This window comes from Onychostoma macrolepis, chromosome 17 (genome assembly GCF_012432095.1).
Source record: "Onychostoma macrolepis isolate SWU-2019 chromosome 17, ASM1243209v1, whole genome shotgun sequence".
Taxonomy (NCBI): domain Eukaryota; kingdom Metazoa; phylum Chordata; class Actinopteri; order Cypriniformes; family Cyprinidae; genus Onychostoma; species Onychostoma macrolepis.
The window spans coordinates 8051192-8176271 of record NC_081171.1 but is presented as its reverse complement, the minus strand read 5'-3'; the positions used below and the strand labels follow the sequence as shown (position 1 = coordinate 8176271).

At 35.5% G+C, this 125080-nt stretch overlaps 9 protein-coding genes across 13 annotated transcripts; 6 read left to right on the top strand and 3 right to left on the bottom strand.

The window, feature by feature from the left end:
• Window positions 1–3634: 3634 nt before the first annotated feature.
• rragd (ras-related GTP binding D) lies at window positions 3635–19603 on the bottom strand. The gene is made up of 7 exons (XM_058750070.1): window positions 19198–19603; window positions 15096–15391; window positions 14790–14989; window positions 14591–14705; window positions 12835–12977; window positions 10258–10406; window positions 3635–8779 (listed from the first exon to the last, which is right to left on the bottom strand). The coding sequence occupies exons 1-7, from the start codon at window positions 19325–19327 to the stop codon at window positions 8628–8630; spliced, it is 1185 nt and encodes a 394-aa protein (XP_058606053.1). The 5' UTR covers window positions 19328–19603; the 3' UTR covers window positions 3635–8627.
• A 1740-nt stretch (window positions 19604–21343) lies between these two features.
• ankrd6a (ankyrin repeat domain 6a) lies at window positions 21344–39886 on the top strand. Of its 2 annotated transcripts, none has more exons than XM_058750068.1 (16): window positions 21344–21478; window positions 21568–21622; window positions 28658–28757; window positions 28955–29053; window positions 29295–29393; window positions 30473–30575; window positions 30686–30780; window positions 31135–31233; window positions 31413–31490; window positions 33987–34091; window positions 34301–34417; window positions 35234–35395; window positions 35467–35619; window positions 36425–36538; window positions 36636–36945; window positions 39003–39886. In XM_058750068.1, exons 3-16 carry the CDS (start codon window positions 28755–28757, stop codon window positions 39566–39568), a joined length of 2103 nt encoding a protein of 700 aa, XP_058606051.1. In that variant the 5' UTR covers window positions 21344–21478; window positions 21568–21622; window positions 28658–28754; the 3' UTR covers window positions 39569–39886. The 2 variants fall into 2 exon arrangements, with proteins under 2 accessions (XP_058606051.1, XP_058606050.1); XM_058750067.1 differs by having other exon boundaries at window positions 36633–36945.
• Window positions 39887–47951: 8065 nt separating this feature from the next.
• gja10a (gap junction protein alpha 10 a) lies at window positions 47952–49394 on the top strand. Its single transcript, XM_058750037.1, has one exon. The coding sequence runs from the start codon at window positions 47952–47954 to the stop codon at window positions 49392–49394; it is 1443 nt and encodes a 480-aa protein (XP_058606020.1).
• Window positions 49395–50237: 843 nt separating this feature from the next.
• On the bottom strand, window positions 50238–74395 carry bach2a (BTB and CNC homology 1, basic leucine zipper transcription factor 2a). Of its 2 annotated transcripts, none has more exons than XM_058749732.1 (5): window positions 74116–74395; window positions 62925–63181; window positions 57153–58649; window positions 52682–52888; window positions 50238–52597 (listed from the first exon to the last, which is right to left on the bottom strand). In XM_058749732.1, exons 2-5 carry the CDS (start codon window positions 63165–63167, stop codon window positions 52151–52153), a joined length of 2394 nt encoding a protein of 797 aa, XP_058605715.1. In that variant the 5' UTR covers window positions 63168–63181; window positions 74116–74395; the 3' UTR covers window positions 50238–52150. The 2 variants fall into 2 exon arrangements, with proteins under 2 accessions (XP_058605715.1, XP_058605714.1); XM_058749731.1 differs by lacking the exon at window positions 74116–74395 and adding an exon at window positions 64744–65439.
• Window positions 74396–75732: 1337 nt separating this feature from the next.
• Window positions 75733–77300, bottom strand: LOC131523464 (uncharacterized). The gene is made up of 2 exons (XM_058749878.1): window positions 76936–77300; window positions 75733–76740 (listed from the first exon to the last, which is right to left on the bottom strand). The coding sequence occupies exon 2, from the start codon at window positions 76682–76684 to the stop codon at window positions 75932–75934; it is 753 nt and encodes a 250-aa protein (XP_058605861.1). The 5' UTR covers window positions 76685–76740; window positions 76936–77300; the 3' UTR covers window positions 75733–75931.
• Window positions 77301–81776: 4476 nt separating this feature from the next.
• Window positions 81777–85245, top strand: manea (mannosidase, endo-alpha). Of its 2 annotated transcripts, XM_058749297.1 has the most exons (6): window positions 81777–81919; window positions 82467–82581; window positions 82780–83086; window positions 83267–83376; window positions 83458–83534; window positions 84372–85245. In XM_058749297.1, the coding sequence occupies exons 3-6, from the start codon at window positions 82780–82782 to the stop codon at window positions 85006–85008; spliced, it is 1131 nt and encodes a 376-aa protein (XP_058605280.1). In that variant the 5' UTR covers window positions 81777–81919; window positions 82467–82581; the 3' UTR covers window positions 85009–85245. The 2 variants fall into 2 exon arrangements, with proteins under 2 accessions (XP_058605280.1, XP_058605276.1); XM_058749293.1 differs by having other exon boundaries at window positions 82467–83086.
• Window positions 85246–87085: 1840 nt separating this feature from the next.
• fut9a (fucosyltransferase 9a) lies at window positions 87086–94422 on the top strand. Its single transcript, XM_058749298.1, has 3 exons — window positions 87086–87130; window positions 89428–89522; window positions 90803–94422. The coding sequence occupies exon 3, from the start codon at window positions 90811–90813 to the stop codon at window positions 91888–91890; it is 1080 nt and encodes a 359-aa protein (XP_058605281.1). The 5' UTR covers window positions 87086–87130; window positions 89428–89522; window positions 90803–90810; the 3' UTR covers window positions 91891–94422.
• fhl5 (four and a half LIM domains 5) lies at window positions 87106–107682 on the top strand. The gene is made up of 7 exons (XM_058749299.1): window positions 87106–87130; window positions 89428–89522; window positions 104764–104934; window positions 105345–105519; window positions 105680–105849; window positions 106911–107097; window positions 107218–107682. Exons 3-7 carry the CDS (start codon window positions 104776–104778, stop codon window positions 107367–107369), a joined length of 843 nt encoding a protein of 280 aa, XP_058605282.1. The 5' UTR covers window positions 87106–87130; window positions 89428–89522; window positions 104764–104775; the 3' UTR covers window positions 107370–107682.
• A 1758-nt stretch (window positions 107683–109440) lies between these two features.
• On the top strand, window positions 109441–118455 carry si:ch211-266g18.9 (transforming growth factor-beta receptor-associated protein 1). Of its 2 annotated transcripts, XM_058748453.1 has the most exons (12): window positions 109441–109561; window positions 109654–110378; window positions 111031–111225; window positions 111694–111848; window positions 113800–113882; window positions 114034–114378; window positions 114469–114526; window positions 114615–114758; window positions 115220–115348; window positions 116323–116482; window positions 116619–117040; window positions 117145–118455. In XM_058748453.1, exons 2-12 carry the CDS (start codon window positions 109715–109717, stop codon window positions 117289–117291), a joined length of 2502 nt encoding a protein of 833 aa, XP_058604436.1. In that variant the 5' UTR covers window positions 109441–109561; window positions 109654–109714; the 3' UTR covers window positions 117292–118455. The 2 variants fall into 2 exon arrangements, with proteins under 2 accessions (XP_058604436.1, XP_058604435.1); XM_058748452.1 differs by having other exon boundaries at window positions 109473–110378.
• The last annotated feature ends 6625 nt before the right edge of the window (window positions 118456–125080 follow it).

Below are 125080 nucleotides of genomic sequence, written 5' to 3'. Positions count from 1 at the left end.
CTCCGGCTCTACTGCCACTGAAACTCAGCTTATCTGGGATTTCACAGCAATTCTGTGCTGCCACGCCCCAGCTCCGTATCCACTTGATGCCTGCCACTGAGCTGAAGCATCGCCAGTGTGTCACTAAAGGATCCGTTACGTAAAAGTTTGTCAGGCCTCTCATATTAAAGGGATAAATCTGTCCCCTGCGCAGCCAGGGCTTTTGTGTTGCAGTGTTTGCAAATCAAAATGGAGAAATTCAATTGGAAATATAAACAAAGCTATCCTTGGACCTTTTTGTAAAGATGTGACTGATGGCATGTAGGAGGCTTTCCAAACGTGCCGTGTCAACCTCATGATATCCAGCCCTAACTGTTTCCAAGTGAGGGCTGCCACATCGGTTCTGAGCTAACAGCCAAGTGGCAAAGATTGGCAATCTGAGTGGCTCTGATTGGAGGTTAACGCTCATGCAGACAGGCGAGATCTTTTGAAGTGCAGAGCAAAGCACTGTAGGGCTCTTTTGCGTTAAATTTGCTCATCTCCTCCCTAGATGATGGGTGCTGGGATCATTTTCGCCATTCAAACTGCTGGAAACCTCAAATTGCGGAGTAATGTTGCATGCATCGCTCTTCCAGATTTAGATAATGAAAGGAGAGTGACAACCATGTCGTGTCTTTTTCATCGTATTTTGTTCAGCACTGATCAACTTCAGCTGCAAGACTCATGTAAACAATGTCGTCATAGAAGCTATATGTTTTACTGGAGATATGATGAAAGAAGAAACATATGTGCAGTAATGAAATTACAAGTGCTAATCTTTAAATCATAACATAGAGATAATGTCCCGCCAGGCGTTATGCCATTTATTAAATGGCTACTTAGCATATAAATTAAAAAAGGAACATGATATACTGATTTAAATGATAGAGTTTCAATTATTTTATTATGTGAAAAAAGACCATATGGTCATGAAAGAGCTATGTAGACAATCAGTTGCCTGCATGGGAAAATATCATTGTTAGGATTTCTCATAGTTGAAATACGGTAAGTATAAATAAGTGAAATTAAATATGGATTTGAGTTTATGATATGTGACACAAAACCAGTCTTAAGTTGCTGGGGTATATTTGCAGCAATAGCCAAAAATACATTGTATGGGTCAAAATTATAAATTTTTCTTTTATGCCAAAAATCATTAGGATATTAAGTAAAGATCATGTTCCATGAAGATATTTTGTAAATTTCTTACCGTAAATGTATAAAAACTTCATTTTTGATTAGTAATATGCATTGCTAAGAGCTTCATTTGGACAACTTTAAAGGCGATTTTCTCAATATTTTGATTGTTTTGCACCCTCAGATTCCAGATTTTCAAATAGTTGTATCTCGGCCAAATATTGTCCGATCCTGACAAACCATACATCAATGGAAAGCTTATTTATTCATGATGTATAAATCTCAATTTTGAAAAATTGACACTTAAGACTGGTTTTGTGGTCCAGGGTCACATATGAGAAAATAAAGACCATAAGGTGACAAGAGATATGGAATTTGTTGTGTAGAAAATCAGTTGCTTTAGACATCTGTCAATTATGCAAAAAACATTTGAATGACACGATTGGCTAATCAGAATTATGTACAGTGCCCTCCACTAATATCGGCACCTTTGATGAGAAAAGTGGCTGTGAAAATAAATCTGCATTGTTTATCCTTTTGATCTTTCATTCAAAAATTTCTTACCAGTTGAAAGTGGGGGGATCTCATTGTGAAATAAACGCTTTCTCTAGTTCATGTTGTCCACAATTATTGGCACCCATTTATTGCAACATCCTTTTCTCAAGATAACAGCTCTGAGTTTTCTCCTATAATGCCTGAGTTTGAAGAACATCTGACAAGAGATCAGAGACCATTCCTTCATACAGAATCTCTCCAGATCCTTCAGATTCACAGCTCCTTGTTAGTACTTCTTCTCTTCAGTTCACTCATTTTCTGTAGGGTTCAGGTCAGAGGCCTGGGACGGCCATGGCAAAAGCTTTTTTTTTTGTGCTCAGTGACCCATTTTTGTGTTTATTTTGATGTTTGTTTTGGATTATTGTTCTGATGGAAGATCCAACCACAGCCCATTATAAAAAAAATTAACAGAGGCAGTCAGCTTTTGATTTTTTTTATCTGTTGGTATTTGATAGAATCTATGATGCCATGCTTCTGAACAAGATGTCCAGGACCTCTGGCAGAAAAACAGGCCCACAACATTAAAAATACAGCAGTATATTTAACAGTGGGCATGGGGTACTTTTTATCCATGTTTTTACTAAACCCATCTGGTGGGTTTGCTGCCAAAAAGCTTTTTTTATGTTTCATCTGACCATAGAAGCCAGTGCCATTTGAAGTTCCAGTCGTGTCTGATAACTGAATATGCTGGAGTTTGTTTTTGGATGAGCGAGGAGAATTTTTCTCCGAACAGCATGTGGTGATGTAGGGGACGTTTGATATTTTTTTTAGGTTTTCTGACCCCAAGATTGAACTAATCTCTCCTTGGAGAGTCTTTGGCGACTCAAACTCTCCTTCTCACCGTGCATTAGGACGATAGACACTCATCCTCTTCCAGACAGATTTGCAATATCTTTAGTTGATTACAACCTCTTAATTATTGCCCTGATGGTGGAAATGGGGATTTTCAATGCTTTAGCTCTTTTCTTACAGCCACTTTCTATTTTGTGATGCTCAACAATCTTGTCCTGCACATCAGAACTATATTCTTTTACTCCTTGTGATGGATGATTAAGGGAATTTGGCCTTTGTGTTCCTCATATTTATAATCCTGTGGAACAGGAGGTCATGACTGGACAATTTCATGCTGCTGGTCACCCTGGTGTGCTAATGTAAAGATGAATGGGAATATACTTCACAGATATTTTACTCATAAGAATTTCTAGGGGTGCCAATAATTGTGGCCAACATGCATTGAAGAAAAACATTTATTTCATCATGAGATTTTCTCCCCACTTTTAATTCTTTTACTTCAATGAAAGGTTAGAATTTTTGTGATTTTTTTTTAATGAAAGATCAAAAAGATCAACGATGCAGATTTATTTTCACAGCCGCCTTTGCTCATATTTACCAAGGGTGCCAATATTAGTGGAGGGCACTGTATTCCAGAGCCATGTAAGTTATTATAATATACATTTTGCTATGTTTTCACAGATTTGAAATAAAGTAGATATAAATAAATTACATGGAAAATTGATTTGAATTGAGTTGAAATTATTTTATTATGAAAGAAAAAAGACCATTGGGTGATGAGAGATATGAAATTTGCTATGTAGACAATCAGTTGCCTTGGTCAACAGTCAATTATGTAAAAATATTTGATTGCCTTCAGCTAATCAGAATCATAAATTCCAGAGAGCCGTGAAAAATGATTGTAATATTCATTTTTTTCTATGATTTCTCATAACTGAAATACAGTAAATAAATAAGTGACATGCAATATTGATTTGAGTTGAAATTATTTTATTATGTGAGAAAAAAAGACCATAAGATATGAGAGATATGAAACTAGCTCTGTAGAAAATCAGTTGACTGGGACAACTGAGTCAATTATACAAAAATATTTGAATGTCATGATTCTCATAACATAAAAGGTCCTAGCCTCAAAGATTATTTTAATTACAAATCGGACATTGGAGCAATAATAGATATTAAATTTGTGGGAAATGACTGCAAACTCAGCATAATCCAACGAAGACGAAAGATAAACCAGTTATAAAACTATTAATGAATACTATGGGTTAATTATCAATTCACGATTACTTCCAACTCAAGTTAAGCAAACAGACTGTTTTAAAGTACACTGAAGCCCAGTATATTGAGATTATATATTTATTATGAATAAATTCATGTGAGTGTATTATAAGCAAACTCGGACTTGCTGCTTGCTCAATTGCATGAATAAATGTTATGTAGATATTTTTAAAGTAAATAGTGTATTCAAACTATTCAAACGTTTGAAATTCCCAGTATTAATAAAAAAAATAAATAAAGTAATAAAACATTTAAAACTCTGCATTGTGTTTTAGTGAGGCCGCTGCTACAATTCACAGAGCCAAGGACACATTTCGTAGGCTTAGATAACTTTTTATGTGCAGAAAGCTGGACACAAGTTTTTATGTGAGCCTTTAACACAGGCACCATAGTTAAGGGCTTTTAAAAGATAAATAAATGTTTTCTGGTGAAGAAATATGTGACATACAGTATAAGTGACTTCAATGTGATGTTCCTCTTGAAACGCTCTAGATGAAAGAGAAACATGCAATTTTGCACAGAGCTTCATAAAGTTGCCTTCAAAAAAAAAAAAACTGTTTCCAAGGTGATAAACATCAAAACATTGTTCAGTATTGAAGGCTAAATATAGACAAGCAATCTTTGATAGGATGTGCAGTTTGAAACGATTCACTGAAGAAAAGTCCACGTGACATACTTGTACCACATGAATAATTACTGGTCTGATATTTATTCTGAACTCCAGAAACATGTGACATGCAGCCTAACGCCAATGAAGAGAATAAAAAGTAAAACATCTGTTGTCATAACCTTAAACCTTACGGCATGAAACACATGCAATCTGAAGTGAAAATGAGGCCTGATGTTGCCATTGACAATACAAAAATGTAATTTAAAATGTACATAATGTTTTCATCACATTTAAAAATCATTTGTTCATTTATTTAAGCATATTGAACTGTTTTTTAGTGTGACCTTCATTTCCCTTTGCGGGGGTTGCAAACAAATCGTGGCATGAAATTTGAAAATAGGTCACAAAAAATAAGATTAAATTGTTAAATTGTTAATTTATCATTAAATTGAATGTTTGCCTCGGTTCCTGAAAAATTGAAATGGTTCTCAGATTTGCTGGATGCTGTGAGCCTAAATTATAAGTTATCTTTAATGAGGCACTTCTGAATTGTTAATAATAATATTCAGGCTGCATATTCATGTGTCAGCGGGAGGTAAATTCACAAGTCAGATCTGCTGTTTTTCCACCAACTTCTTCATTCCGTTGGGGAAATAGCGAGGTCAAAGAAACGCAGGCTGGATGCTGGGCTGTCCTCACTCGTCACAGAATCTGGGGCTGTTGTTCAGGGCCAATAGTTATGCAACAACAAAGATTACTTTTAAGAGAGGTTGAAACTGAAGAGACTTCTTCTGGACTTCAGATCATCTCTTGAGCCATATCTGCTCTCGCTGACTTTCATCTGAAATCTGAAACTTAAATCAACTTAAAGATCTAGTTAGTTAAGATTGTGCAAGTGGTTTTTTTTCAGAAAAACAAAAATATCTAGATATAGTCGAGGACATTCAAAGTGTTAGGAATGTCATTAAACTTTTATTTATATTTTAATGACACATTATTGTTCATTACAATAAAGTCTTATGATTCCCTTTTTAAAAAATTTAGAAATTTAGCATTACGTCAATTGCTCACCAATCGATTCTCTGTAGTCAATGGGTGCCGTCAGAATCCACAAGTAATCCACACGACTCCAGTCCATCAATTAATGTCTTGTGAAGCGAAAAGTTGCGTGATGTTTGTTAGAAACAAATTCAGCATTTTATTTTTAACCCATCACTTGTGGCTAAAATAATTCAGTCTATAATTCATAATACCGCTTACTCCAGTGAAAAAGTCCATCCCCCACTGTCCTCTCTCATTAAAATCCACCAGCATATGTTTTCGACTCATTTTTGCTTGTAAATAGTGCTTGATCTGTGTGTATTTCTCTCCTGATTGAGACAAGATTACTTTTTCTCTGGAGAAAGCAATATTTAGGACTCATTTTTCAACCAGAATCAGCAATTTGAAGTTAAAAACGTCTTAATGTAACATAAACATGCAACTTTTTACTTCACAAGAAATTAATTGACAGACTGGAGTCGTGTGGATTACTGTGATGTTTTTATCAGCCGTTTGAACTTTCATTCTGACGGCACCCATTCACTGCAAAGGATCCATTGGTGAGCAAGTGATGTAATGCTAAATTTCTCCAAATCTGTTCTGATGAAGAAACAAACTCATCTACATCTTGGATGGCCCGAGGGTGAGTAAATTTTCAATTTTGCGTGAACTGTTCCTTTAACAAATGAACCATTATTGTAAAGTTTTACAAAACAAAAAAAATCTTGATTAAACTGTCGCACAATAAAAAGCAATACACAAAGTAAACTAAGAAGCTTAAATAGACATTGAAAATCTATAAATTGTGTATTTGTACTAGGATATGTGAGAGCGGAAGTATCTGGATAACTTGACATGTGTCTGATGTGTACTTCATGTCTGACAGCACGAGTTACATGAAGACTGCTCTCTTTTCACCCAATCAATGAAGACCCTGTGAAGAGCCCATAAAGCCTTTTCTTAATGTGGAGCGACAGCTTAAGTCTTGAAGCAATCTAATCCTCTATGACAGCCTCTGATTGGTACGTTCACTATAGCAGCTGACTAGTTGTGACTGAGAACTACGGCTGATAGATTTAAATTACACTCGGTTTGACATGGCAACAGCAGTGCTATTAAAAATGCAGCTAGGAAAGAGTCCTTCTTAGATTCTAATATATTCTCACCAAGAGAGAGAGCTTCATGTTCAAGTTCTTCACTTCACCCATGTGCCTTAACAACACATGAGCACAAAAGGAAAAACCCTCAGTCACAGATGCGTCCCTGCTCTCGCCAAGTAAATAGCGTTTGGCCCGCTGATAGAGATTATAATACTAAACATGAAATTGTCTTACATAACACATTGTAGTTTCACTACAGATGAGTAGTCCATCCAGAGAGAAGCAGCTCTTGCGTAAGCGGCTCTGACCTCATGAGATTTACCCATCAGCCTTCATTGCCGAAGCAAAGGTATCCCCTGGGATTAGCGCTGGTGCTCTAACCCCACAGCGAGACACTTCCACTGCACACGCATTAAAACCCTGGCAACACACACCAACCACTGAAATCAGTTACATGATATTAGCGCCAGGGCGGAGGCGGGACCTTGCACTTCCTGTGACGACAAAGAAGTTAATTGTTCCTTGTGAGCAAACACTAAGTGCGGATGGCCTGGAAAGGGAAAAGTGTCTGTGAGTCAATCAACACTTCTTGCATTTGGTGAAATCTGAGAATAAGAATCATTTCAGCTACTAGACATTTTAAATTGATGTCTAATATAAAGTTAGATACGTGGTAGTAAAATAAAAAATTATATTTTTATGTAGTTGTGAGTGACAAAGAAAGAGACTTTTTTAAACAAAAGCACTTTCATTTTTTAAACAATATAAATAAATAAATATGCTGCAAATTAGCATACAATTTTATGCTTAAAATGTATACAATATGGCAAATGTATATGCAAGTGGTTCTCAACCTTTTTGGAGGCCAACATAATTTTATATAAAATATTTTTTCTCCAGTATTTTTGCTGTAATTATGACAAAGATGCTTGTTTTTAATCTTTTTTTGCAAACAGAAACTATCAATAGCTATTGAGGGGGGGAAATAATGAAATAGTATTAGTTGTTTAATTATGATATTAATATTATTTGTGTTATAATAATAATTCATTTGAATTATTTTAAGTCTGTTAAGAAGTTTGCTGAGGCCCTCTAATGGGTCCCGGCTCCTTGATTGAGAACCACTGGTATATGCAAAACAACCAATCATACAGTATGCTTGTTTGTTAACTTAATGTTGCTGACACAATTACAATTTTAAGGAAATAAACAGACAAAAAAAATGCATGAGATCAAATAAGATCAAAAATCAAATGCGGTGTAAATAATTAGGAATTAAAAGGGGAAATTAATTAAAAATTTTAAGCAATTCAAAATTATTTTTTACAAAAAAAATCTTATTTTACAATGTAAATAGAAGATAACTGAGATGTTTGTGCTCTAAAAAAGTATCTTGCACTTGTAACTTTTAGCACATATTTTTCTAAGGTAAAAAATATTATTGAAAAAAAAAAAATGTTGCATTCTTTGCCAACTGTTAAAATGTGGACAGCCAAGTTAGTTGTGCAATATATTTAATGCACTATTCAGATTGCTGAAGAACAGTAGTTAGCCCTGAAAAATTTGCTGACAAACTTAAAATACAATTTTAAGTAAATAAAGAAATATATGCAAAACTGAATAGCTGTTTAACCATAAATGACAAAGTAAAAAAAAAAAATCTGCAGGGGTAATAAAATAAATAATTATGGACTAAAGAAAAAAAAAAAAAATCACTTTCTTGTTTTACAATGCATTCTGAATGAGATGTTTGTGCCCTACTGTAAAAATGCGACAAAAGTTCTGTATGATATTGCACTTGTGACTTTGGTAATGGCTTTTACCATGTATTTTGTGAGAAACTCAAGCACAGCTGATTGATTTTGAGTAAAAAATATTATTGAAAACAACAAAAAATTTCCTTACTTTACAACTTTGCATGGACAGCTAAGTTAGCCGTGCAAGATATTTAATGCACAACGGAATCTATATCGCCATTTTGGATTGCTGAAGAGCAGCAAGTGGCCCTGAAGAAGATTCAAAGCACAAGCGAAGTCTGTGTGAAGCCTTCACTCCGGAGTCACTGTAACAGGCTGGCGTGCTTTCAATGCTCTTCAATGAGGATGCACCTGAGTCCCGTTTGGCACAGTCTGCCTGCTCCACCTCCTCTGGCTCAGAAGCTTCCGACTCCTCTGCACTTTCAAGCGCACGTCGAACACCTCCTCTATGGCTTTCTTGAAACAGTGGAAATTGTAGTCGATAAGTCCTGCGTGAGCAAAGACAAGTGTAATTAGCCTGCAGGAGGAAAGTCGTTCGACCCATTCCCAAATTGGATCACTGCATAAATGCACTTTGAATTAAGATTATGACACACATAACAAGATATGTCATTTAACTTTGATCCAGAGAATGAAAAAAAATCTACATAAAACATTTACTTACACCTACATACAGATATACTTTGAAAGCTAGACATAAAACATACAGTACCGCTTGATGGGTGCCAACTGAGGCTTTATGAAACCACAAATTGATGAAATATTCAGTTTGAACAGAAAAAAGAACCAGCTTCCCTAGCGATTTAGCTTTTTATAATTGAATTAAAGTTTTGATAAGTTCAGTTATATATAGTGTGAAAAACTGTAATAAAATATATATTACTTTATGATGCAGAACAGCCTTTATAAAATGCCTTGTTTTCCTGCTGACTAACATGATTGCTCATGATACTCTTTATAACCCCCTTAGTAATTCCTAGCATGAATATTTCAATCTTCATTAGCCTCCCAAGGATTCCATTAATTAGCCCATTCTCTCATGCGAGTGCCGCTTTACACCAGCAGGTTCTTTTCTGACTGATTGAAGACAAATGTAGTGTAGCAGTAATTGCTAAAAAACAGCTTGTGGGCAAAAGCTGATCTTTAGGTCTTTATTGTAGTCCCTATTGAGTCCGTATGTGCTGCATGAGGATTACTAGTGGGAATTGTTAATAGTTAATAAACATTTGGCGGCATGCTGTTTTTTTTTCTTTAAGCTTTCTTTTATCTTTTGAAACTGTCACCAGTGCAATTTATAACAGAATATTGGCTGAGCAGTAAAAAGTATAGTTAATGTTCTAGCTGTCATACATTTCAGTCAATTTCTGAATTGGAATCAACCTTAAAGTATTGACTACAAAAAGCAATTGCCAAGGAACAAAATATATTCACTCCATTAAATTTTGAAGCTGATCATTTTAATTTTAATATATTTTAAAATGCAATTTATTTCTGATGACAAAGCTGAATTTTCAGTGTCACGTGATCCTTCAGAAATAATTTTAATATGCTGATTTGCTGCTCAATAAATCTTTATTATGTATTATTCAGTGTTGAAAATACTGATACATTATTTCAGGATTCTTTGATGAACAGAAAGTTCAAAAGAAGAGCATTTATTTGAAATAGTATTTTTTTTGTAACAATGTCTTAACTGCCAGTTTTGATCAAATAATGCAATTTTTAAAAACTTTCCAACTCCAAATATATAAAATATTAAACAAACTAATTTCAAATCTAGATGATGGAAACCAACATACAAAAACGCTGCTAGACAAAACAGCTGTTTTATAATTGGACTTTAATAATTGACTCATGTTACTGAGACTCTAAGTAGCCCTTAAAGACTACTTCTTCTTGTGACAACAAGCCCTGGAAAAAGGTAGATATAAACAATGACATCACACATGATGTCCAGAAAGCTCACCTTTCCTCTCAAAACTCTCTTCTCTGAGAAAACACACCAGGGCAAGAAATTTGGTGACTTCTTTTAAGTACATGACCGTAGTGTTGTTCAAGTGGATTATGGCCATTGATTCTTTATCATACGGAGTTCCTGCCTCATCTCCAGTCAACCTATATGAAAAATAACAACTATAAAAACAAAGCACAACCAAAAACACAACCTCATGTCTTCCCTGCTCTCTGTAGTTCCAGTGATATCTCATTCTATTTTTCTTGCACTTGTCCTTCCATTTGTATGATGAATGCACATAATGAACATGTCCCTGACGGGCGGCTTCCTTTGAGGACACAGAGCAGCGTGAATTACTGCTCCATCAGGAAGACACTTTCCCAGTTCAGCTTAAGAACAGACTGCATACAGCTGAAAAATTGTGCAGTGTGGAACAGATGTTGATTCATATCATAATTATCAAAATGAACAGATGCCCTGTCATAATCCCCCGCTTTTATAACCAAACAAATTTATGCTATTATGCATGGATGTTACAAATATATAAATATTTTCACACAAAAAAGAAAGTACGGAAAAGATGATGAACAAATTGAGGCGACATAATAAAGCATGTAATTTGGAGCTTCCTGAAACGGAGAACATGAATCAATGTCAATATGATGAATAGGGAACAAATAAGTGACTTATTAATTTCAATGAGTTACAAACAAGGCTTGCGGAAATTAATTCCACAGCAGCTCGCCAAATCTAAATAAAAGCCATATACTACAAATTAATGCACAAGCTGTCAAGCCGAAATGGGCTGAACTGACATGACCATCATGTGGCTTATAGGAATAGTTCACCCGAAAATGAACATTTTTATGATTATTTACCCCCAAGCCATTCAAGTTCGTGTATGACTTTCTTTCTTCAGCCAAAGGGGAATTAAGGTTTTGGAGGAAAACATTCCAGGATTTTTCTCCATCTAATGCTAGTGAACATGGCTCATTGTAGAACATTTTTGAACGGTCCAAAATCCATATTTAGACAGCAAGTAATCTACATGAAAAATAAGGGTCTTCTCTAGTAAAACATTCAGTCATTTCCATAAACATATATAAAAAAATAAAAAATAAATAAATACATGCATACATAAATGTCATACTTTTTAACTACAAATGATTGTCTTGGTCCAGCTCGGTTTAAGAGGAACCTGCAAAGATTATATGTCAAGCACCCTTCACACTGTAAAGCAGTCCAAAACAACTATGTTGGACAAATTTGAAGTTGGAAGAGAAGAAGAGATGGAGTTGCAGACCATTTTCAATGGTCCAAAATCCATATTCAGGCAACTTCAAAGTAATCCACACAACCCCAGCTGACAAATAACGGCCTTCTCAAAAGTTGAATGGTCGCTGCTGTATAATAATGTCAGTTTGTTGTTTAAAATTATCCATGCATGTGTGTATTATAGCTTCTGAGGCTTGTGCTGCCATTTCATCTTCCTCCATCATCCATGTACTCAGGATCAAAGAGGTAGGGCTGAACTATCTCTTCTTCTCCTCCAACTTAAAAATCATCTGAAATAGTTGTTTTGGCCTATTTTACAGTGTGAAAGACTCTTGACATGTAGTCTTTGCACGTTTCTCTTAAACCAAGCTGGACAAAGGCGAGCATTTATAGTTAAAAAGTATGTCATTTTAAATTTTTCCTGAAAATAACTGATCGTTTCGCTAGAGAAGAGCCTTATTTGTCATGTGGATTACTTTGAAGCTGCCTAAATATGGATTTTTAACCGTCAAAAATGGTCTACGTCGAGCTGTTCACTTGCATTAGATGTAGAAAAATCCTGAACCTTCACTTCTCTTCAGCTGAAAAACTGAAATTTGGATGGCTTGGGGGTGAGTGAATAATCAGGAAATATACATTTTTGGGTGAACTATTACAGTCCTTTCAGTTACAGACTAAAGTTTATTGCACACTACGGATGCAAAAACGCAGAAAATCAAACCTGATCTGAATTTTTTATGACGGACGAAAGTTTCGGAGGCAGTGTGTAAACGTGATTGACACAACATGAGGTCCTATTTATTTTTTAACATGCGAAAATTTCAGACTCAGTGTGCAATGACCTTTAGGCTACAGTTTTGCAGGGTTAACTGTCCTGCCTGCTCTCCTATTCATCAGAAAGTGATGAGGTGTCCCATCTGCTTTTGCAGGCCACCGCGAACCGACATATGTGGGGCCCCGGGTCAGGCCTGTGTTCCTGTACCTACCCAGACCGCTGTGTCCCGTCAAATTACAGGACAAATTGGGTCAATGGCGCTGGAGGTGCCACTCTCTGCCCTTCCAATGTTTACAGCCAGTGTTTCCATATCCCCAAGTTATATGCTACTAATCCACAAAAGATTAAATCCCAGCCAACAACGGCTATAGGGAAACAAGGTGGTCGAATGTGGAGTGTTGCATTTTATTGTGTATTTTTTTGGATGTATGGCACAAAAGAATTATAGTGGGAGAAGATGCAAGATGTCATGTCTACGGGATGAGAACATGTTCTGTAGCGTAATGTGACTGGATGGATTGCCACTCGGTATCACTCACCCATAGATGCACGAGATGTCGATAACCACATCTATCATGTCACAACACAATTCATAGGTCTGCATATCCACCGGGCTGCTGTCGGTTGCTATGTAAATCTTACTGACCACATCAAAGAGAAAAGCCTTTTCAATCCCTGAATTCTGCAATGAGAGCACAGGACGGGGTTAGGGGTCAGCCGTTATTCTTAAGAAATGCAGCGGAACAGGACATCATATCTAAGAACACTTTGAAGTGGAAATGAATTGCGCAACCAAGTAATCAACTGTACTGCAAGTACTGTTGTTAGAAAATGCATCTAATTCTATAAAAGCTGCTGAAAGACTAGAAAGCCTCTTCCCAAGTTATGCGACTCTTCCTATGTGACTTTTTTGACTGCTTTTTTTAATCATAACAATAAAAATGTTTTAACTCATGTTCAATAATATTTGTACTCTTAAATTATATTTTACATTTACATTTATTTATTTAGCAGAAGCTAAATGATAAAAAATACAATTATTTGAATATACACAACACACATGTGAATATATACTGCACACTACCATTCAAAAGTTTTTTAATGGTTTTGAAAGAAGTCTCTTATGCTCACCAAGGCTGAATTTATTTGACAAAAACACAGTAAAAACAATAATATTGTGAAATATTATTACAACTTGAAATAACTGTTTTCTATTTTAATATATTTTAAAATATATTTTTTCCTGTGATTACTACAGTCTTCAGTGTCACAGTGAAATCATAATATCTTTTTTATAGGATTCTTTGATGAATAGAAAGTTCAGAAGAACAGCATTTATTTGAAATATAAATATTTTGTAACATTATAACTTTTGATCAATTTAATGCATCCTTACCAAATAAAAGTTTTTTTTTTTTTTTTTTAAGTATAGGGACACAGATCAAGGGTAAATCTGAATCAATCTATGAAATCAGACAATGCATAAAAACTGATTAAAATCACATTGCATTGAATGGCAGATGGTTAAGAGACTTCAATCTTTATAATATCAAATCTATAAATTGCTCAGTTATTGTACTCATGTAGCAGTCTTTTACCATGTCAATTTACCCTCTGCTGCCACCCGCTGGCTAATGTAAAAAAGCTTCACAAGTATTTATGATTCTGCTAAATGTAATTGCTTTCCAGATCAACATTAAAATAAAACATTAACATCATAAAACGATATTATGTCTGAGAGAGATCATAATAAATAATAATGGGTTTTGTGATCATCATGTTTGCAGGAATATTATTTCCATTATATCTCACAGCAAGCGCAAATCACAGGCCAGTGCTAATGTACCTATGCTAATGGCTGAATGTGACCAGATATAATTTTTAACAGACAGAAAATTATGCTTTCTGGTTTTGCATGTTTACATGAAAATAACAACAAAACATCCAATATAACATTCTTTTAACATGTTCTTGCACAATAGTGAAAACTCTTTACAAGTTATTCAGAATTCCTGTACCACTCTTTTGATTCTAAAGAGAACTTTCCATACATCGTAGATTGCAACCCATGCCATCTTAATTAATCATAAGTCTCACTACCTCAGCTCAAAAATGTATAAATTACTATAAATTACTAAGTTCTAAATAAGCAGTCATGGAGCCAGAACATAATTAATTCAACACTAAGTACTGATCAGAGATTCACTTTGGTTATCCATGCTGAAAATATAAGAAACCAAGATATAAAGAGGTGCATGGGCCACACAGAGAACTGAAAGATGTTCATTTACTCACAGATATGAAAATGTTGAGCAGATTCTCAAGGGTGGGAAGTTGAGGGATGAGTTTCTGCACAACTTTACTGAAGGCCTCAAAGATTGAATGATCATAGATGCTTGTCAAGTAGAAGCTGAAAGAAATAATACATTTGACATCACAAATCCAACATCCAATGTTTTCAAAAACGCCACATAATATCTGTTATGACACCAACCTTAAATGTATTCTTTCTAAACCAGCATCGGCTAGATCATCATTGGCTCGTTTGTGTATGTCCCTCTGTTTCTCAATTTTGTGGTCATCGGAAAGGCCATCGACCTTGTGGATGAACACTTCGAAGTTGATGTCAGGATTAACCTTGTAGGCTCTTGTCACAGTGAGGTGAAGTCTACTCAATGCCTCCACGTAATCATCCTATACAGTAACATATTTGTAGTGTGTTTTTAGAAAACAGACAGATTGATAGACTGATAAATAGATACATACACAGACAGACAGAAAGACAGATAGATCTCTTTACCTGAGAGTCTATGACAAAGATGAGAGCCCCTGTGCCACGAAATATCATCTCATAGTCGAATGTGGGGTCGAAGAAATCAATCTGACCAGGAAAGTCCCAGATTTGGAAGCTGACAAAGGAACTGTTGGAAACGTCCTCTCGACAAATCTTATTAGTGCTCTCCAGAAAGAGAGTCTCGTTGGGTGACATCTTGTGGAATACAACTTTCTGAATGGAAGACTTTCCGCTTCGTCTCAGGCCCATGAGCAGGATCCGAGGTTTCACCTCACTGCTGAACGGATCACTGAAGCCCAACACTGTACAAGAGCCAGACACAGAAACACTGCTTGAGAATCATAAATCACCATACGCAAGCCATATTTGGTTAATGGCAAACCAAACTTAGCATTTAAACAAACTGCTAGTGACAGCTATAACACAACTTACACTATTGCTCCAAAGTTTAGAGTCAGTAAGATTTATTTTAATACTTTTATTCAGCAAGGAAGAAATTACTGTAAATTGAGAAAAAGTAACAGCAAAGACGTTACATTATTACCAAATAAAAGTTGTTCTTTTGAACTTTATTTTTATCAACATACATGGCCTTTTTATACACGGTTTTCATTCAGTTATGAATAAGAGTGACAGGTAACACTTTAGTATAGGGACCAATTCTCACTATTAACAATTGTTTATTAGTACTTATAAAGCACATATTCTGAATGACCATATTCTACATCCCTAAATACCTAAACTTAACAACTACCTAACTAACTATTAATAAGCAGCAAATTAGAGGCAAAAGTCGTAGTTAATGGTTTGTTAATGGCAAGAATCGAACCATAACATAAAGTGTGACCGAGAGACAATCCTACATTTACAAAAGTCCGAAGCAAAATGTGAGAGTGAGTGTAGTTATGTTTATGATAAACTGACTCACACTCAACAACTAATTGTCACTGATGTACCCTATAGCATTAGATTGTGCTGTCGGTCACTAATATTAGAACAATCTGTGCTTACAGAATGAGACACAAATATGACAAATACTTGAGCAGCCAGAGTGTCCTGAATTACCAAAATGGGTTTGGTTATTTGTGCATCCAGACAATATTTGATTTGTGTCGTCTGCTGTTGGAAGTACAGGATGATGAGAAAGTCACACTGGTTAGTAAATATGCTATTTATTGTGAATAGCCATTTTGAATGAATGACCTACTTGATGTCAGTTTTACTCAGGTTTACTGTAATATACTATAGACAGTAACTTCTAACTAATATACTAATATATATACAGTGTTGGGGAGTAACTAGTTACATGTAACGGAATTACGTAATTTTAATTACAAAATAAATGTCATTGTAATTAGTTACAGTTACCGAGAAACAAATGTGAATGATTACAAAGGGGGTTACATCAGAATTTTCACACACACACACACACACACACACACACACACACACACACACACACACACACACACACACATAAACACACACACACACACACACAGAGATTTAATTGACTTCTCTCATAAATTACATTGACTGCTCTAAAATGAGACACCAGTGTTTCAGGAGTTTCGGACACAGAATAGGACACATGCTTATTCGATAACTGTTTCATTTCCTATTTGGGTATTTTTTAAGATTAATAGTTTTTTTTCCAAGGCATTGTTAGATGCCATTGTTTCCTGTCATAACTATGCACACATTTGATTTCAAAACCATTATCAATGCTATTAAACTATTTCTTATTATGATTTTAAATCTGTATTTAACCTCAGAATGATCTCAAAGTAAATAAGAGGTGTTAAGTCTGATTTTGTGGGGGCTGTGCTTTAAATTAAATTATTACACTGCACTGTGGAATGCTTGATTCTGATTGGTCAGTCGTGACATTCTAAGGTATGTTATTCCTCGATAACAACTGGTAAAAGCTAGTAACACAGACTCATCCGGGTAACTTGAGTCGGTGCTATACGCTTGCTAGGAACCAACCCTACACCTAAATCTACCCCTTACAAGGAAACTTCCTGCAGTTTTAGATTTTCAAAAAACTTCATTCTGTGTGATTTATTAGCTTGTTTACCCGTGGGGACCTCAATTTAGGTCCCCTCCGTGACATGAGTCCCCATGAGTCTGTGTGTATTCAGGTTTAAGTCCCCACCTGAATAGAAAAACAGGTACACACACACACACACACTATATGATTCTTTTCAGTCCCTCTGGTTGTCTTGAATGTATGTCATATCTGTCAGTCAGGTGGTTAGTAACGACTGGTAACCAGCACATTATGCCCTTGAGAGCAGCATATCCTGCAGGTACTGGCTACAGAAGTACAATAACACCTGATTAACATGCCGTCATCAACCAACAAATGTTATTAATCACTTTAGTCAGTGTGCTGCAGATTTGGACAAAACAGTTAGAGGTGAGGTCCCACCCTTGAAAAGAAAAAGCATGTATTCAACTGAATAATAACTAATAACAACTGAATAATTAAAGTACACCTAATTTTTAATAGAAGGAGAGCTGCATGAGGGCTCTTCTAAATGGAACAGCTCTGATGTTTACTGAAAATAATTGCAGCTGGCTCTAATGTTTACACAAACCTGAAAATTAAATGACAACAAAAATGATGGCTAAACACGTTTTTTTCTTTCATACGAGACAGAATATTTTGGAATTAAATTTCATAAGGGAGGCTTTAGAATAACTGTCATTTTTATTTAATTTCAAAGCAGTATCATTCTGCATCATTGCACATACTTTAACATCTAAAAGAGGTATGAACATGGCCACAAACTGCCTTGTGACAAGTTCATACACTTCCAATTAGACATGTAGCAAAGTGAAAAGAGAAATGGCATACTAATCCCATCAGTTTGAATCATATTACCAGAATGACTGCTGGAGAGCATGAGTGTGGAGTTGTGGGCAAAGCCTACACTGGCATTCCACTCCTTCATATCACATGCTGCAGCTGATTTGATGACTGTGACCTTGCTAGCTCTCAGCTGAGGAATGTCAACTGCATTTGGTGAGACTGAGGGACACTTCTAGTCTCAAAATACAGCCTTAGGAATCCTGCAGTGTTTATCGAAGTGTCCAACTGCGGCACCACAGAGTGAAGCAATACTAGTGTGTTTGTTGAATTGGTAAAAATCGAGTGAAGGAAAACTTCAGTTGACAATCATAGATTGCATCTAAAGTTGTGTCGAAACAATGCCTAACTTATAAATCTATCTGCTTTCTAAGAAATCTTGCCATAAGGTGAAGCTTGAAGGTACTTTGAAAGTCAAATAGCCAAACTGATCAGAAAAAAAAACATTGTAAAAGCCATAAATCCATACAGACTTGTATATCTTTCAGACATTTTTAAATAAAACCAAGTGAGAAACAAAATGTGTGCACCCTTATTAATAAACCCCTTATAAATATTTACCATAGTATTTCCACCAAACTTCCAATTTCCAAAGTACCGTAGTTACTATGGTTTGTTGGTACTTTAAAAACCATAATTGTTTTCAAGTAGCTATATTTTTATGATATTGGTGGCTAATGCCAAGTTAGCAAAGTTTTACTGTACCATTATCCCTCATAAATAGTTTCCACCAATACACCTTAGTTCCCAAAGTTATCAGTGTTACCTTCAAAACTATAACGTTAATACATTTTATGGGTTCTTAATAGTTGAAGCTCACAGAATATTTCATTGAATATTTACTTTTGTTTATTTATTAATGACACTGGGGGACATTTAGTCACAACAGTTTATTAATAAATCCCTCATAAATATTTTCCAGCCAGAGTTTCCACCCGAAACTTAAATTACTGGGCTTACTTTCAAAACCATAATAAATGTATATCGGATCTCAAACAGTGAAAGAAGCTTATATAATTTAATGGAATTTTTTGTATTTTTTTTATGTCACTGCTGGCTATCAAATTACCACAGTTTTGTTGTAGTAACAAATTAACTTGTATTTTAAGAGGAAACCGCGGTTACCATGGTAATTGTTTTTGCAATGGATTTAAACTTTGCGCTCGTTCAGAAACATGTAAAATATACATAAACCCTTATTTATGGGTGATAAATTAAAACTACCCCCCTAACCTCCTTCATCACAGCCGCAGTCTCCGTCTCCGTCAGTGAATGTGTCGAAATCATCATCATCCTCATAATAATCGAACAACAGCGCTTCGTTTTCTCCGTCCACTTCATTGTATTTCCGTTCGCTTGTCATTCTCCGAGTTTAAGAAATTTAATCTGAGGCGGCAGCCAAACTTTTCCACATTGTCACCTGATATGGCCAAGCCATGGTGAACTTTCACCTCCCCCTCGCTCTCTAGCTCTGTGACACACACATAGCAGCCCGCCTGCGTGAGGAATCACAGCACACTGTGACTATTCATCACTATCATCACAGAACGAAGAGCTGCGCTGCAGAACAACTTTGTGAGAGAAGACTGAGAGGAGAGGACGCCTCCCGTTCCCTTCCCCAAACAAACAGGCTATGCATGCATGGACTCCAACGATGGCTGTGGATCTCGGGAGATGTAGTCTTTTGTCACAAAAGGACACATTTAGAGAATGTTATTTATTTATTTAGTGAGATTATAATAATTTCTTGTTACTAAATTACAGCAAATATATAAATAATTTGTAAATAATAATATAACACAATATTTTACTAACACAACCATAATGACAATACTGTTTATGTGTATTATAATAGACATTAAAAGCTCAAATGAACAAATTAGTAATTGATAACAACAATAATGATGATAATAATAACACTTTGCTATATATTATTAATAATATTTTTCTTATAGGCTATATAAAATGTAAATAATTTATAATAAGTAAAATATACATTTACATTTAGTCATTTAGCATACACTTTTATTCAAAGCGACTTACAAATGACGACAATAGAAGCAATCAAAATCAACAAAAGAGCAATAATATGTAAGTTCTGTGACAAGTCTCGGTTAGTCTAATGCAGTACACAAAGAAAGTTTTATATATATATATATATATATATATATATATATATATATATACTGTATAAATAAAACAAGAGAATGCTAGTGTTTAGAGGGTAAATTTAAAAAATAAAATAAATAATAGTAATGCACAATATTTACTAACACAACCATAATTATAATACTGTAGTAGCCTATAGAGAGAGAGAGAGAGAGAGAGTTATATACTGTATATGTAATAAAATAATAGACATCCAACAAAATAATTGACAATAATAATGATAATAATAACATTTTGCTATTATTATTATTATTATTATTATTATTATTATTATTATTATTATGTACAAATTAATTTTAATTATTTGAAATTATTTAATTATTATCAAAAATTCTATGGCTTTAAAATATATATTTTATTTATTTCAAATATTGATTTCGTAGCCAAGATGACCTCTTACCTTTGAGTAAAAGCTGAAGGCCTACATCTGTCCGCGCCGCTGGATGGCGCTGTAAGAGCTGTGATGTTAGCACTCAATAACTATTTATAGAGAAGATTAAAGCACGTTTATGAGACAGGAGTCTAATTTTCTCTTAATGTTCACCGATGCAAAAATTGTATAATATATATATATTTTGGTAACACTTTACAATAATGTAATGTATTAACTAACATGAATAAACAATGAGCAAAGCATTTATTACACTATTTATTAATCTTTGTTTATGTTAGTTAATGAAAATACAGTTGTTCATTGTTTGTTCATGTTAGTTCACAGTGCATTAACTGATGTTAACAAACACAACTTGTTCATTCTTAGTTTATGTTTACTAATGTTGTTAACTAATGTTAACTAATAAACCTTATTGTAAAGCGTTACCTTTTTAAAAAAATATATAATTCTCTAGTTTAGCTCTCATTCTGTTGGAAGCAAACCTGCAGTCTCAAACTTTATTATTGTACATACTTTGTCCTGATCTTCCAAATAGGCCTTACAACCAAATAAGGTAACATTCAATGCATTGCCTAATACGGAAATAAAGGCAATTGCTTCAGAGAGCTGCACACTCTTACTGATTTCTCAGGGTCATAACCAGTTTAACTTCAAAGGATTTATTGGCTCTTTTTTACAGCTAATATTCTGAAAAATGTTTAAGATCTTTTCATCAGAGAATTTGGATGCAGGTTTGAAGTTTGAAAAAAATCACAGCTGCTTTAAAGGCAAGATAACAGGCAAAGGTATATACCGTCGTAACATACTGTACAGTGACTCCAGTTTGAACTCCAGCTCATCTTCTCTTGATAGCCATCGTATTGTGACCTACTGCAATACCTCTGCCTCTGTACAGCCACAAAGCCAGCAGACTGCCTGCTGATGCTGATATTTCCTCTGGGACAGCAGGCGGTGAGTGTGGTTAGGTGGTGTAGTACAGATGTTTAGTGTGTGCACTGCTGTAAGTGTGTGAACTCTGCCCCTTTACTCTCTCATTCCAGCCAACGATGCTTTGAAACCCAGTCCTGCTCTGACACAACGGAAACTCTAAAAAAGGTAATGTATTAATTTGATTATTATCATTAAATCATCTTTGATCACATTATTATTTGAAATTTAAAAATTTAAAAATGATCATTTTTAAAACATTTTTGTAATACCCACAGTATGTTCACATAAAGTAAACTACATAAATATAAACTACCGGTATATTGCACTGGTACAGTATAGTATACATGGAACATATAGAAATTAATTTATTACACACAGAGATATTTAATGTAGACCTGCTGTTGTCAGATGCTGTTGCTGCTTAGTGACATCCAGATATTGTGAAAATAGTGATTTTAACAGCCTGATTTGAAAGTGCTATATTTTGTTTTGTTGTTAGCAGATTGTGGTTCAGTTTAAGCTTCAAGGTCAGTTGATCATTTTAATAAAGATCAGCTTAGAAATGATCTATGAGGCTTGAGTTATGAGCAGAAAGACTACAATAACAGGAGCTTTACATCTGTACTGGTTCTAATTTCCAAATATAATAATAATATATTAAAATGATGAAAATGTTAAGTTAAATATCTATTATTATTATTATTATTATTATTATTGGTATGTCTGGAGAGCATTTTCTGGTTGTGTTCCTTAGATGAGCACAGATTGTATCTTTTTGTTAATTATTTCATGATACCTAACATGGATCCACCCCTTCAAACACTTTTCATTTTCGTGTTATCTTAATACATATCTTAATTTCCCTGTGGACAGAGTAATGCAATATTCATGAAACCACATGATGAATGTGGCCTTGATAACAAACTGCATAAGCAAAACACACAGATCCAGAAATGTTGTATTCTTGTTATTGCATGCAACATTTCGACCCACTTTAAACTCTCAGATGTTGCTTTTACATTCTTCATGATGACTTCAAAGGAGATGCACTGATAGTAGAAGGTCATTAATGCAGCACTGCTGTGTTGAGAGTTGATTGCTTTATTCTAGGATCTGAGAGAAGTTGAAGACATTGACATCTCTGTCTTCTTGACATCCAGACTTAATCTGTTTGTTTTACCGTAAGATTTGTATTCCCAATAATATGCCTTCCTCAAACACCTGCTGTATTTTGCTTAAAGGAACAGATTTAGTGAAATTTAAATCTGCATTGCATCATTTGCTCAACAATGGATCCTCTGCAGTAATTAATTGTAATTTGTGAGCTATTTCCAATACGGGCAATTTCAGAACAGTCCCATAACTTGAATTTTGAATATTTAAGTACAAAGGTTTTGCAGTGCAGCATACCATTAATAATTCATGAGCTAGACTAAAAGAGGTTATAAGTACCAAGCATTTAATGAACTGTTGAGCAGCATGCAACAGTAGTATTGTTTTTCTATTTGACTAAAAGAGACATCAGAGCTCTTTTCCATCTGTGCTACTATGTCCCAGCTGTAGCTTTTAGAACTCACATCTGGGACATCTTGCTAAACCCATGAGATCAAACTCTGCAACTCTTCAATCTTGCTCTCTAGCACATTTGGTCCAGGCTATTAATGTGTCCTTTGTTTAATGCATATTTGTAAGCTGTTTTCACCAGTCTCTCTAATGCCTCAATGTTGCTGTATGCAATCAAAATAACTCTTTAGTGAGAGAATGAGATCATCACGTGCTCTTTTCTGAGAAATACTCAAGCCATTTCAATTCAAAGAATCAGTGCTGATTCTTGAGACATGGTACAAAAAGGACCCATTTTCATTTTGAGTATTATTATAGCATTTATTCATATTTTAAATTTGCTTTTATTTTTAAATGTTCCGTTTTTATTTTAATTTAGTTGCAAGTTTTAGTACGGTAATTATAATTTAGTTTTTTTATATTTAGCTTCAATCTGTTTTTCTTTACGGTTTAGTTATTTTAGTACTTCTTTAGAACTTTTTTGAGTTCTAATTTTTGTGTTTGTGTGTGTGTGTGTGTGTGTGTACTGGTATATATGGTTTACGAGGGCACAAATGTGTATAATGACATGGATACTACAATGTAAACATGGTTTATGAGGACACTTCCTGTGTCCCCGTAAAACAAAAGGCTTAAAAAACATACTAAACGGTGTTTTATGAAATTCAAAAATTGCCAGTAGTTTGCTGTAAGGGGTAGGTTTAGGTGTAGGGTTGGTGCAGGGCAATAGAAAATACGGTTTGTACAGTATAAAAAACATTACGCCTATGGAGAGTCCCCGTAAACCTCAAATTCAAGTATGTGTGTGTGTGTGTGTTTGTGTTTGTGTGTGTATGTATATATATATATATATATATACAGTATCTCACAGAAGTGAGTACACCCCTCACATTTTTGTAAATATTTTATTATATCTTTTCATGTGACAACACTGAAGAAATGACAGTAGTGAGTGTACAGCTTGTATAACAGTGTAAATTTGTTGTCCCCTCAAAATAACTCAACACACAGCCATTATGCTGCTGTAGGGTTAATATGTAAATAATTAAATTTAGCTCAAAGGGAATCATTTATGATTTTATAGGGAATTTGAACAGAATCACTGTTTTGCGGCTGATCATATGATGTATAACATCAACTCTGCACTGGATATTAAAATCCAAAATATAGTGAAAACACTATTAATAAGCACAGTAACAAGATCGGCAGATTAAGACATTAACTTTTAAGCACAAAACACAAGATACTTCTCTTTTCAATATAAATAAGACTTTATTTATATAAACCTAAGACATAAAATAATCTAACACATGAACACATGCATTCACACATTCACACGTTGCAGAAAAAGAGAAAGTGAGGACAGGATGAGTTTAAGAGAATGAATATGTGATATCCCAAGTTTACAGCAATATGGGCTATTGCATAGACCTGAACAACCATCAATCACTTATTTAACCCTCGCATTGAGTTTCTCAATGAGGCTAAAAATTATATTAAATGCACCAGCACAGTTAGAATCTGGAGGTTACTTGCCTCTGTGTTAAGGGATTCCCTTTTGTCGTCGTCATCGTTACAGGAAAAGGGGTTTCCCAAGTTGCCGATTGGCTGGAAGTTCAGTAGTCATTGAAGTGATGTCTTGGGCGTTGGCTGGAGATGCGGAGTTGGTCTGGTTGAAGTTTTGAGGCGAACTCGGTTGACAAGGCATGGCGGCAAAACTTAAACTGAGAACACGAAACTCTCAACGGAAAAGAAACTCAAATAAAAGAAAGAAAAGATATAATGAGACTAGGTGGTTTTTCTTTTCATCGTGATGTTAAGTAGCAACTGGCCTGTAGGCCAGAGCACGCTCAAAGAGCGCTAAAAAGCAGCGTCAAAATGCGGTGGCAAAAAGAAAAGAGAGGAGGGAAGAGAGAAGGGAAGATTTGATGGTGTCCTGAGTTTTTAAACTCCGCTTCTGGACACATCCCATCTGGTGTCTTGACCAATTAGATAGGCTATTATCTTAGCTAGGGTTGTTCCTTCCATCATAAATCAGCATGTTATCAGTCACATGGTCCGAATTTTACACACTCTTGCAAAGTATACTTTTGGATGTGATTTCTATAACCAGAATATGATACATTTGACAAAGAATCAATTGGAAGAACCGTTTCAAGCTAGAATTGTCAAACTCATACATACCAAACACGAATAACCCTTAAAGTCATTCAATAGTTATTAAAAAGACATACATAATATGTGTTTAAAACATGATAGTCTAATGTGTGGGTTACATACATAATATGGGGTTATGCATAGAAATGTCCTTTTAGGATGATTTTAGGTGCATGTGAAAAAAGAAAGTCTCTGTGTAGTTCTATGGAGACCAAAAGACATGTTGTTTGGACAAAGGAATTTCAGTCTGGTTCTTTGTCTTCTATGTGTGGGGGAAAAGTCAATCTAAAGAAGCTCGTGATTTCTCTTGTGTAACACAAGTGATGGCCATCTCTTTGACCATTAATCTTGATTATTTGCCCCAAACTTGACGATCTCCTTCCTGCGTTGGGCTTATCAATAAGTGTTCTTTTGTCTTAATGTTGCAAGCTGTCCTGTGAAAGAGGCTTGTTGGTTAGGCTGCCTTCAGATGGTTGGAGCTAGGAATCTGATTTATGACGTCCTGTTGCGGCCATGGGGCCCCTCTGGAATTTCGGCTCCACATGTTTTGATGTTCTGATCAAATCTTAAATTCTCTGATTCGTTCTGATCCTACACTGCCTTCACGTGCTATCAGAAATGTCCTATTTCCCACTTATGAAGTCGTGATTACGAGCTTGTCATATTCAAGTGCTTTAATGTTGGAAAGAATAAAATGTAGCATCCCATTGGTTGACAACCACATAAACATTCACCACGCTATAAATGCAGTTTGCTGCCAATTCTGGAATTTCGGTCAAATACATGCTTATTTCACTGCTTATAAAAGCAGTGAAAGGAGGAGTGGAAGAGGACTCCAGTGGCAACCTGTGAAGCTCTGGTGAACTCCATGCCCAAGAGGGTTAAGGCAGTGCTGGAAAATAATGGTGGCCACACAAAATATTGACACTTTGGGCCCAATTTGGACATTTTCACTTAGGGCTGTACTCACTTTTGTGGCCAGCGGTTTAGACATTAATGGCTGTGTGTTGAGTTATTTTGAGGGGACAGCGAATTTACACTGTTATACAAGCTGTACACTCACTACTTTACATTGTAGCAAAGTGCCATTTCTTCAGTGTTGTCACATGAAAAGATATAATAAAATATTTACAAAAATGTGAGGGGTATACTCACTTCTGTGAGATACTGTATATATATATATATATATATATATATGTACACATTTAAATTTTTATTTCAGCTTTTCAGTTAACATAATCATTTTAATAGTTTTAATTTTAGTAAATTTAGTTCATTTTATTTTATTTATTTTATTTTACAATAACAATACTTACAGTCATGGCCAAAAACATCGGCACCCTTGGTAAATATGATCAAAGAAGGCTGTGAAAATTAATCTGCATTGTTAATCCTTTTGATCTTTTATAAAAAAAAAACACAAAAATCTCATCTTTATTTGGATAATAAGAATTTAAAATGGGGGAAAATATCATTATGAAATAAATGTTTTTCTCTAATACACATTGGCCAAATTAACGGCACCCTTTTATTCAATACTTTTTGAAACCTCCATTTGCCAGTTTAACAGCTCAAAATTTTCTCCTATAATGCCTGATGAGGTTAGAGAACACCTGACAAGAGATCAGAGACCATTCCTTCATCCAGAATCACTCCAGATCCTTCAGATTCCCAGCTCCATGTTGGTGCTTCTTCTCTTCAGTTCACCCACTCATTTTCTATAGGGTTCAGGTCAGAGGACTGGAATGGCCAGCAGAAGCTTGGTTTTGTGCTCAGTGACCCATTTTTGTGTTGTTTTTGAGGTTTGTGTTTGGATTATTGTACGGTTGGAAGATCCAAACATGGCCCATTATAAGATTTCTAACAGAGTCAGTCACTTATTGATGTCTTATCTGTTCGTATTTGATAGAATCCATGATGCCATGTGTCTAAACAAGATGTCCAGGACCTCCAGCAGAAATATAAGCCCACAACATCAAAAATACAGCAGTATATTTCATTGTATGGGGTACTTTTTATCCCTGTGTGCACCAAACCCATCTTGAGTGTTTGCTGCTAAAAAGCTAATTTTTTAGTTTCATCTGACCATAGAAGCCAGTGCCATTTGAAGTTCCAGTCGTGTCTGATAACTGAATATGCTGGAGTTTGTTTTTGGATGAGCGAGGAGAATTTTTCTTGAAACCCTCCCAAACAACATGTGGGGATGTAGGTGCTGTTTGACAATTTTTTTTTAAGGTTTTCTGACCCCGAGACTCAACTATTTTTCTGCAATTCTCCAGCTGTGGTCCTTGGAGAGTCTTTAGCCACTCTCCTCCTCACCGTGCATTAGGACGATATAGACACATGTCCTCTTCCAGGCAGTTTCGTAACATTTTATGTAGATTGGAAATTCTTAATTATTGCCCTGATGGTGGAAGTGGGAATTTTCACTGCTCTAGCTCTTTTCTTAAAGCCACTTCACTAATTTGTAAAGCTCAATTATCTTTTGCTGCACATCAGAAATATATTCTTTGGTTTTTCTCATTGTGATGGATGATTAAGGGAATTTGGGCTTTGTTTTCCCTTCTGTTTATATTTCTGTGAAACAGGAAGCCATGGCTGGATAATTTCATGTTCATAATCACCCTGGAGTGCTCAAAATTGTGAATATGAATGGGAATATACTTCAGAGATATTTTATTCATAAGAATTTCTAGGGGTGCCAATAATTGTGTCCAACGTGTATTTGAGAAAAACATTTATTTCATAATGATATTTCCCCCCATTTTAAATTCTTATTCTCCAATGGAAGGTTAGATTTTTGTGAATTTTTTAAATAAAAGATCAAAAGGATTAACAATGCAGATTAATTTTCACAGCCTTCTTTGATCATATTTACCAAGGGTGCCGATATTTTTGGCCATGACTGTATAAGAGATGACCACTATGTTTATTTTATCGAAGATTTTGAAAAAACTCAAAAAAACTTTTTTAATTGTAGGCAAATGCTAGAGTTGAAATGATTTACTATATTCTACATCACCATACACATTATCATCCTGCTGTGTTGACACTAAATTACAGAAAGTAAAAACACACATTTAGTGAAAAAATGGAAGAAAACAATGCGTATTTTCTCAGTTCTACCACTTGTTTTGTCCTAATTTAACCATTCAGTTCTTAATTTGGCTTTATAAAAGAGAAGCATATTGCCACACAAAATTTACAGAGACAGGCCAGAAATCAAAGCAAGAGCTTAAAACACAGAGATCTGATGAATTTCATTCTTATCCAGAAATATTCCCTCTTGTGCTAGACTTAAAGGAAAGACTACAATGAATTTCTCTCTGTTCCTGTGCGAGGGATTACCCATGTGACTCTTTTAATGTCAGTAAAGCCAGCTGGTCATACGCTCTCGGTCTGTAAGTCCCTGTGTGCGGGATTGCGGCGCATCTGCGTGTGATTTCTTTTATGTGAGCATGCGTGTCTTGTTTTTCACAGGACAGTTGCTGCTGTGAGTTTACCTGGTCTCACATAACAGTCACACAGAAGCAGGGGAGGACGGCGGTTACAAAGGCAACCTGGAAGATGTAAACTCATGGTCTATCTCTTTTGCTTCTCGTTTCGACCATTAGAGCAAATGATAAGAAGGTTTAAGCCAATATTCTTCCAAGGCCACAATTTACAGTCTTCTAGGAAAGTTCTTAATGTGGCTGATGTATGACCTCTTGTGGCCTTTGAGCTTAGATATATATGACCAAACACCAGTGCTAATGGATGTGTTTTTGTTTTTTCCAGGGTCATCAGACAGCCCTGCACCGGGCAGCTGTTGTGGGAAACCGTGATGCCATCTCTGCCCTCATCCATGGAGGCTGTGCACTTGATTTACAAGACAAGGTCTGTTCATTTGCATTACAAAAATCCTTATTTTGTTTCTTGATGAATTTTATAATATCAGAATTATTATAATGTATTCAAATCAAGATTCAGGAATCTATTAATAAAACTGTCAGATGTAAAAATCCAGACTATTGTTCATTTACTGCACAGGGAATGAGTTGATTTTGTTAACTCAAAACAACAACAACATTTATTTGTGGTAAAATCAATGCTATAGAATATGATTTTCTTTCATCAGGAAGGAAACACTGCTTTGCATGAGGTATCATGGCATGGATTCAGTTCATGTGTAAAGCTACTGGTCAAAGCTGGGGCCAATGTCCAAGTGAAGAACAAAGTATGTCATTTTCATGTGCATTATTTTACATTTACTTTGATATTAAACCAGATTTTTTATTTAAAGACAAATATATAAAAAGTTTATTTATATATATATATATATATATATATATATATGAAAAGTTCATTTGCAAAAACAGATAACTCCGTTTTTAACAATTCTCAGAAATCATGTTTTTCATTGTGTATTCCAATTAATTGCCATCAAACTGCATTTGGGTTATTTTGACTAAGTTAAAAATTACAACAAAAACACAATAAAAGTTATCTGTTTTTGCAAATAAACTCTTCATATATATATATATATATATATATATATATACTGTATATATATATATATATATATATATATATATATATTTACATACATTACAATAAAATAAAAATAAAATTGTTTTTTTTTTTTTTTACAAAAGAGGTTTCTTTAAAGACCCCAACAGATGTTTTGAAAAGCAAAAATTTCTGAAAATGAAAAAAAAAGTATTTCATTTTGAAACAGGAAATTCAAAAGCTATCAGCTTTTATTTTTATTATTTTAAAACTTTTAATGGGCTTTTCATTTGGACAACAAAAGGAACTTTTGATAACACAAACATAAAATTAAAACAACATACATTCAAATGCATACATAGACAAAAATCCACCAATCAGCTTTTAGGGTTTGATTGGCTACAGCCTAGAAACACCATGGTTTGCTATTTTATAGTCAGCTGATAGGGAAGGGAAATTCTCATTCTAAAGAATATTTTATTGTACAGAGAAAAAAAATGTACATGTCCATACATATACATATAATAGTTTATAGGCTTTATATGAAAAATAAAAATAAAAAAATAGTGGAAATTGTCATGGGACATGTACACTGTAAATTGGCATTTAAAAAAAAAGAAGCATTTTCCAGGATTTGAATTTCTTAAAAAAAGCTGCTAAATTTTTGTTAGTTTGCTGTAGATAAACGGAAAGCAAACAGATATGAACTAAAACCCAACATTTTCAAAACTCTGAATTCTGATGAATTATCTTTGCAATCAGTTTCTATTCCATTATTTAAACTGTATTATTATTTTATTTTTAAAGGCAGGAAATACACCTCTACATCTAGTGTGTCAGAATGGACATTCCCAGACCGCTCGAGTGCTACTACTAGGTGGAGCGATGCCTGACAGCAAAAACAATGCATGTGCACTCGTCTAAAATCCTTATATCTATTTTAAATGATTATATAAATTGCAAACTGAAAGTAAAAAGTTCCTGAAAGAGAAGTGCAATCATTTCTTTCCTTCCAGGCAGGTGACACATGTTTACACATTGCTGCACGCTACAATCACTTGGCCATGATTAAGATCCTCTTGGGTTCTTTCTGCTCTGTGGCTGAGAAAAACCAGGTCAGATCCTCATTCTGATTGCTTTGAATCCAGCACCATTGTGGTTTATTTTTTGTGTCACTGCTGTGTCCTAGTTTCTAAATTATTTTGTCTAAGTTAATAGGCAATTATGCAATAAACTGTCAAAAGAAAACAAAACTACATAATTAATTATGGCTTGATAGTGTATTATTTTATACTTCAACAAACCATAATAAAGTGGCACACAATGAAAAATTAAGAGACAAATAAACAAAATTTAAATGGTCTTTGTCTAAACTGCTAGATTGTGGTTTAGATCACAGCATCTGATAATTGCTTACAATTATAGCTTATTTTGGTCATAATTTTGTGGAAAATCAACATATTTTACAGATAGGAGACACTGCGCTCCATGTCGCTGCTGCCCTAAATCACAAGAAAACTGTCAATCTGTTACTGGAAGCAGGAGCTGACGCAAACATCAAAAACAATGTAAATCATGTAATCTCAATGTCTTTATGATTATATAGTTATTATGAAAGTAAGTTGTTATGGGGGCTGGGGTTGGATGATGCTATAGCTCAACCCACAGTACGCTTCACAAATTGGACTGTAAAGAATTACAGTGTCTGTTAAATGACAATTTATTTACACACTAAATCTATCAACAGACAGGCCACACTGCTCTTGATAAAGCCCGGGACAATAACAACCGAGATTTGGCTACTCTGTTAGCAAAATCCAATCAGGTAAGTAATGTTATTACATTCAAAGTTTTCCATTTAGAAGCAGTTCATTGTCCTGCTCTTTCTAGCAAAGCATTGTATGATTATTTGATTCACTTTTGACTGAATAATCTCTAGTGAACAAACCGGTTTGATGAATGACTCCATGACTCACTCGTAAAGGCAATCCCCTCAGTCATTTCTAAATGATTCAGTGTTTTTAAATTAATTGGTGGACAAATGATTCAAATGACTTACTCATGAACACAATCACATGTCGCCAAGGCCAGAGTCGATAAAAGCTCAGTGTAATGAACAAAATGCAAGCTCTGGAAAAAATATTTTTTAATAGGTGAACTAGACGACACTACTAGAACACAGATGATACGCTGCAAAAGACATATGTTTGCAAAAAAAAAAAAAAACAACTATTAAAAACACACAAGTGAAATGTGAAAATACGTTCTTTTTAGTGCTGTCAGCATCCAAAATAAAAGTTTTGGTTTACGTAATATATGTATGTGTGCTGTGTATATTTATTATGTATATATAAATACAAACACATGCATGTATATATTTAGGAAAAATATGTTATGTTTATATATTAAATACATTTATGTATAATATAAAATATAAGAATATAAATATATAAATGTACATATAGTGCCCTCCATAAGTATTGGAACAGTAAAGACAAAATTGTTCTGTTGGCTGTGGAGTCAAGACATTTGCAAATATGATTAAATGATGAATATGAAACGAAACTACAGAATGTCACATTTTATTATTAGACGTTTTAGCACACACATGTTTTACCAAATAAAAAGAACAGCACTTTTAGAGTTCATCCCACTCATTGATGTGAGCATAAGTATTGGGACAGTTGAATATAAGGCAGATATAAAAGATTAAAAGCTATTATTTAATTGCAGATCCCTTGCGCACAATCACAGCAGTGACCAGTCACCAGACTCTTGGTCTCATCCTTTGAAATACTTTCCCCAGCCTTTAATGCAGCCAATCCCAATTGTTGCTTGTTTTGGGGAGTTTCTGCCTTTACTCTCCTCTCCAGCTGGTGAAATTCATGTTCAGTCGGATTTAAATCTGGAGACTGACTTGGGCAATTTAAGACTTTCCATTTCTTCGCCCTTATAAACTCCTTGACTGAACTGGCAGGGTGTTTTGGGTCATTGTCCTGATGCAATATGAAGCACTTCCCAATGAATCTGGTGACATTTTCTTGAATATTGGTAGGCAAGATGGTTTTGTACCCTTCCAAATTCATTCTGCTACTGTCATCATACATTAAGTCATCAGTAAAGTTGAGAGGGCCTGTTCCAGAGACACATGCATGCCCATGCCATGACACCACCTCCACCATGCTTTACAGATGAGGCTGTATGTTTGGGATCATTGCAGTTCCCTTTTTTTCTCCACATTTTTGCTTTCCCATCACTTCGATAAAGGTTCATCTTTGTCTCATCGGTCCATAAACATAGTTCCAAAACTCTTCCGGCTCACCTTTGTGCTTTTTTGCAAACTCTAATCTTGCCTTTCTATTTTTGGTGCTGGTCAGAGGTTTGCATCTTGCTGTGTAGCATCTGTAATGCTGTGTCAAAGTCTCCTGAGGACAGTAGATTGTCAGAGCATCACCCCAGCTTTCTGGAAGTTGTTGGTGATTTTACAGACACGTCTTTTAGGGTTCATTTTCACAGCTTTTATGATTTGTCTGTCATCAACTACTGTTGTTTTCTCAGCCGATCAGGTAGTTGTTGGTTGCTGGTGTCGCTGGTGGTTTCCAAACACTTGATTTCTCCATGCCCTTTGTTTTTGCTATAGCTATAATTGACTTCCTCTTTTATTTTAGCATCCAAATTGCTTGCATTTCTCTCAAAGTCAGCTCCCTCGTCTTCATCCTGGTTTGTGTGTGTCATCATTGAATGCAAGATTCAGAATACAGAAGTGATGGATATAACTGATATGACACATTCCCTGCTTTTAATATCTGAAGAATTAATGCAACAGGAAACAGCTCACTTAGAAAGACCTGTGAGGCAACTGTTCCAATACTTATGCTCACATCAGATAGAGGGATGAACTCTAAAAGTGCTGAACTTCTTAGCTGGAAAAACATCTATGAGTTGAATCACCCAATAATAAAATGTGACATTCTGTAGTTTTGTTTCATATTCATCTTTTAATCATATTTGTAAATGTCTTGACTCCACAGCCAACAGAGCAATTTTGCTCCAATACTTTTGGAGGGCACTGTATATATAAGTTAGTCAGCGCCGATAGCCTTGGGCAGCGTGCCGACATGCCCACAAGGCTATCGGCGCTGACTAACTTTTTTTTAAAGTAACTATTTATTTATTAAGTTAGTTAGTTAGTTAGTTAGTTACATGTATCCTGGTGTAGTTACAGCTTCTACCAGCAGGTGTTAAATGAAATAACCATCCAAACTTCGATGCTTATTTTAACATTAGCATACTGTAACTCAGGTTGTATGTCCCTGCTTAGGTGCAGAGGTTTGCTCGAGGAAAAACTGTGAGAAAACGAAGAGATGTCTTGTGGGCCCAGAGGAGAACTCAGTCCCTCCCCAGAGTTCATTCCTCCAGAGAGAAGGTGGAAAATTCAGATAAGATTCATCCATCTAGAATGACATCTACACTGTTGCAGATTCATCGTTTGTAATATGATTGGGATCTAGGGGCCAGTGAGAAGAAAATGTCACATGACTACTAAGCTTCCATAACCCTAAAAGAGATCAGAGGTCATGTGATTGTTTTCGCCTAAATATCCCTCTCATGCTAAGCACTCCCATCATTGTGCAGGACTGTACTGAAGTGGCAGAAGACACAAACAACAGTGATCAAGTATATCAACCTGAACGAAAAACAGCAACTCTGAGCCCCGGCACGAGGAGAAAGATCAGGAGCCCAAGAAGACAGGTCGTGATATTAAATTTATATCCTTATTAATACCTATTATAATATTTCATACTATAATATTATACTATATGCCAAAATACCATGATGTAGCACTAATGTATGGCGATATGGTGTTGCATGATTGTAGAGGGTTTATTTTTCAGTAATGACATGCTGACTGTACATTATTCTGCTTATTAGATGGCTTAATAGTTAAATACTTAAAAAAATTTAATCAATATAATATAATCAGGTGGACTCAGTCTTATTCATTTTTTTGGTCTTAAAACAAATTAATTTAAATGTTATCACATATTAGGTGATCCTAGACTGGAGTGTTTATTTTGCAATAATGAAATGCTGACTGTACATTATTCTCCTTTTTAGAAGGCTTAATAACTTAAAAATAAACATGAATAATTGATTGAAGTTATTATTTTAAAATTAATAAAATCTTAACAATCTTAATAAAAAATCTTAATAAATCTTAATTTTACTATTTATTTAACTTTTTTTTTTTTTACTAATCTTACTAAAACAATTTAGTGATTATTACGTGTATGTATTAAACTATATCCATTATAAATGAAAAAAAAAAACTTATCATCTGAATTGCTTTTATCAGTATAACCCAATATAATCAGATAGACTCATTAATTTTTTTTGTCTTAAATAAAACAAGTTCATTTAGATGTTATCACATTTTTAGGTGACACATTTTACCTGATGATTTTTTCCTCTTAATGTAGCCTATGCTCTTTAAAAATCCCTGCTCTAGCATGAACATTTAAAAAAAGTACTCTGTTCAATAATTCTATGTTTTTGTTGTTAAAAAAGTTGGAACACGTGTTCCGGAGAGAGTATCAGCTACATGAGAGAGGATCTCCATCCCAGAGAGTAAAACACAGCAGCCCCAGCTCTCAGGAGGAAGAGCAAGCTCCTGGAAAAGCCTATCAACTTTATACACTATACAGGGATAAAGATGGACAGATAAAGCAGGTAAACTCTACATTAGAGTTAGTGCAGTGCATTTGTTTGTTTTAAACCTCTTAACCAGTGTCTGCAAACAGGCTCCTGCGAATGACTGTCATTGTAAGCCCCTCATTAAAACTCTGGAGAATAAGCTGAAAGCCACAAAGATGGAGATGAGGTCAGAAATTCACACTGTCCAAGAGGAGATCAACTGCAGGCTGGGCAGAATAGAGCAAAAAAACAAGCACCAGGTTTGTCGTTTGCTGTGATATTGCAACTTTTTTGTTTAGAATTTCCTTCATAACGTACAGAATACCCATCTAACCTCTATATTTGGAGATGAACCCCATACTCTACATTACTTTTTAAAAGTTTGGTAATTTTTTTTTTTTTAACAAATATTTTTTATAAAATGTCTCTTACTGTATGGTTTTTGAAATAAAAAATACAGTAAAATATAGTAATACTGTAAAATATTAAAATGTAATTTATTCCTGTGATGGCAAAGCTGAATTTTCAGCAGCCATTAGTCCAGTGTCACATGATCATTCAGAAATTATTCCAATATGCTGAATTGGTGATCAGGAAACATTTCTTAATATTATCAATATTGATAACAGCTGTGTTGCTTTAATATGGAAACAGTGATACTTTTTTTTTTTTTTCAGGATTATTTGATGAATAGAAGTTATTTCAATTGTTTAATTCATAATAAAACTATTTGAAATATAAATCTTTTGTAACATTGTCTTTACATTGTTGAATGAAAGTAGTGTTTTTCAGAAAAAAGAACAAAAAATCTTACTGACCCTGAACTTTTGAATGGTAGTGTAATATAAATAAAAAAATAAGTCAGTAAGATTATTAATGAATTTTGCATTCTAGGAATTTGAATGAAAAATATATTTGAAAAATGTATATGAATATAAGTAGTACCATTAAATAACTGACATGACTCTTTGTAATGCCTATGGATAAAATAAATTGGAAAATCACTTCCAAAACCAATGGCAGTGAAAATGTGGGTGTTAGAGACTCATATCTCTTTCTGTTCAGATTAAAGTTCTTGAGAAACTCACACAGGAGCGTGTGTCGGCTGAGAGGATGGAGTGTCATTATCAAATCAATCAGAGAGCCACCCTGGAACGCATGGAGGGCGAGAGAAAACAGGTACAACACCTTTAGAGAAGAGAGGCACGACCACAATCGCATCGGCCTTGGCACCACTGATCAAACTTATGCTGCTCTGTTTTCATCTTTCAAGCAGGTAGCTGCTACCAATGCTGTGAAAAGCTGGTGCATGTCTAAGATTCAGGATCTCGAAGTGCGAATGCCTGCAGAGTCACAATACTACAAACTTCTGCGCTCTCCATCAGCGGATCAGTCTCTGGTGGATTCAGACCCCGAGGGTCTCCCGCTGCTGTCGCTCATCTCTGAGGAGAGCTCCAGCTCGCTGGCCACCTACGTCAATGTTTTACCCAGCCCAGGAGCAGGTCCTAATAATGACGGGAAAAGTCTTGAATTTGGGGACGCACGTGGGAGGAGATACTTTGAGATGAAGCTGAACGGTTCTTCAGGTTTGAAAAAAATGCACTGAATTATTTTTTATCAGTATCGTTATAGTAACAGTTACAGTAAAAATACCTAAACATCCTTAAAACAAGATGTACATTTAGCTAAAAAGCATATTATATACAAAAGATGTTAATATTAGACTTATTTTTAGAAAATTTATCTTGAATACAAGACAAAAACATGAACTGAACTGACCTCCCCAACCTATATGACTGCCATAATGTGGCATATTTCTGTGTGAAATGGGCTATTTAAAAAGAAGGTTTGAAAAAATGCATTAAAAATGTATTTTACCAGTATCATTATTTCCAGTAAAAATAAAAAAACATCCTTAAAACAGGATATACATTTAAATAGGAAGCATATTATTATATGAATATATTAAGACCTGTTTTTAGAAATGTTATTATTTTTATTGTATTTATAATATTTTTAAATATTTTTCACTCATGTTAAAGTGAATGTGAACTGATCATTATCATTTCCAGTAAAACAAATTTACTAAAAATGTATTAGTACATTTAACTAAGAAGTATATTATAAATGTATCAAGTTTCAAATTTATTCCAGGAAAACATGGCCTCTCAGCCCATATTTCCACAAAATCATAATGACATGGCAGATAATCTTTTCTTCATTCCATGATATATATACAATGCCAATCTCCATGCATACCCCAAATCACAAACACTTGACACATCAATACAAACATCACCAACAAGAACAAGATCACCAAAGTATTTCTTACACAAATCCTCATACAAGGGACCATCATACAAAACATGCTTCTCATCTTCTATCACAGAAATATTTGATGTTAACTTACAATAACTACAGATTCTCTCTGCCATTGGTGTATTACTCCATCTGCCTGTTTCTATAGCAAGATGATGACTTGAACATCTAAAAAGGAAAAATGATCGTACCAGTTGCATGTTATACACAGACGCAATGTAGCTCACACTTGCACTGACACAGGAGTTTTTTACAAAAAGATACATGAACATTTTCAAAACCCCATATCTGAGATCCATAATAAAGTATGGGTGCAGCCATACGATCAAACAAATACAAAGACTGATTGCAGCTAATTTTATGTTTACGAACAAACCTTAGCAAGGAAAGCATTGCTTTCTTGCCTTGGCTTGCTAAAAATTGTCGGGTTTTCCACCATGACAATTTTGGTGTAAACTACATACCCAGATATTTGTAACAATTAACCACTTCAATCTGTTCACCAGCAAAATACCATTTTCATCCTTATTTAGAGAGCCCTCTCTTCTAAAAACCATAATTTTCGTTTTACTCAAATTCACTCTCACCATTAAGATTACAGAATTTTTCCAGTTGTTCAATATGTTTCTTTAACCCTCCAATTGTATCTGCTATATTAGCCATATCATCAGCATATAACAAGGTCTGTATTTCTGTAATACTTTCAATTTGAATACCTTTACAATTTTTCTTCAACATTGTTATATATTCATTTAAGAAAAGGATAAACAAAAGTGGACTCACCATGCAGCCCTGTCTTACACCAATGGTGCAGCCAAAATACTCTGTTAGACCATTGGTTCCTTTCACACATTATAAATATATGTTAAGCTATTAAGACTTGTTTTTGGAACATTTATACAGAATACAATGTATTTTATTTTTTATTTATATTATTTTTAAGTATATTTGTTTCACTTATGTTAAAGTGAACATGAACTGGCCTCCCATAATCCATTTTATTGCCATAATGTGACATACTGTATTTCTGAGAGGACCGGGATATACTCAAAAGTAAGAATCACTGATTAGTTGTTCAAAAAGACCAAACAAAATATTTTAAGAAATTAATAATAGGGTTTGATTTTTATTTCATGTTGACTTTAAGCATTAAACTTTTTTATTATATTATTTTAAGTGATTTTTGTTTTTGTTTTTATTATGTTCTACTCTAAAATAAGACCTTTAAAAAGAAGAGATTTAAATGAGAGTACATAACAGTCAAAAAGAAAGAAAGAAAGAAAAATATTTTGTTTTTCTAAAATATCTTTCTACATTCATACAGATGAATATCATAACCTGACAGCTCCTTCAACGGTCAAACACAAACCTCTATCACGGAAGCTGGCGACTGCTGACCCCAAGTGGCACCGAGCAGAAGTGCAGGAGGTTGGTGTCTCAAAGTCCAGGTCAGACAAAGAGGATGAACTCTGCAACAGCAGTGCCAGCAGCAGCCTGTCCACATCCAGCAAGCGTTTCAACGACAGCAAAACAGAACCAGCACCCGGCCCGGCCTGGAAACACAGCAGGCACCTGAAGGACAGGATTAAAGCACATCACGCTCAAACCCAGCAGAGCAACACCATGAAGACCCTGGAGGTGTTTTCCCAGCGGCCCGTGGAGGCCACCTTCACCCAAGAGCGGGCAAACTTGCACGCCATGGAGGTGACACAGCATTTCTTTGAGACGGTCTCCACACAACTGGAACGCTGGTACGAGAGGAAGATCCAGGAAGCGCAGAAGGTGGCAGAACAGAAAGCTCTGCAGGACAGAGCCAGTCTACTGGAGAGGATCAACATGCTGGAGGAAGAGCTACAGAAGCTTCGCACTGACACTAATACAAACTCTTGACACATACGGTACTAACTCCAGATACCTTGATTCCACCTAATATTAAAGTCATGGCAATATAAATGAGACTGGAGCTTTGTAAACACTGAGTAAACTTAAAGTCATTTTATTGTACTAAAACACAGGGATGTAAAACCTGTGAAAAATGTAAAATTTATAATACTCCGAATCAAAGTTTCATTTTGACAACGGCAGCAATTATTATACACTGTAAAAAAAAAAGTTAAAATTTTAAGGCAACCAGCTTCAGCAGATTTTTTTGAATTTTCTCAACTTGTCGTTTTAAGTTTATACAACAAAAATGTGAGAATCTCCCACAAAAATAAGTTGAGCAAAGACAAAATTCTGCTGAAGATGGTTGCCTTAAAATTTTAAGTTGGCTCAACTTTTTTTTTTTTTTTTACAGTGACACGTGGTCAGAATTGTTGGCACCCTTGGTAAATATGACCAAAGAAGGCTGTGAAATAAATCTGCATTGTTAATCCTTTTCATCTATTAAAAATTCTCAAAAATCTAAGCTTTCATTGGAGAATAAGAATTTAAAATGGGGGGAAATATCATTATGAAATTAAATGTTTTTCTCTAATACACATTAGACACAATTAACGGCACCCTTTTATTCAATACTTTTTGAAACCTCCATTTGCCAGTTTAACAGCTCTAAATTTTGTCTTATAATGCCTGATGAGGTTAGAGACACCTGACAGGAGATCATTCCTTCATCCAGAATCACTCCAGACCCTTTAGATTCCCAGCTCCATGTTGGAAATATATTTCATTGTACATTGTACACTTTTTATCCCTGTGTTCACCAAACCCATCTTGAGTGTTTGCTGCTAAAAAGCTCATTTTTTAGTTTCATCTGACCATAGAAGCCAGTCCCATTTGAAGTTCCAGTGGTGTCTGATAACTGAATATGCTGGAGATTGTTTTTTGGTGAAAGCATTTTCTTTTCTTGATTTTTTTCTTGAAGCCCTGCCAAACAACATGTGGTGATGTTTTCTGACCCCGAAACTGAACCTTTTTCTGCAATTCTCCAGCTGTGGTCCTTGGAGAGTCTTTAGCCACTCAAACTCTCCTCCTCACCGTGCATTAGGACGATATAGACACACGTCCTCTTCCAGGCAGTTTCGTAACATTTTATGTTGATTGAAACTTCTTAATTATTGCCCTGATGGTGGAAATGGGGATTTTCACTGCTCTAGCTCTTTTCTTAAAGCCACTTCACTAATTTGTGAAGCTCAATTATCTTTTGCTGCACATCAGAAATATATTCTTTGGGTTTTCTCATTGTGATGGATGATTAATTTGGAATTTGGCCTTTGGCGTTTTGTTTTCCCTCCTATTTATATTTCTGTAAAACAGGAAGCCATGGCTGGATAATTTCATGTTCATAATCACACTGGTGTGCTCAAAATTGTGAATATGAATGGCAATATATTTCAGATATATTTTACTCATAAGAATTTCTAGGGGTACCAGTAATTGGTGTCCAACATGTATTTGAGAAAAAACATTTATTTCATAATGATATTTTCCCCCATTTAAAATTATTATTCTCCAATAAAAGCTTAGATTTTTGTGATTTTTTTAATATAAAAGATCAAAAGGATTAACAATGCAGATTTATTTTCACAGCCGCCTTTGATCATATTTACCAAGGGTGCCAACAATTCTGACCATGTGTGTGTGTAGGTTGTGGTTAAGCTAATGGTACAATGATGCTATGTTAGCGAACTGAGTACTTTTTTGTTCAATGTTAAGTCACCCATGGAATAGTTCAGAAATTATAATTAACATCATTTACTCACCATGTTGACTTTCAAACAAGTTTGAGAAATATTCAGAATCGAAAAACTGGCTTCCTTTCGTTGAGCTGGAATGTGAATTGAAGTGGCCAACTCTACAAGATGCTCAATTGGAATTTTAATTGGAATGACAGAAAGAAGAATTTGCCGAATAGTGATTCAAAGAAATTCAAAACAGGTAATGCATTCTGGGAAATGAAGAGTCCCATTCTTGTGAAATATATCAAATGAATACTTGGAATGTTAACACTTTAGTATAGAAACCAATTCTCACTGTTAAGTAGTTACTTATTAACATGCTTATTATTAACATATTAGCTGTTTATTAGTACTTATAAAGCACATATTCTGCATGACCATATTCTACATCCCTTATCCTACCCAATACCTAAATTTAACAATTATCTTACTAACTATTACTAAGCAGAAAATTAGAAGTTTATTGAGGCAAAAGTCATAGTGAGGTAATATTTTGTTTTCTATAGTACAGTGAAAGTTAATGAAGACTGGTCTATCAAAATAAAAAAAAATAAAAATGGAGCGCCAAATCAGCATATTTATCACGTGACACTTAGGACTGGAGCAATGAATACTAAAAATTCAGCTTAGCATCACAGGAATAAATGATATATTTTTTAATGTATTAAAATAGAAAACCATTATTTTATATCATAATAATATTTCACAATATTATCATTTTTTCACCCTGTTTTTAATGACTTAAATATTTTTTTTATACATACATGTCATTATTTCCTGAAATTCCTTTGTGTTCCATGTAAGAAAAAAATAATATAGTATGGGATGGTATCATAGTGATTAAAAATGGACAGAATTGACATAAGTTGTATATTTGTATTAAACTATTACTTTAAATGTGAATAAAATGTCTTCACTCCAACTATATGAAGTTAGATTGTGTGAATTGAACTTTCAGTCAGTCAATTATTAATGACAAGATGAATAATAAAGACCTTTCTTTTAATCCTAGATGGAATTACTGTAAGTTACATAGTTCTGTTCTTGTTATTGTAAAATATCTAATATATTGTTCAGTTCTTCAGTCCGTGTACCTGTACAAAATGTAACTAAACTGTTTTAATTAAATTGCAATTATAGTTGCGTAACTTGTGAATGAAGAAAACTGTTTAAAATGCATGTAAGAATGCAATCTGTTTTATTGTGATTGATGATACATGAGAATTCATGCCATACATGTGAAATCTATTAAAGGTTTGATGAGTCAAATGTTATATAACCCTCAGTTCATGACCCGCCATGATCTCTGCAGCACAGCATTTCTGTTTTTGCAGGGGTCTAACAGGTCAGATGCATCATTCTGTGTATATATACAGTGTCAGATTTCATTAGTGAATCTCATCTATTCATAAACACTTTATATCTTTTCCACTAAATGATTCATGGTTATGTTCACTACAAAGTTGAAAACGATCTAATACTTTGAAACTCAAGCACAAGGCTAAAATAATTAAACTAAAAAATGCAATCCTCAACATTATTTTTAGACGTTTTCAAGGGAATGCTATTCACACTCTGTTCTTTGCCTCGTTCACACCCTAAACTTCTTCTCAGTAAATATCCGCAGGCGTGCTGGAATCTCATTATCTCCAAAGAGTCAGATCAGGGCTGCACGAGTCTGTATTGATTGAAATAGATCAGAGTGAAGTAATCTATCAGCATGGTGGACGTCCATCCCACTGCCTCCATCCATTTTCGAACTCCCGGCCCAAACAACAAAATGTTTCTGCACTACAACAAAAACAAAAGGCTGTAGCAGTGGCTACGGCTACATTTTTCTGTTATACATTACTACAGATTTAAATATTTTGATTTTGGCAGTGATTTTTTAATAGTATTTAAATTGGCAGTAAGAATAAAACTCTGAACAAAGAAAAAAAAAAAATTATGATTGGCTCCATAGGCTAAAGAGAAGCTAAGCCTAGTAATCTACGCATATAACCCCTTTTTTTTTTAGGCAAGTTCCAGGATTGGATGTCATGAAATATTTTTAATAGGAATGAACTTAGGACCCCCCAATCTGAGGGTTGTCTCCCATAAAAAATCACTACAAACCACTGTGTATTGTAAATAATATAATGAACATATTCTTAAAATAATTGTGTTAGTAAAACAATATAAACGCAAAAAGCATTTTAAGTTTAGAAACGTTTTGAGTCCCCCTCCCTTGCCTCATAGTGGTTTGGTCCACTGCCTGCTTTCCCCCTTTCTAACCCAATACACACGAGTTTGGTGGACAGAACAGAGTTCTTCAGTAGTTATGTGTAAGTAGGCTGTCAAGGCTTTTTTCACTTTAGACATCGGATGAAGTGATTCTTTCTCTTTAATACAGATGATGCTGGATAAAATGATGATATCCGATGTATTTTTCTACGAGCGATTATAAGGTTACCTAGCTTAGCTTGTTTAACAGCGTAGCTTGTCACCCACTATAACTAACACGTGTGTGTGAACTGATATTAGGCTAATATTGCACAACACGAATTCTGGAAATGTTGGAACGTTCTTAAAATTTTAATAAAATGAAAACTAAAAGACTTTCAAATCACATGAGCCAATATTTTATTCACAATAGACCATAGAGAACATAGCAAATGTTTAAACGGAGAAATTTTACAGTTTTATCCACTAAATGAGCTAATTTCAAATTTGATGCCTGCTACAGGTCTCAAAAAAGTTGGCATGGGGGTAACAAAGGGCTGAAAAAGCAAGAAAATTTGAAAAGATTCAGCTGGGAGAACATCTAGCAACTAATTAAGTTAATTGACATCAGGTCTGTAACATGACTAGCTATAAAAGGGATGTCTTAGAGAGGCAGAGTCTCTCAGAAGTAAAGATGGGCAGAGGCTCTCCAATCTGTAAAAGAGTGCGTTAAAAGATTGTGGAATACTTTAAAAACAACGTTCCTCAATGTCAAATTGCAAAGGCTTTGCAAATGTCATCATCTACAGTGCGTAGCATCATCAAAAGATTCAGAGAAACTGGAGAAATCTCTGTGCGTAAGGGACAAGGCTGAAGACCATGATCTTCGGGCCCTCAGATGACACTGCATCACTCATCAGCATGATTCTGTCATTGACATTACTAAATGGGCCCAGGAATACTTCCAGAAACCACTGTCGGTAAACACAATCCGCCGTGCCATCTGCAGATGCCAACTAAAACTCTATCTTGCAAAAAGGAAGCCATATATGAACATGGTCCAGAAGCGCCGTTGTGTCCTGTGGGCCAAGGCTCATTTAAAATGGACTGTTTCAAAGTGGAAAAGTGTTCTATGGTCAGACAAGTGCAAATTTGACATTCTTGTTGGAAATCACGGATGCCGTGTCCTCCGAGCTAAAGAGGAGGGAGACCTTCCAGCGTGTTATCAGCATTCAGTTCGAAAGCCAACATCTCTGATGGTATGGGGGTGCATAAGTGAATACGGTAAGGGCAGCTTGCATGTTTTGAAGGCACTATGAATGCTGAAAGGTATATAAAAGGTTTTAAAGCAACATATGCTCCCCTTCAGACGACGTGTATTTCATCAGGACAATGCAAAACCACATACTGCAGCTATTACAACAGCATGGCTTCATAGTAGAAGAGTCCGGGTGCTGAATTGGCCTGCCTGCAGTCAAGATCTTTCACCTATAGAGAACATTTGACGCATCATTAAATGAAAAATATGTCAAAGACGACCACAAACTCTTCAGCAGCTGGAAACCTATATCAGGCAAGAATGGGACCAAATTCCAACACCAATACTCCAGAAACTCATAACCTCGATGCTCAGACATCTTCAAACTGTTTTGAAAAGAAGAGGAGATGCTACACCATAGTAAACATGCCCCCGTCCCAACTATTTTGAGATCTGTACTTAGCAGGCATCAAATTTGAAATGAGCTCATTTTGTGCATAAAATTTCTCAGTTTAAACATTTGTTATGTTATCTATGTTTAGTTATGAATAAAAAATTGGCTCATGTGATTTGAAAGTCTTTTAGTTTTCATTTTATTCAAATTTAAAAACAGTCCCAACATTTCCGGAATTCAGGTTGTAGACCTAACATTACCGATGTGTTGGGTTTTGCTCAATATAATGTTAAGTGGCAGATCAGTGGGCTTTGCTGCTGCACCTAAAATACTATGTGGATTACGCAAAATAATTTAATAATTATATGAATAAAAATATGACCGCATGGTGAACCTATGAACCGACTTCATATTTAAACAAGGTCATGCTGTGTACACATCTATCCTTACAAGTGCAATTTTGTCTGTATTAATTGTGTCCCTTTCAAAAATTGCTCTTGAGAAATTTTATATTTATTGTCCCCCCCTACTGTTAGATGAAATTTACACCCTTGGAATCATGTGTGATTGGTTCCAATGCGCAAAGCTTACAAAAATATGATGCAACATGGCCACGTTCACACAGCAGCAGAATACAGTTCAATATTTGAGTCACTAATACGGATAAGTTCACACAAATTTCAGTTATTAACGGGATTGACATCAGCATTCCAGAACGGAACCGTTCTGGGCTGCGTTTCCCAAAAGCATCGTAATCCTAAATTGATTGTAGAACCAATTGTCAACTATGGAGCTATGATCAATTTAGGATTACGATGCTTTTGGGATACGCAGCCCTGGACAACTAGTTGTCTGTCATGTCACACACTGCGAGAGCCGCTCCACCACTGTGTGAACAGGACATTTATATACTCACATCTATAAGTAAAGCACTGACAGTTTGAACATATATCAGAGCATGCCTGCCAACCAGTCTTTCATATTGTGATGCCTTTGTCTCTTGTATAGCTGTGCATTTCACTTTTTTATCATTTCAGTTAAACTCAAATCAATATTTAAAGTTATTTACTTGGTGAGCAGCCACATAATAAGTGGGATAATACAGTGAGCCACTCATTACTGCAAAATAAACCCCTTCACAATGGTGTAAAACTAACAGGGTTTATTTTGGGATAATGACCATGTAGGTTTCAGCACATGTAGCCTATATGACTTTTTGCACTTTAAGTACAATTTCAACTAGTTGCAATACCCTACAACCTGTTCCTCAGTGCACATTTTGACCCTAATCAAGGCAATTAGATACAATGAGAAACCGCAGAATAAAGACCGATAGATGGGTTTCTGCCATTTGCTTGGTACCGCATGAACTCATTATGTAATGCGACGTCCCTGATGTGACTTCTGGCATTTGCAGTTCAAGCTTCTGCAAGGGAAAATCAAATCAATCTCCCATTGACTCTGTCAGCATGTGATGGAAAGCTAATTAAAGGCCCTGAGGGAAGGCTGGTCATTTTATGAAGCATGTAGTGTGATCGGCGAGATGATCCTGTTGTGCAGTGCCTGAAAGGTTCGTGCAGGGACGAATCAGGATAACAAAATCACGTGCATGTGCTGATTGGTGGATCACGGCTTGCCTCGTTCCCCCCGTTGTTTTAATATAAAACCATGTTTTTTTTAATCAATTGCTATTGAATTTATAGGGTAAATGCACAATATTGTGCAAATATGCTTTTAATGAGATTTGCGCCACATAAAACTAGAAAAAAGAACATGCTAAACAAATCACTGCAGTATTGATGGATTGAGTTTAGGAGGGGGGGCCTGATGCAATCGAGTGCAAGGTCTTTCATTTGACATTGAGTGCTCGCAAATGTAAACACCATGGAAAGCTTCGGCACAAACTCAAAGAGGAACACAAAGGAAAACGGTGAAATAGAGTTGATAAATTCCACATGCATTGTTTTGTTCTAGGTGCAGGGTTAAATAAAAAGATCAGCTTTTGAATACTCCATCTAACAGACATCCAGTTAGCTATGAAACTGGGCTTGAATTGACTAGAATTATAGATTACACAAAAGATTAATGGTTAAATAGGATGGATATGCATGCCTACAGAAGTTTGAAACCCATTTTCTTGTTCGAGTCAACATAGTAGTACTGGGCTTGCATAAAAACGGCTTGCTGGAGAGCAATATCATGAAATTTTGTGTGGCAGAATATTTTATTGACTGCATGAGGGACATTTGGTTGGTTGGCATTGTGGGTAACTTTTTATGCATGTGGGGGTGCTGTTTTCAGCAATTGCTTGATAAGATCTGCCATGGGGCATTGTCCCGTCAGTTTCTGATCAATTTCTACATCCTGTGAACTCGCTGCATGCAACAACTGTGGGGAACATTCACTGTAGCCCAACATTATGCAGAGAGACTGGCTGCGCTTTAATGTGCAAACTCCATGGCTGTAGAAATGAAGGAATGATTTTCCTTATCGGGGAAAACATGCTTGTTTATATTCCAAGGAAACTAGACTGCAAATCCCACTGAAATGTAAGTTGATTTTAGTTTGGTTTTGTGGATAAAGCTTTGACTGGCTTAGTCATTTCATTATGTTAGTGCTTATAAACTATAATTTGGGCAGAATTACATAGGAACTGTTTGTGCATGACTTTCTAAACTTGAACAGTAGGCTCAATTCCTATTTTCTTTGTCTTAAACTAAGCACGGACATGTGGCGGTGAAGATGGGGGACTGGAACTTGTTGGGGAGCATTTTAGAGGAGGTTCATATTCACTCCACCATCGTGGGTAAAATCTGGCTGACCATCCTGTTCATATTCAGAATGCTGGTTCTTGGCGTGGCAGCCGAGGACGTTTGGGTGGATGAGCAAAGTGAGTTCATCTGCAACACGGACCAGCCGGGATGCAAGAACGTTTGCTACGACCAAGCGTTCCCGATATCGCTCATTCGCTTTTGGGTACTGCAGATCATTTTCGTTTCCTCGCCTTCGCTGGTATACATGGGACATGCTCTGTACCGACTGAGGGCTTTGGAGAAAGAACGGCACAGGAGGAAAATCCAGCTGAAAGCCGAGCTGGAAGAGACAGGAGGCCTCTTAGAGGAGCACAAGAAGTTGGAGAAGGAACTGAGGAAGCTAGAAGAGCAGAAGAAAATTAGGAAGGCTCCTCTGAGGGGCTCCTTGCTGCGCACATATATAATTCATATCCTTACCAGATCAGTGGTGGAAGTGGCGTTCATTGTAGGACAGTATATCTTATATGGGATTGGACTGGATCCTTTGTACAAGTGCGAGAGGGTGCCTTGCCCAAACAGCGTGGACTGTTACGTCTCCAGGCCGACGGAGAAAACCATCTTCATGGTTTTCATGATTGTCATCGGAGGGGTTTCGTTGTTCCTGAACCTCTTGGAAATATCCCACCTGGGGGTGAAAAAAATTAAACAGACTCTAAGCGGCCTCCAGTTTGTCAAGGACGACAGTCTTTGCAAAACCAAGCACTCGACCATTCAGCAACTGTGCGTAATGACGAATATGTCGCCCCACAAAAACCCACAGTTGAAAACTTTTATCCCACAGGGGCAAATGGATCCTCCGCTGTTCTTAACCAGTGCTTACATCGGCTCAAGCAACGACTTGCTGCGTCACAACAGTTTCGCCGCAGCCACCCTCCCGGTGTCCTGCATAACTCAGCAACCCCGGCAAATGCGCCAGCCAAGCCAGGGAATGATCCATGAACTGCACTCCCAAAGGTCCATGGAGTTACTAGAGGACCGGGAAAACCGTGACCAGCATCTAGAGAGCAATAACGGCTCAGAGAGGGATGTTAGGCCTTTTAACTCGGGTCAATTGGGTCCTGAGGGTCATACAGAAATACCAGCCTGCCTTCACAACGCTCTGCACAGGCCCAGCCATGTGCCAGAACTGGGGAACGACACGGTGGAGTCCTCCGAGAGTGACTTCTGTCAGCCCAACAGGAAAGCCAGTTTCATGGTCCGTATGCCCTCAGACAGCATTTCCGGCAGTCCGTCATGTCCCTCCACAAGGAGTTCAGAGTCCGAGCTGGGCTCCCTCAACGACCTGCCCATGAACCCACCACCAGGGGGAGGACGACGGATGTCAATGGCAAGTAGATGCAAACGACACCCATATACTGAGCTGGTCACATAAAACCTTTCTTATCCAAAATTACTTTTGGGAATGTTATTGTGGATCAAAAAAAAAAAAAAAAAAAATTATAAATAATATATATATATGAGATTCTGCCAGCTACATTCAATAAATTGAATTTTATTGATTATAATAAATAATAATTGGAAAATAATCAATGATCTTTAATATATAAATAAATCAATAAGATTTCATATGTATGTTTATATTTACACTTTATATATTTTATGTTACTATTATTAATAATAAATATTTATGGCCGTTTATTATATTTCATACGTGTGCCTAATTTGTATACTGATATGAAAAATTTCTTATTTACAGAGTGTATTCTTGGATATCTCTTCCATCATGAAAAAGTGAAAGTAAGGACAGAAGGACAACAGGAATGTAACAGGCCGTTCATGAGCAGAAATGAATGGAGATATCAGTGACAAAGGGGTTCACTCTGATCTGCTCTGCTTGGAAAGCACTGGTCTAACGCAGCTTCATTGTGGTATAAGTAATGTTGTTTTGTACTGTTAATTTTTTTTTTATTGTAAGCACCTTAATTTACCAGTAAAGCACGGTATACATTTTTTCCATGTCTAATTATGGAAGCCAAAAGACATCTGTGCATATTTATAAAAGCTTCAGACCTTCAGACAGCTGGCAAAAAAGAACATTTTTAAATCATTTAGCTTACATCCATAAAATGTGATGCAAGCTGATGGACTCTTACATCAAATTCTGAAGAAAATAAAAGTTTTCTTATTTCCAACAGTGTTTGTGTTTGAATTCAGGGTGAATACGGATCATGCAAATTTTATACTCCTCAAAGCAAATGATGCAAAACACATTCAATCTGCATAAAACATGCTTGGCAATTTATTTAATATCCTAGTAGACAAATTCAATGTGGACACATTCAAGAATGTAACAAATACAGATTATGAATATTGAGGTCACAACTTTTCAAGATTTGATTAACAAAAGAAAGCAAAACAATCATTTTCAAAGAATCCCACAAATACCTATAAACAGAATATGTACAATACATACAAAATCTACATAAAAGAAACGATTGTAAAACGTCTTTTAAAAAGGTTGTAAACCAGTTCTGCTACAGACCTTGTCCGAGAAGAGAGGTATATCGATTTTACAGGTAGAATTTCAAAACTCTCCCTACTGCATGTAAACTAATAACCAATATTCGTATTTGCCCTTATCACAATATTCATATCACAACTGTGGTGCATCATATAACAAAGGCATGAAGCCTGATTTATCCAAATCCATAAGGTCATGAGAATAAAAACTCAGAATATGCACAGAATTTACTCTAGTAATTTGTAAACATTATAAGACATATTTGAAGTCTTGACAGTCAATTTTTTGAGTCATCTTTTATGGTGCACAAATTAACCTACATGACTGTATGAGATTTTTGATTGATTTTTCCCAATGTGAACTTATGTTCAATCAGATTCCCAAAACTTTTGGTAAAACAAAATATTAAACATAAGGTTTAATCAAGTCTTACATTTTATTAAAGTCATGCAGTCCACAACATTTTGAAGTAAACAGACTAAATTAATTAAACAATAAAACATATACCCCATCTCACCTTTGAACTTAATTATTGTGTCAATGCAGATATGAGTGGATCCTACACGTGATCGCTTAAAGCAACAACAATGTTAGACACAAAAATAGAAATGCAGCATTAAGCTTTTCCAACTGTTTTTACCTTAAGGGTTAAATTTTCACCTCATGTTATTACATTTAAACATGTAAAAGTGTTATAAGGCTAGTGAAAATTACACCGAATTGATTGAGGGAGTGAATTGAGAACTTTTAAATGTGAAAATATTAGGACCAGAGTGGACTGTGGATACGTATGCAAACCTTTTAACATTTTAAAAATGATAAAGGTCTGCAAACCCCCCAAAAAACCCAAACGTAAGAGAGGAAAATAATATTGTTTTTTCTTTGATTTCTGACTCCAGTAAAATGATAATGTGCATATCGCCCTGAATGAATCAAATCAGATCTAAGAGATCTAAGAGATCTAAGTGTGAGCTACCAAAATGAACCAAGTCAGAATAACTTAATTTACTAAAGTTTGCTTGGAGAGTTTTATATACAACAGACATCCCTGATCAGTCATTTTAACATTCTAGAAAACTGAGCTTCGAAAAAAAAAATCTATAGAAAATTGCTTCCATATCAAATGATGCTTCATCACAAAATGACTGAGCAAACATTTAGGCAGCTAATCGTCATTGCTTCATCATCTGTTTTGTAGAAGAGCTCTCCATTGTACTATTTCAGAAAGAGATCAGATGTTGATTTTTCCATGGTGACAAACAGATTGCTTGGCTTCTTGCAAATTCAGGTGAGCAGCTGTTTAGTTTCAAATTTGTAAGGAATGCTTGAATGCACAATAGATACAAAACACTCGATATCCCATTTGCATATGCTGCTTGATTTAAAGTCACAAAAAAAAAAAAAATCTGGAATTCCTGAGATAAATCTGAGAACCAGATACCATATAATGAATATGAAAAAAGGAAGGAAATGTTCAAAACGAAATGACTTTAGCATCCTATACAGCATGTATGAGAACAAATCCATATGCACACAAACAAAAACACATCAGGTGATGCACTTCTTAAAGTAGCGACATACAAAACTTAACACTGGCAAAAAAACGTAACATTTGAACACATAGAATCAATTGTCATGATCAAAGATATGAATGCAGTTTACCGGACTCAGTTTCTCTCAGGCAGCTCTTCTGTTGTACACTTCTCGGTCATTTCCTGGCAGAAATCAGTCGTCACACTTGAGCTGGCCATGTGGGAAGATTCCGACCTCTCAGAGGTGACAGTGTCTTGGGGCGGCACAGCCTCTCTGTCCACTCTTAGGTGTGAGTGTGGTGGTTCGACTATGGCCTGGCAGTCATTTAAGCCTGGGGACGACACCACGCTGTTGTGTGAGGTGAGAGTGACGTCTATACTGGTGGGACTGGGAGAGATTCTAAGGTCTGGACCAGATGAAACTGGGTCTGAGTGTAGATTATACAGAGATTGAGACTGTCCTGGACTCCATTGTTCTTCCCTACAGACCTCCTGAGACAAAAAGGAGAAGTTTTCCCACAGCTCCCCCATGCAGACCTTCAGCTGGCTGCGTTCGGTTAGGAGCTTCTGTCTCTCGCAGACCTAGCAGAGGAGAAACACATGCAATAATGAAGGCTTCTTGTGAAGCATGCAAGCAAATTCTCTAAGGTTGTTGGCGCAGCCTACCAGTTTGTGAATCTCACGCTCCAGGTTCTGGATGCAGTCCAGCTTTCTCTTCCTGCAGCGCTGAGCTGCGATGCGGTTTTTACTGCGGCGTCTCATGTTGTGGATGAAGTCTAGCTGATCTGAAGTCAGCGTATGCATCTTTATCATCAGCTGAAAGTCATTGCGTGGAAGCTCTGTGATCTGGTCTATTGAGAAAGGCAGTTTCACCTGCAAGTGTACAGCATATTAGAGTTCAGATGCATTTACTGCAGCATATAACTTCACATACAGGAAGAAACTTAATATTAACAAACAACAATTACATATATACTTACAGTATGTATATGTTTATATTCTGCAAATTTCACACAACCTTCACAGAAAATATGGAACTTCACCACTAGATGACACTGCCATCTAACTTGTATGAAATGTTTTATTCATTTGCATTCAGGCTTAAACTAGAAAACTAAACTTCGGAAACTCATCAAATATAAAACAATAAATAAACAAACAACTTAATTTTCAGTAAAAGACTAAGATTTTTTTTTGTAACACACACACGTTCGTTTTTTTGTGAAAAGTGGGGACATCCCATAGGCGTAATGGTTTTTATACTGTACTTACTGTATGTGCTATTGCCCTACACCAACCCTACACCTAAACCTACCCCTTACAGGAAACTGTGCATTTCAACTTTCCCCCCAAAAAACCTCACTCTGTATGATTTATAAGCGTTTTGAAAAGTGGGGACATGGGTCAATGTCCTGAAAAGTCACCTTTACCTTGTAATACCTGTGTCATACCTTTGTCATTATACAAATCTATGTCCTGACTTTTCACAAAAACGCGCACCCACACACACACACACACACAGTTAGAGATAGAAAGATGATAGATAGGATACTCTAAAGTGAGAGTACAGACATTTGTGACCCTGGACCACAAAACCAGTCTTAAGTGTATATTTTTCAAAATTGAGATTTATACATCTGAATAAATAAGCTTTCCATTGATGTATGGTTTGTTAGGATCGGACAATATTTGGCCGAGATGCAACTATTTGAATATCTGGAATCTGAGGGTGCAAAAAAATCTAAATATTGAGAAAATTGCCTTTAAAGTTGTCCAAATGAAGTTCTTAGCAATGAATATTACTAATCAAAAATGAAGTTGATATATTTATGGTAAGACATTTACTAAATATCTTCATGGAACATGATCTTTACTTAATATCCTAATGATTTTTGGCATAAAAGAAAAATCGATAATTTTGACCCATACAATGTATTTTTGGCTATTGCTACAAATATACCCCAGCGACTTAAGACTGGTTTTGTGGTCCAGGGTTACATTTATGATAAATAAATGTTGTTCTTTTGAACTTTCTATTCATTTCTAATTCATCAACAGAAATATGAATTTCTATTTTTCAAAATTGATCATCTCTGATGGATCATGTGGCACTGACGGCTGGAGAAATGGCTGCTGAAAATTCAGCTTTGCTGTCACAGGAATAAATAATATTTTAAAAGATATTAAAATAGAAAACAGTTATTTTTAAATGCGTTTCAAAATATTACTGCTTTTACTGTATTTTTGATCAAATACATGCATAAATTCTTGACAGATTCCATAAAATTCTATACGGTATGATTATTTAAAACCACTGTAAATTTACATTTCCTTACAGATTAGCCACTGGGTATGACGTTTGTTCTTTAACCCTTGCTGAAAGATTTTAGGTGGGTTGGTAATATATACTTGTAATAAGCTACAGCAAAGAGCTTCAGTTTCTTGATATTGTTCAACTAATCACAGCACAGCTCTGAAAATGAGCACAGGACACATTATGGTTCAATTACAAATTCTGCGAATAGAGTCACTGTATTCTCATTTCCATGCAATGACAAAGATGAAACCTGACTTCAAACTCTGCCGAGGGAGTTGGTCATAGTGATCACCATGACGAATACTCCCTCTCTCTGCTATGACCTTGTGCCACTGCTCAGTCTGTGTAAAATGGAGGTCTATATTTAACCGCTCTACTACAGAGAGCTCTGTAATAAGGCTAGAATGACAGATTAGGCTTCCAGCAGCACAGGCACGTTTTCTCCTCTCCTTCTCTCTGAAGTCAGGTCGTTTCTGGGAGAAGGCACTCATACTGCGAAGTAGGGCTCATCTGTTAGCCAGTGAGGTGAAGCGGCCCATCATCAGATGGGAGCCTGGGGGCCGCTGCCCCACTTCTGTCTGGGGACCTGCAGCTGGGAGCTTTAAACTCAGGCAGAGTGAAGGGCAAAATAAAGACGGCTATAGAAAGACTGTTTCTGAAGAGATTTCTACACTATATTGGGTTCAAATTTTGCTTTTTTTTCATAATCTATTTTTCTTAAATTTGTGACAGATAAAAAAAAAATAGTATGGTATTACCATGGTGCTTTGGACATGTACTATTGTTTTCTTAGAAGTACCATGGTTCCTTTTTTGCCATCATCACATGATCATGAAATAATTAACATTTACTGTTACTCACAATCATAAACAATTTGTCCAATTTGTGCATATTCTAAACCTGTATGAGTTTCCATAGTATCAGAAGTGGCCTAAAAATACTACAGTGTTTTTTTTTTCTCCTATGGAACTTTCCATACTATGGAAGTCAATGGAGACCAGAAACCGTTTGGAAGAAAGAAACCCATACAGTTTTGTAACAATATGAGGGCGACAGAGTTTTCATATTTGGGTGAATTATCACTTTAAGAAGCAATACTCCATAAGATATTAAAAGTTGTTTTCAGAGAATGCATCTTTAATAAGAGTACATATAATCCTACTTGTAGATATTTTTGTTTTCATTTTTAAAAGTACAAACAAGAATAAAAAATAAATAAAAAATCTTCTACTGCAGTAAGACAGAATATATGTATATACAAGATGAAAACAAGTCTTAATATCTTATTGTGTGTTGCAAGTAAGTTTATCTTGTTTTATGTATTTTAAGAAAACAAACAAAAAGAGACATATATATAAAAAACAAAAACAAATTATAAGTCATTTTGCAGTACATTAGCCTAAGTATAATGTTTATATGCTTGATACATCAACACAGAACTAATGTTCGGTCACAGGTGTTTGTATATCAGCTATTTTACAATAGAAGGAAACTCATCCAGTCAGATTGTAGAATCTGAAGCTATCAGTTTCATATTGCTGCTGTGAAATATCTGGCTTTTTATGGATCTGCCTTAAACACATTCTGAGAATCCCACAAAAAAATCTTTGTAGTCATTTGTATACTGACAGCAACAACTCAATTGGGTCATCAAAAATCAAACGACTAAATGAGACAGCAAATTATCATACACAGATTCTTGAACTGGCAATGTGTCAGTGTTGTCAGGAGGAGGAACAATTATGTCATTGGGACCTTAGGAACAAGAACGGCTCAGAGCTTATTGCCATGGCAACCCTCCAGTGTTTGCCAAATTACTGCAGCTTGATTCTCAATCTCAGAAGCTCGGGAATCAAATGTGGGAATGTTTTGTAATGATAATATTTTTCATAATTATTTAAGGGGATTTTGCTTTTTAATGGGATCAAGAATTGGATTTGAACTTGTGCCCATCAAAAGCTCAAATGTCAACAACATGTGTGCCAACAACTGCACAGGGCTGGACTGCTTGGGGGAACAAAAAAAAAACAAAAACAAAACAAAAAAAATAAATAAATAAACAAACAAATAGTGATTTTTATGATAAAAATTGTGAATGCAATATAAAGTCTGCATTTTTTTTTAAAAAAGCTCCAGGGTTGCTGTGCTTGTCTGTAGGGATGCACAATTTGGCAAAAATGCTGTGATTATATATCTATATGACTATAATATAATAAATAATAAAAATGACAAATTAAACAAAATAAGAAATAGTACTATTGTAATATTTTACTGAAAAACAAAATAGTATTGAAGAAAAATATAATAATTTTATTTTACAGTACAACTGTTAAATTACAATACTACGGTAGTAATATTTTTGGACTCAATTTCTTTATTTTCAATCATTCAAACAACTGGGCTTTGATGTTTAGGTGGAGAAGTTCTTCTTATTTCAAGTAAGATGGGAAGATGGTTGGCACGTGGTAGGTTGCCAAACGCACGTTTAAGCGACCGAATTAAGCTGCTGAAAACACTGGATCATGAGCTACTCGCGTGTAAATTAACACAGTGCTATGCTACACTCTGAAACATGCAGCACTGACATAAATATTTATGTAATCATGTATGTAACAGTCTTTGTGATTTGATAACTGCAATAAGCCATATCTCGATTTCAGCTTTACTTTGATTAATCAAGCAGTGCTACACTGCAAGTTTTAATATCAACTTTGTTATTTATTTGGGATACAGAATGTGCAACCTCCTGTGTTCAAAATATTAGTGCAACTAATATTTCCAAACATGGACCAAAACTAATATTTCCAAACATATACCAACCTCTTGAGTGTGCTCTTTGGTGGGAAAGGATTCACTATCTCCATCGGAAAAAGATCCAGATTCTTCACTGGAATTAGTGTCGTACGACTTCTCGCACTTGAGCTTTGGTGGCCCCGACATGCTATGCTCCTGGTGTTCAAGGGCCAGGCATCGAGCCATGGTGGAACAAGGAGAGGTAGAGAGCTCAAACTGGGGCAGGCTGGAAGGAGATCCTCCACTGCCATCCTCAGCATAGGAGTAGGAAGAGCAAGAGCTGGAGGTTCTGATGTGGCTCTCGGCACGAGACGAACGGGGACACATTTTAATGGGCACCGGACAGCTGCTCTTTGGCCGGCGGCGGTAGGGCAATGCGGGCTCTTGAGAGACAGAAGTTGGAGACAGTGCTTGGGAGCAGGGGAATGACTGGCTGGAACCTGCCCATAAGTCATCCGGGGTCTCCTGGCCCAAACAGCTCTCACCCGGATAAGAGTGTGCGGGTGCTGCCAGATGGTAAGGGGCTCGAGAGGAGAAGATGACACTTCTTCTGTCGCTCTCCCGTTCAGAATCTTGGGAACAGATCCTCTCAAAGGAAAGTGACTTGAGTGACATGCCATCGGTTAATTTCTCAGCCTTATTTGAGGAAGTCACTCCAAGTCCCCCAATGAAGGCCTGGTAGTCTTTTTGGAAGTCGTTTGGAGCAACTTGTGGTTCTTGAAGGGGAGAGGTTCTGCTGGTGAGTTGCAGATCAGCAGTAAGACAATGATCCGAAGACGTGACTTCCTTTTTAACAAGGGAGCGCAGGCACACTGGTGAACACTTGCTCACAGGCAATTCGATGGGCGTTGAGCTAAGTTGTCTTCCTTCAAACTCCATTTCCATTTCCATCTCCATCTCCATCTCCATCTCCATCTCACTCCCTTTACCCCCGACCAGACCGTCCTGCTCCAACTCGGACAAGTCTAGTGGCACACAGTCTTCCCCACTTGCTGGTTCTGCTTTAACCTTGGAAAGATCAAGGCCTTGGGCATCGCTGCTGGTGACGGTATCCTGCAGGGAGCCGTGTAAGCTTGAGGTACTGCTGTGAGAGGAGGTGGTTGCGTTGTGCTTAGCAAGAACCTGATGGTACTTTCTATATTTGGGATAACGAGGGAGGTCGAAAGTTGGAGGTTGGTCTGATCGATGCAGGTTGTCGGGGACTTTTAATTGCTCAGTTTCAGGGTGTAGCCTTGATCCGGACAGTGGTGGTTTGGAGTCATTTGGCTGCACATTTGCATCCTCTAATCCATTATAATGATGGTTCTGAACCAGAGTCTGAGGTGATGGTGGATTCTGGCTGGTCTGCATGCCATCAGCCTCACTTTTCATCTGGGCCTGTAGGAAGCGGAAGCAGGAGTCTTCTAGGTTGTGCATTCCCAGGAATTCGGCACAACACATGACATCCTGGATGTTGTCCCTCTTGAGCAGCAGCTTGGCTGTGTAAGCAAACTGCAACAGTGGGGTAAAGCCTTTCTCCGTGATCTATAAAAAGAAAACAAAACAAGCTGATATTTCAGGGTCATCAGTGGTATTTTAATCAAATTAAAGCGGCACTTGTGTGACATTTTATTTGTTTCCCCAAAAACCAATTATATTGTTACTCAAGGTTTCCTGCCATCATTTCGATACATTTTCTACCTCCTTTATGAGAATTACAAAAGGCTGTTTTACTACTGTACCTTTAAGACTTAGGTAATAGTGATGCTGATATTTCTTATTAATGGTAGACGTTAAAATTTGATACTACTGTCAGTGCCAATAGCCTCATGGTTTGTGTGGCGACCCGAGTTTGAAAACCCTTTTCGTGGTTCTTTGCTGATCCTGCTCCCCTCTCTCTCCACCCAATGCATTCCTGTCTACTATACTGTCATGTCCAATTAAAGGCATAAAAGAGTCCATAAATTAAAAATAATAAAATAAAAAAATAATAAAATAAAATATATATATATATATATATATATATATATATATATATATATATATATATATATATATATATATATATATATGTATAATATATATACACACTACTTTGAGAAGAACTTAAAAAGAACAGAAAAACTAAAATAATTTTAAACGTAACAAGTGAATTTAGTTATGATAACATTAATGTACAATATGAAAAAATTTATGTTTATTTTGATATTTGCCAATGATAACATTTAACAGTGTTATTAAATTTACATTTTTAAAGATTAAGCGAGTTTTAGATGTTGACAATGGTCATTTAAAAGTAAAAATGTATAGAAATTAATATAGAAGTATTTATATAGAAAATAATAATAATAATATAGAAATAGAATTAATATAGAAAAAGAATTAATATAGAAAAAAATACAGAAATTAAATCAGAATCGACTGATATTTAGATGCACACAACCGTTCAATAGTTTGGAATCATTAAAAAGTTTGTGAAAAAAGTCTCTTATGCTCACCAAGGCGCATTTATTTGATCAAATGTTTTCTATTTTAATATTTAAAAAAAAATAATAAAATGCAATTCATTCCAGTGATAGCAAAGCTTAATTTTCAGTTGCCTTTACTCCAGTCTTAATTAAGTCTCACATGATCCTTCAGAAATAATTCTAATATGTTGATTTGGCACTCAAAAAACATTTGTTCTGGTTAATATTTTTGTGAAAACCTTGACCACAAATGACTGAGAATAATCAGCTTATCCTCAAATCCCATTTTATAAATCGTGCTATAAAAAAACTGCATCTATGCTACAAAGTATCTGGGCTTCCTATTCAATGTCTCACAAGCTTTACGTCAAGTAATAAAGTGAAGTGAACTGCACAGTGTCAGGAACAAAAATAAACCACCCTTCTCATCACTTTCAATCACTCTATCGCTCTCGTAGGTATCCATGAATGCTCGGGGCAGCGCAACCACATCAAGTACATCATCTTTAAAATAGAAAGTCATCCTGCTGAAAATACAGCTCCCCCAGACATTCAGTCAGTCCTCCCAGAACTGCTAATAAATAGAAAAGCTAGGGGGGGAAAATGCTGAGCATTCTGTGGATCTATTTTCAGCTGGCATCAGCAGCTGCCGCCTGCAGAAGCATGTCTTTATGGAAGCCAAGCGCCATATGAGACTCCTTTAATGTTATAACCAGCAATCCTAATGAGGGCAGCAGGCAGGGACGCATGTACACACACAAAGCAGAAAGCAGAGACTATAAAGCAAGAGGGAAGCAGCTCAGCATGGCTCTGAGGAGAGGATGAGATATGAAGCCAATTTCCCGGTCATTACAGAATACAATTTGACATTAAGCGTTTTGAAGATGAACGATAATTAATATATAAGCAGAAGCAAACGGGGGCCTTCTGACATATCTGGGATATTGTAATATAACTCTGAGCTTTGAGATCGCAAAGCACCTAAAGTATTACAACACAGAGAATCAGCCATGAATAAATCATACTTCCTCAAGCACAGTGAAGTTCTGAGAGGGAACTCCGCTAACACTCCTGGTAAACATAAGCAATTATGCCAACTCAAAGCTGTAGACGATGAACATGTTTTCTTCACTGCCACATCCCTGTCGGACTTCTCTATCTATCTGAACACAAAGGAGCACATTTCTTGTTTTTAGAACACAATATTCCTAAAAGGAAAATATTTTGATCAAAAGTACAGTAAAACAGCAATAGATTGCAACGCATAACTAGTGGTGGGTGATCTACTGGTTCAAATGGCAAACTGGTTTGATCTGCAAAGATCGCCAGCGGCCTCAAATTATTTTTACACAGTATGTTCTCAAGCTCTCATGCAGCCTGTCTGCTGTTTTTGTTTCGTGCAGATATGTTTTATGTAGTATAATTTCACAGGGCTTAAGTCAGACCATTCTATGTTTGCTTTAAATTGTCAAATTATTATACAATCTAATTTAAATCAAAAACCTTTCATGCAGCATATTTGTTTGGATTGCGATTATAATGCAGTGGTTCTGCAACTGTTTCATGTATTCTGATTCATATAAAGGCCCAGTCAGGGAAAAACCGTGATAAAAGTCCTAAAAAAAAAAAAAAACGGGTTAAAGATTTTTGGTCAAACCACCCACCACTACACATAACAGAAATATTATTATTTTAAATTTTAAATTCATCAGCCATTACTCCAGTCTTCAGTGTCACGTGATCCTTCAGAAATCATTCTAATATGCTAATTTGGTGCTCAAGAAACATTTATTATCATCATCAAGTTGTGCTGCTTGTGGAAATATACCAGATTCTTTGATGAATAGAAAGAAAAAAGAAAAAAACAGCATTTATTTGCAATAGATTTGTTTGGTAACATTATAAATGTCCTTAACCATCACTTTAGATCAATTTAATGTGTCCTTGCTAAATAAAATGTATTATTTCTTTCAAAACAATCTTATCTTTATAACATTTCTTCTTCTTATTAATGTTAAAAACAGTTTAATATTTATAATATAAACTGCTTAATATTTTTGAGGAAACCCAAATTCCGGAAATGTTGGGACGTTTTTTAAATTGGAATAAAATGAAAACTAACCTATATCAGGCAAGAATGGGACCAAATTCTAACACCAAAACTCCAGAAACTCATAACCTTGATGCTCAGACATCTTCAAACTGTTTTGAAAAGAAGAGGAGATGCTACACCATGGTAAACATTCCCCCGTCCCAACTATTTTGAGACCTGTAGTGGGCATCAAATTTGAAATGAGCTCATTTAATGGATAAAAGTGTACAATTTCTCAGTTTAAACATTTATGTTCTCTATGTTCTATTGTGAATAAAATATTGGCTCATGTGATTTGAAAGTCTTTTAGTTTTCATTTTATTCATATTTAAAAAATGTCGCAACATTTACGGAATTCGGGTTGTACATCTTTTCAAAAGAACAGCATTTATTTGAAAGGGAAATTGCCTTTTTTGAACAATTTAATGTTTCCTTGTTGAATAAAAGTAATCATTTCACGAGTTCACACTTACATATAATAAACTGAGTAAAGGGTTATGCGTATTTGGCGTGCTGTCCGGGGAGAGGTGTCCGAGCTCGGTGTTTAGCCCGGACCCAAAAGCGCTCCTCCCCGTGTTGGGGTAGGAACAGGCTGAAGGTGAGGAGTTGGGTTGGTAGAGGGATGCTGAAAGACGAGAGATAATGAAGCTAGCACTGCTTTGATTATTTATAGGGGTTCTCTCTTGCACTGATTGGATAGATGGCGTAATTACTGATGATGAATTGGCAGTGTTAATTATCTGCGCGTGCTCCTCCTGAAATTTGTTGATAAAAAAATCACTTCTTGAAAAACAACAAACATTTGAACGGTAGTGTATATTCAATTTCAAGACATTTTCAGATGTTACTCATTTCCATGACTTTTTCAGATATTCTGACAATTTTATTTTTCATGACTGTGGAACTGTACACAACATTCACTCTAAATGCAATCATAAATATTTCAAAACATTGTGTATTGAAATGATGTCTTTTAATTTTTCCGCACAGGCACGGTTATCTGCCACAAATCGTCTGATTAATTGCCTTATAAAAAAAGGAAGTAATGGTCCTAAAACTGACCAATAAAATGAATAATCAAAGAAATGACAATAAGGGTGTTTATATGCAGTAAATGCAAGGATTTCAGAGATCTCATATCTCCCCTCTTCTGACACAGCTGGGATTTTTGTGAGGTTTTCAGTGCAGGTCATTCAGGTGCATCCTTGCAGGCTGTTAATTTATGCTGAATCTGTACCCCTGCCAAATGAGGACACTCACCTTCTGTGGCAGGTTGATGACCGGCTCATGTTCCGTCTGGCCCCTGAGCAGCAGGGAGAAATACTGGCTACAAGCTGCCAGCACTGCCCTGTGGGCACGGATCTCCCTCCCCTCCACCAGCACTGTCACATCACACAGGACGTCCTGCTTCCGCTGTTCATTCAGGCACAGGAGGATGTTGGCACAATGCACTGTCGACTCATAGACATACATGGGAGCTTCAGGCTTCTCCTCCGTAGACATTCCTTGCTCAGAGCCTGTGGACGAAAGTGACATGACATGACTGCTCCACATTATTCAAGTTTCAAAAAATATTTATTGCACATGTCTGATGGAAAGCTAGTCTAAAGGGGAAAAAATGCTATTCATCTCAGTGGCAGTTCTTCAAAACCAATAATGGACAATTACACAATTGCTGATGCAATCGCACAGATGTCTCAAATTGAGCCGATGGCCAATTAGCAGCATGTGTCAGCTTCAAAGGTGGCCTGATAATTAGGACTTTGATATGTGAATTTCCAAAGCGACACTAGTAGACTTTCCAAGAGGCTAGCATACAGTATCATGGGTACTGGTCTCAAAAATAAATAATACGTCAAACAAGCACACAGAAGCTCATTGAAGCACACAGATGATTACTTTACAGGGCAGTTGCTACATAAAAAAGGCAAAAAATGTGTTGCCAACTGTAAAAAATGTGAGTCTATAATAGTATGGGTAGCCATCTCAAGGGAGTCTAATGATGGCTCTGCATGGCCATATAATGGCAAAAGAATATTAGCCTATTTTGCAAGACCAGGTTGCAATAGTGGTAGCCTCTGTTGCACTATTCCTGCCGTTCCCATTTTCAAGATGACAATAACATCCCTGATGCTTAAAAAAAAAAAAAAAAAAACTGATCCAAACATAATAAAGGGAAACTGATTTATGGGAAATTTTGAAATGTAGAAATTAAGTAATAATGTAAGTCACTTTTAATAAATTTAATGCATCTTCACTGAAAGTGTATTTCTTACAAAAAATGTAATAGTAGAGTAAACATAATTCTTCTATATAATACTGAATATAATTTTCAGTATTAATGATTTTACCATTTGATGATGGTCAGAAACCAAAAAATTTCAGAAGCAAAAAATAAATAAAATAATAAATGAGACAAAATATTTAAACAAAGGAAGAATGTTGTATTAGCTAAATATCTTAGAAAAATAATCCATAGAATAACCCACAGACTGCAAATTATAAAAAATATTATTTAAATTGTGATATTTGGATGGACTACTGTATATATTACTGAATATAATTTTCAGTATTAATGATGATTATATGTTGAGCATAAATCTTTTGATGATAGTTAGAATCCCAGTTAAAGAAAATGAAAATGTAAACAAGATATAATACATATAAGACTATAAGTGGAAGTTAATCAATAAGTAAGATAATAACACCAATGTCCATATTAATTTGATAAGTGGAAATATTTACAGTCATTAATTTATGATAAACTCCTTGAGGATGACCTGATCCAGATTTATTTTGTGATAATGATCATGACCATGCATCATCCCTTACGTATACTTCTTCAACACAAGATGTGTTTTCTGCTCTATTATCAGACTACGTTCATTCCTAGAGGCAGTGAAAAGCTGAAAGGAGGAACTAGTAAGGGGGATATTCCAATTATTTTGAACCAGTCTAGTGAAGATGAGCTGTTGAATAGCAATTGCTCACTCTAACATACAGCATTTCAGCATCTTGGCTTTGGTAATCTCAGCATTAGCTTGTGAATCATTAACACATCTCCCAATAAAGCACTTACAGAGCCACACACTGACAGAGAAATGTCTGATAGCAGCTGTCACTCGCTTGCTCTACCCACACTAATGAGATATCACCAGCATGTCAATTCATTCAGAGATGCTGCTCTGAAAAGGAAAAATACCATGCAAACAAACAGAGGGAATTACAGCATGTTTCATCATCAACACTGATGCATGACTATGTCAGACAACCATGACCATAATGCAGATGAGCGTCATTACAATGGCGTTTGAAGTATCATGTATTGTGAGTGTTGCACATGCAGTACAATGAACTGGGTTATCAAAAGACAAATTATTCTGAGAAAAGTGATCCACTGAAAACTCATTCAAGTGCAAAACTAGGCTTAACCGTTCGGTCGCTGTGGAAACAAACCTACTACAGAACTAGCCCATTCTGTTTCTGCTCCTCCAGGACTGAATGGAAATATAATTAGAAAGCATTTGTTAAAATGTCCACGATGCTGACCAACCCTGCAGTCTCGCTAATTTATGAAGCCCCTAATTCCCCGACCTAAATCCATTATGGCAACACCAATATGGCTTTATATGGAGGAGTAATAATTCCTTTGATGGAAAAGAGACTGCAATAAGCATGTACACACTCTAGTAACAAACTGTAATTAGATAAATTGCATTGAACATATATACAATATATAATTCAGGTTAATTAAGCTTCATTTAGTATAAATTTTTTTTTTGCACCCTCAGATTACAGATTTTCAAACAGTTGTATCTCGGCCAAATAATGTCCGATCCTAACAAACCATACATCAATGGAAAGCTTATTTATTCAGGTGAATTTCGAAAAATTGACACTTAAGACTGGTTTTGTCGTCCAGAGTCACAAATATTTTATTTAATGTTCAACAGAAGAAGAAAAAAAACTCATACAGGTTTAGAAAAACTTAAGTAAATGAGTAAATGATGGCAAAACTTTAATTTTTGGGTTAACTATCCCATTAAAGTTTGTTTAAACTCATTTAAACTCAACAAAAATTTCAAGAAAAGAAGTCCATTAGATCCCACATGGACAAACATTAAATAATTGATTACACAGCACAAATGTAGTGACCCCATTTTTAACACAATCACCAAGACATTAATTAAAAAGTACATATAATTCAAGGCCTCCTACTTCAGGGGGTAATATGGCCGTTATGACCACCAAGAGAAGCCTGGCCTAATTTCATACTGACCTGATTACAGCAGCTCTTCTTTCAGTTCCAACCACCGAAGAGATTTCTGAGAATAATAGTATGCTGTATTTTAAATGAAGCTTAAGTGAGATGGTTTAACATGCTAATAAGGAGAGACTATTAGTCAATAACTTAAATAAGATGAAATGTTACTACAACTAACGACACAACCTGAATTGAATTTCCATGACATTTATAGAGACTTCTACGGTCCAGATTTCCAATTGTATTTCAGATAATGTTTATGTAATCTATATATAATGTAATATTAATATATAGATAGTCTACCAAACCTAAATTAAATTGAAATTGAAATTGAAAAAGAAAATTGTTAACCACTATAAGTGTTATTGACCTACACATGAACTCTATGCCTGCCTGATGCTCTGGTTATGAGAACAGTTGATGAGCATATCCTCGTAAAATATATAGGCTAACCGCTATCTGCAGATTCCATGAGCTAATGTTTTGTGTTGCAGGACGTGGCAGGCTGCTGGAGCGGCGATCCAGTACTGCCTGATGCTTTAAGCCTGCAGGTCAGGAGAGAAAACCACACACAACCAATCAGAATGACACAACACACCTCAGATAAGAGCTCATCTTGGGGGGATTTTCCAGCAGGAAACTCGACAATGACATCATTAGTTTCGACAATGAACTATTGTGCTCAAAATAAGGTTAGCTGTCTCCCTTTCAGAGGGTTACTGTCATATTCACAAGCCAGTATAAAGGACGTGAACAAATGGTGTTTGTAAGAATGGATCCCTTTGAAAAATGCAAGCTATTTTTTGGTACTCCGTGGGAAATGTCCCACAATGCATTCACATCCATCTCGCTCAGTTCCCTATGCAAGTTGGACACAAAATGCCAGTGTAAATTGTGCCAGCTCACTTATTCATATGAATTACAGTTCTACAAATTAGCGTTGTTTATTCAAAGGCAACCAGGTGTTAGCTAAACAGCTGAAATATCACTCCTCAAGTCAATCAGGGCATTCCTAAGCAGGCTTTCTAATGTAAGGATAGGGGGTGACTCCATGCCAGAGTATTTTGGGCACTGGTTGCTGAAACAGAGCTTGAATGAATCATGGTTTCCCAGAGACTGAAGTGAGAAGTGACTCATAACTGTCTTTAATATGGGCAGAGGCAAGCGTGACACTAAAACACAGCAAGCAAGCTATAAATATACACAGAAGCTCACAGTGAGCTGGATAAACATACTTCAGTACAAGCAGTACATAATACAATCAGCAGATGGTGAGGCATTAAAAACATAGATCAAGGATATTTTAGACTAAACTCACAAGAGACTGTGCATTACCATTAATTTGCCATAAATAAGGGGTGTTCATGTAGGTACATTAGATTAACTTTGAAATTAAATGTTTTTGCAAATGCTTTCATAAAAAAAAAAAAGAAGTCTTTTGCTAACCAAAGCTGCATTTATTTGATCAACAGTAAAAACAGAAATATTATGCAATATGATTACATATTATTATTACAATACAAAATAATTGTTTTCTATTTTTAATATATTTTAAAATGTTTTTTATTCCTGTGACGCAAAGCTGAATTTTCAGTCTTCAGTGTCACATGATCCTTCATAAATAATTTTAATATGCCGATTTGTTGCTCAAGAAACATTTCTTATGGTTATCAATGTTAAACTCAGTTGTGCTATTTTTGCGGAAACTGTGATAAGTTTTTTTTAGGATTAATAGAAAAAAACTGCATTTTGACAGTACTACAATTTTGCCTTTGTTCCATTTAATGCTAAAAAAGTATTATTTCGCTGAATAAAAGTAATAATTTCTCTCAAAAATTTGAATCTTACTTACCTTAAAACGTTGATCGTTTTGTTTTGTTTTTTTGCACAAAAATATTTTATGACAAATAAGGAATCTGATGATGCAAAATTAATAACTGAAGCATTTAATTGAAGGATAGTTTATGCAGATTTAATGGCATTAAATTAATTTGCTTTGCTATTGAAATTTAAATTGAAGACACTATTAAATATCGTCTTATACTCCCATACTCACAAATTGTGAGACATTGCCAAAATATTCTAATGATACGGCCTGATAGTTCTGATGAAACTAGAAAAATACGCAAAAAGACATTAAATACATTGCAATATAGACAGTGTTGCCTCCTTTTTTTTTGCCGTCAGCAAAGAAGAGCTTCTGAAGTGAAGAGATTAAACAGCAGAACTTTTTTCTCATTGCCTTTTAGAACTTATCTACACTTGAGTAATGCCTGACAACACAACAAAACTAGAGCACTCCCGATATAATCAACGAAGCTGCCTACATTGTGTGCGCACTGCAGTTTGACTTCATACTGTTGCGGTCTATACAGCTTGCTTGATTAAAACTGGAGCATGCTAGTTTTGTCACGTCATGTCGTTCGCGTGTAGTGTAGATGGGATGTCAGCATGACCAAGGCCTGGACATCCTTTCTGAACAGATGGTAATTGAGGCCAGCATGGGAGGCAGTAACCGTCTGAGGGTGACTGATGGTTCAGCCAGCAGGTTGCACCTGATTTTCTCCCTACAGTAAAATATCATGAATTTCAAATGAATATCACACAAGTACTGTGGGTTCAAATAGCTTGGAAGAAATGATTAACATAATCAACTAGGAAACACTGAAAAGCTTTGAAGATTTCATTCTGCTGTGATCTCACAAACCGATTGCAAAACATCAAAAAGAAGGAATGCAAAAAAAGCAAATGCTGAGAGGTTTGAGCGCTTATTAAAATTTCATCATGCTCTACAAATTTGACGAAGAACATAAATACACATTTGAAGACAGTTTATTACTTTTTATCCATGTAAGACAACCTAAGACATGAACGAAGGCATGTCAGAACAACAAACTGTTGAGAAACACAAAAAAAAACAAAAAAACATCTATTATTTTGGTGGCAAGACCTCTTTCTGTACTAACGATTGACAAGGTAGAAATGTTTGCAAGAATGATAACCCAAACCATGTTAGGCAGTGTCCTAAGAATGTTTTCTGGTTCTGTTGACTAATTAGGCAAAACTCTTTGATTAATTAAGGCGTTGATTTATGAGAAATTCCTGGTTGCAGTCTCAATTCCTGACACATTCAATTATTCTCCTTAAACTGCGGAAAGCAATATTACAATGACATTTAGAATCACCGCCCTGAAGTTCACTGTTGTCATTTCAATAGATCTTTCCTAAAATAAGCACAGGTATTTCAATCCACTGGGAATGACCTTTCTTTCCCGTCACTCCATTTTCTAGGATGTCGTCTACACCTCTCTCATTTCAGCTGAACCACTGACATCACATCTCGCCTGAGGTATGTTTCCTCGGTCTGCAGTGAGAGTATAACTGGACCACTCACTTGAAGTCAGTCAAAGCAAAATATAACAACAAAGGAGGTAACGAAATTCAGTGAAATCTAGGATATTCATGGTCAAATTACACATTATGAAAAGGATAGTTCCAGTTCTGCTTGTTGATTGTTCAATACATTGGCATGTTGTGCTTAAAGGAATAGTTTTTAAACTTAAAATGAAAATTTGCTGAAAAACTATTCCCTGCTTAGGCCATCCAAGATATAGATGAGTTTGTTTCTTCTTCAGAACAAGATTTGGAGAAATTTAGCATCACTTACTCAGCAATGGATCCCTCTGCAGTGAATGCGTGCCTTCAGAATAAGAGTCCAAACAGCTTATAAAAACACACAATAATCCACACGTCTTTAGTCCATCAAATGTCTTGTGAAGAGAAAAGCTGCATGTTAGAAATAAACAAGTTCAAACTGTTGTGTCTTCTATCCATTATATTACTTTCTCTAGTGAAAAAGTCATCTCGTCTGGAACAAGAGAGAAATATGCACAGATCAAGCAATGTTTATAAGCAAAAACAGTCTAAAACAGTTCTAAACAAATATGTTGGTGGATTTTGATGTGAGAGGACAATAGGGGATGGACTTTTTTTGAAGTGTTATTACGGACTCATATTTTGACCAAAAGTTTAAAGTTAAAATGCCTTAAGGACAGAATTGTTTATTACAAAGACGCAGGTTTTCTTTTCACTTCACAGGACGTTAGGCCTAATTGATGAACTGGAGTCATGTGGATTATTTCTGTAATTTTGTGATGTTTTTATCAGCTGTTTGGACTCTCATTCTGACGGCACCCATTAACTGCAGAAGATCCATTGGTGAGCAAGTGATGTAATGTTAAATTTCTCCAAATCTGTTCTGATGAAGAAACAAACTCATCTATATCTTGGATGGCCTGAGGGTGAATACATTTTCAACAAACTTTCATTTTTGGGTGAACTATTCCTTTACCAATGTCCTTTAACTGTGACTACATTCACACTACTGTATCTTGTAGCTTAACTGAACTACTGCAAAAACTACGAGAAATAACGGTATGAACCGCATGTGTCATAGAGGGCGCGACCAAAGAGTTTATCGAGGTTAAATCTAACCCAAATGTCAAATTGAAACCCCTACGCATTTACTGCCTACTACGCAGCTGGTTTCCTGCATTCATATTCAGCTGGGTTACTTTTACCTAAGTCAGCTGATGACCTACTTCAAACAGAGGATAAGAGTCACAGCTCCTCTTTCATCTGTCCGTCAAAGCAGAAGATTCCGGTAAAATACAAAAACCGCACCAGTAAGCATCATGACACTTATATTCAAAGAAATAATAGAGGCAAGATGGGGGTGTAGCTGGAGATTTGTGCAAGCTACTTCAGCGTGAATGCATCTTGAGGCTATACATTTGGATTTGCAGACTGAATCTGCAATGGCTGAGATATGCATAATTCCATAAAATGCATGGTAACATATAGAACCGTCTTGGGATTTTTTTTTTTTTTTTTTTTTTAAACGTGATTCTAGCAGCTTCATCCTGCACTACTAAAATGTAACTCTAACTATATAAATACATTAATGAATATATATGAATATTTATAAACTCCACTCCACTAAATCATTCAATATTATATATATTATATTTATGTGTTGCAGATGAACAAACAGCTGTATTTTGTATCATTGAAATATCCACATTTTTCATTTCTTTTTATTTTTAAAGACAAATTTACCAAATATTATGATTGTTTTATTCTAACTAATCTCATCCCCCCACCCCAAGACCCTCTATTATTGAATGAATGAATGAATATAATTTTTTATTTTTTTTATGTGGCAAAAAAAGTAGTTCAGGTGATTCAGGCCAGTCATTACAGCAACATTTTCCTTATCAGAAAGTCCTGTGTAATTAAAATAAAAAATGTCCTTCACCACTAAGGAAATCTTTTAATGACCCCATTAGCTGTGTTTTTGTATTCTCTTGGATTGTGTCAATATCTCAGACTAACTCTACTCTAGCTGTCCAACATGAAGTGAACCAGTACTCAATGGGTTCATCAAGTCCACATAGTTAATAAATGAAAGCTGTGGCCAAGTGCATTCCAGCCCCATTTCTCTCACCCTTTGGCCCATCTGTGGGCATTAGAGGCATTTGTATTATCATATCATGACCCGGCACTTCATTATTAGATTTAATCACAATAGTTTTTGGTTTCAGAGGGGGTATAGAAATGATTTTGCAATATTGTGGTAAAAAATCATATCCGCAGTCAGCCAAACTGAAAGTAAATGAGCAAAAACAAAACTCTGAACACATCAGTCAGTGATTTGATGGTGCAGAGATTGAAGACAATTGACATGCACACTATTACAGTGTTTGGGCTTATTGGTGTTTGCAGCAAGCAACACTGTTATTAATGCTCATACTATGGGTTAGAGGTTTGCATAAATGTGAACATCACACTACAGACATGAATTACAGCTCAAATTATGACTGAGGAAAAGGCTGCTATTTCTTTTCAAAGCAACTGAACAAGATGTGCTAAAATGTCCAAAAGACACTGAAGGATGGTGTTTTTGAATTGGGCCAGTAATCAAATCAAGCAACCACATACTGCACACTAAAAAAACACTGAAAATACTTTAGATACTGTCGAGCAAGTCATTTAGGCTATAACTTTGTTCCTAAAAAATGCTGATATTGATATATGTACAGCGCAGCTCTTACATTGACAAATAATTCAGCTTCCATTGCTGAACATTAAGGTCACACGTATGGTGACTCAAGCACTTCGTGACAGAACCAGTATTCAGTTCGCTTTATCAAACAACTGTATTACAGAAGCAGTTTTCAGCCAATGAAGAAACATCTGTTGTGTTGCAAACACAAGCAGAAGACAAACATCTGTTTCTCAACCGGCGATAAGCGACAAACCCACAACTGCTGACAAAACAGGTGCTTTCATCAGAAGAACAAACCACTGTTACATGACTAAGATGTTTCTGCACGATCCATAGTGAAGACGAACCATTGATTAGTCACGGGCCATTGATCTGACCTGCTAAACACTTTTTGGAGATAAAATCAGGATGAACACTAAAGCAGATTCAAGTCCCAAGCCAAATCTTTTATGGTTAGAAAGATCCTGAGAGCACTGAACATCTGTAATCGGTACTGCAGTGCAGTTGAACCTCATTATCACATTCAGACCATGATTTCTCATGATATTATCACACTAAGGCCACAGCTCTAAATAAAGATGCAGGTAAGATGTTCAAAAGTGTTCAAATTTAAGTTAAAAGCTAAAGGTAGATTTTCTATCCACAATCAATCTGAATATTTCTAGAATTTCTACGATGAGCACAGGAAATTAGCTACTCTATATGCTGCACCACAAAGACCTGTGAACATCTCATCTCACAGGATGTAAACCACAAACACCTCACCCACCCATTAACTGTATCTTTACCTTCCCAGCTTAATATAAAACACATCAAATCTGGGTCTGTGGTGCGACGCAACTGGTTTCATAAACAGTAATAGAATAGATAGGAAAACGTTAATATTTCAGGAGAGATTTTGTAGCATAAGTGTTTTTAAACTTGTCCGGTTCAAAGTATAGTAATAAGAAAGCAACAAACACAAGCCAAACTTGGCAGAGTGACTGTAAAAATTCACAAAGCCACCAACCAATGCCCTCTCACACTTCTTCTTTCATTACAACATAGTGCTGCAATTTCTCTACTTTTTATTTTTTTAAAGTATGTTTCAACATCCCTACTTTGAAAAAAATTCCAAATATAAGAAACTGCAAGGAATAATCAAGTCTATTATTTCTTGATTTAGGTTTGCATCGTACCAAAGGCTTGGTTATCAGTTGATCTTTACCAGCTTTACTTCCTCCAAAGTCATCACACCTCTATTTAAAGACCTCAGAATTTCCAGATAATTCATGGTTTATAGCATCAGCATTAGCCCACTTTTAAATACAGCTTATTACGCAAGTGCTCAGTCAAAACTCCTACAAAGTCAAAACGGAGCAACAACACCAACACTGAGAAAAATGACTTTTAAGTTCTTTGATTGAATTATTGACTTATTTTCAGTCTGTTTTCTATTAATTTATACATAGTGTAACATAATATAGTATATATATATATATATATATATATATATATATATAAAAAAAATTTTTACAATTATTTTAGATATGTTAGGACAACAAGCTAAAGAATATGGAAATGAGAGGTATGGCCTTGGTAATTAACCGATTCTTTTTTTAATTTATTTTTTTTATATATTTTACTTTAGTTAATGTCCACTTTATTTCAATTAAATATTTCTTGTGTGTTTATTTTTAGTTAACTATAACCCTGGGATGATTTTCTTTTCTTTCTTTTTCCATTTTGCCTTTGCAGTACTAATTATAAAGATAAATAGATGTTTGAGAGGGATGAATACACAAAATATTACACACAAAGGCATTAAATATTGTCTTGCTGAATCACTGTTTCCCATTGTCTCAGTCAGAGTGCATCTGGTCCAACCCATAATTGTACCTGCCATCTACAGTACCAGAGACTAAATGCAGCAGCACTAACCTGCAGACCGAAAAATGTACAGTCAGTCAGAGGAGCTGCACTGACATCCAAAAACGTTGACGTAAGCTTTCTGTCTGTGCTGAGACATTGCCTCTTACGCGAGGCATAGACCACAAACAACTTACACAAACAACAAGACGCTCAAACCAAAACACACATAAACTGTAACGAGCGGCACCTCAGGCGGCTCGGACACTCACCTAAACTTTCAGTCGTTCCCGCACGAAGATGTTCTGCAAGACGCCTTCACATGGTCTCTTTCTTCGCGCTTCGCTAGCAGCTGGAGGAGCGCGCAGGGTTATTGTTTTCTCTGAAGCCGGAGGAACGGTGTGTTCAGTCTCAGTCTATGTTGAGTTACATTCGAGACCGCGTGCTTTTGCTTTGCTCTTTGCTGATTGTGGCATTTCCAGCACGCGCCTCCTCTAAATTGCTACATTGTTGACATTGGGGCGATGACGTCATGGCGATGCGCCCATAGTAAAGAGGGGGGAAAAAATTGCACGAACCATTCAGTGTTTCACAATTTGTGAACCTAACGATCTAGCGAACTGACATCTTCGCACCTGTAAATTAATCACCCTCTGAAGTGTATAAGCGGATAGGAGAATAACGCATTTGGCGTGCTAATGATTTCATGGATAATGGCGTTTTGACACCTCGTGCAGCATTAAATTAAACCCTCTAGAAGAAAAAAAATTACATTTTATTGTTAATTAAATTGTTTGGTAACACTTTACAATAAGGTGTCATTTGTTAACATTAGTTAATGTATTAACTATCATGAACAAACAATGAACAATGCATTTATGAAACCTGTGTGAATGAAATTAAATTATATTCCAGTTTTAAATGTGCTTCTGATTACAGATAGCCTGGGATTACACAAGATTTGTATTTTAAAGACAATCAGTTCGAAAGGAGCATAGTTTGCTTTTTGGGTTAAAAGAATTTCTTAATATGATATTTGAATGGTGTGACAATTAGAGATTAGACTGTACAGAAACTGACATCACGCTAATACACACTATACTCATAGTGACACAATGCTGATGTTGTTAACATTAATAATTTGAGAATAACAATAATAATAATTTGCATGGTTTGATGTGATATGAGGTAACCCATCGTTAGATTTAATCACCATTGGTAGCGCGATTTATTGTAATGCTTTTTTCCTCAGTTGGTCAGAACAAACATGGCAGACTTGTTACTTACTTGTTCAGATGGCAATATATGGTGAAAATACTTATTTGGGTCATGTATTCCCAGAGGTGTAAAAGTACTCAGAAATTTTACTCAAGTGAAAGTAAAAATACTCAGTGAAAATTTTACTCAATTAAAAGTACAAGTATCTGGCCAAAAACATACTTGAGTAAAAGTAAAAAAGTACAACTTTAAATTGTATTCAAGTATTAAAAAAGTAGAAATACTTCTTTTTTTTTTCTGACAGACATACAGAAGTTTGGTTAAAGGGAGAAAACGAAACAAAATGCAGTGGCACAGGTCAAACACGTATATCTAGTGCAGCATTATCTGTCCCCTTGCATTATGCGGACTAATAATCTTTACTTGTGTTCATCTGAAGAAAGAAAGTCATAAACATCTGGGACGACATGAGAATCTTAATTTCTGGGTGAACTATCACTTAATAACAATGTGATGCAGAGGTTAGCAACGTATTCCAGATAGGCATTTTTATTTGGGCATTTTCTCAGCAAATATTGCTACATAATTATTTGCGACTAATTATATGAATTAATGAGAAAATCAAAAATATTCATTGAGAGTCTAAATTCCTACTCAATGCGTCATTTACATTTACATTTACATTTAGTCATTTTGCAGACGCTTTTATCCAAAGCGACTTACAATTTGGGGAACACATGAAGCGATTCATCTTGAAGAGGCAATTCGACAAAGGAAGTGCTTGTAACACCAAGTCTCAGGCATTGTTTAAATAAGTACAAGCTAGCAAGGGAAGGAATAAGTAAGGAGAAAGATTTTTTTTTTTTTTTTTTATGTGTAGGTTGAAGTCAAGTAGTGTCGAAAGAGATGAGCTTTCAGCTGTTGCTTGAAGATTGACAGGGATCCAGTACTCCGAATATGGGTGGGAAGATCATTCCACCAGCCAGGAATGGTGAACGAGAATGTTCTGGAGAGTGATTTTGAGCCTCTTTGTGATGGTACCACGAGGCGTCGCTCACTAGCAGATCTCAGATTTCTGGAGGGGATGTAGATTCTTAATAGTGAGTGCATGTAGGCGGGTGCTGAGCCTGTGGTTGTTCTATGAGCAAGCATCAGTGTCTTGAACTTGATGCGAGCTGCGATTGGTAGCCAATGCAATGAGATAAAGAGAGGTGTAACATGGGCTCTTTTGGGTTCCTTGAAGACCAGTCGTGCCGCTGCATTCTGAATCATTTGTAGAGGTTTGACTGTGTTTGATGGAAGTCCAGCCAGAAGAGCATTGCAGTAGTCCAGCCTAGAAATGACAAGGACCTGGACAAGGAGTTGTGCAGCATGCTCCGTCAGAAAGGGCCTGATCTTTCTGATGTTGTGTAGTGCAAACCTGCAAGATCGAGCAGTCTTTGCAATGTGGTCTTTGAAGGTCAGCTGGTCATCAAAGATTACACCAAGATTTCTGACCGAAGTTGATGGGGTAATTGTTGATGAACCTAACTGGATCGTGATGTCATGCTGTAGAGTTGGAGCGGCAGGAAAGACAAGAAGCTCAGTCTTTGCCAGGTTGAGCTGGAGGTGATGTTCTTTCATCCATGCCGAGATGTCTGCCAGGCAACCCGAGATCCTTGCAGCTACCGTTGGATCATCTGGTTGAAAAGAGAGATAGAGCTGTGTGTCATCAGCATAGCAGTGGTAGGAGAATCCATGTGCCTGTATGATGGGACCCAGTGATGTAGTGTATGTGGAGAAGAGGAGGGTCCAAGAACCGATCCCTGAGGAACCCCAGTGACCAGTGTATGTGCTTTGGATACCTCCCTCCCAGGCCACCCTGAAAGACCTACCAGTGAGATAGGATTCAAACCAGCGAAGTGGAATTCCAGCGATGCCCAGTGATGAGAGTGGAGAGGAGTATCTGATGATTGACAGTGTCAAACGCGGCAGATAGATCTAGCAGAATGAGGACTGATGATTTGGAATGGGCTTTTGCAATTCGCAGGGCTTCAGTGACCGAGAGAAGTGCAGTCTCAGTTGAATGGCCACTCCTGAAACCTGACTGTTTAGCGTCCAGTTTGTTGTTCTGTGAAAGAAACAATGAGACCTGGTTGAAGACAACACGTTCAAGTGTTTTCGCTATGAATGGAAGGAGAGAGACAGGTCTATAGTTTTCTATAAGAGAAGTGTTTAATGTAGGTTTTTTGAGCAGTGGGGTTACCGAGCCTGCTTGAACGCAGTGGGGAAGATGCCTGTGAGGAGGGATGTGTTGATGATGTGTGTGAGTGTCGGTAAGAGCGTGGGAGAGATTGCTTGCAGAAGGTGCGAGGGGATTGGGTCAAGAGGACATGTTGTAGGATGGTTGGAGAGGAGAAGTTTGGATACTTCAGCCTCCGTCAGGGGACAGAAGGAGAAAATGGGAGGTTTAGCAGTGGAAGTGGTTGGTTGGGGGTCCTGTGTGCGTGGAGGTGAGAACTGATCACTGATCGATCTAGTTTTGTCTGTAAAAAAAGTAGCAAAGTCATCAGCTGTAATAGAAGTGGTGGGAGGTGGTGAAGGGGGATAGAGGAGAGAATTAAATGTTCTGAAGAGATTACGCATGTCTGGAGCGCTGTTGATACAGTTAATACAGCTTATCCACTACCTGGTAAGAACATCACAACATGAATTACAATTAAGTAAACATACCATGTTCATTTAAACACTTTTTTGGAGATTTGTAACATTTAATTAAAAAAATATTAATTATATTTAAATTTTCATCACTGATTTTATTTGCACTCAGTCTTGTGCATTCAATATACACGACTAATGGTTCTATCAAAACGAAGAATAATGAATACACTTTTTGGGGGAAACACAACTTTGCTACCTCAACATGCTTCCTCAGATTTGATGGTGAACTTTTGAAACCAGACATTTACCTGATGAAAGTCATAACTGAAGCAGAACTGTGTGTTTGATGCGTGAAAACAATGATCATTGGTTCTCACGTCAAGAACACATGTTTGAGATTCCATTTACCATATTTAATGTGCATAAGATAAAATAAAAATATAATGTACTTTTTAAGTTTAAATAAAATTGTAAGGAGTAAAAAGTACTGTTTTTTCTTCAGAAATGTAATCAAGTAAAAGTACAAGTAGTCAGTTTAAATTGTACTTGAATAAAGTAAAAATCCCCCAAAATAATACTTAAGTAAAGTAATCAAGTAAAATTACTCAAGTATTTTACACCTCTGTGCATTCCAAAACGTAGGTGCGGTGACTGACAGACTGACACACATACTCCTCAAAACATTAGATTCATCCTCGCTGGAGCCATGCAAGGAAGATAATTCCGCACAGAGCTGCAATTCCAGGTTTTCAAACAGAGATGGTGACAAAGAGGCAAAATTTACGGACTGCAGCTTTAACATTAACTAAGATTAATAAATGCTGTAGAAGTATTGTTCATTCTTAGTTAATGTTTACTAATGTTGTTAACTAATGTTAACTAATGAACCTTATTGTAACGTGTTACCAATTGTTTATTAAATTAGCCTATGTATTATAAGTTTAACACATTTATTCAGGTTATTTTTAATTCTTAATTTAATAAATTTATTTTATTTTATTAGCTGTAATAAAAATTTGCCATTCATTTAAATCCCTTTCGCACCTTTTGCAAGAAAGAAAAAAATGTAGCAGTATTGTAAGTATTCATGTAAATAATGATTTTTTATTATTCATTCAAATTTATGCCATTTATTAAATCCCTTTTCCATCCTTTGCAAAACAAAGCAAAACTGTAGCAGTAAACTTTTGCAAGTTATTCAAGTAAATCATCAGCTTAATTGTATTGTCTATTAAATTATTCATCATAATATTTTTATTATTTTTATTAAATTTAAATTACTTAATTAACTTACTTACTTACTTAACTTTAGCAGTAACCTATGTTGTAAGTTATTCATGTTTTAAAATATGAATAAAAATTAAATATTAATAAATTAATATTATGTGTTATATTAATAAATTAATATTATGTGTTGGACCGCATACACTTTTGTGACAATGAGTAGGCTATCTAATCAGTTCTACCTAATAGCCTTTATTATTAATTTTTAAGTTCCAAAAACAATTAATTAATATTTTTAATATTATTTATTTTACATGTATATTAATTAAAGTGCAACAGTATAACTGTAGCCTATATGGTTCCAAAAATTGTGAAAGCTGCATTGCAACCACAGTTCAGGTTATTCATACATTAAAACTGGATAAATCAGAAAAAACTGATTTTTTATTATTCATTCAAATTTATGTCATTTATTAAATCCCTTTTCCATCCTTTGCAAAACAAAGCAAAACTGTAGTAGTAAACTTTTGCAAGTTATTCAAGTAAATCATCAGCTTAATTGTATTGTCTATTAAATTATTCATCATAATATTTTTATTATTTTTATTAAATTTAAATTACTTAATTAACTTACTTACTTACTTACTTAACTTTAGCAGTAACCTATGTTGTAAGTTATTCATGTTTTAAAATATGAATAAAAAATTAAATATTAATAAATTAATATTATGTGTTATATTAATAAATTAATATTATGTGTTGGACCGCATACACTTTTGTGACAATGAGTAGGCTATCTAATCAGTTCTACCTAATAGCCTTTATTATTAATTTTTAAGTTCCAAAAACAATTAATTAATATTTTTAATATTATTTATTTTACATGTATATTAATTAAAGTGCAACAGTATAACTGTAGCCTATATGGTTCCAAAAATTGTGAAAGCTGCATTGCAACCACAGTTCAGGTTATTCATACATTAAAACTGGATAAATCAGAAAAAACTGATTTTTTATTATTCATTCAAATTTATGTCATTTATTAAATCCCTTTTCCATCCTTTGCAAAACAAAGCAAAACTGTAGCAGTAAACTTTTGCAAGTTATTCAAGTAAATCATCAGCTTAATTGTATTGTCTATTAAATTATTCATCATAATATTTTTATTATTTTTATTAAATTTAAATTACTTAATTAACTTACTTACTTACTTAACTTTAGCAGTAACCTATGTTGTAAGTTATTCATGTTTTAAAATATGAATAAAAAATTAAATATTAATAAATTAATATTATGTGTTATATTAATAAATTAATATTATGTGTTGGACCGCATACACTTTTGTGACAATGAGTAGGCTATCTAATCAGTTCTACCTAATAGCCTTTATTATTAATTTTTAAGTTCCAAAAACAATTAATTAATATTTTTAATATTATTTATTTTACATGTATATTAATTAAAGTGCAACAGTATAACTGTAGCCTATATGGTTCCAAAAATTGTGAAAGCTGCATTGCAACCACAGTTCAGGTTATTCATACATTAAAACTGGATAAATCAGAAAAAACTGATCCAATTTTATAGAGGTTGTCTGTATATTTAGATTAGAGCTAGGCCAGAGTAAGCATAACAGCACTTAATCTCACTGTACCCCAAAGGAGCTGGCAAGCAATTATATGAATTATCGGGTTGTCGCAGACGGCTCTTGCTTCTCCTTTGATTCCGATCCAAACGAGCCATAATTTCACTGTTAGGTTCAAAAATAACTGTGACAGATTCTCAAAGGCACAGAGTGGCACTGACATCAAAGTCCTCTTTATCGCAGAAAATGGAGACCTTAAGATGCGAAAAATGCCTCAGCTTTGCATTCGTCCTCACAAAGCATCAGTGCAACCTGTCACAGTGTGCGTGCATGGTGCACTTTAGAAATGATTGCTTTCCAGCTTTGTTTGAGTCACTGAAGTAATTTCAAACACCAGGGATTGATTGTCAGTTCTAAAGCAGCACAGTGTTGACAGTAGAGTGTATATATGTAGTCTAAACTGCTTCCAATAAGCTAGTTTTAAAAGTGGGATTGTCTAGAATTGTCTGTTCCTTTTATTTTTGAGGTGTGCAGACCCCAAACTCCATCGTTTTACTTTTTACTTATTAGCCAAATATTATTCTATTTCATGTTATTGATGCCATCTTGTGGAAATTCACGAGAAAGGCTGTCCTTTTGTATATGCTCAATATGAACATATCAATTTTCAAGTATGCATTCAGAAAACTGCATAAACACATCATGCAGCCTATAGTCTTCCAGACTCTTCCCTCCCAACCAATTTATTTTAATGCAAACAGTGCCCCCTTATGGCTGCGAATGAAAATGCGATAATACCTCAAATTAGGCCAATTTTAATGAATAAAAATGACAAACACGAAAAATCTTGTGTGTAGGGGTAAAACTACAACGATATATTGCTGTAGGCATTTTCTGTACCATATTATTCTGTATATAACAATACACGTAAGCTGCAATTGAACTTATTTATTTTGCTCTCAAGGAAAACGCGAAAGAAAATGAAATTTGAACTTAGCTGATGCAAACTGTAACAGACAATGAATGAAAGAGACGATGGATTACTATCATCCGCCGTCTGACAGCTGTCAAGGAGGGTTGGTTTTCACAGCTCTCCCATCTACGAAGTTACGAACTCTACTATGGAGAATGCTTGGCTCATGAATATTAATCAGGACTCGTGATTGGCCATTCGCCGATGAACGTGAACACTTCCTCATTATTATTCATGAGTTCAGCCTTCTTCATCGTAGGATTTGTAAATTCGCCTCCCGTCCAGTAGATCGCAGTAAAACTCTCTTATATCTACAATTACCGAAGAAACAAGACAGAAGAAAATACTGGTCACTGATACTTCCGCGTTGGATTTAAGTGTCAGATATATTCTGTTTTCATTCAAAAGATGTATCACTTGATGTCTGTCAACAGAGGTATGACGCTGCATATATATATATTTTTAAATGTAATAATCATACAATGATGTTATTGTTTAATTTCAATCTCAGTTACACATGTGTCAGTGTTAAATAACTGTACCATGTACCTCTTTTCCATGAGATTTTGGGATAAGTGTTCAATGGTTGTCGTTTTAGCTCTAAAAATATGAATTATTTATAACAACAATTTATAGATTTTTTTATGGGAAATGTGTTGATTATTTTAATAGGTTCCATTTAATAGGTAACCATTTAAATGCTTTGTTGAATGTTTAAATAGGTTCTAGCCATTTAAAATAAAACAAAAACAAACAACTAAGATTGACCTTTTATCTGACTGCATGTGTACTGAGTGTAAAAAGCAGCATAGCCTGAAAGTTAATGGTTAGTATAAAGTAAGTTGTGCAACTAAATGTACAAGGTGCCTTTATATGACCTACTGACTGTGACATTTTTTATTTACATAAACAAAAACTAGTAATACATAAAAAGCTCTCTAAAAATGTATCAATTTTTTTAAGTGAGCTTTTTATTTTTACAGCTATTCTAGTAGAAGATTGAAGATGAAGAATGAACCTTGAGGGTTTCAATTAACATATTTGTTCCACCATTGACGGAACATCTTCGGGTGGAATGGACTTTAACCAACCTCCAGGGTAATGGCACGGTTTAGGCGGAAATCATGTTGTGCACTTATTGCTTTAGCTTTGGCTGTGTTTATTATAACAGTCATCCTAAAGTCTCTGAGCCCTGAGGATAGTAATTTTGGCAGTCAGTTTGCATTAAGACTTATTCCACCTTCAGGACAAATGGAACAAGATAACAATGTTGTTGTATCCGCTAAACCTGCACAGATGATACCAGCAGAGAAAGCTGATAGAATGGAGAACAAAATGCAAGATTTTCCTGAGCCAAATTACAATGTGCACGCTTTCTACTATGTGTGGTATGGGAACCCACAGTTTGATGGAAAATATGTTCACTGGGATCATCCACTCTTACCACACTGGGACCCCAAAGTGGCCTCAGGTTATGCATCAGGACGACACCAGCCTCCTGATGACATCGGGGCCAATTTCTACCCTGCACTAGGTCCATACAGCTCTAGAGATCCATGGGTTTTAGAGGAACACATGCGACAGTTGCGAACAGCTGCTGTTGGTAAGAAGCCTCTTTGAAATGTGTGTGTGTGTGTGTATATATATATATATATATATATATATATATATATATATATATATATATATATATATATATATATATATATATATATATATATATATATATATTATTTTCTTTACTACAGTTGCACTATCCACTGAATATTTTTGCTTATTTTAGGTGTTCTAGCTGTTTCGTGGTATCCACGTAGTATGAATGACGACAATGGAGAAGAAATTGATAATTTGCTGCCTTTGGTTCTGGATGCAGCTGACAAGTATCAGTTGAAGGTGGTATAGACATAGATGGAGGTTTGAAATTCATAGTCTTTTCTTTTGTGTCTCATGCATTTTTTTTATTGCCCCCGACAGGTCGTTTTTCATATTGAACCATACAAAGGACGAGATGATGCAAATATGCGTAAAAATATTAAATATATTGTGGAGCGGTATGTTTGATGCATTTCATTCATCTCTAGCCATTCAAACTTACAAAATATAAAAAAGACACTTTCAGTTTCTTAACATTAGTTAAAAGTATTGTGTTTCAGCTAACTATGACAATACTTTTACAACATTTATAAATCTAGGTTAATATTAAAGGAATATTTCACCCAAAACATTTTATTTACTGACAATGCAATTTGGACCCAGGCCATCCAAAATGTGGATGCATTTGTTTCTTCATTAGAACAGGTTTAGCAATACATGACATGCTCACCAGTGGATCTTCTGCAGTGAATGGGTGCCGTCAGAATGAGAGTCCAAACAGCTGATAAAAACATCACAGTAATCCACTAGTAATCCACTCCAGTTCAGCAGTTAACATGTTGTGAAATGAAAAGCTGCATGTTTGTAAGAAACAAATCCATTAAGGCATTTTAACTTTGAACCATCACTTGAGGCATCATATTGATTCTCCAATGAAAAAGTGCATCCCCTTTTGTCCTCTCATCAAAATCAACCGTTTTTACTTGTAACAGTGCTTGTTGTGTGCAGATTTCTCTACAGATAGAGGACTCTCTATATTTTTAGCCAGAAGCAATGAGTTGATGTTAAAAACGTAATTTCTTACAAATAATAATGTTTGTTTATTACAAACATGAATCTTTCCACTTCACGGGATGTTAATTGATGTTCTACTATGTTTTTATCAGCTGTTTAAACTCTCATTCTGACTGCACCCATTCACACTAATTGTTCTCTAGTTCAATTGAATAATAAATAAATAAAATCAATCCACAGATATGTGTTTAATAGCACTTATTGTAAATTGTATTTTACAGATATGGAAACCATCCTGCTTTTTATAGATACAAAACAAGCACTGGCAAATTTCTTCCACTGTATTATGTATATGACTCCTACTTGCAAACTCCAGATGTTTGGGCACAACTGCTAAAGCCAAATGGTATATCGACAATCAGGAACACACCATATGATGGCATCTTCATCGCTCTTCTTGTGGAAGAAAGGCAGAAGAAGGACATACAGACGGCTGGATTTGATGGACTCTACACGTATTTTGCGACCAATGGCTTTACTTATGGGTCCTCACATCACAACTGGAGATCTATTAAAACCTTCTGTGACTATAATGACTTGGTATTCGTTCCAAGTGTAGGGCCAGGTTATATTGACACTAGCATTAGACCCTGGAACTCGCAGAATTCAAGGAACCGCATTAATGGCAAGTATTATGAGACCTCTTTTAATGCAGCTGTGGAGGCAAGACCACAGATCATCTCTATAACTTCATTCAATGAATGGCATGAAGGAACCCAGATCGAAAAGGCCATCCCAAAGACATGGGGTAAAACTGTGTATCTTGACTACTTTCCTCATAAACCTACAGTTTATTTAGACATAACACAAAAATGGGCTAGAAAATTCAGTGAGGAGCAGAAGAAATGGCTGGAGTAAAGAAAGGCTAATTACTTTATTGTTAATCCTGATAAAGCAATACTGCCCTAAGTAGTGCTTACAAGGGCCATGATTTGTTTTATTTTGTTCTGTTTGAGTTGTGTGCAGTTTGTTTTACTTACATGCCTTTTACCACTGTATGTGACAACTTGACTGATTAGACTCATCAAATATTAATGCTAAACTGCAATCAGAAATATTCTGCCTTGAAGCTGTAAATAAAACAGTTTTACTTTATACTAGGTGTTTTTGACTACGCTAAAAAAATGATGTAGAAACAGTCTTTTACTCAGAAATTGCTAGTAAATTTCACAAATAATTACAAATATTGTTTAGCTTAAAATTCAGATGGATTTAAAAAGATTGAATTTTTTGGCAAATATGCGTTTTAAACTACAGTTTTATGAAAAGTCTTTCAATATTCACATATGATATTCATAAACTGTCAGAACAACACAATAACACACCGTGTCACATGCTTTAAATTTTAATTAAATGCATAACATTAAAGACACCTAATATAAAGTTTGACCAACATAATTGCCTATGGTTGCTCTGGCATCACAATTAATTGATTGATTATTTATTATATTTGATTAAGATTGATTACGTTATTAAATTAACAATAAATTATTAAAATAAAAGATATCGTGTTCTGCGTTTTACTTCAACATATATGCATATATTTTATCAATATATTTAACATTTTCCCGTGGAATGCAATGGATTCAAACAGCAACAAGGAATATAAAATTTGGCCACAGTTGTTTTTAATTGTTTTGAATTTCTATCATGACAACTTTAGGAAGATTTTAGCATGGTAATGGATATGACAATGCTAATGTATTTCGTCTTGGTGGACCAGATCTGCTACGCTGCTGCTGCTGTTGGTTATTTCTGTCTTTGTGGATTATTGCTGCTGCTGCAAGCAAGTACAGAAACTTGCTGCTGCCAATGCATACGGTGATACGGTGCTGTGAGTATTTAAGACATACTGCTGCTGCACAAATAGCATATAAAATAACTTGTAGCAGATCTTTACAGGTGGAGCTGGGGAAGGTGGAGGGTTTCAGAAGAACTCTAAAAAGCCTGCTGGGAAATGCTTGAGTGAATGCTAACCAGCCATTTAAACGTAAAGCAGCAAGCTCATTGGCTGTATATGCAACAAGAACCAATCAGTTTGTGCCAAGTTGTTTAATGCTGTGAATATCATCAGTTACATTAGGACCCATCAGTCTGCGCCATCTAAAGTTTCATGAAGGAACTAGGCATTTTCTTTACTTGCATACCTTTTTACTCCTTTATATGAAAACCTGACTTATTAAACTCAATAAATTGCATTCAGAGATATTCTGACCGGAACGCTTTAAATAAACAAATTGCCTGTGGTAATCATTTTCTCAAATAATTGGTCATGCAATTGCTTATTTACTAATCTTTGAATGTGTGAATTATTATATTAAACAGATTTAGAAGGAAGTTCATATTTATTATTTGAACCACGTTTTTTTTTTTCATCCCATGCATTTATTTATAAATAATACACATCTGACTGTCATAGGCTGTAAACCACTGAATTCAAACAGCAATGATGAACAAAGGAATAATCCGTGACAGTCCAACGCCACTGTTATAGCCTATTTCATTTCCCATTCCATGCATTTCTTTGCATTCTCGCATTTGCATGTATTAACTGCACACACACGCATCCACGCACACATACTCTAAATCTATAATTGCATCCATGCATATGAACAGCACGGACACTGGAAAGGTATCCGAGCGCATGTGGGGAGGGGGACATTATTCTACATCACATCACATCACACGGCGTTACATGGCGTCCTTTCCAGCGACGCACTTGCTCGCGTTCTCCGATTCTGACCCATAGGATGTTACATGTTTTGACTTGCAAGCGCTGATTTGAGTCTCTCATCATTGCGGACACATTGCAACATGCAGTGATGCACTGACGCGAAGGCTATGGGTTCAGGTGCATCCTATCCGAATATTGCCATCATCGGAGATTTTTCAGCACCATTCCGATATGCGAGGTGTGTGGGACGTAAATAAAAGAAGCGCATGATGTGGCTTTCCCTCGAGGATGTTTGTTGATGGACAGGTGAGACCAACGATTTACTGATATGAAGGTTACCTGTATGCTTTGCCTATATTGTACGACACGAGTTCAGGCTCTAAATATCATGCACATAATTTTTTCATTCATCTCTTGGGGGATTTTTGAGTTATAATAATTAAACATGGCACGAGCGCAGGGACGATCATTCTCGCGGGATGCTTCATGCGTCCTTTTTGGATACGATGCGGTTTTGCTTAAAATAGACAAAGCAGTCGAGATGCAAGAGAGAGGGAGCGTGTCATATTTAAGGAATAGCCATATTTCGTGTAGTAATATGTCAGATGCGTGTGACAGTCTGTTTTAAGATGACCTTCAGCATCACTGGCGAAAGCACACCACCTTGCACGGTATCACGTTCATTTATATTTTTCATTAAATACATTACCATCATGTCACTGATGGGACAGACACGAATTCGTAAAGCCTGCTAAATAAACTACACAAATGCTTCATATTTAATGCTTCTTCTTTTCATCTTCACGTCCTTCATCCACATCTTCTATTTATTAGACCTGAACACCGAAGCCAACTACCAGCATGCAACTCTGTGTCCCAAATACATCACAATACATTTAAAACAAAAAGCATCTCTTTTCAAAGACTCCCAGAGAGACACAAGCATGCAACATTCATCAACCTTTGTTTACTTTAATAAAATTATGCATCATACTGTATGTGTATTGCTGGGCAAAAATATACAGTTGGCAGTTAGCAAACAGGATATGAAATGCCAAACACTTTGCTAATTAAGAGACCCTCCCCTCAGGACCTTTAAACAGCCCAAGGTTTGTAAACCTTGAGAAATACATCATGCATTAGCAACAATTATATTCAATTATGTGCTGGATGTGAGCGATGTTTGCTTTAACAGGTGTATAATCTATTTCCCAGAAGCCTCTTCTGCGTCCTGCTCTTTTACAGAGCTTTGCTTTCATATAAGACGATTGAGTCTCAAATGCACCGATAAACCTTTTAAACAGCTCTTACATGTGGATTAATAGCAAATGGACACTGCAGAGATAAAACGAAGCTCGTTTCTCAACCAACAGTGTTGTAGTGTAACACGTGCATAATCACAAATCACTTCATTATATATAGAAAACGTCATTTTTATTGTCGCATTGCTTGTTTCCTGCTTTTTACTCTGCATACCTGTACATGTAAAAGTGGTAACACTTCACAATAAGGTCACATTAGTTGATAATACATTAACCAATATTACGAGTAATGCATTTGTAGTATCTATTAATCCGTGTTAAAATTACAGCTATTCATTGTGAGTTCATTAAAGCTCAAGTCCATGACAATATTAACAGATACAACTTTTGATGTTATTAAGTAGAAGTATTTTTCAATGTTAGTTTATATTATCTAACAAATGGAACCTTATTGTGAAGTGTTACTGTGAAAGTTAATGAATGTGAAAGATATGTGACTCACTGATTTGTTAATTAATTTGCTTATATGTGTCAGATAAGCACATTCAGTTAAACAGAACAGGATGTTATTAAGTGGAAGCCGTGAAGATTTTTTTATTGGCAGATGTCCCTGTGAAATTGTAGTTAACTGAGCTCTTTATTCAGTCCATTGAAGTTTATCGAATAAGTTAATTGAATGTTTATTCGGTATATTTTGATACTAATGGTTTTTAATAGCCTCTTGAAGTCATTGGTCTGCTTTTGAAGAATTTGTATGTAATGCAGTTTTAAGAAAGACTCTTATAAGTATAGGAATGTAGGAAAATGGAAATAATTACATAATTATTACATAATTACATAAAGAAAAATAGATTAAAGAAAAAGAAAAAAGATTATGTTTCTAGATCCTAAAACTGTTAGCTCATTTTAACATCTTGCCATGGTGGAAATTTGGTGTAAATAGGCCTTTTGGTTCTATTATCTATTGACATCCTGAAGATGGCAGTGTTCCCATACGTAAAACTGATTGTCTGAATGTTCTTGGTAATGATCCAGAATTATTTTTGAGGAGACAATCCTACAACACGCCTAGGACTACCAGAAACCCTGAAGGAAGCTTATCTCCCCTTATATTCTGAACAGTGATAAAATAATATGGAGTTTTCAGTAATAAAATATTAAACTTCCATATTTGGTTCCCCAGTCTAAAATGTTTGTTTCCACCCTACACAAGGTGTTATTTGATATTCAGTTTTATAGTCAGTTTTATTGCTTTAATCCTTAAACTGCTTAACATCTACCAGCTGATATTGATTGTACAGTGATGTAATCTATTTTCTGTCTTTTTTCCTGCATGAGAAGACCTATGATTTTAAGACAGACATTCTTCTGGTGATAAAAAGAAGAACCTGGAACATACAATCATTTTACCTTCTGGATATCAGCAAATCTGTCAGGTGAATTTTCAAGATGATTTACTTTGCATTTATGTTGGATTTCTCTGTACTTGTGAATAGTTGATTAGTTACACACACACACACACACACACACACACACACACACACACACACACACATATTCTACTGTCTTAACAAATCACATGACTTCGATGTGCATTTTAATATCTGAAGTGTCCTTGTACAGTCAAACGTCCTAGACATGTAAATCCTTCTCTGTTATAAAGTCTAGGATTTTATGTTCATCTTCATTACAGTAGCATACAAATAATCAGCTGATGGATGATACACCTCAACATATATATTGCAAATGTCAAAAGTGCTCATTCTGAAATCCGTTAGAGATTTATGCTTTTTTTAGGTTTACGCAAAAAACTTAATACAGTCATTAACGCTCGTTATGTAACTGTAATTTGTAAGATTTGTTATTAGCACAGTAATTTACTGTACATGTTTTTGTTTTCATTTTGTAAAGAACATGTGTTGAAAGCAGTTAAGATTACCAGCTTCAATGTCTGTAAAATTAATAGCAATACACACAACAGTTAATTCCTATGCTAATTTATTTGCTAGTAAAATGCCAGTTTTATAATATAATATAATATAATGTAATGAAAATATAAAGACATGCTTACATTTTTCAGTGAAATAATGCTGGCTATTGCATATTTCCAAGCATTTATACTGTTGTTCTGAGAAAAATGATGCATGGTATAAGACCTTGAATTTTAATGCAATATATTAATATGAATATTTCCTGCATAGTTATGTACATACAGAAGTAGGCTATATTTTGTGTTGTCATTCACCTGTGTTGGCAGTGTACTGTAGGCACACCCAGCATGCACAGTAACAATTAATTTACCGAAATAGGCCTATACCCTGTCCGAATGAAACGTTGCAGCAGGTCATTTTAGCTCAAAGAACCATCTGTCAGTGGTGGACCCAGCATATCGTCATTTAGCTTTAGATGGCACAATGCAGTTGCATCAAAACTTAAAGACTTCAGAATTTTTGCCAACTCACAACTTTCAAAACTGGTTTATGGAGATTTTGTCTACTGAGAGTCTTTTTGTAAAGACATTTCATCAACTGAACAGTCGGTATGTTGTTAAATAACAGTACAATCCCTTGAACGAACTGTAATTCTGTCCTTCACAGCCTCGTTTTCATTCCTGTCAAAAATTAAATATAGCTCTACCTAATAAGCAGCTGTTTTATATAATAACCCATAACCTTTTTTTTTTTTGCCTTTCGATCTTTATCTATTTCCTGTAAAGGCCAGAGTATGCCATCTGCACCAACTTATAGAATCCTACGACCCCTCCTGCTTGGTATCTTTTTATTAGGATGCTTTGTGACTTTGTTTTTAATGTACATCAAACCATCTACGAGCTGGTTGTCAGGCCCGGTCGAGTCAGAAACATCCACAGCCCGAGTGAAGAGCCTCCTTTCCAGCCGAAGTGAGCAGAACCAGACCACTATCCTGGTCTGGCTTTGGCCTTTCGGCGAAACCTACGACCTGAACGTCTGCAGCTCTTTGTTCAGCATCGATGGCTGCTTCATCACCGCAGACCGAAACCTTTACAACAAATCTGACGCCGTGGTCATACATCACAGGGACATCACCAGCGACCTGTCCAACATGCCACCGGCGTATCGGCCCACGTTGCAGAGATGGATTTGGATGAACTTCGAATCACCTTCGCATTCATCTCAGTTACCTGGAATTGAAAACTTGTTTAATTTAACTCTAAACTATCGGCAGGATGCTGATATAGAAGTGCCTTATGGATCGATTGTCGCAGCCCAAGGAGAGGAGGACTTTGTGCCGCCAAGCAAGAACAAGCTGATTTGTTGGATCGTCAGCAATTGGAACCCAGATCACGTCAGAGTGAAATACTACAATGAACTCTACAAGCACATCGAGGTTCATGCATACGGACAAGCATTTGGTGAGTACATTTCCGATCAGGACTACTTCCCTACAATTGCAAGCTGTAAATTCTATTTGGCATTCGAGAACTCGATTCACAAAGACTATATCACTGAGAAATTGTACAACCCGCTTTCCGTTGGCACCATACCTGTTGTGCTCGGACCACCAAGGGAGAACTATCAGAACTTTGTGCAGGGAAACGCTTTCATCCATGTTGATGACTTCCCGTCTCCGAAGGAGCTGGCTGATTATCTCCTGTTCCTTGACAAAAACGAGGAGCTTTACCTGAAGTACTTTGACTGGCGTAAACACTTTAAGGTGAAAAAGGCATACTTCTGGGCCGAGCACACGTGTCTGGCTTGTGATTACATCAGAAGGCACAATGAGTACAAAACAATTAACAATCTTGACAAATGGTATTGGGGTTAATTCACAACTGAACCGCTGGACCAGATTAATGAAAGTGGCTTGACAATAAGAGCTTCATGTAACTTAATTCCAATGAGGGTCTGTTGTGAGCACTTACAGACTTTTATTTTTGTAAAATGTCCCAAAGTAGATGTACATTTATTTCGTGTTCGGTTTCACGCGTTTATTAATCTGGATGCAAATGATGCTATTTAGAGTTGAATAAATATGTATTTATTTGGAAAGCTGATTTTGACCAAAATGCACAAATTCATTTAAAGGGATAGTTCACCCAAAAATTAGAGTTTTGTCATCATTTACGTACCTTCTTGTCATTCCAACCCCATATAATCTGTGGAACACAAAAGAAGAAATTTTGTAAGTGATATTTTGGATGCAAATCATGCATTTTAGAGTTAACATGGAGGGACAAAAGAAGAGTGTTTTTTTTAATGTTTTGTTATGTTTCTGCCATGGAATAAAAAGTTAAATGCAACTTTTTATCTCGAAGTTCAGAGAAGAAAAGTCAGAACTGTAAAATATAATCTTGTAAATGCAAGAAAAAAAGTCTTTGGGAGATACTGTAAGTCACGTTTACCTTTATTTTTCATTCTATGGCAGAAAAAACCCCAACTGAGACGTAAACTCAGAATTCTGAGAAACAAAGTCAGAATTGTGAGATATAAACTTAGAATTGTGAAATTGTGAGTTTTTTATTTTGTTATTATTATTATTTTTTAATTCTGAAGTGGAAACGGGCTTCCATAATTTTTGCCAATACAATGAAAGTCAATGGGGTCCAAAATAACACCCAAAAGTAATTTTTCCAAATCTTCATGCATGTTCTACAGAAGAAAGTAAGTCATACAGATTTGAAATTATATGAGGGTGATTAAATGACAAAATTTAAATTTTTGAGTGAAATATAGCTTTAAAATTCAGTTTTGCTGTTTTCATACACCTAACTACACATTATACAGGAAATCTGTTTATTTAATGAGAACCGAGCACTTTCTGAAGATTTTTATGCTTTATTTATATCATTGGTTACTGTGTAAATGTTAGTGCTAGAGTCATCTATGCAGTGTTTACAGAACTTATGTTGTGCAAAATGTCCATGTACTGTAAATGTAATGTGTATGTATTTTGAGACAACCTGCCTTTCATTTCCATGGTTTGGATGTTGTTTTGCACATTCATATTTTACCATGCCATAATGGACACCGTAGTGACCAACATGCATTTGCTACTGAAAAACAAACATGCCAGAAGTGCGTCATTGCTGATAATGTTTTACTGTACTGAATAACTGCTGATAATATCACTGTTAAGTAGCTTACATGGCTTGGATATGTGATACTGTGAAGTATCAATGTGTACTGTGAAGTTGTCTTTGAAATATTTAAATGTCACTTTTGTTTAACAGTGAAGTATTGAATCGAGAGCAGGAGGCTAATATACATACAGTCATGTGTGGGTGGTGCCATATTCACAGGAATGCAGAAGACTTTTTTCCGAATGTTGCCAAATGTTTAGACGCGCTCAGATATACAAGACGAATGAAATCATAATGTGAGAAGCATAATGACTCGCTTTTCCAGATGCAAGCTTAGAAGATTTGTTTGCTGCCAAAGTTTTCTTTCTGAAATATGATGTTTCTGATCTGATATCTCTGGGATTCACATCATCCCATTTCTCAGATCGGCTTTCATTTCATGGTGAAGGACTGTTTTAGATGTGCTTACATACATGTAGTCAGTCTAATATTAGATGAGGGTGAAGAACTCTATTATTGATCAATGGGAACATTTTCAGCTGTGGATCACAGACTGAGCTGCTGGTACTGTCAATGCAAAAAAAAAAAAAAAAAAACTTCTCGAATTCTATTTTGTCTTGTTTCCAGTAGTAAAAAATCTAAGCATCCTTAGAACAAGATATTTTTACTTGAGAAGAAATAGTGTATGACAATATTTTTCTTTTCTTTCTTTTTTTAAATGATAGTTTTAAGCATAAATCAAAAATCATTTTGAGAAGTTAATGTTTAAAGGTGTAATTCACCCAAAAATTTAAATTCTCTCATAATTTATTCACCCTCATGTCTTTCGAATTTTACATTTTGGGGTGAACTGTACCTTTAAATTAAGAAAAAAACAATATTCCAAAATATTTTTTTCCTCATTTTAAGCATATACTTAACTAAATTTTGCTTGCTTTATCCTTAAAGCAAAATAAATTGTAATAAAAATTTATTAATTCATTTAAAAATAATTAAATAAATAAATAAGCAAGCACGCAAGCCAATGGGTAACAAAAAAAAGTGCATTTATTTATATTGATGTATTTTACATGAATTTAAGGTATACATTTTATCCTGGGACTTGAACCCCTGCATTTGTCATTGCAATCAGCATGCACTACTGTTTGAGCGAATGGAATGCACTTGGTAGATTAAAAAACTATTATATTTTCATTGAAACAAGTCTTATTATCATAAACAATTTTGTACCTCAAGCAGTGCTGGGCAGTAACTAATTACATGTAATCTGGATTACACAATCAGATTCCAACAATTATGTATTTGTAATTAGATTATATATATATATATATATATATATATATATATATATATATATTTTTTTTTTTTTAATGATCATGATCAGATTACATTTTATGGATTACATGATTACACATTATTCACTGTAATGTAATGTTTAATGCATTTCATGATGATGATCACAAAGAATGGAATATATTTTCTTTCTCTTTGTTTTTTGTTGTGTTTCTCTTTATATCAGTATGGTACACAATAATCCCATTTAAGTCTATGTGATAAACAAGTTAGATCAAAAGCAATCTAAAAGTAATTCAAAAAGTAGTCAGACTAATTTACATAATATATGTAATCCGGATTATGTTACTAACTACAATATTTCTCATGTAATTTGTAATCAGTAATGGACTACAATTTGTAAGTAATCTACCCAGCTCTGACCTAAAAAAAAAGAAATTACTTTATTTTAAGGATGTTTACATATTTTTACTGGAAACCAAGACAAAAGCAATTAAGACATTGATTTTTGCTCTGCTAATATGAAAAAAGCACACTTTAATTGATATTTGTGGTAAACATTTTGTTTTATAAGAACATTAACGATTATCGATCATTTCCAGGCCCAGGCACTCACAAGTCATGAATCACATATGTTGTTTTTATATCTGAAGCACACACTATTGTAAGTTATTGTATGTTGTTGTGTTGCAGCATACTGTATGAACAGTAACACCATCATCAGCGGATAAATCATTAATGCCTGAGTTTTTAACTTTTGTATTCATGAGGGACCATCAGTTTTGGAAAAAAAAGTGTGCTATTTTAACAATGTCCATTTGTATATTACTCAAATGTGCACAAAGAGACAGACTTTTTTATATGAACTCCGATGAAAATCGAGATGACGTGTAGTAACACAAGCTCCACTACACGTCTCAGATCAGTGTTTGTCGAAGATAATCGGTTTGCCGTGAATGCTCTTTATGCATTGTAAATAGCTGTATTGTTGGACGATTTCAAACTTGTAGCGAATGGCGCGAGGATGAAGTGCTGAAGTGAGACGGACAAAATAAGCCCTTTCTGAGCCTTTGCACCGAGGAAGAAAAGTCTCCTGCTGGAGACAAAGATGGCAGTGTTATGTAGAGGCCATTTTCTGTCCCTAAAGCGGTTTCCACAATGAACATCCGCATCTTTTTGGGATTAGGAACTAGTCCTCTGAACACTGTTGGACTGGAAAACTTTAAAACCTAAAAGCTTTTCTCATTCTCAAGTGTGATTTATTGAACTGATGACAGTACAAAGATGTATTGTGACTAAAAATGTGAACTGTGAAAAAAAGAATGAACTGTTTATGGTTTCATCTTGCTGTACAAAGTGAATCAGAGATTGCTTATTTACTTACTGACCATAATTACTGACTTGTATTGATTTGTGGTCTCTCTCTCTCTCTCTCTCTCTCTCTTCACCTCTGTATCTTTATCTCCTGTGCACAAATGTTGGCTGTGAGCTCTTGGTACCCTTTAAAACAGCCTTTGCATTATGAGTGTGTTAGCGGTGTCTGACTCAGAGCCCCTGCTGACTCACACATGTAGGCTGGTCGCACTGACGCCGGCATGGAGTATGATATCTCCTCTATGCATTATGGACTCGAATGCGAAATGACCCACATTCCTATTGTGCTGAGGAACTTGAGGGTGTATAGAACTGTTCATTGCAACGTTAATTGCCAAAACATTGTTATTTGCCAAATAATTTACTGTAGATGTCTGTTAGTAAAATAAAGAGCTGAAAATAAAAATACATTCACAGAACATTTTGCTTCGCATCTTGACTTCAAGTGTGGAAAAAAAGTAGGAATAATTCAGCAAAAATACATACATTGTTAAATTAATTGTTAAATGTTTCCAAAACTATATATTTACCGTTGCATGAACCCAAATGTTTCATTGCGATTAAGACATACACACAGTATAATATATACATACATAAAATACCATAAAAGACTTATATAACAATGTCTACAAAGTCATCTGAAACCACACAGCTAAAATGTAAGTTATTATCTGGCTCTGAAATCAATGCAACTCAAAATTAAAAATGTAACAAGAAAAAAGTAAGATAAACACATTTGCTAATGCAACCATGCCATTTTAGTTTTAGTCTATGAGCTATTTGTCGCGTTTCACTGAACTCGTACCACGTGGGCTACTGAGCAAGTTTACTTTCTTTGAAAAGCCATACATATGTGGCTGGTTATGTGATGCAAACAATAAGGGCTAGATTTACTAACAACTTGCGTCAGCGCAAACGTCTTTTGCCATTAAAATAGTTCAGTCAGGATTTACTAAAGATGCACAGTGAAGAATTAGCACTGGACAGAGTTATTTTTGGGCCTGACCTAATTATATATTTATTTGTAGGAGTTTTCCTTTCAGACGCCAAATTTACAGGAGAAGAGTATTAAAATGAATCATGCAAAATGATTTACTAATGTTTGCACTCATCAAATTACTGGTATTTGTACCATTATTTAACACCCCCAAAAAACATGCACTGATAAAAATGATTTTTTGGTGAAGTAAACACTACATAAAAACAAATGTAATTTCTACATTAAATAATTTAGTTAAGGCAAGAATTAAAAAATTTAAGTAAATTCTATATTAGTACTCAATTTAAACTTGTAGAAATTAAAGTTTGAACTTATAAGTATATTTTACTTGGAATTGTTTGTTATGTTTACAAGGATTCTTTAAGTAAATATCAAAGTTATGATCCGTTTTCCCATCATGCACTGGGGCATGAATAATTAAAAGGTTAAATTTGTCACTGTTTTTTAGTTTTATTTACACTGTTTTATGGTTGCTTTTGTTGTTAGGTTTAGTAACTTACTGTTTTGTGACATCTGGAGTTGATTTTCTAGTCAAAATGACCCATTCATACTCAAACACTATCCACTGATTGTCACCGTCATTGTGTATGGTGTACCAAGTATTGAGGTCTCTGTGTTCATTTGGGTAACAATTCTTTTGAGTGGACATATTATCTTAAAAGGATAACAAGCTGTCTACTTGCTTGCTTACATGTTTGCAAGTAAATCACATGCTTTAATAGCATGGTTGTTTCCCAATGTTACATCGTTTGAGTAAATCTTAGAAGCCATGACTGAGTGAAAAATACTTAAGTATTGCAGATTTAACTTAAAATAATCAAGTAAAAATTACTCATCAAACTCTAACTGGCCATGTTAAATTTACTTATTTCCTTTGCTAATTTTACCTAACTTAGCCAAGTAGATTTTACTTAATTCAGTACTTACATTTTACTTAAAATTTATTTGTGCAAAAACTTGCCAAATAAAAATTAAGTAAATTTACTTATTAATTTTTTCAGTGTGTCTTAAACTATTTTGCGCCTGTGTAGACCACCCACACCTGATGAGCATCGGCTCTGCTTATTTGCGACTATACGCTAATTTGCGCTGCGCTTTGTACATTGCGTTGGTCGATATGTAAATGAGATGTTGCGTCTGTGTTCTTTAATTTGTGTGTTGTAAGTAAATCACCTGCAGAAATTTCCACGCCCACTGGCGCTGTTTTGAAATTGCGCTCTCGCGCTAATTTAGTACGCCTAAATCTGGCCCTAAATGTCTAATGCTGGGTACACACCACAAGGTAATCAGGCTGATTTTGGGCCAATTTCTCACCTTCCGACAATCCTAGGTAATGTCTCGATTATCTTAGTGCTTCTAAAGAATATCTTATCAGATTTTCCTGTGGTGTGAGGTGTGTTAAGAGTGACTGAATCTGCTCGGAAGAACGTCGGAGGTACTCAATCGCGAATGTTGAATATTTATGATCAAAAATCCTGATGTGTGGAGGGAAAACCCGAGGACACCACACACTATAGGAGCAAACGGTTAAATCTAGGATTTTTTTTCATCATGTTTGTGGTCTCTCACATTTTGAAGATCTTATAAGATTTTAAAAATCTTTTAATGTGTACCCAGCATTAGTTTACAAATCATGCAAGTGTTTTGCATAAGTGCTTTGTATTGGGGAAAAACCCTGTGTAAATACTACTTTTGTGCTCCACTGAAATAAATTAACAGCAAATAGGTTTGAAAAAACAATTAAGTAGTAAAATTAGTAAAAAAAAATATTGGTCAGCTGTTTCTTTAAAACACAACTGCAAGCCTACAAAATTTCACCACCGCATTAGTCAAACTGCTACTTGCTTTTTCAGCAACACATCTCAGGCTGGTAAAAATAGCCCACCAAATCCACTGTACGCTGAATGATGACACCAAAGGGGCAGTTTGGTGTGCAGGCCATCAAATCCCTCGCTGTTGTTGTGACCTCTCTGTGTTGATACTCTGGCATTTGAAGTTATCCTTCTGAACCCAATAAGGTGATGCTGTCTTATCCTGTTCCTCATAACAAAAGGACTGACAGTTGTTCAGGCTATATGCCAAATGAGGTGGTTAAGTTCATCCGGTTGGTACATATTTCAGTATTACGTTGAAGAGGGAATGTGTATGTTTGTTTGTGTGTGTGTGTGTGTGTGTGTGTGTGTGTTTGCGTGGGCATACAGTATACAGAGAACCAGAATATAATCAGTGTGTAAATCCATATAAGTCAGAGTTTAAGAATTAAATTCTATTCTGGACGGGGATATTTAAAGACCCGATCAACAAAATCCACAAACAGAGAAAATAATGTAGATCACCGAGCAGATTTTATACCATCTGATGTACTGCTGCCATAGTGCAATGAAAACTACACATAAAATAAAAAGCCATTTCATTTCTCTAGAGAAGGCATATGCATTAGGAATTCATAAATCAAAAAAATGTTTGCTTTAGCTGTAGACAATTGCTTCAGGCTCCTCCAAAAACACAGATAAAATAAAATAAAAAGAACATTTTTCAAGATTAACTCGTTGCACACCATCTGTGCTTCGGACAATACAGCTGATGTCTGGAATACTTGTTTTACGATTGGTCAGTCAAGGATTTCAGCAGTCAAGTATTTTCAAATATTAACTGGTATCAACACAAACCAGATATTAACATATAAACCATATATTTTGATAATATACAGGTAATAGGTATTATAATAAATCCACGTCCAATTTCCACGTCCATGTCCACGTAGTTATTTATTTGGTAAGTAACCATGTAATTCGGGGGTTATGTTCATTAGCTATTCATCACCTTAAAATTAATGTTATTTTAGTACAATTTTGTGTTTTTATTAATATTTTGAATTTAAATATTTTGAATAGTTATCAAATTTTAATTCAGTTTAATTTTAGTTATTTTAGTACATACGTTAAACTAAACAAAAATGAGATTATTTAAACTCATTAAATTGTTTAATATTTCTTATTATTTTTATCAAAAATAAACAAATGACATCTTAGATCATGCGGCTTATAAAACAGTCGAAAATCTGACTCAGATCTAGAGAACAGAATATCATAACGACTTTGGGTGGGTTAAATCAGCTTTTATGGCACATCCTGTCACCTTGTCCTGCCATTATTGCCTGGGCATCGCTGAGATAGCGTCGCAGGATCCCTGAAGGGGTGTACGGTTCTGCAAGATCATAGGATTTGGATTTTGCCTCTTTGTCTCTTTGTCCACCAAGCCTATCTTATTTCCAACTGAGAGCTCTGCGGATCCTCGCCTACTTGGGGCAGCTGTGAAAGTCAATCGTCAACTCTGAGAAACTGAATGGTGTGAGACCACTTATTACTGTGAAGGCCACCTGATCTCAACCCAATGACTCCATTTATGCTGTCAACACTTTGTTAAGCATCTTAGTCCTGAGTAGAATGTGTGAGAATGAAGTTGCCGAAGAGATGCCTTCCCATAATCAGTGTCAGATCAGCAGATTTTACAGCAGATATGTCACAGTAGATTAAATAGACAATTGGTAAGTATGATTGTAAGATGTGGTTATTGTTTCTGCCATTTGTAAAAGGAAAAAAGCACATGTGCCATAGACACAACTGCAGGTATGAATATTTGGCCAATGCATTGGAAGTGCACTGTTCTATTGTCTCTGAATTCAATAATGAAATGCCTTTAACTGAAAATTGAGTGTTTAATCTTATCATTATACATTACTGACACTCTGTCCTCCAATTTGATACTGTTAAGTGCTTTGACACAATCTGTATTGTTAAAAGCGCTATATAAATAAAGGTGACTTGACTTGACTATTGTACACACAAGTGAAAGACCATAAGTGAAAAAACTTATATTTTGCATTTTTCTCATTTAATACAAATTTTTCATTAGAAGTTATGACCATGTTTCTGGCCTACTTTTCTGACTTTATGAAAATGGCAAATAGTCTAGAAATATTAGTGAATTGGCACTTTAGACATATTCACAAAAATGTTACTTTGTTGTAATTCTGATTACTTCCTTTCGAAGATTCCATCTAATATATTTGAGTTATTATTCAGATATTTCCTCTAATTTCCCCTCCTAATCTCTCTAATCACACAAACACATATAAACATACACACTTTTAACTCTGGACTCACTTGTCTAGTTTCAGCCAAACGTGCCGCATGCTCTGGGATGCCTAGCAACCGAAAGTCAGTGCATGTTTGTTTGTTCTGAGACGAGCTGCGCAGTTGGACATTAATCTAGTGGTAGCAACAGCCGTGCTCTGAGCTAAAAACCCCCGGTGATGGATGTTCATCAATTCAAACATCTAGCAGGTCATGTTGACACCTGGTAAAGAGAACGAAAAGACAGACATGAATGCTTAGGACAGATAATGAGACTCGAAATACTGCTGTCGAGAGTTACGTAATTGTGGCACGCGGTTCTCCAAACTGTCACTTTTGGCATCCAGGACACTTCACTTTGTGAGACACTTTTGCAAAGAAGAATCGTACGAACTGACTGTCATCACACTGAATAAATTGCCAAGCAATGAATGTGTTTTTTTTTTTCTTCTGTTCATTCTTTTAAGACAGATGATGTGAGCCAGAAACTGCAGAAAATCTGAGGTAGCATTGATCACTACTTTCTCTTATAGACTGACCTCCCTATGCGCATGCATGATGGATTAAGTTCTTTAACCACTGATCTTCTGAGCTATTTTTGCACAGAGATCATTTCCCTCATCCTCTTGATAAATGATATGACTGCAAACTCAGAGACTCGTTTTTAATTTGTTGGATGCAGCTCAAGTGTCAAGTGTAAAATACTGCAAACAAAATTGTTCATTACAGTTTGGTACATATAATGTTTATATGATGATTGCAAATTTGCAAAAGTATTATAGTAAGCAAAACTGATAAAAGATAGAAAAGCAAACTTGTCTGAAAGTTTAAAATAAGCTTGAAATTTGAAAGTTATAGGCCTTAAATTCTTAAATTTAATTTAGAACAAAAACTTTTACAGCCTGATACCATATATTTACATAGAGATTGCTGCAGTGATGAGGGGTTTCTTCATCGTTTTTTAGAATACTGTTAAAAATAAGTTGACCAACAAAAGTTTCATCCTTACACATTTTGTTTATCATACCAGTAATCTTCCCTGAAAGTTTATGTTATAATAGTGACAACCTCTGTAGTCCCATTTAGATAGCATTTAGATACTTGTTAGCAACCACATTTTTCAAGACAAGTAAAAGCTTTTAAAAAAATCTAAAGTATTACTGATGTGGTTTATGATGTAGAATAAAATGTGAAAACATTGTGAGATTGTGTTAACCACAAACCCGTTTTCAGGCATTTAATCAAAAACCTATTCAAAAATTATGGAAACATTCTTTCTCTCACAGCAATGTTCTCTGAGAGTTCTGAGACATGTAGTAGCATTTAAAAAATGGTAGACAAACATCCAACAAAAACGTTTCAGAAAACACTCTGTGGACAATGTATTAAAAACATCTTTGTACTACCATTTGAAGAACATTATTAAAGGGATCATGAACTGAGAAACCAAATTCCCTTGATTTTTGATATATAAGAGGTCATTGTGCTATTAAAACATTCTGTAAGTTTCAGAACTCAAAACAGTCTGCCAAAACAAGGAGTGTGCCACTTTCTGACATACACTATATAAAAAAAAATTTGAGCCAACTTAAAATGACCTTGCTCAACTTATTTTTGTGGGAGATTCTCAAATTTTTGTTGTATAAACTTAAAACGACAAGTTGAGAAAACTCAAAAATCTGCTGAAGCTGGTTGCCTTAAAATTTTTGGTTTCACTTTATTTTGATGGTCCCTTTAACACATTCTATTGACTATAAGTAATGTTGCACCTACATTTCTACTAACTCTCTTTAGATTAGTTTATTAGTTGACTGGTAGGGTTAGGGTTAGATTAAGTTGACACATTCTTGCAAAGTTACTTATAGTCAGTAGAATATCTGTTGGGAGACCAACACAATAAGGAGTTAGTAGATATGAAGCAGACAGTCTACTAATACTCTTATGAGAGTTTGTTGACATGTAGTTGCAACATTACTTAGTGTCAACAGAATGTTCAAAAGGGACCATCAAAATAAAGTGTTACCAAATTTTAAGTTGGCTCAACTTTTTTTTTTTTTTACAGTGTAGTAGTGTGGCTAAACTCTGCCTCTGCAGAAGATGATCAACCCCTGCTTCTACATCGCTGCCTGTTTAGCCCCGCCCACCAATTCACGCAGGCAGTAGGTAAATGACAAGAGCAGCAAATGCAGGTCTACACAGAAACCAAATGTAACACAGTTTGTAGATACAGGAAGAAGGAGGCGGGACCGGCAAACATTTAAACAAGTTTAATAAAATAAATAACCACAAAAGTAATGCGGCAGCCCCTCGCGGACGACTGCTGCACACAAAACACAAATCAAAGTCCAGGCCTGGTCCTCTCTCGTCTTGCAGCGTCGTCGCTCCTCATTTTATCCTTCCGGAGCTCCTCCGTGGGACTCGAGAACGGTGAGTGGCACAGGTGTCGCTCATTATCATTAAACTCCAACGGCCTCGCTCCGCTCCCACGGCTCTCAGCCCCACCCCACGCGTTACACCAAATGATAAACTTTGTGGATAAACTTTAACATGTGAAGGATGTAGACTGTCAAACATACACAACTATTAGCCAATCGTAGCAGTGGGCGTTTACTTCCGAGTCTACAATCCGCCACACCTATTCAAACAGAGCGTTCTGATGAGGGGGGTCAAAACAGGACAGAAAATAGCCTATTACTTCTAAATTATTATGGTTTTATGTAAAAATCTTTATAACATAAGTGGACCTCAGAGAATAGTGCAAAATAAAAATAAAAATAAAAGCAGTTCATGACCCCTTTGAAGACCATATACCTCTGAATGAACATTCTATTAATGTTACTAGAAGAATGTTTGCTCATAACTTTGAGAGAACCTCACCATAACGTTAGACAAAGTACTGAGAATGTTCTCTGTTATCTGGGTATAGCCAACTCTTGATGACATTTACATTAAAGATATCTAACAGAGCCCCCTGTGTGAAACCTGTTAAGTTGAGGAAATTGCTGCATAGTTCTTGTAAACAGAGGTCCAATTAATCCAAGGCAATTTTAGTGGTTGCAGAGAAGCTTGGCAACCACTGCAACATTTGCTTTCAACTCTTTCTAAGCCTTCAGCAGTTGCTTGAGGGCTCAGATGTGGATACAGTAAGATATCCGGTATCCGAGGACAGAGCAATCGCTAATTTCACTGATACGCGAGACATGAAGCATTGTAACTATGAAGATAATGTGTTAAAGATTAATTTGACACAAATTAATTTAGCTAAAATGCTGATTTCTGTAACTCTTACAGGAATAATATGCAAAGAAAAAGTACTTATATATTCTATATATTCCATATATTCTCAGAGTCCAATCACTGATTTAAGAATACACAAAAGGAATAACATGTCAGTGGCACCATTCACATATCATCTTGACCATCAGGCATGCGTTGTGATTGGACTCCCATAAAAGGTGCAGAGATCAGCAACTGGGCTATTCTCCCCAGGGATTTCAGCTAATAAGAGCAATCGTATTTATAGAGGCTCGTTTTAATGCATCCCCTCAATCACTGGCCATCTCACCCTGCAGCCTCTCAGAAGCCCATTGAGCCACTGAAGGTGAGTTTTACTCACTAATACAGATGGCAGACTGTTCTTTTGATACCTTGAATTGGTTTTAGGATCCCACCGAAGAGACCTAGTTTGCAGAGACCATCATTTTAGCATGTTGTGTCTATTTTAAGAGGCGTTCGTATTTCGTGGATGACACATCCCTGATTGCTTTAGCCTGGTATGTTGTAACATTTTTACGGTTCTGTTTACTGCTTTTAAGACATAAACAACAATGTCTACGGAACGATTCGACTGCCATTACTGCAAGGACACTTTGCTGGGAAAGAAATACATCCTAAAAGAGGACACACAATACTGCACAAAGTGCTATGAGAATCTGTTTGCTAACTGCTGTGAAGTATGTTCTTTGCCAGTTGGCTGCAACTCTAAGGTAGGCATAAGCAATTACTGACATCATAATTCAGACATTAATATTTGAAAATTAAATTGAAATTGAATTAAAAATCTTTTTAATACAATGCAACCATAAATCAAAAATTTGTGAGAACAATGGACTATTATAGTACACTGGAATTATATTTCAAAACTCTCTTCTGACCAATGTAATCAATATCATAGAAACACTATCTTGGATTTTTTTTCTTTTGCTATTGGTTCAAATGCGACACAAATTATATTTGTTGTAGTATCCATTCACCACTGTAGACGTTTACCCAACTATGACTACTTTTGCTTTTAAGAACCTTGCAAATGTGATCCATTAATTAAAGATTAATGAGTGACAGAGTCAGAACAGATTTGCAAGCTTTTAACTAGATTTTCTCTGCATGCATAATGAAGGATCTCTCCTACAAGGACCGGCACTGGCATGAAAATTGCTTCAAGTGTGCCAAATGCAGTCGATCATTGGTGGACAAAGCATTTGCTGCTAAAGATGACCTTATGCTTTGCACTGAGTGCTATTCTCACGAGTATTCCTCAAAGTGTAACACCTGCAAGAAAACTATCATGCCAGGTAGAACTCTTTCTATCTTAATCTTTTCTGAAGACATTAAATGTAACTAGAAAAATATCTTACTAGCATGTTTTTTGTATTAAAAATAGGTGGTTTATCAAGTTAAAATAAAATATTAAGGATCTTTGTCTATAAAGGTTGTCTTCTGTTCATGTGCTAGGATCACGAAAAATGGAGTACAAAGGCAACAGCTGGCATGAGACGTGCTTTCTGTGTCAACGCTGTCAGCAGCCAATAGGAACCAAGTCTTTCATCCCTAAAGATAACAATTACTTCTGTGTGCCTTGTTTTGAGAAGCAATTTGCCTACCAATGCTGTGCTTGTAAAAAAGTAAGTCATATACTGTGTGTGATGGAATCAGACATTTGAAAAACACTATTAATGTTATTCAAGTTACAGTTCACCCAAAAATTACTCACTCACTTATTGCTCCAAACCAGAATGTTTTTTTTTCTAATATGGATTACAAAAAGAGAAAGTTTGTGAAGGTCTTTTTTGAACCTTGAAAGCTTCAGCCTCCATTCAATGCACAATTGAATGGAAAAGAACAAGCAGTACATTCAGGTTTGGAATGACATTAGAATGAGTAAACAATGACAGAACTCATGTCAACTCACAACTATTTTATGTTTTGGTGAACTGGTGGCTAATTTGTATGAATTCATACACAGTGTCAGTGTACACAGACTTATAGACGATTTGCAGTTAGGTTTTGGGAAGCAAATTGCCTCCTAATACTGTGCTTGTAAAAAGTAAGTCATATATATTTGCGAAGGAATCAGACCGTATGAAAAGACTCAGACTCAGCATGAAAAACTATTACAGTCCATTAAAGTTATAGTTCACTCAAAAGTGACTCACCCTCATGTTGTTCCAAACCAGTATGACTTTATTTTTTAATGTGGAATACGAAAAGAGAAAATTTGTGTGAGTAAATAAAAATGTATTTATGCAACTGGAGCTTTCAAGATTAAAAAACCATATAAAATCACCATATTAAAATCCTCAACAAAGCTATCATTTGCCATCATAGCATATGAATTGAATAGACTACTACTATCATACTTTAGTGCTTTTTCATTCTTTTTTTTTTAACCTTGAAAGCTTCAGTCCCCATCTTTTACAATTGCATGGAAAATTGTTTTGGCAAATTGGTGGGTAAATCCTATCAATTCAATTCTCATTCATGCACTTTCAGTTTATTTATAGTTTAAAAAAAATAATGTTTACGTACAAATCACATCATACAAATTCATATGAATTTGCCACTACGTAACATATATACGGAATTGGATTGGAATTGTCACTTTTGGGTGAACAATTTTTTTAAGTGTTGGACAATATTGCACATTTATTGTACTGTACTGAGATCCACACCTTCAATTCTGTAGGCCATAACAACTGGCGGTGTCACGTATCAAGATAAGCCCTGGCACCGAGAGTGTTTCACTTGCATTGGATGCAAGAGACAACTGGCAGGCCAGCGCTTTACCTCGAGAGAAAACTACCCATACTGCCTGGATTGCTTCAGCAATCTGTATGCCAAGAAATGCGTGGGCTGCACCAAACCAATTACTAGTATGTTTTCATTCTTGACATCTGGCAGCTATTTTTATATGCCTCTAAATTGAAATTAAAAATTTCATCACCATTGCACTTGACTGTAAAACAACCATGTTTGTGTGTGTGTGTGTCCAGGCTTGGCAGGTGCTAAGTACATCTCGTTTGAAGAGCGGCAGTGGCATAGTGAGTGTTTCACATGTATGCAGTGCTCAGTGTCTCTGGTAGGCCGTGGATTCCTCACCCAAAGGGATGACATCCTGTGCACTGACTGTGGCAGGGAGAAGTGAGCTCACCCGACTGGGTCAGACAACCACAGGAGCAGCATAGTCGTCCAAGGAAAGCTACTGAGGCCAAAATAGATGTAGAATTGGGTTTCCACTCATATAGATGGAATGATGAATAAACACGAACAATGAATAGATTAATTATCTGTGTAGCCTGCTGATTGGGATGCTTAATGTATTGATTTACAAGCTTTCAACAATGATTTGGAAACAATTGTCTTTATAAAGCCTGAACCAGCATGGAATAACACTGAAAATGTTAGAAGTTTGTCACACGAAATGCACTTTTGGTCAATAAACTTTGTTTTCTTCTTGTCTACTGCCTATTTTTTAAGTCTAAAGATACATAATCATGCACAACCCCTACCTCTAGTAAGAAAGTATTATATTTAAAATACATTTATTTCATACTAAGTACAGTTCAAATCTATTAACATATTTACTGACATATTGCTCGAGACTTACAGATATAAAAATTATAATTAAACCTTATTTAAAGTACTACTTGTGTACAATGCATGTTTCTTAATATTAAGCCTAAAATGTGTTTTAATGTCACTATATCCTGAAGTATACTTGTTGTAATAGTTCCACTTTAGCCCATTCAAATATACTTCTTTAGTTGGACTACAGCACTACTTCCACACAATTAAAGTGCATTAAGCAAAAAAATTTGTTGTTTCAGTTTAGCAGACTTCAAGTATACCAGTTTAGTATACTAAAAGTACATTTGCAGGGTTGTATGTATTAAGTACATAAATATATCATATATGTAGTAAACTTAAAATTAAATAAATGCATTTTAAATACACTAGGGACAACTACAATGCATACATTAAGGGCCACCATTAAGTCCGGAAGGATTATAAATGACTTAAATGACTCTGGGAGCAAGATGAGTGATTCATATTTTTTTTTGGTTCATTTTGCCTGGAGAGAAACATTTTATATCCATGAAAACTGCTAATTTGTTGTGACTTTACTAGCATAAACAGTCAAAAACAAACATGATCTAAAGGCCACTAAATTCCCATTTCGATTTCATTTTTTAAAGGTGCACTCACTCAGTAATTTTCTGTTTCACTGGCGAAATAAAGTGAGTAGAGGTACGTTCACGCCAAGTCAAAATTACTGTTATTACATGATTCTGACTTGTAAAAAGCCTTCATGTCCTCATAGAACTTGTAATTACAACTTGTAAAATCTGACATTTTCTGAGAGCTCCGACTCGTACGACTTGACCGCTGTATCGTCATGTGAAATCACTCAAAATGACGATGGCTTCAAATGTAGTGAAATGCACACTTAAAAATAGAGGGAACTTTAACATTCATGAAACTTTACTATGCACAAAAGGTTCTTTGTAGTGGAAAATAGTTCTTTAGGTTATAACAATGTTTTTCACTCTAAGAAAAAAAAATGTTCTTTTAAGAAAAAAATGGTTGCTCTATGTGAAAAACCTGTTATATTGTAATATTTAGTTGTTAATGCAAGATGAAACTGAAAATAAACAAACATGGGTGCCATCAGAATGACAGTCTACTCTAAACAGTTGATAAAAACATCACAATAATCCACAAGACTCCATCAAATTCCTTAATCATGAATTTGTTTACTACAAACACACAGCATTTGACTTTATAAAACATTAACAAATGGACTGAAGTCGTGTGGATCACTAGTGGATTATTTTGATGTTTTTATCAGCTGTTTGGTCTCTTGTTCTGACGGCACCCATTCACTGCAGAGGATCCATTGCCGAGCAAGTGATGTAATGCTACATTTCCAAATCTGTTCTGATGAAGAAGAGTAAATTTTCAGCAAAGTTTCATTTTTGAGTGATCTATTCCTTTGCATTTGAAATGAACATACTCGTAAACTAAAGCCTACCCTAATAGCAGGGGCAAAAGTACACGTGAGATAAAAATACATTTGCTGGAGCAAGCATGCTGTTTTAGCTTCCTTTTATGCACTTTAAAACACATAAAAGAAATATTTAACTAAAGGTTTCATGTCTCTATAGCCTTTCTTAGACATTTGGCATTGTGCAACCAACCTTCCATTCAGAGCCAGAGTAAAAGTAGTGAAACTGCTGACACCAACTTCCTCTCAGGATGAGAGTCACATGGCAAGGTCAAAATACACTTGAGTAAAAAATAAACGTCCATAATGCTGACAGCTTCTACGCTAATGAGGTGAGACTGTTCTTTACTTGTTTTATTTAGCTTTACAGCATGTAGCTATCTGAGCTAATGAAGCTGTTTTCCTTCTCTGCCCAATGTACTAGGTTTCTCATTTATTTTTAGGTGTATTTTTGCAACTGAGACCTAAATTAAGAGTAAATTACCATGAAAGTCTTCACCCCTGTGCTAGTCTTTCAAAAAATGCCCTCTGGGAAAGGCAGAGACAAATACAGCATTCAGTGTTTGGAGTGTTTTGGTAAAAACCTCTATATAGGGACCAAAGAGGGAGTCGTTGAGTACCTCACTGTAAATAACACGAGCGCTGAAGAAAGCCTTTCAGTGCGGGAGGTGGGGAAGAGACAGATGGGCCGAAGCGGAGCAATCGGCCAGCTGACAGCGGTCCCTGTTCTGAATCATCTCTTAGTTCTCTGGGACGGTTCGGTCACGGTGCTTAACATGTTCTCCCTGGAACTCCTTCCTGCCCTGAAGAAAATACAGAACGTGTCACTCTTCTATGTCAGTGAGTCAGCGGTTCACACTGATTCCGTCGAGCTCATTGCAGCTTCGACCAAGAGGAAAACAGTGAGCGTTTATAAGGTGTATGTGGACAGATGGGAGTGTGTGAGACAGGTGGCTCTGCCGCAGGAACCTGTGGTGCTGGCTGCGCATGGGACGTGTCTGTGTGTGGCCACTTGTGACAGATATTTTCTCCATGATTATCAGAGCCAAACCACCCTTGATCTTTTCCCACATAACCTGGGAAAGCAAAATATCATTGCCAACAAATGTGGAAAAGGAGAATTCATTCTGAATGGGCCTGGATGTTTGGGTAAGTATAAAATAAAAATAAAATTATAATAGACTAAATAAAAGACTAATAAAATTACAATGGTAAAAGACATTTTAAACTTAAAGTGGCAAAACAAGGTAAAAACAGTGTGAAAAATAAGCCAGTGCAATAGAAGAAAAAAAATACCGGGGTTTAAGTGATTTAAGGCTTTTATCTGCATGCTTGAAAAGACGTAACATTGTATTAACAACAATTAATTATACAATAAGTGCCCATAAGGAAAGAAAAACAAATCGAGACTTTTGTTGATATTTCTCTAATTTCCATATGTGTCTCCTCAAAAGAGATCTAAACAGAAGAAATTTAGTAACATGATTACATTTTTCCAAGACCAGATAATCTAAGCTACAGTATTATGAAAATTTATGAGTTTGTATAGCTGTATTTAAATTATTGCCTAATTAAATTCTATTTTTATTTATTTTTAATTCCCCTTTTTTCAATTATTTAATTTTGAGAATTTTAGGATAAATAACTCACATTTAATTGACACAACTGAATACTCCATTAACACCTATAAAGTAAGCAAATAAATAAATACATACATGCATTTACATTTCAGTAATAATTAGTGCAAATTACTTGTTTGCTTTATAAAGTAACAAGTGAAAGTAGTCTATATCACACACAGGCATGTTTGTGATGAAGAATGGCACTTCCCAGCATCCTCCTGTACAGTGGCCTGATGGAGTGGTGGACGCTGCAGTTCATTTCCCATATGTGCTAGCGCTACAAAATCAGACTATTCATATCTACAGCATTCTGGACCAGCAGCTGAAGCAAACTGTCCCTTTACAAAGTGCCAAATCTCTCGTCTCAACAGAAGGTTCGTTTTACAATCCAACATCAATCTTTCAAAAATCATTCATCAGAAGTCATAGTAAATTCAGAGGCAATATTGCCGTTCTTAATTGCTCGTATATAGTATCTTTACTTCTTTCAAAATTAAAATTCTTTTTTAAAATATTTTTTTGATTAAAAAAAATATTAAAATTAAAGTAAAACATTTTTAATCAACAAGTACTACAAATGTGTTTCACACAAAATATGCCACATTCACACTGACTTTAAACTAATGGTTCTCAACGGGACCCACTGCTCTGCACATTTTGTATGTCTCCCCTTATTTAACGCATCTGATTCAGATCCACTGCTTTAAAACAATCAGATTTGAGTATGCAGTCTGAGCTTGTTGCCATAATATGTAGACACTAATAATAACAATATCATACTTTTAATTTTATAGACATTTCATCGCACATTTTTAACTATTTCCTATGTTTTTTTGTTATAGAAAGTGTTTTTGTTGTTGCTGACAAAGAGATTCATCGGCTGTCACCAGTTCCTTTGGAGGATCAGATTGAAGAGCTGGTTAAGAGTCAGAGAGTTGATGAAGCCCTGATGCTGCTGGACAGACTTCAAGATCTCCTGCCAAAAGATTCATACAAGGTAAGACTGATGATAAATTACTAAACAAAGTGGATGTTTCTCTTATCTTTCTTTAACATGTTAGAAATATATAATCCATTAAGCCACACTGTAAAAAATGACTGTGATTTTAACTGTAAAAAACTGTGAAAACGCTACAGTAAAAACCTGTTAAATGGTTAACGGTAAATTCCTGTACAATTTACAGGGAAAAAAATGGAAACTGACGTTCCCAGAATTCCATGCATTGCATTTCAAATTTTATTTGAATTTTATGTTTTTTCTTTGAAATAACGATGTTTCTTAGTTTTTTTCTTATCAGTTATATTTATTAGGGTTGTATGTTACATCTCATGTTGTTAAATTAATGTTTATTGCATATTTCAGTTTAATGAGTCTCACCATGATGGTGTTTAGTGTTTGTGTGAATGACACTGTGCACCTTCTATATATGTTATTATTTTAAAAGCTGCTTGTGATGGGCTTTTTTTCATCATGTGACTCTCTCATCACCACCTGCATTTGGTGATTATCAGTGTAATACAAAGGTACCAAACAGATTTCAGTACTTTAATAGGTTGGTATATTAACATTATATCAGTTAATGAAATTATGGCATTTAACTGTAAATTTAAGTTAAAACTTAAAATGTTGTTACCGTATTTTTTTTACGGTAGAATTCCGGCAACCACAGCTGCCGGTTTTTTACCATAAATTAAAAAAATAATAATAATTTTTACAGTGCAGAATCTATCAGCAGGGGGTCATGAATAATGTTTGACCCCTTAGTGTCAATAATATCTCATTTAATCATTATTTATAACACATAGATTATATTTGATAGGTAGGTATATCCTGCTGAAAGACAGTCATATGAGAATAACCTTAAAACACAGAAACTACACATAATGTTTAACAGAGAGGTCAGTGAGGCTGAGCGTCTTAGACACACTGAGCAAGGTAATTCACATAAGCACTCGTGCCAGATGAACAGCAAGACGAAAATCATCTTACAATAGTATTAAATAAATATCACAGAGGCACATGTTCACAGATTTGAGCTCATCAAATATGCTACATGATTTTAAATGTGCTATGATAAATATTTAATACGTTTTAATATAATAGCTTATCAAAAATAAAGCAAACTAAAGTAAACATGTTAAATATTTAATGTATTATATAGATATATAAATAATAGCTGTCAGTCGATTCAAATTTTTTAATCTAATTAATTACAGGGTGCTGCGATTAATTAATCTAATTAATCACAAACTAAATTTGGCTGTGAAAATACCCTCAAAAGATCATTTAAACATGTTAAATGTTTAGGCTACAATGGCCTAACATAAAGTATGGAACATAAAAGCAGATAATTCGAGAAACATCTCAGTATTTTTTGTTCATGCAATGAAAGTCACTAGTGACCAAAACAGCTTAGTATTCAAAATACACTCTTTTATGTAATGCAAACGAAAGTAAGTCATTCAGGTTTGAAACAACATGAGGGTGAATAAATGATGACAGAATTGATTTATTTATTTATTTTTAGTGAACTACCCCTATAATGTAAGTGCCCTTATTATCATTTTTTTAAGAAAATGACCTTTCATGCAGTATGTAACACAGCTCTAAGTGAATGAAAACATCCTGCAAAGTTTTAAATCTGAAAGTGCACCTTGTATAAAGTAATCGTCTCTCAAAAGAAAGAGTCGACTCTGAATCATTGAAACGAGTCATTTTTAAAACGAATATTAACATTAAAATATTTGAATCGCGTTATTTTTCATAACTAATTAAGTTAACGCGTTAAACTGACAGTCCTAATATATATATAATATATTACATTTATTTATTTGTTTGTTTATTTATTTATAGTCCAACTTCATAATTGGAGGGGAAACTAATATATTTATACTGTATAACATATAACATATATCCTGATTTATGCCATTCATCACTTGACTTTTAGGATCTACATAAAAATGTCATCTGTACATCTGGAATGATAAAGTTCTACAGAGAGGCTTTTGTGGAAGCAAAAGAGCTTTTGATGTAAGTAATGCTTTAATGTGTTTTGCAAGAAAGTAATTTTTCAGTCTTTCTGCTTTACAATTTCATGTAATTTGTGAAGTTTACTAGCAATTTCTGTGTGGAAATTGTTTCAACATCCTACACCTTTTCACTATAATCCTTTATTTTCCAGTAAAGGTGAACTAGACCCAAGGGAAATCATTAGCCTTTATCCAGTTATGCCTGTTATGAGTGAAGACTTTACACCTCAGACTACAGCAGTCAGCAATGCCAAGGACCTGTGGATGTTAAGTCGAGACGATTGGCCGACATTTCAACAGTATCTAATCTTTTTGGATGACTTCTTGAGAGAAGTAAGGCCAACGAGACAGGGCCAAATGTGTCCTCAGGACATCGACTCAGCACTTTTTAAGCTGTATTTGGAACAAGGTGAATATGGAAAACTGGACCTGCTTGTGTCGTCGCAGAATAACTGTAACCTCCAAATGTGTGTGCCTGACTTGGAAAAGCACAAAAGGTTTGTGCTCATCATTTAAGGGTACTTCAGCATTCACAGGTTATTTTCTATTTTCTAGTGAGAAGACAAACTAATTTGCTGCCATTTCAGGTTTTTCACACTTGGATTGCTCTATCAAAGTCAAGGCCAGCATTTCAATGCAATTCAGGTATCTTTTAATCTTTGAAAGATCCAAAGAGCAATGATTAAAGATGGATCAGAAAGGAACGAACATTTCTTTCTTTCTTTCTTTTTAGACCTGGGTTAAAATTGTGGAAGAGCAGAGCGAGGACCACTCACACATCAGCGTATTCCAGCATATAGTTAATACTCTCTCAAATCTGGAACATAAACCCATCATCTGGAAATTTGTAGACTGGGTTCTTCAGAGAGACCAAGAGGCAAGCATTTTAAGTGTATTGTTTATCAACAGCAGAGGGCAGAGTTATACAGATTTCATCAAGTCTAGTTTACTCTTTTGCCCTTGGCAGTAAAAGAAACACTATTATGTATCTGGAATTTGCTCTAAGACACTAAGAACTACCTTGCTATAATTCACTATTCATCAAAAGTGCAAGTTTTTGAATATCTTTGAAAGAAGTGTCTTATGCTCACTAAGGCTGCATTTATTTGATCAAAAATACAGTAAAAACAGTAATATTTTGAAATAATATCACGATTTAAAATAAACGATTGTCCAATTTAATACATTTTAAAATATAATTTATTTCTGTGGCAGTAAGGCTGAATTTTCAGCAGCATTCAAAGTTCAAAAAGTGTTTTTTTTTAAATATATATATATCTTACTACTAAACTTTAAGCAATGTGTTTTTTCTAAAACATGCTCTTTATTTTAATATAGGCTGGAATACTGATCTTTACAAGCAGCCATGTTACATTTGCACCAGAAGAAGTCCTTGCCATTCTCACCAGCTACCCACTTGCTATGACTCTCTACTTGGAATATTTAGTCAATGAATTACACAGCCAGGTGACTTATCCATTTGTAATTAATGATTGTTTTAAGGGGGTCATCAGGAGTCAAATTTACATTGGCGTTTTGACATGCACAAGAGCTTATATGTATAGAACAGTGTTATTTTAGTAGTACTGATTTACTGATTTACTGTTATAGTTTTTATTTTTATATTTTGAATTTATTTTGCTTTTATTTTTTATTTTTATTTTAGTTTCAGTTTCATTTTTAGTCATTTTGTTATGTACCTTGACATTTTTAGTTCATTTTATTTTTTTTAAATATTCATAAGTAGTTTTTTGGGGATGTAGGTGTATTTCAGTTAATAACTACTTAAACTTAGATTTATCGATTTCATTCAGTTTTTTTTTTCATCTAATATTTTAGATTTTCATTGGTTTCAGGTTTAATTAAAGATAACAACTCTGGTATGAAAAGATTTGTAACATTCATAACAGAACACTTCCTCATCAGTCAAAAAGATCTTTTAGTGAAACCTAATTATAAAAACCGACTCGCTTCTGCAATTTTGTGGCATTGCATCAACACATGACCGTCCACGTTTACACATCAGAACTGGATGATCAGAAACTTTAAAACCCGGCCATTCATAGTCATGTAATAAAGAGAAAGCAAGATAAATGCTATTATTTCGATATCTCAGTGGCCTATTACAGAAAGTTAAGTCTCAAATTTAGCCCTAACCAGCTTCAAACAGAAATCACCATGGTTACTCTAGAATTAGGATGTTTCTGTAATATGGTCCCAGTGAACCAAAGTTAAATGTAAAATTTGTGTGTAAAACTACTTATTATACAACATGGGGTGCACAGCAGCAAAAAATAAATGGTAGAGAGTATAATGATTGAGAAAAAAAAAAAAACATATTTAAAAAAATAATTGACAAAAGATTCTGTAAAAATGACCCCTTTAATGCCAGTTCTCCATGACTGAACATTGCATTTAAGAAGCCAATTGTCTATTCACAGGAAGAAAAGCATCATACCATGCTCATCAAATCATATGTCAAATGGATATTGCAGTCGAACAAGGATGACTACAACAATAAAACAAGCAAGGATGAGATGAGACATAAACTACAGCAATTACTTTGGCAATCTTCTTTTTATAATGTGGACGCCATATATGGTGAGCATAATACATGCAGATAAAGATGTTAATAGGTTAACTACACTAATAAACCTGAAATTCAAACTTAAATGTGTTTGATACTGTCGCAAGTGTTCATGGATGAAACAAACCACTATACCCTTTATTGCCTCAGACCAAATAACACCCTCGTTTCTTCATGTGGAGAGAGCAATTTTACTTGGGAAGTCTGGTAAACACAAAAAGGCCCTTCAGGTTTTGGTCCATGAAGAAAAAGACCAGCAGGCTGCTGAAAGCTACTGTTGGAGGACCTCTGCTGGACGAGACAGGAAGTTCACACAGGGAATGTTTCTCTCCCTGCTTCAAATCTACCTCGAGTCCTGTCAACATGTTATCACGGCAGTGGATCTGCTGAACAAAAACGCAGCGTCTTTTGATTTAGTCAGTGTGTTGAGGGTGCTGCCGGATTCCTGGTCTCTGAAACTGGTTCTGCAGTTCCTCTGTGAATCACTGAGAGGAACCGTACATGACAAAAGAATGAGAGGTCTGGAGATGAGCCTTGCCAAGGTGGAGACCCTAAGACACAAGCATGTCTGGGTGAGACGTACTATAAATGAAACCATTTATGTGAGGGGAAAAAAACATTAAAATATTCAGTTTAACCTAAACAGCAACTCTAATGTTATTCTTTCTGCTCCTAGATGGAAGCAACGCATGAAAACATCCGAGTTGACAGAGGATGTGTTTGCCATTCATGCCAGAAACGTCTTACAGGGCCTGAGTTCCTGCGCAGGCCGACAGGAGAGCTGACACACATATCCTGTCACAGTGGAGAAAGCGGATACTGAACAGCAAAGGCACTATTATTCACACCTATTCACATTATCACTTTACATTTATACTCTCAGCAGATGCTGTTTTACTAGGTTGCCTACAATAAAGACAGTAATTACTTGGACAGCAAGGCAATTACTAGCACAAATTGCTGAGAAAGTTGACACATGCTAAGACACAAACAAAGCAAGCCACAAATACGAGCAGGAAACCCACAACAACTGCACATACTGTATACTATAAAACAGACCTGGGATGATACTGTACAATTTACTGGACAAATGACAATGTGCATAAGAATATTCTTATGCACATTAAAAATATATATTCGAATTTTATTATTACAATAAAAATATATTATAGTGCAAGATATAGACTCAGAATTGAAAAAATAAAATAAAATGAATACCCAGATCAGTTTATTTCTCACTTATTTATTTTCTGTGTTTATATTTCACAATTCTGAGTTTTTCCCCCTCAGAATTACAAGAAACAAAGTCTGAAATATTTTGTAACATTATAAATGTCTTTACTGTCACTTTTGATCAATTTAATGCATCCTTGGTGAATAAAAGTATTAATATCTTTCAAATGAACTTTTTTTTTTTGCATTATTTTAAAGTATTTTTCTATTTTTGCAACTTTCTCTGAAAATAACACACATACAATTCAAGTACAAGCCAAAGCCTATGCCAATATAAATAATAATAAACTATTCTTTCAGTCATGTTCATTCATGCTTCATGTAGATTCACTGAGGCTATATGTCTTCTGACTTGGCTGAAATGACCTTTGCATACTATGGGTCTCGACATGGGTTCCAGAGAACAAACTATATTATAAACAAGTCGACATCTCTTTTACACCCACTGGACTGGGTTGGCTCAGTGCTGTCTGCTTCTAGCCCAAGCATGGTGAGGAACTGGCAGCCTGACAAACCCAGGCTGTATACCACTTCAGGACATAGTGCTCTCCAGACAAGCCACCTTATGTGGACAAATTCTCAGACCAGACTGTTTAGTTTGTGGACATGAAAAAATAAATCACAAAACGCCTCAAATATGTTATCCAAGTGAATCAGAATATACCAAACAGACTGTGATATGTCAAAGTGATTCACTGTTGCGTAAAGTCTTCTGCTTCCATTCCTGTTATAAATAAATCTTTTGCCACTCTTGTCCGATTGCACAACTGGTTTTCATTTTATTTTGTTTACAAATAAGATTTTAACACAGATTGATGTGCCAAACTATTTGTATGTATTTATCTAATATCTGTATAGTTGGTATTCATAAGCTGTATTCATAAGGCAAATTAGCTAAAGGCATGCATTTTGAGAGCATATGGTGTACATTTTTTTTATTAATTTTTTTTTTTTTTTTTAATGTTATGCACTTACTGGGCATCCCACAAAAACATGTCTATGTCAAAAATGAAATCATTTTTAAAATATAAAAAATAAATATATACTGTATATTAAAAAAAATAAAAAAATAAAAAAATCCATACTGGTTGATATAAATAAATGTAGAAAATAAGGAAATGTGCTTAATTGTAATTAAATTATTGTCATGATGGACCAAAAAAAAAAAAAAAAAACAAGGTCCCAAAATAGGTTAATAAATAGGTTTAAGTAAAACAACTTTTTATTTATTTATTTATTTATTTTTAATAGAAATAAAATTGAGGCAAAAACTAACCCAGACATGTTGTGTGTAATTCTACTTTGCATTTTCTATGCATGAAGTATGCTGTAAATAATGTGCATATTGTGCAATTGTGCATTAGGGCAAAAAAGTGATTATGCATAAAGTACATCCATATGGGTCCATGTTCAACAAAGATGGTTTAATATTCAATATGCACTTATGTGTTGACCACACTGACTGTGACTCATTCTGCCCCCAGTTAAAGCCGACTGCTTGTGTGCAGGGCCGGGCCAATGGTCATTTGGGTGGACTCTGAGTTTACTTTAGGATCCCTCCCTTCTTTGATAGATGCCTCTTGGGACCTTCAGTGTTTTGACATTTCAGGGCTAAAGACACTACAAACCCACAAGCTTGCAGTATTGCAGCAGTTTTAGTAGATTTGATTTAAACTAGCTTCACTTGACCTTTCAGGTGTTGTTTATGCTCACCGATACAAATAATAAAGCAATCTGGTGCAGATACTTGCTTATATGGCCAGTCAGCATGTCCCCTGGAGAGAAGCCCGGGATCTTTAAAGGCTTCGGTACAGATGGTCATTTTACACATGAGGAAACAGGATGGATACAAAAATCAACAGTTACAGAACAAATTGTGGTAGAGAACCAGTCATCTTTATAAATATCTACACCACAGACAGAGGAAAAGAGTAAAAACAAAAAACATCTCGTGCTTCTAAATATAAAGGTAGACATCTAAAATGCCTGTGTTTACTTCAAAACATTTTTTATATAGAAATGAATTGGAAACATACCCTGTACTTCCAAATGGAATCGGTTTTATACTTTGTTTGTGTTTACTTATGGCTGAATTTAATGGGGATATAAAATGCTACCGTTTTATGATTTAAGACTCTCAACAAAATGTGTCATGAGAGTAAACATTAGATAGGTTGAGCTGGTAAAACTATGGTGATACTATATGTGTACTGTGTGGTAGCATTACATGATGTGCATGTAGTAAAAAGTAAAAATTATGCATTTTAAATGTCTACTTTCAGTATGTTTCTCACAAACCATTGGTTTGGCTCGAAGACGTGCAAGGCGAGAGACAACGCACAAGTCAAGGCACAAGTTTGACAGCTCCTCAACACTATAACTCTCGCGTAACAATTCTTTCAAAGCATCTACTTGTGTTCCTCCAGACAAACGAAATGCATGAGGGTGAATTAATAATGACATTACTGATATTCTAGGAGAGCTATTTCTTTAAGTTAAACACAAAGATGCTCAGTCAGCTGTTGGTGCCAGCAATGCCAAGATGCAATAATCCTGAGACATCTGTTGGGCATCTGAACAAGAAGACATCACACTGTGAGCATCAGGTAGCTGCTTAAATACAGTACAACCATAGGAACTGGTACTGTATATAAGAGGAAGTGCATCTCGGCCAGTTTTAGCAAATAAGCCACAAACGATTGCAACGTATTCTTTATGACGCATTTTTCTGGCCTCTGTGGTTGCTGAGACACAAGGAGAATCTTAATTTGCAACCTTTGGATGGCAATAATGGTAAGGTACCAAAGAAACATAAAGATAGAACCATCCCTAATTTGCAGTTTCCTTGAAGAAGCTAATGCTACAGTGAGGAAATCCGAGAATAAACACCCCAAAGGATGATCAAAACATATCTATTTTTCAACCCCTATAAGCAACGCTGTCATTTCCATAGCTTTCTTTACCTTCGGTTTTGGAGCCAGGCCACCGGGGGATAGTCACAGCGTAGACCACTGGAGACACCAGCGCAGAGGCAAAGACCACAGGCTCCTACCATGCATCCTGGCTCCCAGACATGGCCTGTAGTGTGGCGTGTAGAATAATCCCACAGCAGGGCATATGGGATTTGCTCATTCCCAGCACACATCTTTCTCTGCTTTGTCTAGCCGTTGTACCCTCACACAATGGACCAAATGCTCATTGTTAGCATGTTTGACGGCCATGCAATCAGTCTAATTAACATGTAACAATGGCAGTGTCAAACTTCAGCTGCCTTCCAATTTGTCATCAGAGTGCTATTTAAGGGCTAAAATTAAATTTGTTTAGTATGCAAAAGAGCTATGCAAGCTGGCAAGGTGAATTGGCTTTGAAACTTGAAGTAAATGGGGCCTTTTGCATGCAGATGTTTTTGAGAAGTAAATATAGATTCATGAACACGCCATACTTGGAAACCTGTTTATCTTCTACTTACGGGTTATTAACATAATAAGGACTAATGACTTTGAGAGATTGGTTGACGTCCATAGAAAACTCTTGGCTCGAATGTGTTAATTAAGGGAAAATGAAGATATTGAGTTTAAATATGATATAACAAGCCGTGAAATAAATATGGAAATTTACAGATCTTGGAATCGTAAAACAATATTGCCATGTTGGCACTAAACCGAGTGTATGCTCAAGGGTGGTTCCCTTGACTGGGTTTTGAACTTGAAGACCCGAGTGTAATATACATTTAAAGTAGTTTTCCTAACCCTACTGCATCCCTGCTTCTGGGAAGAACAGTAATTGCTTTTGCTGACTCATGGAAGTTCACATTATGGCATTGTTGTCCTTGTTTTTAGTGTGTTAACCCTCAAATTCTCTGTTACAGTTAAAAGTCATTTTTAACTATATTGAGCGTGGTTAAACCACCACTATTTACCCATACCCATAATTCTGCATGATTGTTCTATTTATATGTCATTGCGTTTATTTTATGTATGATAACATAAATTCAGCGTGGCTGATGAAAGTGGTCAAGCACAAAGTACTTCTAAAATATTTGGAATGATCAGTAGAGTAGGACCTAAGGAAAAATTTTATTCAGGCAATTGTATTTGCTGCAGTTTAGTTGATTTAATTGAAAATATCTGCACATATAAAATTGAATGTGCAAAAACCGGTCATTCGAATAGTTTGTGTTAAAGCTGGTCACATGAATTTGCTGCGATGCTCAACAAAGAAGGTTAAGCATATTTCATGCATTTAAAGAGGGTGTTCATTTCGGCTGAAGTACAAAAAAAAAAAAAAAAGCACATAACTATTCATGCAAAACAATGGGAATGCAAATTTACTTTTGCAATTAAGATCAGTACCTGGAAGCCACTCCTTAATCTAAAAGAGAAATTTCTGATAGTTCAGACAATAATTATGATTATAAGAATCAATAAATGACTTTTAAAATAGTGTGTATCCTTCATGAGAAAAAGTTAGACATGTTCTGACCAACAAAATTTACACTTAACCTCTTTTACAGCAACTATGCGGATTCATCCGGAATATAACGCTGTTGATTAAAGACTAAACATTCCTTTACATACACTTAAGAAACTACAAACAGCATTAACCATGCAGTAATTAGAAATTCAGCAACATCAGTTTCCACAAATGAACACACCCAAACAAATCGTAGCTTGGTGGGAGAGAAACTATGCATAAGCAATTCCCAGTGGCACATGCTGAGAAATTATGAGACCACCAATCACAGTTGCACAGTGAACATTACACATAAAATTTCATAAAGTTCACATGAAGACACCTGTTGAACCACAATGTACAGATTTATACATCACATCCTCTCTGGCACCCTCTAGCTTTATGTTGAAGTGTATAAAATGACCATTTATTTCACTATGGCTGATGAGTAAATCAAAGGATTTTGCGATTTTAAAGGATTTGTACCATTTTTTAAAGAATGTTGCCATTTTAAAATGATAAAAAATAAAAGAATTAAAAACTTTGTGTTTATGCACAAGCAGTTAAATCAGTATAGCTATTCATATTGAACATTGTCCAAAAAGTGGATCTGTCATAATAATTTTCCTCCTCATCTCCAATACCTCAATCTGGTTTTAATTAAGCACAGTGGGCGAGTGTGTTTTAATTGAACCGGGCTACTGTAAAGAGTTTGTTGGCTGAGGAGAGATGTGACCTTATAAAAAGCAAGGTGCATCTCTATATAAATGTCAGAGGCACTATCATGATTTATTAGTGGCATAAAAACTGTGCACTTCAATATCCAAGCATATTAATGTTAGAATATATCTTTGCAAGTATGCAAAGGTTTCAACCTGTAGTAACCTGTTACAGTTTAGGAATATCAAAAATAGCTTTTGCATATTCACAATAATGAGTACTTGGCGTGAAGTTGACTGTCAGCCGCTTATCTCACATTAAGATAGATGGAGATTGAGTAGGCGCTGCTTTAAAAAGCACACGGCTCATAATGTCGGGCTCTGGCGCATTTCTGTCCTTTAATTTGGAAAGGGCGTTTCAGAAATGTCACGGAACTTAGAGAGATAATGGAGGGTAAATGTATAGATTACAGTGGATTTCCAAGGTCCAACGATATAATTTGGCTAATTTCAATGGAACAAACCCACAGGCGGAAACCTGTAAATGTAGTTTAACACTGATAAAAATCTTCAATTGACTTTAAATGTTCAACTTTGTGAGAAAAAACAAAAGGCACTTTTTTAACTATGGGTCTTTAAAGTTATGATTTTTTTTCCCAGTCAAACAAGAGGATCATTTCTAAATTCTACTAAAAGTATGACAACATTTATTTTTATATAACATGTATCATTCATAAGTAGTTTATGCAAGGATTCCATGTTTAGAAAGTAAGCAAAGGCTAGTTTATTTCTGAGCAAAATTGCCTCTTAAGTGGTGATGAAGGATAAAGAAAACCTGTCCAGATGAAAATGTTTGGATCTTGGCTGTCTGCTTTGGTTTGTGGATGAATGAGCGGATATTTTAATGGTACTCCATGGGCAAATCTTTAAGGAAAAGCAAATCAAACAAAGTAAGAAAATCTTCTGAAGGTAATTTGTTTGCAATTGTCAGTTCTAAGTTGGAACATCTGTAGAAGAGGAAATTTGAAGTTTTATTTCTACCACTAATAGCTGAATTTCAACCAAACACAACTTACCAAAGGCTCTAAACCCACGTTTCTGGCAAGTTTAGCCCTGTGGTTTCAGCTGTTCTATTTGTACACCATAAAACCACAAACTGCCCTCTCTGAATTTATTCATATATCACTACAAATAGCTTAGGTGTCCCCTTAAATCAACATAAACACCTTAAAAGTGCATTACAAAAAAAAAAAAAAAAAAAAATGCAACACTTCTTGCAAAGTATATTGCATTTCAAAGCTATCAAAAAATTAACTTAATTTATAGCTTAATTCTCAAGAATGTCTTATCACACAACCTCCGGCTATAGCATACGGGAAAAACTTAACGAAAAGGAATTTGCTTGTTCTGGAACACTAAACTTCATAGAGTTCACTTCTGTTCTGAGGCCTGGAAAGTTGCTATTGAGGAAAAAACCTCAGAAGAGATCATTATGTGGGGCAGAAAGACCATCTTACATGTGGTTCTTAAAAGTCAACAGGTCATCAGTTGTGGTTCCTGAAGAGCAACTTTGGCACATGCTGAAATTACAGAGATCACTGCAGCTCTCACAGTCAAATGCTCTTGAGGTTGCCAAACTCCTATATTAGCCCAGACTTTCCGCTGAGGACCTGTCTACTCATCTGGGCTCCAACTGTTTATGACTGGCGTAGTTTATAAATGCATTAGCCCACAAATATACGTTACTATAATTGTCTGGCAATGTAGGTCTTGCTTCAGCACGATTATTTAAACAGCATCTACTGTTCACTCAAAGAGGAAATGCAAGGTGTAACACTTAGGCAACACATCATCTAAGCATTTATGGACCATTTAAAAAAGAATATTGCAAACTTTCTAACCTTTTCCAATAAATGCAGCCTCCATTTTTCAGTCAATAATTTCAAAGTGTGTATGCCTATCTTTAAGGCCTGCAGAGGAAAGGTAAAATCACCACCCAGTTCTATCTTTGCAATGCCAGCACCAAATTCCTGCATTTCTTGCTCTCAAATAAACAGAAAAATTAATAGAAGAATTTATTGTTAGTCTGGAATTGTTTTACTTCATATCATTATCGCGTCAATATTTTCTTTTAACAATGTTTTTCAGTGGTGATGATAGCAACCAATCTCAGATGTGACTGTTGAGCCAGAGATTGTCTTACTATTGAAAGATGAGAGGGTCTGTATTACCAAAGTCCCTTTAATGCAAGTCATGTCACTCGACGGT

What these genes read in the sequence shown, in the direction of transcription:
- gja10a (XM_058750037.1), top strand. Translation starts at nt 47,952, where the DNA reads ATGGGGGACTGGAACTTGTTGGGGAGCATTTTAGAGGAGGTTCATATT.
- fut9a (XM_058749298.1), top strand. Translation starts at nt 90,811, where the DNA reads ATGCCATCTGCACCAACTTATAGAATCCTACGACCCCTCCTGCTTGGT.
- fhl5 (XM_058749299.1), top strand. Translation starts at nt 104,776, where the DNA reads ATGTCTACGGAACGATTCGACTGCCATTACTGCAAGGACACTTTGCTG. An exon ending in CAAGAAAACTATCATGCCAG is followed by an intron (nt 105,520 to 105,679) that starts GTAGAACTCTTT and finishes TTCATGTGCTAG; the next exon opens with GATCACGAAAAATGGAGTAC. An exon ending in CTGCACCAAACCAATTACTA is followed by an intron (nt 107,098 to 107,217) that starts GTATGTTTTCAT and finishes GTGTGTGTCCAG; the next exon opens with GCTTGGCAGGTGCTAAGTAC.
- rragd (XM_058750070.1), bottom strand. Translation starts at nt 19,327, where the DNA reads ATGACAAGCGAACGGAAATACAATGAAGTGGACGGAGAAAACGAAGCG. An exon ending in GACATCTCGTGCATCTATGG is followed by an intron (nt 10,407 to 12,834) that starts GTGAGTGATACC and finishes TTTTTCATATAG; the next exon opens with GTTGACTGGAGATGAGGCAG. An exon ending in AGAGAGTTTTGAGAGGAAAG is followed by an intron (nt 8,780 to 10,257) that starts GTGAGCTTTCTG and finishes TTGCTCACGCAG; the next exon opens with GACTTATCGACTACAATTTC.
- manea (XM_058749293.1), top strand. Translation starts at nt 82,585, where the DNA reads ATGGCACGGTTTAGGCGGAAATCATGTTGTGCACTTATTGCTTTAGCT. An exon ending in GTTGCGAACAGCTGCTGTTG is followed by an intron (nt 83,087 to 83,266) that starts GTAAGAAGCCTC and finishes TGCTTATTTTAG; the next exon opens with GTGTTCTAGCTGTTTCGTGG. An exon ending in CTGACAAGTATCAGTTGAAG is followed by an intron (nt 83,377 to 83,457) that starts GTGGTATAGACA and finishes TGCCCCCGACAG; the next exon opens with GTCGTTTTTCATATTGAACC.
- si:ch211-266g18.9 (XM_058748453.1), top strand. Translation starts at nt 109,715, where the DNA reads ATGAAAGTCTTCACCCCTGTGCTAGTCTTTCAAAAAATGCCCTCTGGG. An exon ending in GACTTGGAAAAGCACAAAAG is followed by an intron (nt 114,379 to 114,468) that starts GTTTGTGCTCAT and finishes CTGCCATTTCAG; the next exon opens with GTTTTTCACACTTGGATTGC. An exon ending in TTCTTCAGAGAGACCAAGAG is followed by an intron (nt 114,759 to 115,219) that starts GCAAGCATTTTA and finishes ATTTTAATATAG; the next exon opens with GCTGGAATACTGATCTTTAC.
- bach2a (XM_058749732.1), bottom strand. Translation starts at nt 63,167, where the DNA reads ATGTCTACGGAGGAGAAGCCTGAAGCTCCCATGTATGTCTATGAGTCG. An exon ending in TCATCAACCTGCCACAGAAG is followed by an intron (nt 58,650 to 62,924) that starts GTGAGTGTCCTC and finishes TTCTTTTTATAG; the next exon opens with ATCACGGAGAAAGGCTTTAC. An exon ending in CCAAAGAGCACACTCAAGAG is followed by an intron (nt 52,889 to 57,152) that starts GTTGGTATATGT and finishes GTACACTTGCAG; the next exon opens with GTGAAACTGCCTTTCTCAAT.
- LOC131523464 (XM_058749878.1), bottom strand. Translation starts at nt 76,684, where the DNA reads ATGAAAGAACATCACCTCCAGCTCAACCTGGCAAAGACTGAGCTTCTT.
- ankrd6a (XM_058750067.1), top strand. An exon ending in TCAGGAGCCCAAGAAGACAG is followed by an intron (nt 34,418 to 35,233) that starts GTCGTGATATTA and finishes TTGTTAAAAAAG; the next exon opens with TTGGAACACGTGTTCCGGAG. An exon ending in AAGATGGACAGATAAAGCAG is followed by an intron (nt 35,396 to 35,466) that starts GTAAACTCTACA and finishes GTCTGCAAACAG; the next exon opens with GCTCCTGCGAATGACTGTCA.